Here is a 139,267-nt window from a genome sequence, read left to right on the forward strand (position 1 = left end):
CCTTGGGGCCTCTGTGGGTCGTGGCCGCGGGGCCAAGTTGGCCTGGCCCCTTGGGGCCTCTGACCCTCTATGGATCGGGGCCAAGTTGGCCTGACCCCTCGGGGCCTCTGGCCCTCTATGGATCATGGCCGCGGGGCCAAGTTGGCCTGACCCCTTAGGACCTCAGGCCCTCTGTGGGTCGCGGCCGCGGGGCCAAGTTGACCTGGCCCCTTGGGGCCTCTTACCCTCTATGGATCGTGGCCGCGGGGCCAAGTTGACCTGGCCCCTTGGGGCCTCTGGCCTTCTGTGGCTCGCGGCCGCGGGGCCAAGTTGGCCTGGCCCTTTGGGGCCTCTGGCCTTCTGTGGGTCGTGGCCGCGGGGCCAAGTTGGCCTGGCCCCTTGGGGCCTCTGACCGTCTATGGATCGTGGCCGCGGGGCCAAGTTGACCTGGCCCCCTGGGGCCTCTGACCCTCTATGGATCGTGGCCGCGGGGCCAAGTTGGCCTGGCCCCTTGGGGCCTCTGACCGTCTATGGATCATGGCCGCGGGGCCATGTTGGCCTGGCCCCTTGGGGCCTCTGGCCCTCTGTGGGTCGCGGCCGCGGGGCCAAGTTGACCTGGCCCCTTGGGGCCTCTTACCCTCTATGGATCATGGCCGCGGGGCCAAGTTGGCCTGGCCCCTTGGGGCTTAAGATTATTATTTTTGCAAAAGTAGTTTTGCTTGGGTCGCGGCCGCGGGGCCAAGTTGGCCTGGCCCCTTGGGGCCTCTGGCCCCCTGGGCCTGGGCCCGGTAGGCCCGGTCATTAATCCACCTATGCTTGCAGCTTGGTCACGTGATAGACGGTGGACAGTACATATATGGGCATGTCCGCCCTTCAGCGGCCTGAAAGACAATTATTATATGAGTGAATGAAACATGGAGCTGAAGGGAAGTTTCCCTGGTGTGGGAATGTTGTCTGTGCTGGCCCTGCGATGAGGTGGCGACTTGTCCAGGGTGTACCCCGCGGCGGGGTTAAGGAGTATATTTATAGCTAGAATTCACTGACATTCAAGTATTTCATTATATATATATATATATATATATATATATATATATATATATATGAAATACTTGAATGTCAGTGAATTCTAGCTATATAAATATTTATATTATATATATATATATATAAATAAAATAAATACTTGAATTTCAGTGTTCATTTATTTACACGTATACACACACACACACACAACACTCTACTCATTGTTGTATTTGAAAGTCCTTTTCAGCCAGTAGCACAGCCTTTGAAGGAGCATAGGTATGGGCAGCATCTGTGAAATGTAATTTGCAGGAAAGGAGTGAGTTTAGGGTTGAATTGTCCATCCTCGTTCTATTCTTTGTCACTATCTTTCTAACCATGCCGAGCACCCTCTCTGTAGATGCATTGCTGGTTGAGGTGGGTGGGGGCTGGGGGGGTGTATATTGTAGCGTCTCGGAAGAGTTAGTGCTGCAATGGATTCTGGGTATTTGTTCTGTTGTGTTTGCTGCGTTACGGTGCGGATGTTCTCCCGAAATGTGTTTGTCATTCTTGTTTGGTGTGGGTTCACAGTGTAGTGTTAAAGTTGTTTATACGGCCACCCTCAGTGTGACCTGTATGGCTGTTGACCAAGTATGCCTTGCATTTACTTGTGAGTGTGTAAAAGCCGCATATATTATGTGACTAGGCCGGCACGCTGTTTGTATGGAGGAAAAGGGGCCATGACGACAGGTTGTAGAGAACGCTAAAGGCAGTGCCCTTAAGTCACGCCCCCGATATTGTTGTCTGGGTGGAAATCGGGAGAAATTCGGGAGAATGGCTGCCCCGGGAGATTTTCGGGAGGGGCACTGAAATTCGGGAATCTCTCTGGAAAATCGGGAGGGTTGGTAAGTATGGACCCCGCCTTCCGCCCGAATGCAGCTGGGATAGGCTTCAACACCCGTCACCACCCCGAGAGGGACAAGCGGTAGAAAATGGATGGATGGATGTTCGCCAAATTGCAAAACTTTAAATCAACTGGATGTTTTTTTTTTTTTTTTACATGGTGCGGTGGATTTTATGCTTTAGGCCAGTTTTTGTGTGCAATTTGACACGACTGAACAATTTAATCAGGTGATCAAGACAATTCCTAAAGTAGGAAGAAAATAAACTGCAAAGCAGCCAAAATAGTCACTAAACAAAACAATGTAGAAAATGTCTGAGGTTGGCATAAGGATTTAAATCAGTGGTTGTTAACCTGGGTTCGATCAAACCCTAGGGGTTCAGCGGAGACACACCCAACTCATCGTGTAAATAAAAACTTCTCCCTGTCGATGTATTATGGATACCCCCAAACAATGTTCCCTCTAATTTTCCATCTGATTTGCAGGTGTGTAATTTGTTGTGGTTCATGCACGGTTCATTTTGTGCACCAGTAAAAAAAAACGTAACTTTGTCATGAATTTGAAAAAAAAAAAACATTTTACTTCTCACTATAGAAGGGTTCGGTGAATGCGCATATGAAACTGGTGGGGTTCGGTACCTCCAACAAGGTTAAGGACCACTGATTTAAATAATCCCTTCTGGATTGTCTGCTTGTAATAAGTCATGTCCACCAAGTGTGTTACCATCAAATGTACTTCTGTGTAAAAGCCAAACAAGCTGCAAACTCTTCAATTGAAAAAAAAAAAACCTCTCAATGTTTTGCACTTTTATTGTTTGTAGTTTTTGAAACGCCATCACATCCCTGCCGCACGGTCAGGGTCACAGCATACAGTCGCGCGTATAATCGCACGCTCACAAACTCTACGAGTCTTTATCCTCCGACCACGATATTTTTTTTACCCATCGCTACCTACAAGTGAGGCTTACTGGTTCAGACAAAAATCCTCTGATCGAATTGGAAGGCTATGGAAAAAAGCTGCTTAAAAGTCACCATTGAATCCCCCCCCCCCAGGAAGTATATTCACTAGTTAGCCACTTAAACATGCCATTACTCCGCAAACATCTCCTCTGGCGGAGGCCATCTTCCCTCAGGTTAATGGGAGCAAAAAAAAAAGAAAGAAAAATGATAAAATTCACAGGAGACAGGCAGTGCTTGCCCAGTGTGCATCGTCACCTCATTCATGAATCATGTGTGCAGTCCAAAACCACGTCCTGTACCCTTCCTCCCAAAAATATCACCCCCTCCCATCCCAATTGGTGAGTTTGTGTCTCTTGACGGGACAAGTCACATTGAGGGGAATGGTTGGAAACAAACATCTAGCTAAGGGGGATGAGACTATGATGTCATCGGGGTCTCCTCCGTGTTTGCACCCTCCAGTCTGTTGAGTGTGGGATGTACATTGGGCCAGGCGGGTGGGGGAGGGGAGGGGAGGCCAGTGTCCATACGCACTCTCCAGGTCGAGAGGAGGAGGAAGAGTGTATGAAGTCAACTTTACTTCAGGGGCTTTGTGAAGGTCGGGGGTGTGACCAGAAGGTTCATGCAGCATTCAGTAGATCCTGTATGGCTTTCTGCTGACTCTCATCCAGTGTTGATATGCACTGGGACCACAGCCCCCCCGACACCTGTTGCACAACGACGACCACGTCACACATCGAGCAGCGAGTTAAGACGTGTAAGGTCACCTGACGCTCACCTGCACTTGACGGATGACGTTGGCCAGACGTTTGCTGCAGGCGTCTTCGCTCTTCACCGACTCGTTCGCTACGCCGTCGGCGATGATGAGGAAGAGCCGGGGCAGGTTGGAGTTGTCTGGTCCGAGGACGATGGGATTGTTGCTGCGGACGACAAACGCTTGCAGTTCAGCACAAAGAAAGGGGTCAGACATAGGGCTGGGCGAGAAAACTTAATATATGTCGTGATAAACACGTAATCGATAATAAAAAAATATCCTCAGATAAAAACGGCAGGGTTTGATTTATCTGATAGTGGTGCCTCAAAAATGAGGCTTTAATTTGTTTACGTAAAAAAAATATATATATTGTAGCTTCTAGAAGACAAAGTCAAACACTCTTTTTAACTTTTATTGCCAATCTTATGTTAACAATGAGCCAAATTCCAACACGTATTCCCTCCCGTGCACACACGTCTGTCCGTGTTTCACTCCTAGACACACTACACTTCATTCTCTGCCAACACGGTGTGTTCACAGACCATGGGAAAAATTATCATCGTAACTCACTAATATACACATTAGCACCAGCAAGTAGCTGCAGTATGAATGAATATACATGCCGTATTTTTACGACTATAAGTCGCAGTTTTTTTCATAGTTTGGCCGGGGGTGCGACTTATACTCAGGAGCGACTTGTGTGAAATTATTAACACATTACCGTAAAATATCAAATAATATTATTTAGCTCATTCACGTAAGAGACTAGACCAGGGGTCGGGAACCTTTTTGGCTGAGAGAGCCATGAAAGCCAAATATTTTAAAATGTATTTCCGTGAGAGCCATATAATATTCTTTAACTCTGAATACAACTAAGTGCATGCATTTTCAAGTAAGACCAACATTTTTAGAGTATAAGTCTCATTTTCTTTTTAATAACATAGCTATTCTGAAGGTAACCAATAATAAATCAAATAATTCTTACCATTAATGCTGCATGGCCCGATTGTAGCTGAGATAGGCTCCAGCGCCCCCCGCGACCCCGAAGGGAATAAGCGGTAGAAAATGGATGGATGGATGGGTTTTGCTGATGGCTTTGTAGTCTGGTTGATACGTGGTTACTTTTAACACTGTGATGACCAGCGGAATTATTCATTACTTATCGTGTTAAGCAATGTCAGCTAGGACTTATCTGAGAGCCAGATGCAGTCATCAAAAGAGCCACAGGTTCCCTACCCCTGGACTAGACGTATAAGATTTCATGGGATTTAGCGATTAGGAGTGACAGATTGTTTGGTAAACGTATAGCATGTTCTATACGTTATAGTTATTTGAATGACACTTACCATAAAATGTTACGTTAACATACCAGGCACATTCTCAGTTGGTTATTTATGCCTCATAACGTACACTTATTCAGCCTGTTCACTATTCTTTATTTATTTTAAATTGCCTTTCAAATGTCTATTCTTGGTGTTGGGTTTTATTAAAATGAATTTCCCCCAAAAATGCGACTTATACTTCAGTGCGACTTATGTTTTTTTTCCTTCTTTATTATGCATTTTCGACCGGTGCGACTTATACTCCGGAGCGACTTATACTCCGAAAAATACGGTACATGTTATATCAGAGTTTAATCTTTGCAGACACACAAACAAAAAGTCTGATTAAAAAATATTTAAATGCCTTTTTCTGATTAAATTAGCGGGTGCGTTTATTCTCCCAGTCACAAATACATTCTGTGCCTGCCTGCAAGTCCGCATATGGGCCAGGATTATTGGTGAGCTGCAGCAGATAGTGAAACTAAAGTCACTGCTCATTCTCAGTGTTATGTTTTTTCTTTTATGCTAGTGCTAGTCCTATTTCTTTATTTTATTCTTCTGGGCTGCACTTCCAGCTGTGTAAAGGGCGAAAAGGCACAACGCTGATTGAACATTTATTACGTCACGACGAGCCAGACTTTCGCGACGGTGGAACGAGATGGCCGCGCTTTCACACAAACAGGATCACGGTCAATAAAGGCAGATTGTTGCGTGCAGGATAATACCGAGCATTGTTGCTTCCCTACTGTTTACTACTGAGGTAAATTCTAAAAGACATTTCCGCCATGTTTGATCGAGGTAAAAACGCTACCAGCTGATCGCACTCAAATTAATCGCGATCATCGATCACAATCATAAAATCACCCAGCCCTCGTTTCATGTGATTTTAGAATTTTGTTGACATTGATGGTTTTCCATGGTTGTGTTGACATTTCATTTCTGCCTTGATAGCTGAAGGGATTATAATCAGAGGAAGTTAAATAAAAATGTTTCCATTTGTTATAATTTTCTCCTGGTGCTTATATTCGATAATTAAGATAGTGAACACTTATATCGTGATAGTTTTCAGCCCCGGTCAGGAACGAGTCAGCAGGTGAAATGGCGTCCTACCTTTCAATGAGGTCACACAGGAAGTCAAAGGTGTGCACGGCCTCCTCTTTGTCCTCGTTGAGAGGTAACCATGTGATCCAGTGAGGAAGGATTTCATTGACGTTCGCACACTCGGGCCGGAACCTCATCACCTTTCCGACGGCAGAGATGCAGTTTTCTGTGGCGTTGACGTTCTCCTTCAGGCGCGAGTCGGCCGCCTGGATGACTCGGACCAGCAAGGGGATGGCCTCTAAAGCGGGACGACACAAATCGGTGCGTAAGCATTGACGCAAACTTCATCACAAGTAGTTTTCATCACCTGTGCAGAACGGGCGGTAGCTCTCTCCGCCGTATTGCGCCATAACGCCGACGCCGTAGGCGGCCGCTTGCCGAACCTCGGGGCTGTTGTCGCACAGAGATTGCAACATGGGCTGCAGGAAATACTCGGCGTATTTGAAGGAAGACGGGCTGCAGTGCTCCACCACGTCATCAAATATACACAACCCCCACTGCCGGTCAGCCCACGGCCTGTTTGGACACTGCAGGACACAAAGCAGGAAGTGACGTTAAAACACAGGAAGTGGAATTGGCCTCAAACTACTTTCACTACTGTGCTTCACAACCGCCTTCACATTTAACTGGGGGGCGGCGTGAAATATTTTCTTCTTCCAAGAGGGCGTAACAGAAAATAATTAAGCACTGCCTAACTTATTTATTGTTAACAGTATAGAATTGACTTATGTTGTTTTATAAGTTGGAGTGGTATTTGGCGACACCTAGTGGTCACAACAATTCATTATAAAGGGGTTGTTTGCAAGTTGCTCAAAAATTACATGTTTCAAATAAAAAAATAAGACTACTGGCTAGCTTATGTTCAGGGAAGTGAGCACGCTTTGGGGGAAAAAAGGCGAATGTTTCTATTGTAGACAAAATTTTGAATCAAGACTGCATTTACTGCAATTAGGTGCATTTCTAGATTATAGTGTATTTTTTACCTTTAGATTTATTCTCATCAACCTCTTTCGGCTGTCTTTTTGACACTTACATGTCCCATGTAATGTACAACATAATGTAATGTACCACAATGTTTTTGATTAATAGTAGATAATTTACTAACATTATTATCATTGAAAATGTTAATGTAAAATTCTATAACATATATATATTCGGTGTTGTGACCCGTTTACATCAGTCATGTCAAAAATATACCTTCTCGCTGGTTACTGACAAATACTCTAGAACTACAACGGGCTCAAAACAGTGTTTGGATTGTACTCATGAAAATATGATAAGCAGCAAAGTCGGCAGCCGTCAACGTTGTGGCTCAAAGACAGACCGCAGGCAACAACAAGTAAGCGAGCTAGATGGTTAGATAACTAGCGAACTTGTCTCCCCGTCCTGCAACTCAGCAGCGTTTAGGCAACAGGAACAGCGAATACCTGCGGCTGAGGCTAGGGTTGAACAAGTTTTGTTTAAAACTATTTTTTTTAATTGAAAGTTCATTAAAAAAAACAAAAAACGCTGAAGTGATATTTTGACGCGAACATAACTTTTTTTGAAACAGATTTTAGCTGAAAAAACATGCCTGTATGTTACAATTAATGGTTTGACATAACATACACTACATATAAATATACAAAAATTATTATTAATAAAATATATTGCTCATAGGATAACGAGGACTTTGTGTGGAGCTCAGTCTGGCCACACGTATACACAGGGAGTGTGGGCACATACACAAAAGTAGCCCGAGAAGCAACTACCAATTTTGAGTCTTGTTACAATGGAATATACTTTTGGTCAAACAATAGCTATTCAAATTGCCATCAACACACAAACTTAATGTGTGTGTTGCCTACGTATGTCTTTACATGCTGAAAGTAAGGGTTGTATATCAAGTTTGCAGAATTTCTAAGAGTTAGTGCCCTCTATGCATCTGCATAAACAGACCTTTTAAGTTATATTCATGATGCAAACACGATTGTTACTGGATACGTTTTAATACACTTCTACCTTGGAGACTTTGTATCTGTAAATATGCAACTTTTTACTTGTTTACTTTGACAAATGTGTTCATAAACAAGTGAAATAAGTCAAACAATTGGTAGTAATAAATAGGTGAGTGTTTTTCATAGCTAACTGTCTGGAAATAACGTATGCTGTCTTTAAGCCAAACTATTAATCGATATAAACTATTATACAAACATGGGGACTGGTTCAAATATAGAGATGAGGGTCTTTAATTTGACCTGCTGCTATACTCTGTCTCGAAGTGTTAACATGTGCTCAATGTTTCCTAACCATTATTGCTATGTTGTCTATTACCATTGTTGGTATATTCATTATTCCTACATTGTTGATACAAATTATTGTTACAGTGTAATAATTATTGATACCTGTGGTAATGCCACTATGATACAACATCTGTATTATAATCCTTGAACAAAGTAACAGTGAAACTCATGTGAATAATCACTGAATGGAGAACTGGGGGAGGGATTAAATACATTTTCTTCCCACTCCCTTTCAGGCAAAACTGGACAATCATGCACTATATTAATTTATATTATGTTTTGTCAACTTGTACTTTTTTATGTCATTGCCTGAAATAAATAAATAAATGACAAAAAATGAAAAGTTGAAGTGGAGTGATAATTGGTTTATGGCGCCAACTAGTGGCCCCAATAAATTAATTTAGTTAATCTCATGACAGTAAGTGGAATGATGCGGACACATTTGTTACTGCATAGTTTTGAATACACTTTTGCCTTGGAGACCTGGCATGTGTAAGTAATATGCAACTAATATTGATGCCTGTTTATATTAACAAATCTATTGTCTTATACTGCAATATTGTTTAATTAATGACTTATGTATGTCCAGCTTGCATGCTATTGTGTGTTTAGCTGCTGTGTAGCTGCTAGCTCCTTGCAGCCTATAGCCTACCATGTTTACTTTTTGTAAAGGACTACAATAAAAAAACAAAAAAACATTGTGTGCTAATTGGAGGACATTTAGATGTTAACTGGGACTGGACCCCAGGAAGAATATCCTCCACTGCGGTGTAGACTAATGGGGATCCTTAATAAACTAAACTAAACTGCAGGTCTGCTTTTATCAGAGATTTTTAGATGGGAATCGATATACTTGTTTTTGCCGATATTGGACCAATATCAATATCGGATCAGGACACTCCTTGCAAAATGAACTGTAAGATTGAACAGTGGGTACAAGTTATAATGCATTTCACGTTTGTTCTGAAAGCCGAATACACCTACCCCAAGCAATTGTATGTAATAGAAGAATGGTTTAAATATAACCAAACTTTAAAAAAAAAAAAAGTACACATAATACATGTGATTGATAAACCAATCTCAGTGATGCTTGGTATCAGCAGCTGATGGGAACATCTCTAGCGGAAAGCCATTTCATTCTTTCATTAAAAACTTAGCATTAAAAAAAGAACACTTACTATCAACTGGACAATGAGCTGCAGCAGCTGCTCAAACCAAGGCAGCACCTTCTCTTTGTAACTACTGAACACAGAGTGCAGGATGTCCGACACTTTGGTGAGGATGTACACGTCGTTCTCATCCTGAGACCAGGAAGGAGACATTATGATCAGATGTGAACTTTCCAGGTTTTAAGTGTTTCATGTAGCTGTGAAATATTTACCTCATCTTGTAAGGATTCCTCCACCTGCTCGTCATAGTCCTCATCCTGTCTCTTGGCTGCGAACAAAGTGAAAGTAAGACCAATAATGCAGGAGCACAGTGGTATCGGGGCCATCTGCTGGTGAAGCCTCACCTTGCCTCAGCTCCTGGTTCTTAAAATGCTCCTCAAGCTTCCCTTTCAAAATGCCACCCAGCTCCTCAAAATGCTCGTTGTTCAGACATCCATCTCCCATCAGCTCAATGCACTGAGACACAAGCGGACCACAAACCGCTACAAATCTTCTCCACGCACAAAAACTCAGGCGTCATTTCATTTACCAGGAAGTAGTTAATTACCTTGGCAAAAGAATGCATGATCTCAGAGCGGACGTCCAAGTCTGGCTCGGTACCGATGGCCTTGATGAGGGCGTCGCACATGAAGAGCCACATTTGGGTGAGGTACTCAGGGCCTCGAACCCGCGCACACTCCAACAGCAGCGGCATAGACTCTGCTGCCGCCACCCGCACACGTGAGGCAGTTCAGGAAAAAGCTTTGATCGTTACATCGAGTTACTGAGAGGAAATATGAGTACGGATGGGCAATATGGCCTAAAATCTGTATCACGATATACATCATGTATTATTTTGCATGTAACTGGTAATAGAACATTTGAAAATGGGTTACAAAGGCTCCATGTCTAGCTGCTAAAATATTGTGTCATTTCTGGTTTGAATATTTTCTAAAAAAACATTTTTTAAATCTTTGGAATATCTGGTAACGTTCTGTTGTAACATGGTTCTATCCAAACTTCTGTTCAAATTTAATCAACACTTCTTATTGGATATTTTACATTAGTTTTGGGCGATCCGATACCAAGTAGCTCCGAGGGCAGTATCTGTCATACCAATGCTGATACTGCAAATTTTCAAGATCATCAAATGATTATGTTTTTGATCACAATTCTAAATCAGACAAAAACACAGGATGGCGGTGTAACATTATGAAATATTTGGGTCTGGTTTAAAACATTTGTTTTTGCCCTCAACGCCTTCCTGTGCTCAGTGACTTATAGTCTTGAGTTTGTAAACAATAACAAAAATGACATGTTTTTGACATGCTGTAGTATTAACCATATAATCATACTATACTTGGCATTACTGTCGATATTTGCATCGGTCTGCCCACCTTTGTTTACATTAACAAGCTCTAGCTAGTGGTTAGCATACCCTTCTACGGTGTGTAGTGTAGCATGTCTAGTTATTCCTGGTCTTCCAGGGATAATACTTGTAAGAAACTTAGTTTATTTGCTGCCATTAAAGAGAGGATCGTTGACCTCAGTGGCGCTAGTCACTGTCAAATTTGCGGCACACAGAATGTGTCATCAACATGCGTTGTAACAATATAATGATAGTATTGAAAGCTGTATCGTCGGCCAAGTATATACAATTTATATTGTGCAACATTATGTGATAGGACAAGGATATCATCATGGAAGTAGAACTTCAGCAGAGGAACCATCAGCTTCACCACCTGCTCCGTGTACTCCACAAAACCCTCCTTAAGCTCTTTGGCATAACACACCTGCAACACAAAAGTGACTGTGCTCAGTGTCCAGAAAGGCCAATGTCTTAGTTTGTTGAGAGTGAGATGTTCACCAGCATTTGGCAGGCAGTGGACTTCTCTTCCAAGCCGGCAGTCTTGATGCCAAAACTCTGCTGATCTCCAAGGTTGACAAACTCCCAGCCATCATCCTCTGAAATGTTCTCCATATCCTGGGCTGCAAGACATCTTTTTTGCAGTCAACTTTTACAAGCAGAAATCCACCTGGTGGGCACAAAAACTTACTGTCAAGGAGCGCCACCTCAGGTTTGATGGAGGCGGTCTTCATCAATGGGCCCATTACCACCGGTAGATACTGCTGGAACTCCTTCCCCAAGATCTTACACATCCTGGCCCAGGCTGAGATCATGTAGGAGATCTTTGGAAAGGGAAAAACAGTTAACTAGTTCAAACCCCACCGACGGCCTAAGATGTTCCACCAAGCCTACTCACTTGCGGATCGTCGTCATCCAAATCATTAAAGTCGGTCTGAGTTTTGAGGAGCAGCTGCATGACTGCAGAGGCGTCTGGCATGAACTGGCAAGAGCAAGAAAACAAAAGGAAAAAAACCAAACACCTTTTAATCAGCCATTAGATTTGGGCATCGTGCATCAATAGGAAACAGGACAAACTTGTATTAAATTGTTAATTTTGTCATTTCGCATACTACTGTCAATACTGACGGAGGCATATATTTACATATTCATATTTATGTTACTTCTTTACTTTCATAGTCATAATACAAATAGCTAATGTTCCATATTGTACTCTTTTCCTTTTTTGATCATCTCATGACAAAGTGCTTGCACTGTGGACAGCTTTGAGGTAGGAGGCAGAGAAGAGGAATCCTCCCTGCTTCCCTTCTCAGGCCGACTCTAGATAAGAGACACAATGGGTATTTGTGCTGGCGGGAGGAGACATTGAAGAAGAGAGTGTTTCCGTGATGTTTTTCAGATCAACTTTGGCTACGCATTTTGTATGGGTTATTCAAGGCTGGTCTCTTAAAATATTTGAAAATAAATGACAAAGTACCTATTCTGCTCTGGTGATCAATTTGAACTCAGCTTATGTGTCATCGAAAGAACTTGGGAGTGACTAGCGTTTTAAATTCCCCTTGGAGGAACATCTGGTCAGACGCAACTATACCCAACTGGAAGAAGTTGCTGCAGCCAAACAAAAATATGAAATAGCCACCGCCAACAAGTGTTGCGCAAAATAGATATAATAATATGAATGATATCAATTTGGCCGACAATAGAGCCTTTAATACTATCGTGAGAAGGCATATTGATGACACATTATAGAAGTGTCCCGCAAATTTGATAGCGACAAGCAAACGAGCGCATCCTCAACACAATATAGCATCCTTGCTAGCAGCTAAAGTCCCTCACAGTGATCAAAAATTGAATCATTCAATTCTAAATATGAACATTGACCAATACTGCCCCTGTAGCTATCTGGTATTGGATCTAAACCCAAATTTGTAGTATCGTCCAAAACTAATGTTAAGTATCCAAAGAACTGAGTGCTTAAGTACAAGCGATTAACAGTAAATTAGCAGGTAGATTAAAAATTGTTTAGAAAAAAAAAAAGTGACGCAATGTTAAGACATATGTCAGTTAAATTAGTAGCTTTCGTAAACCATTTTGAAATGCATTTATCATTTATATATCAAATGATATATGTCGTTAAAGCAAGAGGCTGTAATATATATCGTGATATAGATTTTAGGCCATCCCTACCACTACTGAGGCAGCAGCAGGTCTCATAACCATAAGTATTACAAGTGTTCAGAAGTGCTCAGAACTTAACTTTTACCTTTGTTGAAAAAGGGCTGTTATTATTAGGTGCAAAGAACAATGGACGACAAATATGACACACTTTTGAATTCATCCATTCATGATGTGAAAAGTAAAGAGTGCTCCTTCTTTGACATGTCTATTTCACGCCAGCATCGAGGCAGCAAACACATGATACCAGTGCTACACAACTCAAATATCAACAGTCTATCACAAATAGAATATTTGTAAATGCCTTTTCATGAGGTGGCAATAACATGAACATCAAAACACCCCAGAGAAAATAAACTAAGTATATAATTAAGAATATTGCGCAATGATCTTTCTAATTTTAGTTTGAGATATTATCAATCAATCAATCAATGTTTATTTATAGAGCCATTTGTGGATATTTTCGTGGTCAGGTTATAACGCAGGTCAGTAATTCATATTTTTAGTTTCCCATTTTTAAAAAGGGGACATGTTTGTCTATTTAATAAAGGGGACATTTTATCAAAAAAAAAAAAACAAGTTAGCACCCTCATTTAAACCACGCAAACCTTTGAAGACCCTGCCTATTTAAGAACGGAGAATTGTTCAAATTCAAACGACGTCCAGCACCATGAGTCATGAGATCCACCGCATTCTGGCGCTGTTGACATACCTTCTCCTTGCCGACAGCGAGGCCGATGAGGCTGATGCACTCGATGGTCTTGCCTCGGAGCAGTCGCAGCTCCTTCTGCACGGCGTTTTCCACAATGTGCTTGAGTGAGGGCATGAACAGGTCGTAGTACGGGACAAACTTCTCTTCTGCCGTGTCCGCCACGGACGCAATGGAGGTCACCACCTGTTCCAGGACCAGTTTGGTGCCCTTCTGGATCAACTGAGGAGGGACAACAACAGACATTGAAGACAACTAACCCCCCCAAAAAAGAGGCTTTTTGTTTGTTTATACCTCTTGCAGCTTGGCCACCATGATGACGTGAAGGTGCTGCACCAAGTTGTCCAGATAAGGGATAAGCAAAGATTTGGGGCAGTCTTCTGTGAAATTAATGAGGGCTGCAGCAGCGTGCGCCTGAACTCGGGGGTTACTTTGGTCCTCCATGGTCTGAAGCAGTGCTGAAATCACCTAGAAAAAAAATTTGATTTTAGTCAACAGAATCTTTGAATTTGTGCAGCCAATTGTAAACTGGACTGACCTTATCATGGAACTTCTTTTGGAAGGTTGGTGCGAAGTCTGTGGCCATTTGTCCAATAGCATTGCAGGCAGCGTACCGCACCCTTGGATGCTGCGCAAATGTGTGTTTTGTTTTTTTGTTTGTTTTTTTAAATAAGTACACCACAAGAAATAAATATTCAACTATAAAAAGGCTCTTACTGGGTCAGCACAGAATAGAAGTACAACACCAACAATCTCATTAAGGGTAGCCTCCATCTGCTGGTGGCAGCCTTCACCAATGGCCGACAACGCCATCAGTCCAGCATGGCGGTACTTCCAGTCAGCTAGAAATCACCATTGAGACGATTTCAGGAGAAGATCTAAACGTGATACATTTGTTGCTCGTCAGGGCTTGTGCGTTTACTTACTGTTCTGGAGCATCTGCATGATGTGCTGCTTAATAAGGGGCAAAATAATCTTGTCTCCCAGACCACAGGCAATTCTGTCCAGGGCACTTTCTCCTGCTACAGCATTACTGTTGGGTGACAAATAGGGATGGACGATATGGGCCTAAATATATACAATGTGATACTATTTGGGATATAGATGACAAAAGAACCACCTCAAAACGGGTAACAAAGGCTTCTAAATTTAGCTGCTGATGTATGCAATAACATATTGCTTAATTTTTAGTTGTATCATTTTCTCAAAACTATTATTTTACTTGTTAATTTACTGTTCATTGATGGTTACTTTCGGTTGTGACATTTCTATCTGCACAAACACTACAATACTTTAAAACCTTGCTAAAAGCACCCCAAATTTAGGTATCAATCCAATACCAAGTAGTTAGTTACATATTTATGCGCATAATACACATTTTCAGGATAATTAAAATTATCACATTTTTGATCACAACGGTAAACCAACAATATCAATTTATAATCAAAATGTTTCCTTATTTCTTTTCATTACATACAACATTAATATTAAAGTCAGCAGTGCAAAATAACAAAAGCACAAAATTACTTACTGGCCCTTGTTTCCCGAGTTTATCAACAGTAACAAAAACCAAACAAATATTTGTGGTAATCAAAAATCTCAATCTAATCACTGTAGCATCGACCATATGCTGATACTATACTTGGTGTCATTACAGTCGGTATTTGTATCGAGTCGCTCACAGCTGTTTACATTCAAGAGCTCTAGCTTAGCGGCTAGCTATACTTTTTGGTATCCTACAGTGCGGTATAGCATGTTTAGCTAGTCTTTGTCCTCTAGTCCGACATGGAGGGGAGGATTAGTGATTTATAAGCTGCACTGTAGAGGGACATTAGCTGCTAGCTCGGGAGAAGGGATTCTACTTCGCATTGATGCCTTTGTTCACTTGACGCTGTCAAACTTGCGGGACACAGCTAGAATGTCACCATACAGTAGCACAGTATAACCAAAAGTCATAAAAGCTAATAAAAGTAGAAGTACTTTGCAGTATTTAAAGCTTTATTGTCTGCTAAATGCATATGATTTAAATTGTTGTTTATCGCGCAACCGTAGTGACATGCGGTTTTGTTGAAATATTAAACATTACCTGTCAAAGTCATCATCTTCCAGCTCATCAGCCATGGCCCAGTCATCATCCTCCTCCAAGTCCACCATCATAGCCAGCATCTGGGGCACTAAACACACAGACCCATCAAAGCGGCGTCCTCAATCATTTCTATCACAATGAGCAGCATCATAAAACACTCACTCACCGCTCTGAGCTACGAGTGTGGTGTGTTTCCTCAGCATGGCCGCTGCAGTCTCTGATAAAGTGACGATGACTTCCAAAGCCAATTGTCTCTGCATATTCGTCAAGTTGGTATCTGCACAAAGCTGAAGAGGTGCATCGAAGTATAGCAGAGTTGAATAAGTATAGTATGGAGTGTGGTGCAATATTAATGTTGCATGGTTTTCCAACCCACCTTCAGGCTGAGCTGCAGAGTGGCCTCCAAGTGAGGTCTCAGATATTTCGGTGCTGTGTCTGCAATCTCCACCAACGATTTGAGGACAGAGTCGTCTCCTTGGTAGCTGGACTCATTCACTGCCTGATCAGAACCAGGAATGACAGGTGTTAACAATGACAATTCACCATGTATACAAGTAACCATGTTCCCTCACAGGACGTTACGACATTCTGTGGTGGATAAATGAATAACACTGTACAAAAAGAAAAGGAGAACAAGATACGCAAGTGTGTCGGAAGAAAGGGATGCCACGGTATGAACATTTCTTATCACGGTTATTGTGACCAAATGTATCATGGCATCTTTTAAATGTGCTATTTTTTTTTTTTTTTTTTTAAAGTACTTATACTGAAATCTTTCAACCAAGTTGCAATGGAAAAAAAACAACCAACAATCAAAATGATTTCCTTTGAAGAAACCCTATTGTAGATAACACTGTACTTGTACCTCAAGTAAAAATGGAATGTGCATATGAAAACACAAGCATTATAATAGTAATATGGCAAAAACTAAATAACATAAGTAAAAAATAAATGTGAAAATTGTGCAAGAAAGCACCTTAAGGACATAAGAGATAAACAAATAAAAACAAATGTAAGAATTTTGCAAGATGGCACCTGATGGCCATAAGACGTTACTGCACTATTTGACCATATAAATACAAATAGTGTTCATATAAGAGATCTGGGGCCGTATTTATCAAGCGTCTTAGAGTGCCATTTTACACTTAAGTCCTGAGAATTTGCGAAATTTAGTCCTACTCTCAAACTTAAGAATAAAAGCTATTTATCAACTTTCTTAAGTCTAAGAATCACTCCTACTCTCCACGATATTTAAGAGACCTTCAGAGGTGTCTTAAGTGGTTAGGAGTTGCCAACAGGGGATGACACTGAGGCGAGAGAGACGTGCGCGTTCAGGGAGCGGAAGGATGTCCTGGCTTTGTTTGATGACGAGCAGCTGATCAAACGGTATCGTTTAGACAGAGCGGGTATTATTTTTGTCACAGATTTAATAATGTTCGATTCCTTGTTGATTTCTGCATGTGGCTGCAGTGGGCTAGTATATATAGAGCCACCCACACTAGTTTCAAATTAGTTGCCTAATTAATGAATTGGAAAGAAAATTTTATGAGAGTAGCATATGTATGTGTGTGGCCCTTTAATAGGTGACAGCATGTGAGGTGAGTGACGTCAGTGAGTGTGTGGGCGAGAGAAGAGAGGGAGCGGTAGCGTGAGTGCGGGCGGGGACTAGTTTGTTTTGTGTTGGATTGGCTGTGTACAAGCAATCAATAAAGCAAGATTTGCAACTAATCACCGGACTCATCATTCACTCTAAAGTCGTCCGCTGTGGAGACCCACTGCCGGGTAAAGTGAAGGGTGTTGCCCCGAGCATACATCCTGGAGAAGTGTCTCCCCTGCCTCTTTGACTACGGTCTGGGACCAGGAAGCAGGAAAGGAAACATTTATTTTTGATTCATTGCCAATACTGTTTGTTTGTTTTGTATTATTTTGTAGTTTATTGTCAAAATATACACTCCCATTGTCCACTTAAATATTTCAAAGATATTTCTTTATTCTTAGACAAGGGATTCCCTTCCGTGATTGGTCATTTCTATGGACACAGAAATGACGTCACCTAAAATTCCATTTACGGCACATAGTAATGTCGTAATTCAGCTCTGAGTGTGACACTTAAGATTCAGTCCTACACTTCGCTGAAAGTGTGAGTAAAACGCTTGATAACTAACTTTTAAGTGCAGCTTTCAGCGAATAATTTATTTGCTCTTAAGTCAACTCTTAGCAGACTTCTTAGGAGTAATTCTAAGAAGCTTGATAAATACGGCCCCTCATCTTATACAAAGGGCTGCACAATTATGGACAAAATAATAATTAAGATTATTTTTAATTATAGTGAAATCATGATTATTAAATTCATTATGTTAGGTAAAACAGTGAGCGTGAGGCCGTCCTGTAATTTGTAATGTCTAATAAAAAGGCTATAGATAAACATTTATAGGAATTAACTATAAACCATAAAACAAAGTGCTATGTCACATGATTGGTTTTTAAGGTAATACATTTGTAAAATGGACAAACCCACAAAATGTAAAACATTGCGTTTACTTTTTGATATCAATATTAAACACAAAGCATTTTGATTAATAAAGATAAAGTCTAATAAACAAGTTTTGTTCTTTAACAACACCATGTGTTTCAGGGCAACAGTTTGGCCAACAAAAATAAACACGAGTGATACCTCTCACATCTAATACACAATCTTCACAGCCTGCGTTTAATTCAAAGAGATGACAAACATTTTAGCTGTTGTCAATGCTATCGGAACACCGACAAAATGAGCAATTAGAGGACGAGTGAGCATCCCAGTAAACAAACAGCAAGACTTTATAAACAAGTTGTAGCAATGTTTACGTTCCCTCCACATCGCCTGCTTTATCCTCACGTCATTAAACGCTCAGTCACAGCAGCAGGACGGTGTGTTAAGAAAATAAAAGCAACGTCAAATATTTTACTCCTCCACGGTATACTTCTAGCGTGGGACAAATGCATCGGTCTCCAATATTGTCTACACCGGTCACCTAATAGCAGCAGTGCGCTCTTAAACGCACACCGAGACTACAAGGAAATGGAGGGAGGGAAAATTAAGTTAAATGAAGCGCTTGGCTCTGTTTACTCTACGGAGCAAAGTCTGTGTAGTTGCTCTCCGTCATGTGTCAAGTCAACCCACGCTAGTGCACATGTGCCGGCGCTGCTGTGACTCCGTTTCCAGGAAGTAAGCAGTGTTGCCTAAAGTGCATTAATAAATGACGTTTTTTGTAATTAAAAATTGGAACTGTATTCTGTCTGAAATGTTGCCGCGGTTTGTCATCATTATACCGTTTACCGGTACATCCCTAGTTTTATGTAGTGCATCATAGGGATGATGCTCGAAACCGGGTTTCCCGGTTGTTCGATAAGAAAAGAACCGAGTCCTCGGAGTCTAATCCCTTTTTGAGAAGCGGTACCCGTTATCGAGACCACTATAGTAAAGAAAAAGAGTTGGTTCTTTATTCGAATCACTTGGAACGACTCCCGTCCCGACAAGAAACGCCCCATGTGACATCACAAGAAATGACGTCACGTAGCTCAGTCATTTGTCACGGTGGGGTGCAGCGTGCTGCGGTTAGTTCCCGGGACGCAAAACTGACGGCTGGAGGAAAGCGTGCAGGTAGGAGATGACTTATTTCTCATAAATCATACACATTACAACCGACAGGAATGAAACAAAAGGAAAGCGTGCCGTTCGCACGAGAAGCTAAAGCAAAAACTTACTTGGCACAGGAATACTAGAAGCTAAGGTAACTTTAGCACAGGAATCATGCGCTCGAAAACCAGAATGCCAACGTAACTGTTGCAAATGCAAACAATGAAGCCACGACGAGTGACCGGAAAAGGCAGGCTTAAATAGAGTCTCTGATGAGCAACAGGTGAGCGTACAAGGCAGGTGAAAATCGTAAGTAACCATGGTGACTAAAACCAAACACCCGAAGTGCACAAAACAACTAAGGAGGTCCAAAACTAACAGAACATAACTAAACAAAACATGATCCGACCACATCATAATACATCACAGTTTCATATCATTTCACTTTACAGGAGTAGGAAGAATTAAAGCTTATTTAATCCTACCCCTTTCCCACTTCATAGCGTTTACAAATATATACATCATTTACTGGCCTTTTTATAATAAAATATCTTACATATTACAGTTTTGTAATATGTAATTAATTAACTCAGTCATTATTAATATACTGAGATGAAGAATATCTTATTTTCAATAAGGTTGAAAGTATTTCTCATAATTCTTCTTCTTTGTACTTTGTAAGCACTATTAATTTGAACAACCCCTTAAACTGGATCATATCAGTACAATGTTTAACTTCCTTACTTAATCCATTCCATCATTTAATTCCACATCATTTTAGCTGTTTGCAATTTTACCAAATCATCAAACTATAATATTTTTGACTCAATAAATAAAGCGTTTGTATGTTCTCTATATCCAACATTATGTATCAGTCTAATTTTTTTTTTTTGTAACACGGTTAACGAATGTAGCGCACATTTGTAGTTATTCCCCCACATTTCTGCACAATAACTCAGATATGGTAATACTATAGTAGCGAGCAGTAGAGAATGTGAAGTGATTTGTTAAACCAAATATTGTGTTTTTTTCCATATACAACAACCTATCTGGACTCGATAAGAGAATCGATAAGGAATCGGTTCGATAAGAGGATTCGATAATAGGCTCGAACTCGATCATTTCTTATCAAACATCATCCCTAGTGCATCATTACACTAATGGGACAATACTGTTCTTTACAGTTCCCGGTTTTACCGCCGAGGCTCCAAACAATCACGTGCGTCCTGCTTACGGTTGTGAAAACATTTTTAGTGGCCAGTTTTTCTGTGCATCACCAGTCAACAGTGCATAAATAGGTTATATATCAATTCATACAATGTATTACCGTTATTTTCACATAAAAGACCTTCATTTTTAAAGTTGTAGCAGCTTTTATTACACTGTGGCGACGGGCCACGATCAAAGAACATATGGGGAAACTCTGCTTATTTGTTTGGATAGTTAACTTTAGTTCTGAGTAAGTGAAGTGAAGTGAAGTGAATTACATTTATATAGCGCTTTTTCTCAAGTGACTCAAAGCGCTTTACATTGTGAAACCCAATATCTAAGTTACATTTAAACCAGTGTGGGTGGCACTGGGAGCAGGTGGGTAAAGTGTCTTGCCCAAGGACACAACGGCAGTGACTAGGATGGCGGAAGCGGGAATCGAACCTGCAACCCTCAAGTTGCTGGCACGGCCGCTCTACCAACCGAGCTATACCGTCCGAGTAATACTACACATTTGGGTATCGATCCAATACCAAGTAGTTACAGGGGCAGTACTGGTCATACCAATGTTTAAAATTTTCAAGAGCATTGAATTATTATCATTTTTATTATAATAAGACAAAAACACAAAGAAAATCATGCAAAAATACTCCTGTTAAATTCAGCATACAAAGTTTGCGGAAAAAAATGGAAAAGCTCCAAACCTGCAGTATGCCTGGCAGTAGGTCAGCAAAATGCTTCAGCAGGGCTGTGTTGCTTTCATTAGACAGAACAAAGGAGGCAGCAGCTCGGGCTGCCAGTGTGCGGATCTGAAGGATGACGCACAAAAAACAATCATAAATCAGGAACGATTCAAGCATCAAAATGACTGACCTGGCCTATATTTTAATAATTTTTTTTACCTGTGGGTTTGCTTGGTCCTGCATGCACTGAACAAGCATGCGCTTGATGACGTCCATGTAATGCTGTTGCTGGTTGCCGAAGATCCCCGGGAAGTTCCTAGAAAAAATGAAGACATAATTAGGTATTCCAAAAGCCACAGTTCAAGTCAAACTAACTGTGCCAAGTTTGTCAGCTCGATGAGCATCAAAGTGTTAACCATTTCACTGGAACTTATTCCAGTAGAATCAGAGGCTTCCACAAGATGTTAAGAATAAAGTGGGTAGAATGAGAACATAAGATGTAAGATAGTCATGTGGACTCACAATCAAAGCAGCATGTGCTGATTTGAAAAGTTAGGGGTTTCATTCTAAAAATGCCTGTACAGTTAAAAAGGAAAACTTCCCTTTTTTGGAATTTTGCATCATCATTTACAATCCTAAAACAAGAACACACATCTTTCTCTTCTGTAAATTCTAGATTGCAAAAAACTGCTAGCATGAGGTGGCTAACTTTGCAAGTAAAGAGCAGTGACCTGCATATTAACCAGGCTATTTTCAGCATGGTTATTGCAAAAGCTAACCCAAAGGAACAACTTTTCTGGAATAAAGAGACAGCGCCATGCTCAAACTGCTCCTCCGGCTACTAACGACAGGTAAGCTCGCCACAGTACATAAGCTGCTTCTGCTATATCACCTTTGAGTTCAGAAAAGCTAATGCTGTATTATATGTCATGCTTCTCACCTCTATAGTAGAAGGCTGTGGCACCAAGCCGAGAGGTTAGTCAACTTTGAAATTCCACCTTCATGTTAAAAATGTGCAACGACTGAAGCAGTGGATACTATGGCTCTCAACAAATGGAACACAGCAGAAAACCCGACAACCTCGCTAGGAAGACTTTAGCAAGATGCGCTTGTGCTCCCAGTATTTTCTAAGTAAGGAGCTACCAAAAAAATGTGCTGAAAGATACAGCCACCCTATCAATCAGCAACCCAGTGAGAGCGGCCACTATAAGTGACTGTTTTGTTCTTATTTGAGTCATAGTGCTACATGATAGTGCCATCATAAAGTCAGCCATGATTAGTGGTCGCAAACACACTATGTTGATGGAAGTAATGTTCAAACAAACGGTCACATGACCCTACCAGAAAATGTGTAAGGCAGCTTCTCGCAGGCCAACGTTGTCAGAGTTAACCGAGTCAAACAGAAATTTGAGTGCCTCAGGCCACTGGTTGTTCCCGTCGTCATCTGGATTAAACGACAAACATGTTATATACATGCGATCTGTAAATTTGTATGATAAATTATAGATTATTACCAATAAGGTTGCGGGACAACTCTGCTGCAATGTCGCAGACTTTCTTGCGGATGTTGGGCGAATTCTCCTGTTGGATGCTGGCCAGAAGCTCTGTTTTGATGGCAGTCTGCATCTCCAGTGTCAGGCCTGGGTAGATATCTTCAAAGGAGGATGACAGGAGCCGTCGCAAGAGCACTGCTGCCATCTGTCGGACCTGAAAAACAAAACATTACGTCAAGCTTTTTGCACGTGAAGTCATGACGTAATGAACCGGACCATCCATAGATTTGTTGCTTTTTCACAATCTACATAGCCAAACCAGCAGCAACATCACCACCCCTGGAGTGTGTTCATCTCTGCCTGCTCCCATTTCAAGACTAAAAATATCAGCCTCGAGGTAAAGAGAAGGCCTGAGGGACCAAGCAGCTGGTGGATTCAGGATAAACACAAGGGCCCTAATACCAAAGCAGTGACTCATGGCAAACAGTTGTTAGGGCCAACATGTTTGCCACAGAAGTATTTCACACTTGCAGGTAAGATTGTTAAGTGATGTGGACGCACCTCCTCTGCAGCAGATGGCTCTCTGATAGCCTGGAGCAGGAACGTGATCTTTGTCTGACCAGGGATGGTGTCATAGGTCTCCTGCAAACACATAATGCACAGTGGTTAGAAGAACATTTTTAGTGAATGACACCAGACTCATGGGAGGTAAATCTCAACTGGTAGAGGAACACAAAAATAGAAATATGTGCATCTAAATAATAGTTTCACACATTCACACCCAACATGTGCAACCTTGAGGAAACGGCAAAAATGGATAGTTTAGTCTGAATGAAGGAGTTATCACTAAACACTGTGGATCCACGGCCATGTCCACAACAAAGTTTTTGTGTGTTTTGGCCTTTAAATTGTGAACTGCACTTTTTTTGCCCATCATGTAATCATTCTGAATGACATGACGGAGCATTTAAAAAAAAAAAAAAAAAAGCTTTCTAAATAGTAAATAAATGAACAAAAGTCTGCTTACAATGGAGCCTATGGGAGCCGCTCTATTATGCCTATAAAACTCTTTAAAAACAGCCAAACATATCCATTAAGGTTTAATATACATGATGTCAGTGTATATGTAATGTAGGACTCACTGGTGACGGTGGCAGAGAAGAGGACTGTGGAAAAACTAGTGAGCATCCTGGATGATGCCAGTCACCCTCTGCATACCGTTGTCAGTAGCCAGAGGAGCCTGTTCAGTGCTAGACTGCTTCATCCCAAGTGCAGGACTAATAGACTAAAAAACTCCTTTGTCCCACACGCCATTAGACTGTACAACTCCTCTCTGGGAGAGGGGGGGGGGGGTATTAGAATGACGGGAGATGCAAAACAATAACAGTGTAATACGTTTTCATAACATGGTCACTAATGCCTAGTTTCTCTTGTTATATTCTTATTTTACTGTTATATTTGTATTCTCATTGATGCTTTTTGTTTTTATTCTATTGTAATATTTTTCTATTTTGTTTCCATTTATACCCCCATTATTTACTTTTTTAAATTTGATCTCAATTCTGTACACTGCTGCTGGAATTTTAATTTTCCTGAGGGAACTCTCCTGAAGGAATCAATAAAGTACTATCTATCTATCTATCTATCTAGTAATGAGCACATTTATAATAAGATTTAATATTTATGTATTTTGATCATTTTAAGCACACGCAGCATATTAATTTAAAAAACATGTGCTTCCCCCCACACATCATCACGGATTACTACTCACTGCAGACTTCATGTAAGCCAACAAACATAATAAAAATATCACTTAGTTTAAGATCTGCTGTCATTAAGATACCAACTAATAAAATGTTGTTATAGTCCCGTTTAAATGAATAATGACTCATAATCCTCGCGATGAAAAGGGGCGTGGGACAAAGCGTCTTTTCGCGTCGTTCTTGCCATTCCCAAGTCTAAATTAGCTGTCAAAGTGTACCAACAAGTCAGATTACACCCTCGTCCCTCCCCTATCCAGGTGAGAGGCACGATTTATGATCTAGAATTAACTTCCACGAGCAGGGAAGCGAGGAAGAGGCTTACCAGTCGATGATGTCGAAAAAAGGCACACGCTAGTGATCACGGCGCCGCTATAAATAGTTTGTCTGTATTAGCGCTTATAACAATATAATTATTACTTGGTTAATATTAAAGTCACGAAATGTAAATGAACCATTGTTGGCGGTTGTTGAATGTTTTTATGGGCAGTATAAAGGACCAACCACGGGCTCTGTTGTAAGCGGACTTTCATAAAGCATTAAAAAAAATACATCCGCTGTCATGTCTTTCATAATGATTGTGAACGATAAGCAAAATTCCAAAAAAGGGCCATTCTAAAAAAAACACTGCTTTTAGATACTCTGGCTTCAGCGTTTGTGTGTGGACAGGTAAAACATGACTTTTGGGCTTGTCATAAAAACATTTTAAAAAGTGTGACATCATCTTATTAAAGAGGCCACGAGTCTTGACGTTATTGTTGGTTTTATTTCATGCAGCAGCGTGCAATTTAAAAACAGATCGTTTTTTGGGGTACATGCGAGGGTGCTAATTTAAGAAGATAATGTATTTGTGTTTCCAATGCTGTTATTTGTGGCAGCCCACTACAAATAGATTTGGTGCTACCGGTCAGCCCTCGCTCGTAAACACATAATGGGACTGTCTGTGAATAGGGCATGTCGTGTCAACTTTATACAGTAGATGGAATTGTAACGCTATTCCTTACACCTGGTCGGCCAGAGAATAAGATGACACAGCAGGAAAAATCAGTGTGGCCAGCATAGCAACCTATTACTATGTTTTAGGAATGCATGATCTTTTTTATTAAAAGGCGACAGTTGTTTGGTTTTATGCTCACTTATTGTCTCTCCCACAGGGCCCATAAAGATTATATGCGTCATGGCCAAGAATGCAAATTAGATTATGACATCATCTCGCGCCCCACCCTCCCCTCACTGCCACAAATAGATTAGATGAGCATAATAGGTGTTGTAACACACAACCAGGTCTCCCATTCATATATATATTTCATGTAGACTTTTTTTTAATTTTTTTTTTATAACTCCACTAATGTTAATTGACATATTTAGTGGGGAAAATGTGAATTTTGGAAAATAGCCATGTTCGCTGGCAACACCGACAATAAATGCCCCCCTCTCTAAAGAGACTGTCAAACCTTAGAGCAGTGTTTTTCAATCTTATTCGAGCCAATGCACATTTGTTTCATTGAAAAATCCAAAAGGCACACCACCAGCAGAAATCATTAAAAATGTTAATCTATATTGACAATAAAAAGTCGTCGTCGCAATTGTTGAATATGAATTTAAACCATAACCAACCATGCATCACTATACTTGTCTCAAAGTACTGTCACACCATGCCGTGACTTATTTTAAGTTTTTTGGTGTTTTCCTGTGTGTAGTGTCTTGCGCTCCTATTTTAGTGGCTTTTCCTGTTTTGTTGGTATTTTCCTGTTACAGTTTGATGTCTTCCTTTTAGCGCTATTCCCCGCACCTGCTTTGTTTTAGCAATCAAGATTTTTTCAGTTGTTGGTATCCTTTGTGTGGACATTGTTGTCATGTCATGAACGGATATACCTTATGGCCGCCATCTCTGCTCCACACGCTGCAAGTCTTTGCTGTCGTCCAGCATTCTGTTTTTCTTTACCTTGTAGCAAGTTCAGTTGTAGTTTCGTTCTGCATAGCCATCCCTAAGCTTCAATGCCTTTTTTTTTGTTTTGTTTTAGGGGCACTCACCTTTTGTTTATTTTTGGTTTACGCATTAGATACCTTTTTACCTGCACACTGCCTCCCGCTGTCTTCATGACAAACAATGTTCCCAACGCCTACAAAGCAATTAGCTACCTGCTGCCACCTACTAATATGGAGGAGATTAACACGGTTACTCCGCCGAGCTCTAGACAGCACTGACACTCAACAACGGCACATTATTTGCGGATTATAATTACTAGTTTGCAAAAAAATATTTTTAACCCAAATACCGGTAGCTGAAAGGACAATCTCCAAATAGCTGAAATGACAATCTCCCACGGCACACCAGACTCATGGCGCAGCACAGTGGTTAAAAAACACTGCGCTTAGAGAATACATTCTATGATCAATGTCTTTGAGTGATTCATGCAACAAAGAAACCTGAATTGCTGCTTGATAAAAGGGACCAGGTGACCATTCAAGTTTAAAATCTGCATTTTCCATCCATTTGCATGAAAACAAAAGCATGTGCAGCAGGGAACGAAACCAAACACAGCACATGTCAACAAAAGACACTTCCTGTTTTGACATGCCTTATTATTGTTAGTCATATATATGTTTGGTTTTTTGGACACTAGGGGAACATATTCTAAGCAACAAAGACTTAATTTAGAGTTATTTGGTTAGGGTTATAATAATGCCATGCCGAATAAGGTATTATTAAGTACTTAATAATGACTAGTTAAGAGCCAATATGTTACTAATTTGCATGTTAATAAGCAACTAATTAATGGTGAATATGTTCCCATACTAAAGTGTTACTAAGGCTGCAGCTAACGATTATTTTTCTATCGATTAATCTATAGATTATTTTTTCGATTAATCGGTTAATCTATAGATTATTTTTTCGATTCATCTATAGATTATTTTTCCTTTTACCGATTATTTTTTTATTTTATTTTATTTAAAATGAAGATGAAAAAATAAAAGTAGGCCAGTTTTTTCAAAAGGCATGGCTTTTATTTACAAAAAAAAAAGTATGGCCACTCAGTCAACATTGACAACAACATGACAAAATATTCTGTAACAATGTAAACATTTAAAACTTTTAACATTTAACAAAATTAAAAGTAGCTTATTTGCTTTTTAATGTGCAAATATAAAAGTAAACATCCAGTGCAAATCTTAATATTTTGCAATAGTATAAGCATTTCAAAAGTAAAAGTATTGCTTATTTTGCTTTAAAATGTGCAAAAATAAAGATAAACATCCAATACAAAAAAGTGCAAAACGAAATATTCTGTAACAAAAGTGTAAACATTTCAACAAAAGTGAAAGTATTGCTTATTTGCTAAAATGTGCAAAAATAAAGATAAACATCAATACAAAAAAGTGCCAATCTAAATATTCTGGAGCACTGTAAACATTAAGTATTGCTTTTAAAATGTGCAAAATAAACATCCAGTCCAACACAGTACACAATAACCAATTCTACTCATTCCTGTGAGTGACTAACAGTTGTAATGAAGAAAGGTTAGCATGTCTACTTGCTTTGCTTCTTTTCTTGTTTACAATATTCCCAGCAGCTGAAAATAGGCGCTCAGAAGGGGTCGATGTGGCTGGAACTGAGAGCTAATTAGCCTTCACCTCAAGCCAGGACTGCGAGTGAGCTGAGCTGCAGTTAAGTTTCTAGTAGGTCAACGGGCTCATAGTGATGTTACTAGTAGTTGACTGGGAGGTATTTATTATCATTTGGGGAGAGTCCGCTGCCTGATGCTCACCTGCTAAACACCTATCTGCCCCACGCTGAAGCGCTGACTACATGCGCTCTGAATACGCACTGCTGATTGGCTGATAATGCTTCGTGTGTACCAATCAGATGGTTGTGTGGGTGGGACAATGCTGCGTGTGTACCAATCAGATGGTTGTATGGGTGGGACAATGCTGCGTGTGTACCAATCAGATGGTTGTATGGGTGGGACAATGCTGCGTGCTGAGACAGAGGCAGCCGCAGAAGGAGCAAAGCAACTTGTTAAGACTTTAGCAGCTAAAGTTAGCTTTAGCTTAGAAACTCGTTCGGTACAACCCCGTACCGAACCGAAAGCCCCGTACCGAAACGGTTCAATACAAAACACATAACGTTACACCCCTAGCAGATACAAATGACACATTCATGTTTTTGTGTAATGATGACAACGTATGCTAACGCGGACGATTGACTAGTTGATGGTTGATGGTTTTCTTTTCAAATGTTCGTTCAAAGCCGTTGTGCTGCTATGATAGGCCATTTACGCTCGACACTGTGCATACAACAACATTATTAGGCTGTGTATTGAAATACTCCCACACTTTTGACGACTTTTGGCGTGCGTTTTTCCCCTCGCTCGCACAGTCTGCTTTGCGCTCCGCCATGACGGTAGTGTGACGTAATTATGCGACGCGTCGACGCACAAAAACGGCGTCGACGTATTTACATAACCGATGACGTCGACTACGTCGACGCGTCGTTTCAGCCTTAAGTGTTACCATGTCTTTTTACTGGTGCACAAAATGAACCGTGCATGAACATCACCTTGTTCAAACAACAAAACCAACACAGTGCATAAACTCACAACAACTTACACACCTGCAAATCAGTCTGACTTCTGCTGTTGCCGTATCCGTAATACGCCGATAGGGAGAAGTTTTTATTTACACGATGAGTCGGGTGTGTTTTGACCTCTGCCGAACCCGAGTCCGACTCGCCAAACCCTTAGGGTTCGATCGAAACCAGGTTAAGAGCCACTGACATATACTATTTGATATGCAGCTCATTTTTATGTGACACTTATTGAAATATCTTGTGTCATCATGCACAAAAGTGCACTTACAGCTTGTTTTAAAATGTCTCTGACAATCTTGCACTTTGTTTTGGAAATGACATGAATGTTTGTGCCACTGCTTAATAAATACAGTTTTGCTAAATTGACTTAGTTGTGATTTCCCTCTCTGCATGAAAGTTTAAAATGAGCATATATTAATGCAGTATGAAGAAGAATGTTTTAATGTAGACACGAAGAATCATCATACTGCTGCAATTATATGCATCAAGTGTTCATTTAAGGCTAAGGCAAAATATCGAGAGATATGTCGTGTATCGCGATATGGCCTAAAAATACAGATATTTAAAAAAGGCCATATTGCCCAGCCCTAGTTCAATGATGCCATTTCTGTTTGTCATGTATAATTTTGTCTATTTTGTGTTTATCCTTGAACAGGTCAGTTTCTTGTTACCAACCATTGTGTATTATTCAAACTCGCCTAATTCAGCTGGCTAGTTATTATCAAGAGTACTAAACTCTTGAACGCATCATAATTCAATTATCCCCTCAACTCCCCCCAAAATGGATTAACTCGCTGGAATAAAAAAGACAATATAACATGCATCCATAAACGTGGACGCATGTGAAAAAGTGCAATATATTTATCTGTACAGTAATCTATTTATTTATACATATATTATATATACATATATATATATATTATTTATATATATTTATTTATATATGCACCTTATTGCTTTTTTTTATCCTGCACTACCATGAGCTTATGTAACGAAATTTTGTTCTTATCTGTGCTGTAAAGTTCAAATTTGAATGACAATAAAAAGGAAGTCTAAGTCTAAAACCCTTTTCAACATGAATCTGACAACTAAGTAGGCTAAATAACTTTAAACGCCAACTGAAATGAAATGTTCTTATTCAAACAGGGATAGCAGGTCCATTCTATGTGTCATACTTGATCATTTCGCGATATTGCCATATTTTTGCTGGAAGGATTTAGTAGAGAACATCGACGATAAAGTTCGCAACTTTTGGTCGCTGATAAAAAAGCCTTGCCTGTACCGGAAGTAGCGTGGCGTCACAGGTTGTGGAGCGCCTCACATCTGCACATTGTTTACAATCATTCCCACCAGCAGCGAGAGCGATTCGGACCGAGAAAGCGACGATTACCTCATTAATTTGAGCGAGGATGAAAGATTTGTGGATGAGGAAAGTGAGAGTGAAGGATTAGAGTGCAGTGCAGGACGCCAGGATGTATCTTTTTTCGCTCTGGCCGTAACTTAGGTACAAGGGCTCATTGGATTCCACACTTTCTCCTTTTTCCTATTGTGGATCACGGATATGTATTTTAAACCACCTCGGATACCATATCCTCTTGAAAATGAGGGTCGAGAACGCGAAATGGACATTCACAGTGACTTTTATCTCCACGACAATACATCGGCGAAACACTTTAGCTACGGAGCTAACGTGATAGCATCGTGCTTAACTGCAGATAGAAACAGAAGAAACATGCCCCTGACTGGAAAGATAGACAGAAGATCAACAATACTACTATTACTTCTACTATCAGGAGAAACCGAACCAAACCCTGGACCTGTAACCACACGGTTAATGTTGTCCCGCATGGCGAAGCCTAGCAATGCTGTTGCTAACGACGCCATTGAAGCTAACTTAGTTGCGGGACCTCGACAGAGCTATGCTAAAAACATAAGCTCTCCACCTACACCAGCCCTCACCTGCTCATCACCACCCGTGCTCACCTGCGTTCCAGCGATCGACGGCGCGACGGAGGACTTCACCACGATCATCGGTGCGGTCGGCGGCTAGCGTCGGATAGCGCGTCTGCTATCCAACTCAAAGTCCTCCTGGTTGTGTTGCTGTAGCCAGCCGCTAATACACCGATCCCACCCACAGCTTTCTTCTTTGCTGTCTCCATTGTTCATTAAACAAATTGCAAAAGATTCACCAACACAGATCTCCAGAATACTGTGGAATTTTGCGATGAAAACAGACGACTTAAGCTGGCCACCGTGCTGTTCCAAAATGTCTGCTACAATCCGTGACGTCACGCACAAACGTCATCATACCGAGACGTTTTCAGCCGGATATTTTCCGGGAAATTTAAAATTGCACTTTATAAGTTAACCCGGCCGTATTGGCATGTGTTGCAATGTTAAGATTTCATCATTGATGTATAAACTATCAGACTGCGTGGTCGGTAGTAGTGGGTTTCAGTAGGCCTTTAAACTTTAATACATGCTCGGATAGGCCAGTATCGGTATCGGATCGGAAATGCAAAAACCCGGATCGGGATATCCCTAATCAAGTGTTCATTCAAAGCTAAGGCAAAAATATCGAGATATTTATCGTGTATCGCGATATGGCCAAAAATATTGAGATATTTAAAAAAGGCCATATCGCCCAGCCTGGGACTTATTAAAAAAAAAAAAAAGGAAGTAGTCACATCCTACCAAAACTCAGGTGTTGGAGAGACCAGGATTTGCAACAAAGCTTTGGCGAGACAAGCGGGTCGTCATGGTTCTGAGATGAGTGAATAGGCCTTATCATTCAACCTCGACAAACCGGTCGAGATACGTGGATCCGGTTATAGTAGATCGTCGGAAGTGGGTTTGTTTTGATGAATGAGACTATGACTCAACGTCTTTATTATTTTATCACACAACTGTTCCCTGCAAACACAGTACACTCCTAATAGACCATCTCCGTGTAGATGATAAGTAAGTTACGCCATGCTACTTCCGGTACACCCTAAGCTAGACGCCTAGCTTCACAATCAGCTGGAGAATTTAGCCATAATTTACTAGGGTCGAGACACTGTAATTTCACGCGAATCGCCCGGCTGTGGCAACGATAGATGCGTACGTACACGCATTTACGAGTGACAGGGGGACAATTGTTGTTTTGAAGCCGGGCCGTACCCACATAAGTACGCAACACGGTCCAGTTGGCTAGCCTGCTAGCCCGAGCTAACTCCTAACCTGTGTTGGCGCCCATTGCACGTGGGCTGTGCGCCTTAGCAGGGCGGTTAGCTTCGGCCAAGCAAACCCGCGCCGCTTAGGTTACGCTCCAAACACTCAACGGCCTTACCTCGGATTGCTTTCTGACATTATTGTCAGGGTTGATCAGGTTGCCCAGCAAGATGTAGAACTGCTGCTCTTCCGCCATTGCAGACGTCCAAAAAAGACCAGCCGGGTGGAGAAGCGGCGGATTGAGCCCGGTAGTCCGCTGCTTTAGTCACACAATGCTCCGAGACTCCCATTGGTTTACTTTACCAACTGGGCTCAACGCCCATTGGCTGTGAGATCCTGCGTAGACACACGCTATTGGCTATAATCAAGGCGTATTTATCATTGGCTGAAGTAAAGGCAAAAAAACGAATGACTCCTTCTTATTGGCTAATACCGTATTGCCAAATCGCGGTAAAATGTTAGCTATTACAGCACCAGCAATAATAACGCAGAACAACAAGACATTAACTGCACACAAAAACAAAACAGACCAACAGTTTTATTAATGAACACAACTGTATGTATATACATGGTGTAATAACACGTTTTACTTGATACCATTAGCTTTGATTTTTTTTTATGGCGTGTTGACAATACAGTAAACATGGGATGAAACAGCTGTGACGAAAAGTCAAAACAAAATTACACAATCGAGTTTCAATGGTTTGATCATTTCTCGTTGATTAACTAGGTTGCTTATTCCCTGTATTAGTATCACCTTAAACACATTTTGACTGTAATATTTGATAAATTACACTATTCGAGAATGGACAACAAAGTCGCGTTTGTACGCGCACGTTTTATAGAAGCTTCTTTATGACAACAAACATGTTAGCAGTGGGACGTTGACCCCATGTGTCCACTAGATGGCACTCTAACTCGAATACAGCTCAACTGAACTTGATCCCTCAACGTCACTCGGACAGGAATTACACAATAGCACCCTTAAAAATACCAGCACCAATAGAAGCCCTGGTACTGAATGCTGTTGTTGTTGTTGATGTTGATGAGTTAACCACTAGAACACAACAAAGTATACACGTATTATAATTTCTAACAGGCAGCATAAACACTATGCACTAGTATTATTGTGGTAATTACCACAAGTCCCTGAATGCATCACTGACGTGTTTTCACGTTGTAGTCCATCTTCCCTCTGTTGGCATTGATATTATTAATTAGTTTGATTTAGGTCAACTTGTGAATAATTTGTATATATATATATATATATATATATATATATATATATATATATATATATATATATATATATATATATATATATATATACACAGGTATATATATATATATATATATATATATATATATATATATATATATATATATATATATATATATATATATATATATATATATATATATATATATATATATATATATATATATATATATCATATACATCAAATCATATTGTTGATGTAGATGCCCATGTCGGCTGTACAAATTTACTTTACAAAAGAGAAGTGTGGGATACTTCTCTTGTTGCCTTATTTGTATTTGACTTTCTCCCGAATTCGGAGGTCTCAAGGTTGGCAAGTATGCTCTAGTATACTCTGGACTGAAGCTGTGTGCCTTCATTGTTTTTGTAGCTGTTGTTTTGAGGCATGTTTAAAAATAAAATAAAATAATGCACTTTGTGAAAGTCAAAGTATAGTATTTCCCATAGTTGTAGTGGGTATTAGGATTATCTCAGGGAGAGCATGTCCCAAATTCCAAGCTGCTGTTTTGAGGCATGTTAAAAAAAATAATGCACTTTGTGACTTCAATAATAAATATGGCAGTGCCATGTTGGCATTTTTTTCCATAACTGGAGTTGAAGTTGTTCTTTTATTTTGTTTTTAATTGATTGATTGAAACTGTATTAGTAGATTGCACAGTACAGTACATATTCCGTACAATTGACCACTAAATGGTCACACCCGAATACATTTTTCAACTTGTCCACGTTAATCAATTCATGGTAAAGTTACATTGTTTAATGCATCCAGTGGAGCATCACAACAAAATTAGGCATACTAATGTGTTAATTCCACGACTGTATATATCGGTATCGGTTGATATTGGAATTGGTAATTAAGAGTTGGACAATATCGGAATATCGGATATCGGCGAAAAAGCCATTATCGGACATCTCTAGTAAGGACCTAAAGAGAAAGTAAAAATATCCTGTAATCTTTTCAAAAACTGCTCAACAATGACGCTGCAAACTGAAAATATTTATTTTTACCACAGTCAGGTAAAGTAACATATCACAGTAGTCAACAATGATATGCAGTACAAATAAAAATCTGAGACAAATACAAAGGTTTGAAAAAAAATCTGGAGATAAAAATTAGAAATGGAAAAAAATGTATAGCTAGCACGCACTTGAAAGCTGTATTTTCAATGTATCACCTGTGTGTCTTTACACCTGGTGGATGTGATTACCCAACGTGTTAAATTGTGTGGTCGTTGGCAAGCCAGCCCTTTGGATTGACCAGGAAGTAACTTCACAATCCTTATCTTTGTGTAAGGTGTAAAGATGTGTGTATCACAATCGTTATCTGTGTGCGCGATGGGAAGGTGTGTGTTAAGCATTGTGTGTAATATTTCGCAAAAAATGTGAAGCAGAGTCTATGCTTAATATTAGGCAAATCTGCATAGTGGTTTTGTTTACTGTGTGTAGACTTTTGTTAACTGTGTGAAAATGGAAAATTTAGTGTGTAGGCCAGGGGTGTCCAAACTTTTTCCACTGAGGGCCGCACACGGGAAAATTAAAGCATGCGGGGGCCATTTTGATATTTTTCATTTTCAAACCATAACAAAATATATAGATTTCTTTTTTTTAACATTTAGGGCTCCTGGGGCCCGTAAAGGGTTTCAGTCATTAAAATGTTAAAAACAAGTCAAATTATTATTGCCTATTATTATAAATGCCTTTTCTGTCAAAGACAACTTTGTTTTTTATAGTAAAACTGAATTATGCAGTATTTGCCCCACCGCCCAAAACATTCAGAAAACAATGTTTGATGTGAAGTAATTGGAGCCCTGAAAAGATGAATAATGCATGACACCATCGATTTTATTTTCATTATTATTTTTGATTAATCACAGTGAAAAGATAAATAAATCTCACTAAATATCTTTGGGATCCAAAAGGTGCCCCACTCATAAAGTGATACATTTTTATTATTATTTGTTTTACTTTCAATACTTAAGTTACGAGATCAACTCCAGATAAATCTGTCCATTTTACATTTTAACTATTATTTTGTTTGTTTTATGCTCTTTTGTCAAAGAAAACTTGGATGTTTTTATATGGCAACCACACAATATATGCAATATTTTTTCACATAAAACATTTTAATGTGAAATATTTGAAATAATTGGAGCCTTGAAGATGTCAATAATTCATTATTATTGATTTTTTGTCTTTTTTTTTTTGAGCAATGGCAAAAAAAGGAAAATAAAGATAGACAAAAGAAAAAAAACAGCCTGCATGGCAGCTTTGTGTCAACATTGCAACATTTTCTAGTTAGATTTCACCTCATTTCACTTTTTTAATGTTTTTTTGATTTTTGCAATGGCATTTCCAGAATGTGTGGCGGGCCGCTAAACAATTAGCTGCGGGCCGCAAATGGCCCCCGGGCCGCACTTTGGACACCCCTGGTGTAGGCAATTGGAAAAAAAACTGTAAACAGCCAAAAACAACACGACCACGAATACATCACAAAATCAGCAATTTCAGTACATTCATACTTTGTTGTCCAGTTGCTGTTAAAAGTCAGATTTTCTGGATTAAATTAAAAAGATTTGGCGGGGCCGGATGTGGCCTGCGGGCCGCCAGTTAAGTAGATAGATAGATAGATAGATAGATAGATAGATAGATAGATAGATAGATAGATAGATAGATAGATAGATAGATAGATATGTCTTTATTGTCATTGCACAAGTACAACAAAACTTTGTTTTCAGCACAAAACCGTTCAAGATTAGACAAACAAACAGTGTACAGGGTTACAGAACAGGAACGCTGATGGGTCGCCCCGTAAAAGATGGGAAAAAGGTAAAACGCTGGGGAAGGATGAGTAAAAAAATACAATCTAGACTGGGCTCCTAAGAGGGCCCAGTCTGGAGTGGGAAAAAACCTCCATAGCAAAGCACATATACATATTACAACGTACATCTCGAGATATCTAGCAACAGAGGGAAGGGAGTGCGGGGTCATGATGGTAGGCCGCAGCTCTCAGGCACTGACCATCCATTCGTCACCCCTATGGGATTTGCGTCGAGGGCGTTGGGTTGGGGGGGTGGGGTGTGTGGCGTATATTTTTATGGTTGCATGTGTGTGTGTAAGCCCGTAGTGTGTCTCTGTTCCGCTACCTTGATCTTGTGCAGTCGCTAGTCCAAAGTCAACAACAACAGGTGTGTGTCCATGAGAGACAAGAAGGGAGTTTGTTGTGTCTTCGCCGCACTGTCCTTCGGGAGAGTCTCGACGCCAGGGAAACAATCCAAGTTAGAATGTTTAGTATGCGAGTGAAAATAAAATTTGCTTTTCACTCTAAATTGTCTATGAGTGGTCCTCAAAAACTGCGGGGCAGACAGTCCGATGTGATCCAAAATCACAAGAGTGTCCACAGTTCTTCCCGAATCCTCCAATCATTTGTGGCAGCTTTGGGCTACTTAGAACTTCCAATTTGTCGACAAACCAGAGCAACGCTTACTCCAATCAGCAGATGTCCAGTTGTCATAATTCCGAATAGGTGGATATCTGCACATCCTCGACAGAAAAGGCCTGACCAACATGCACACCAGGGGCCGTACTTATCAAGCTTCTTAGAATTACTCCTAAGAAGTCTGCTAAGAGTTGACTTAAGAGTAAATAAATTCTTCGCTGAAAGCTGCACTTAAAAGTTAGTTATCAAGCGTCTTACTCACACTTTCAGCGAAGTGTAGGACTGAATCTTAAGTGTCACACTCAGAGCTGAATTACGACATTACTATGTGCCGTAAACGGAATTTTAGGTGACGTCATTTCTGTGTCCATAGAAATGACCAATCACGGAAGGGAATCCGTTGTCTAAGAATAAAGAAATATCTTGGAAATATTTAAGTGGACAATGGGAGTGTATATTTTGACAATAAACTACAAAATAATACAAAACAAACTAGTCCCCGCCGGCACTCACGCTACCGCTCCCTCTCTTCTCTCGCCCACACACTCACTGACGTCACTCACCTCACGGCCACACACATACGCTACTGTCATAACATTTTCTTTCCAATTCATTAATTAGGCAACTAATTTGAAACTGGTGTGGGTGGCTCTATATATACTAGCCCACTGCAGACACATGCAGAAATCAACAAGGAATCGAAAAGTATTAAATCTGTGACAAAAATAATATCCGCTCTGTCTAAACGATACCGTTTGATCAGCTGCTCGTCATCAAAAAAAACCAAAAACATTGTTCCGTTCCCTGAACGTTCGCGCACGTCTCTCTCGCCTCAGTGCCACCCCCTGCTGGCAACTCCTAACCACTTAAGACACCTCTGAAGGTCTCTTAAATATCGTGGAGAGTAGGAGTGATTCTTAGACTTAAGAACGTTGATCAAAAGCTTTTATTCTTAAGTTTGAGAGTAGGACTAAATTTCGCAAATTCTCAGGACTTAAGTGTAAAATGGCACTCTAAGAAGCTTGATAAGTACGGCCCCAGACCTTTGGATCGGGCGTCATTTATTGGTATTCCTCTAAACATCTCATTAAGTCATTTAGGAGGATGTTTGAAAGTGTTCCCCACAAACCTCCTCAGTTGCAGTCGAGGTCAGCAGGCTGAAGTGGAAAAGTAAAAAAAAAAAAAAGTTTATAAAAGCACGTTTAGTGCTTCGGATCTGATGGACAGGCGGCAAAATGTAAATATATATTCACCCCTTGCTTCATTTATTTATTTACAAATGTCAGAATTTTTCATATTTTTCTTGGAAAACAAGCCATGTTAACTGAAGTGGCTGCGGGGGGGAGGAAGCAATCACATGCGGGCTTGTGTAAATTTACCAATTACGTGTATTCTTTCGGGTCAAAGGCATCAGACGGCGACAGCATGGAAGTATAAATACACACGGATGAGTCACATTATGACATATGCGCATTTGATAGCCACCATTTAGTTGATCTGCTGCCAAATGTGCCTGTTTAATTGAACTGTCACATTGCTCACATCCACACATATTATGGACAATTTGGCGACTTTAAAGTGTGATGCAACTTGGCTATACCCCTGCCCAGGTAAACAAACACGCTATGGCTTCCTAGCGTTGGATACTTTTCATATCGGCCTATTTCCCAGAATGTCCCTGTCCCAGTCAACCTTGATGCATAATCCGTCTAAACGTCTATTTTGTGCGCGTGACCTCAGCATGTGCAGGTTTCACACCTCCACACTGCCGGGCTTGTTAAGGCGTGTGTGTTTTGAAGCTTTACAAGTCAATATTTCCTGGTGAGACGCAGGGCCGTGTCACAGTGGAGCACTGTGTGCCGCACAAGGCAGCCATTGAGGGCCGTGGGGCATCGGGAGCAGGCCCAGGGGGTTAAGTTGTCAGCCTCCTTTGCTGCTGGCTGTGGATTCTTTGGAGCTCCTCTGGGATTAATCAACCAAAATAGTGCTTATTTATGTGAGTCGTGTAAAGGTGACTGCAACTAGGTACAGTATGAGGATGATTTGATTACATTCTTCCGATCCCATGACCTGATTAGGGCCGAGTTATATACACCAACCAGCCACAACATTAGGTACATCTACAGTACAGTACACCGTCAACGACATACTGTAATAGAACAGGGGTGTCCGAACTTGGACCACAATGGGACACATATACTAAAAGAACTACAACATTTTTTGATAGTTCTTTATTTATGTGGAGTGTTTTTTCTATATTTTCTAATCAAACTTGAATGTAATCTGCTGCATCTTTGGTACTGAAACAAATTAAGGGGAAATAAATTGTTCGATAAATATTTTTTTCTAAATCAATATATATAATTTTCTTGTCATGATCCCACATTACAGTTTGGGCTTTGTTCTTTCTTTTCCTGTGTTTAGTACCATTTCCTGTCCTGGTTTTGATTGATTGATTGAAACTTTTATTAGTAGGTTGCACAGTATACAGTATTGAAAATGTGTGGCGCATTATGAAGCCTAAAATACAACAACGGAGACCCCCGGACTGTTGAACAACTTAAGCTGTACATCAAGCAAGAATAGGAAATAATTCTACCTGAGAAGCTTAAAAAATGTGTCTCCTCAGTTCCCAAACGTTTACTGAGTGTTGTTAAAAGGAAAGGCCATGTAATACAGTGAACATGCCCTTTCCCAACTACTTTGGCACGTGTTGCAGCCATGAAATTCTAAGCTAATTATTATTTGCAGAAAAAAAATGAAGTTTATGAGTTTGAACATCAAATATGTTGTCTTTGTAATGCATTCAATTGAATATGGGTTGAAAAGGATTTGCAAATCATTGTATTCTGTTTATATTTACATCTAACACAATTTCCCAACTCACATGGAAACGGGGTTTGTATATTTGCATGTCTCATTACACATTATCTGTATGTAATATTGGCTGTTTGTTTGTGTGCCATGTTGTTCCAGACCACAGCAAACATTACCCAGCTTGCAAAGATTGTAATAGATCCATTAGAAGAAGACATCCTGCCGTTTCCTTTAACTTGGACACACACATCTATACCTTTGGCCATTCTGAGCCAGTCATTTCCAGAAGTTATCTCATCCTGTGAGAAGCCTCCATTTGACTAATGATTTCCAATGTTGCAAAAATGTGTAGGATAAAAATTAAAATACAACATTTCTGTCAACGAAGATTTGGGTCAGCCTGTGACAAAAAAGTCCTTTTGATAGTAGGCTACTATAGCTAATATAATACTCAGTGGCCTAGTGGTTAGAGTGTCCGCCCTGAGATCGGTAGGTTGTGAGTTCAAACCCCGGCCGAGTCATACCAAAGACTATAAAAATAAACCCATTACCTTCCTGCTTGGCACTCAGCATCAAGGGTTGGAATTGGGGGTTAAATCACCAAAAATGATTCCCGGGCATGGCACCGCTGCTGCCCACTGCTCCCCTCACCTCCCAGGGGGTGAACAAGGGGATGGGTCAAATGCAGAGGACAAATTTCACCACACCTAGTGTGTGTGTGACAATCATTGGTACTTTAACTTTAACTATATACACTTACTGTACATCATGTGTTGTCTTCATTATAGCACTTATATAAGACTTTTAAAGACATTTTGATAGTAGGCTAACATAACTAATATAGACACTTACATCATGTGTTGCCTTCATTATAACACATTCATTTTTTGCGGCTCCAGACAGATTTTTTTTTTGCATTTTTGGTCCAATATTTCAACATTTTGGGTTGCCGACCCCTGTTTTATTGTGTGGCACCTTGAGCCAAAAAACTGTTGATTGACAGTCTAAAACTAACACGTCTTCCTTCACTCGTTATTTTCGCAGTTCTATGCATTTGCGTGTATAAAGTATAAAAAAACGCAAATCATGTCTTGGTGATGTCTTCGCTAGTTTCAGTGAACTGTGTATAAAATTTGACCTACCAAAATCTCACCTATTTCGATACTTTCAGGTTCGTAATTTCGTTAAATTAAATAGTCTCTTTTTCCCTAATACTCCACCTAATTCGCTAATTGACTCAATTTTAGATATTCCCACAAATCAGAAAGGTCTAATCTCCAAAATCTACATCTTAATATCCCAGTTTAGTAAAACGTCTCTTGATAAAATCAGAGGGAATTGGGAAAAAGAGCTTGGCAGATCTTTAGATGATGGAGATTGGGATTCTGCCTTAACCCGAATTAACAACAGTACATCCTGTTCAAGGCTTAATTTAATACAATTTAAGGATGTCCACCGTATTTATTTTACTAATTCCAAACTCTCCAAAATATACCCCAATATTTCGGATACTTGTAACAGATGTCACATGTCACCTGCAAACATGACGCACATGTTTTGGTCTTGTCCCCATTTGCTGGACTATTGGACAACTATTTTCAAACACCTTGCTAAGGCATTGGATTTAAACCTGACACCATGTGCAGAAATGGCTATTTTTGGGACGGTATCAGATCCCCAAATAAGGAGAAAATTTAAGGATAGTATCGCCTTTGCATCCTTATTAGCACGTAGGAGAATTTTGCTGGAGTGGAAGTCACCATTTTGCCCCAAAGCCTCCTTATGGCTTAAAGACCTTATGATTTATTTAGATCTGGAGAAAATAAAGTTTAATCTTAGGGGGGCACCTGGGAAGTTTTATTCTGTTTGGGGTGGTGTGGTTGACTACATAGCTAAATTAAAGACGCTATAGGACACATGAAAAGTTCACCTTTCACAAACCAGCTTCCTTTTTTTAAATTTTTTATTTACATTTATTCTGGGTGTATATTTATTATCTGCCTATGTTGAGAAGAAAGTGATGTACTAATTATTTTCCATTTGTGACTGTACCTTTAACTTATGTAGGACCTGGGGGGTGGGGGGGGGGGGGGGGTGTTGTGTGTGTATGGGGTGTGTGTTGGGTTGCTGTTCGTGGGTGGGGGGAAAAAAGGAAAATGTGATTACTGTTCTATTGTATAGTGTAATACCTGTCAAATTCAATAAAAACATTTATTAAAAAAAAAAAAAAACGCAAATCAATTGTGTTTTTTCTCAAAATCTTGCAGCCCTACTATCTAATAAAGGGGCCTCCTGCTTCCACTTTGCCTATACTTCTCTGCATCCTGGGATCACGGCAACGACTGAAATGCGGCATCGTCACATTTCTAAATCAACTGCGGCCAGGTTTTGATCCTAGCACCAAGGTCTTTAAGGACCAGCACTAACACTGGGCCACAGAAGCCAATGGGTCTGTGGGGGGTCATTTGATATTACATTCTTATCAGGTACTGAGGCAATCTATAGAATATTTTTTCCGCAGGTTCTGACTCAGTCTTTCTCCCGTCCAGGGTATTTCTTTCAATTTTGCACGGGTATATCATGATTCAGGATGAAGATGCTACCAAAACTACGCGATATGAAACCGCCTCCAGTCTTCTGTAGGTGATGTCAGCAGGCTGATGCCCACATTTTGGAGCTAAAAGTCTACTGAAACCCGCCTAAAAATCACGACTGTGTTTATTTGGAGGGGTAATTGTACCTGTAGACATCATTTTTAGTTCTACACCACAAGAAACAAGTGCTAATCTTGTCAGCATTATATGTGACTCTCCGCATTCCCCGGCATCTTGCCCTGCGTGCAATGTTTCAGCCCTGCCAGCGACAGGGAGGCTGTAAAACACGACCCGCTGGAGGTCATCCTGAAGTTCGTCATTCATCCTCTCAGGCAGGTTGCTGCTGCGGTGAGGCGGAGGCTGAGTGATAAACATCCTGCCCTGCTTGAGTTAAGGATGGCGCTTGGCAACGTCGTTTGTCTCTTAGCGGATTTGAACCATTGGTTCGAGTGCAGGTGGTCACATGATTGCACGGCAGCATTGACTTCGACTGATTCCACAATGGGGAAATTATGTGGTTGTAGTGCAGATTTTAACATACAATAATACACTTCTTATGTATTATAATGAGAAAGTGTGTCCAAATATTACTCTGTAATGCAATGGAAAGGACTGTCCCCAAACTTGTCACAGTATTGAAATTGTGCAAAGTGTTTAATTAACTGAAACCCACTACTACCGACCACTCAGTCTGATAGTTTATATATCAATGATGAAATCTTAACATTGCAACACATGCCAATACGGCCGGGTTAACTTATAAAGTGCAATTTTAAATTTCCCGCTAAACTTCCGGTTGAAAACGTCTTTGTATGATGACGTATGCGATTGACGTCACTAGTTAAACGGAAGTATTGGTACACCATCGAATCCAATACAAAAAAGCTCTGTTTTCATTTCAAAATTCCACAGTATTCTGGACATCTGTGTTGGTGAATCTTTTGCAATTTGTTTAATGAACAATGAAGACTGCAAAGAAGAAAGTTGTAGGTGGGATCGGTGTATTAGCGGCTGGCTGTAGCAACACAACCAGGAGGACTTTGACTTGGATAGCAGACGCGCTATCCGACGCTAGCCGCTGACTGCACGGATGATCGGGTGAAGTCCTTCAGCCTTCCGTCGATCGCTGGAACGCAGGTGAGCACGGGTGTTGATGAGCAGATGAGGGCTGGCTGGCGTAGGTGGAGCGCTAATGTTTTAATCATAGCTCTGTGAGGTCCCGTAGCTAAGTTAGCTTCAATGGCGTCGTTAGCAACAGCATTGTTAATCTTCGCCAAGCTGGAAAGCATTAACCGTGTATTTACATGTCCAGGGTTTAATAGTATTGTTGATTTTCTGTCTATCCTTCCAGTCAGGGGTTTATTTCTTTTGTTTGTATCTGCATTTGAGCCCGATGCTATCACGTTAGCTCCGTAGCTAAAGTGTTTGGCCAATGTATTGTCGTGGAGATAAAAGTCACTGTGAATGTCCATTTCGCGTTCTCGACTCTCATTTTCAAGAGGATATAGTATGCGAGGTGGTTTAAAACAGTGGTCCCCAACCACCGGGACCGGTACCGGTCCGTGGACCGATTGGTACCGGGCCGCGGCCGCACAAGAAGTAAAAAATAAATAAATAAATTTTTTTTAAAAAATTAAATCAACATAAAAAACACAATATATACATTATATATCAATATAAAGCAATACAGTCTGCAGGGATACAGTCCGTAAGCACACATGATTGTATTTCTTTATGACAAAAAAAAAAAAAAAAAAAAATAGATTTTTTTTTTTTTACTACCCCCCCCGGTCCGTGGGACAAATTTTCAAGCATTGACCGGTCCGCAAGTACAAAAAGGTTGGGGACCACTGGTTTAAAATACAAATCCGTGATCCACAATAGAAAAAGGAGAAAGTGTGGAATCCAATGAACCCTTGTACCTAAGTTACGGTCAGAGCGAAAAAAGATACGTCCTGCACTGCACTCTAGTCCTTCACTCTCACTTTCCTCATCCACAAATCTTTCATCCTCGCTCAAATTAATGGGGTAATCGTGGCTTTCTCGGTCCGAATCTCTCTCGCTGCTGGTGTAAACAATGTGGAAATGTGAGCAGCACTCCAGCTTGTTACGTCACGCTACTTCCGGTACAGGCAAGGCTTTTTTTTTTATCAGCGACCAAAAGTTGCGAACTTTATCGTCGTTGTTCTCTACTAAATCCTTTCAGCAAAAATATGGCAATATCGCGAAATGATCAAGTATGACACATAGAATGGATCTGCTATCCCCGTTTAAATTAAAAAAATGTCATTTCAGTAGGCCTTTAAGATAAAGCAGCTAATGAGCAATCGCTACAAAAGTGTTTTTCTTAATAATTTTGTGCATAAGGATTTGTGAAAAGGATTTGCAAATCATTGTATTCTGGTTTTTTTTTTTTTACGATTTACACAACGTGACAACTTCACTGGTTTTGGGTTTTGTACCTATCTTTATATATATCTCTTTATGGTAACAGTTTGCCCCTACAGTTTTTAGTTAGGGACCGTCCTCGTTTGTGTGAAAAAAAGTACACAAAGTGTGAATCAGTAAGTAAGGAAACAGGACAAACAGGCCAAGCCTCCCCCCCACCCCCTTCCATCACACCCCCCCTTTACTCCTCCTACTTCCCCGCTCACAGGCCGGTCAGCGTGCCAGTGTGTGATGGCGTGTAAGGACCCGCTCGCTCGTCCCTCACATCTCTTTCCTCACCATGTGAAGCAGGACCCGTGCCAGACGTTCGCCTCCAGAGTCACTTTGGTGATGGTGAGCGAGTCCAAATATTTTCATAGGCATCTTTCTCCTAACAGATGTTGCATGTTTGTGCCGGTCGGGCTGATTTATCATTGTTAACGTTTGCGTATATGTTGTTAAAAGTTTGACTTCTCTTGTCTGCGCTTTTCTACGGCGAGCTTTCAAGACGCCTTCAGACTTCCTCGCTACAAGATCGAGATTGGCGTCACTATGAGTGATGAATGCTGCCGACGGGGTTGTGAATCGATACACGCAGAGGCAAGCTCATGGTGTTGGGGGGGGGGGGGGGGCGAGAGATGGTCCAGTGCAGCTGTGTCCCCTCTTTGAGATTCCAGCGCTCTACCTCCTCTCGCCGCTGCCAAAGCGCTATCATTAAGGCTGGCGATTTACCGAGCGGCCATTGTGGCTCGGCCATGGAGCGTTAGTGTGTCCTTTTAAGTGTGGCTAAACTAAGTCTATTCACTTGTAAAAGAGCGCGTCCATTGGCAGATAGTTGGCAGGTCACACAGAGAGGCTATTCACCGGCGTAGGAAGGAGCTGAGAACTGCCACGGAAATGCTCACGAACCCCCTGGAATATTTTAATGGGGAGACTTTGGATGCCCTTTTAGGGTCCACAATTTCAAAGTCTTATAGGCATTTTTTTGAGGGGGGTCACTCGTGGATATGTAAAGGTGAAACCCAGATGGGAGATGTATGCGGGCCAAGCACTCTGGTTTCAACAAGGCTCACGCACAAAAAGTCAGACCCCGGGCGCCCCTTTTATTTCAGATGCCATGCGTAACAAATTAAACCCCCGTTGAATGAGGACATAACGACTTGTGACTATAAATAATGCCATTAAGGAGGACTCGACTGGATTTTAATGAAGCTTTCTTCCAGCAAGGCGTCGGATAATTCACACTGGGTTTTTTTTAAGGTGTTACAAATCCTGGCAAAACAAATAAATAGTCCCGTCACAGTGTCAGGATGGAGTCCATGTCGGACCATTCAAGCTGGGCGACCTGCAGGCTTTCGTCTATATCAGGGGTGTCGAACTCGTATCCGCTCAGGGGCCGTGTGGAGGACAATCTATTCCCGCGTGGGCCGGACTGGTAAAATCATGGCATAATAACTTAAAAATACAATTTCAGATTGTTGTCTTTGTTTTACTTCAGCCCAAAATAGAACAAGCACATTTGGAGAATGTACATATCACAAATAATCCTCTTGAGAAAACACTTCCAAAGTAAAATTCTGAGGAAAAAAAAAAGAAATTCTCAGTGTATCTACCAGGGGTGTGGGAAAAAATCGATTCGAATTCGAATCGCGATTCTCACGTTGTGCGATTCAGAATCGATTCTCATTTTTAAAAAAACGATTTTTTTATTTTATTTATTTAATTTTATTTTTTTATTAATCAATACAACAAAACAATACACAGCAATACCATAACAATGCAATCCAATTCCAAAACCAAACCCGACCCAGCAACACTCAGAACTGCAATAAACAGAGCAATTGAGAGGAGACACAAACACGACAGAACAAACCAAAAGTAGTGAAACAAAAATGAATATTATCAACAACAGTATCAATATTAGTTACAATTTCAACATAGCAGTGATTAAAAATCCCTCATTGACATTATCATTAGACATTTATAAAAACAAAAAATAAAGTACAATAGTGTCACAGTGGCTTACACTTGCATCGCATCTCATAAGCTTGACAACACACTGTGTCCAATATTTTCACAAAGATAAAATAAGTCATATTTTTGGTTCATTTAATAGTTAAAACAAATTTACATTATTGCAATCAGTTGATAAAACATTGTCCTTTACAATTATAAAATCTTTTTACAAAAATCTACTACTCGGCTTGCATGTCAGCAGACTGGGGTAGATCCTGCTGAAATCCTATGTATTGAATGAATAGAGAATCGTTTTGAATCGGGAATATATCGTTTTTGAATCGAGAATCGCGTTGAATCGAAAAAAAAAAAATCGATTTTGAATCAAATCGTGACCCTAAGAATCGATATTGAATCGAATCGTGGGACACCTAAAGATTCGCAGTCCTAGTATCTACAAAGCAATTCAACTTTAAGTCACTGGGATTAAACAAAAAACAAAATAATGCCTGTGCCAACACAACAAACCATACAAACTGAGGTAATATTCGAGAGGGTTGAGTTACTCCCTGCCTTCTAGGCATCACTGTACAGGTATATCGATAGAAAAATAAAAGCTATGCAATGTTTGAACAATTTCAACAAACCAAAACTAGAAACTTAAAAGACTGACAGTATTGCAGTAATTCACACACTGTTCACTTAATTTAAATTGGCACAGAAGACAATAATTTCCACAGAACCATATCAATGTGCATTGTCTCATGCAGCATTTTAAGTGGGGTTACCAATTGTTTTTTTTACTCCTGTTTGTTTTACGTTGGGTGTACCTCTTGCTTGGTATACATGCTCGCCCCTGTATAAACTATTTGCTTGCCTAACAGAATTGCTATTGTGACATCCAGTGGACACATTTAGAACAGCAGTTTCTGTAATTAAAAAATGCAGCTAAATTTTACACTAAGCAAACTAACTCGCGGACTGGATTGAACCTGTTCGCGGTTTGACACTTCTGGTCTACATCCTTCTTGAATCAGGTTAAACAAAAGCTGGGCAAATATTTTGACTTGGGGGCCACATTGAGAGAGAAAAAAATGTCTGGGGGGGCCAATGTGTATGTGTATAAATTATATGTACACATTAAGCTGCTGTACAGTATGTGTGTTTGGGTCCCTTTTTTTAAGGAACACTAATACCAAAAGTCACAATGTCCGATAGAATTCTAAAAGGTTATGACAGACCACCTCAAAAAAAGGAATGGAATTTTACAGTTTTTTACCGAATGGGACACCCAAAATGTACATTAAAATAAAGAAAGTGGCATTTACAATATTTACTACGAACAATAAAACACTGAATATGAACAGCATATGAACGTCGCTCCTCTTTTACTTCTCAGACCAGCTCCTCGATAGACATGTTTTACAATCGAGCAAAACACAACAAAAATGTAACAAACAGAAAAATATGAATGCAAAGGGTAATAAACACCTACAATATGACATATTATCACTTTTATGCAGAACTTTGTTGTAAAAATCTGCTTCAGCATCTGATTCTGATACATGCGTTTCGGGCTGGCTGCTCTGACAACAAACCCCGCCCACTCTGCTTTGTTCCTCGTTTGAGCTGCTGTGACGTAGATTACTGTAATAACTCGTACAACACCCAAAATTGCAGATTCCAACCATTGGAATACTTTCTGTCGTTCAAGACTTACGGTCATTTATAAACAGCACTGCACATCATAATGGCGGCTACAGTTTTGATGTTAAAGGTCTACAAAAATTATGTAGAACGTCCGGCGGGCCGGATTGAAAATCTTAATGTGCCGCATGTAGCCCGCGGGCCGTATTTTGCCCAGGTCTGTGTTAAACATAAGGGGTGAGCGGAGAGATTGAAAATGCACATCAATGTTGCCTGCTTACTGGCTCCTCTTCTTGTTAGAAGATAGGGGTCCATCGTCCCTAAGAATGATGTGCTCTGTAGTGACTGTACAAGCCAATACGAGCTTTGAAGTTTCTGCCGCATATGGGACAGATCAGACCAGGTGGTAAGAATCAGAATCAGAATCGTTTTATTGCCATTGTTTGAGAACGGGTTCACAAACTAATATACTAGTGATGGGTTGATGAGGGGTCATGAAGCGTTTCGACACATTGCAAAACTGTATTGATACAGTGTCGATACTGTGTCACTAAATACTGACATCTGCTGGACATTAAAATTCCCTACAGGCAACCTATGGACCGACTCAACTGACACTGATTTTATGACCTAGTATATAATGTTAATGTACCAATGATTGTCACACACACACGAGGTGTGGTGAAATGTGTCGTCTGCATTCGACCCATCCCCTTGTTTACCCCCTGGGAGGTGAGGGGAGCAGTGGGCAGCAGTGGGCAGCAGTGGGCAGCAGCGGTGCCGCGCCCGGGAATCATTTTTGGTGATTTAACCCCCAATTCCAACCCTTGATCCTGAGTGCCAAGCAGGGAGGTAATGGGTCCCATTTTTATAGTCTTTGGTATGACTCGGCCGGGGTTTGAACTCACAACCTACCGATCTCAGGGCGGACACTCTAACCACAGTCATTGTATTTCATTTAGGATTATTTCATATCTTCATTTAAATAAAAAAATATTTTTTATCTTTTTTAGATACAGTCAATAAATAATGTGAACATGTATCATAACATGTAAATCTAAGAGAACGTGTTGTGAATGAGGATGCTTGTGGACTGGGAATTTTTTTAATTTTATTTTTTTACACATTTTAATAAAAAAAAAACGTTTTTCCAACGTATTAAATTTTAGACGATTTCTCTTCTTAGTTATTATTTCTCTGGCTGTAGAAATGACTCGCTCACAGGGCACAGAGGAGGCGTCAGTGCGACACAGTTCGCGTATCGGTCACGTGACCGAAACAGCTCATGATCGGTCACGTGACTTTCTAAAAGCGGTACGCGCACCGACACAGGGTTTTGCTCTATGAGCTCGACGCATGCGCCGATGCATCGGTGTTGCCGGACCCATCACTATAATATACATTTTGGCATGACTCTTCTGTCCAGTCTCCTCCTCCTTTTTTCAAGTATCATAGATGTTCTTTTCTCCTCATACTTTGTCACTCCTTCACTGACTGCAGCTCTCCATGTTATTCTGTCTTTTGCTAGGTCTTCCCAGTATGTAGTATGATATCTATTTCACATTGTTTCAATGTCTTCTTTAAGCAGTCCTTGTAGCGTTTTCTCTGCCCACCAAAATGTATTTTCCCTTCATTTAGCTGACAGTACAACATCTGTTTTGGCAGTTCTTTCGTCATTCATCCGTACGACATGCCCTGTCCATCGTAGTTGGTATTTAACAATTGTACTCTCTACACTGGGAAGCATGGCCTGTTCAAGTACACTGATGTTTGTTCTCATATCTTGCCACTTAATATTCATCATCTGGCATAGACATCGCTGTTGAAACCTTTCAAGTGCTGTGATATGTCTTTGATATGCTGTCCATGCCTGAACCATATAGCAAAGTTGTTATAACAATTGCTCTGAACACTTTGAATTTAGTATCTAGTCTGATGTCATGATTTTGGAACACTTGAGTCTTAAGCTTTTCAAAAACTGCAGCAGCTTGCCTGATTTTGTGATTGACATCTGCATCAATGTTAGCATTTGAAGACATTATACTACCAAGGTATGTGAAGCTTTCTACATTTTCAAGAGCCACTTCTTCTATCTGTATTGCTGGTGGTTGCAGGATGATGTCCTTAGGCGATAGTTGGTAGAGTACTTGTGTTTTCTTTGCACTTATTTTAAGTCCAAGTTGTGTCGATGGATAGTTAAATGAATCCAGTATTACTTGCAGAAAACAATGTGAAATACATATAAATGATGAATAAAATTGATACATTTACATTTTTACAACAGTTTTACCTTTATTGAATTATCTTGCTTCAAGTTCTTTCTTGAATTCTTTAGTGTTTTTCATTTTCTTTATGTGAGTGCTGGCAGTCACAACTTTGTTTGGCCCCATTATAGCTTATTGCAGAGTTTAAAAAGTAAAAAAATACACTGAGTCACCAACACGTGGGATTATTTATTTGGGCACACGATCACACAGAATGATATACGGAAAAACGGACAATTTTCTTTTCATGCACAACGATTGGTCGGCCATATGATAACCACGATGATGTACGAAAACTGTGGCATCACTTGTGTATACCAAGAAGATCTTGGGCTAAAAATCTTTTTTGTCTGTCTGCTGGTCACATGTTTTCCTCCCACAGTCCACACACACACACACAGGTCACATGAATTGGCCTCTAATCTCTTCACAGGTTGTTAGGGCTTTAAACTGTTTTCCGACAGACTCTCTTACAAAGCAGTAAAATAACAGACGCAGTTGAACCTTATCTGTTTGGCAGGACAATGTTCAACCTATTTGGAAGATCTCATTGGTAATTACAGCAAAATAATAATAACGTTCATGTTGAAACTGGCGCCTTCTTTAAACATTTATTTTATAAGTACTGTTTGATCACTTATAACTGTCATACACCTCAACTGGTTGTAACAGAATTAACATGGGAGAATGATAAAAAAGGTAATTTAAGAGATTTCCAAAATTGTTTAATGCATAGCAGCAATCTTTCATTTTAAGCAGGCAAATTCCCAAACAAAATGAAAATAGCAAAAGTTGTACCGTTTTATTAGACTTGAGACAAACACCATTTTACAAACTATAGACCTGTTTCTTAATTCCACAATTTTCGAAAATGTTTGAAAAATTATTCGACCACGGATTGGACAAATTTATAAATAAAAGTGGAGAACCAATACAGAGTCAAAATCTCAACATCAATGGCATTAATCGAACTAACGAAAGAGCTCACTAATGCAATAGATAGTAAACCGCAGTGTTTATGGTTTTAACAACAAGCATTTGACACAATTAATCATAATCTTAATCAACTAATTAAAATGGTATGGAATCAGACGGCTGGTCTTGAACTGGATAAAAATCTACTTAAACAGGAAGCAATATGCATAATGCTAAATGCATTCTGTGGCGTACCCCAGGGATCAATACTGGGACCAAAATTGTTCAATCGTTACAGAAACATTTGTAAAGTTACAAAGGATTTAAAGTTAGTATTATTTGCTGTCAATACAACCGTGTTTTGTTCAGCAGAGAACACACAGAAGCTAATACAAAAAAATAATAGCAGAAATTAACAAATTAAAAAGATGGTTTGACAAAAACAGATATTTTTTTAATCTCAGTATAACTAAAATACCCGTAATGTTATTCAGTAACAGTAAAAGAGAGAATTAAACACAAATTCAAATAGAGTGGACAAGATGTGTTTTAAACATGGCTAGTTAGCTAGCGGTTCATGTGCATCTGCAGTCGGAAGTGTTTTAGCTACTTCTACTTCTAAATCACTAATCCTCCATGGCGACAAATAAAGTAGGTTTCTTACAACTATCATCCCTGCAGGACAAGGCATAGCTAAACATGCCTCACTACACTCCGGAGGAGAATACAATAGCTAACCGCTAACAACAAGCTAGCGCTCCTCAATGTAAACATATGGGTGGATCTATACATACATCGACTGTAACAAACAAGTACAAGAGCTGTATCTAGTCAATACTACAATGATTACATCGATATTTTTTTAAAATCACAAAGTCTTTTGTCATCTTTTTTTATTGTTTATAAAGTCAGGAAATACATCAATGGTCACAGGACGACTTTAATTATGACCAACGTATGACCCTGTAACTACATGGTATTGGATTGATACCAAAATATGTAGTACCACCTAAAACTAATGTCAAGTATCCAAACAACAAAGTGCTGATTACATTTTAACAGAAGTGTAGACAGAACATAATAAAACAGAAAGTAAACATTTTCTACTGCTTGTCCCTCATAATTTTGACAATAGAATGGTAAATGACACAATATGTTACTGTATACGTCAGCAGCCATACTAGGAGCCTTTGTTTGCTTGCTTACTACTAAAAGAGAAGTTGTCTAGAATGTTCACTATCTTATGACAAAATTATTTTTTGATTGCAATAAGAAACATATTAATGTGTCATAAGATTTTCTGTTAAAATAAAGGCAATAATGATTTGTGGTCCTCTTTATTTTGAAAAGTATAGAAATGCAGTACCAAAATATTGGTATGAGGACAAAAAAAAACAATTAAAAAAAAAACATTTTTCCCCCCAAAAAATAAAACATTACCAAATAATTTGGGAGGGTTGAAGGATATTTTAGGGAGCCTTTTGCCCACCCCAAAGAGCTAAATGATAGCAGTGGTTGGAACGTTTGATGAAAAACAAGTGCACCAGCTACTGGGCTTCCAGGTTATCATAATAATAATGATAATAATGGATTTTATTTGTAAAAAGCACTTTACATTGAGAAAACTACCTCAAAGTGCTACAGCGTATTGAAAAATAAAAAATAAATGATAAAAAGATAATACAAAAATAAAAATAAAATAAAACCTAGAACAGCCTAATAACTAGAACTAGTATGCATACATCTATAAAAAGGCTTTTTTAAAAAGAAGGGTTTTTAAGCCTTTTTTAAAAGCATTCACAGTCTGTGGTGCCCTCAGGTGGTCAGGGAGAGCATTCCACAGACTGGGAGCGGCGGAGCAGAAAGCCCGGTCTCATGTTGTAGAACGCCAGACATAATGATGGAGGGATGGGAGTGTTTACATGCAGGACACAACTAGTTTACAATCACATCATCTAGATATGGTAATCACATTTAAAACTTTTAAAAAAAAACCTAATTAAATATTTTCCATACAAATTCTTGAAGACAATACAAGCTCCATGCTGCATGCATAAAGGTTTTTACACGTGTTTAAAAAGCTAGTTTCAACCAAAATAATATTTTTTTTTTTTTAGTGCATGTAAACATACTGAGTGCGTGCGTGTATGCGGGGCAGTGACGTGCAAACAAACGCTAAGCACAAATAAAAATTGTTCCCGGTATGGCTAGACTCTCATTAGGCCTCTAAGTGACATATAGCAAACATTCTGGAGTGGGTGTCACATGACAGTCATGTGACTAACCCAGGACATGGCTTCACGTAAACACCAAGTAGCTTATCTACAAAAACAAATTTTTTGGCCAATAAATGTCATTTTTAAATCCAATGAAAAATTCCAATGCTTTAATAAAATGTCAAATATTACAATTACACTGTTCTTAATATATTTCTTGAGTGAATTAATAACAAACAGTGCACGTCAGGTGGGGGCTTTTCATCCTTAGAATTGTTTTGTAAATTGCTAGAGAAAAAGGCTACAACAATAAATTGACCAATAATTTTGAATGAATATATGGTCTTTCGTTCAATTTAGACTTAGACTTTCTTTTTATTGTCTTTCAAATTTGAACTTTACAGTACAGATAAGAACGGCATTTCGTTGCATTAGCTCATGGTAGTGCAGGATAAAAAAGCAATAAAGTGCATATATAAATAAATAAATAGGTTACTGTACAGATAAATATATTGCACTTTTTATATATGCATCCACGTTTATGGATGTATGTTATATTGTCTTTTTTATTCCAGCGAGTTTACAGAGTGTTTACAGAGTGTATAGGGTGTACATTTGCAGTCCACACCGTTCTTTGCACTTTTATATTTTTTATATTTTTATATGTTTACACATTGTTTTCTTGCATGCACACATCGCACTGTATGGAATGGCCTCAATCTCGTTACCCGGCGTAACGACCATAAAGCTGATTCTGATTAATCCATTTTGGGGGGGGATTCATTTCATAGTACATTTGTGGTATTAAGCTAAAAAAAATGTTGAAACGAGTTATTTTCAAAAGTGGAATACATTAACATAAATGCAACATCAGACAACGGAAACATCTGAAATGTGTTCATCTTCATCTGTTGTATATAACTCATCATTTTCCTTTAAGCATAAAATGGGTCTGGGTTCTAATCAGGGGCGGTAGTAGTCGAGGTGTTGGAAATAATAAATCTTTAAATGCATCGCAATTCGGACATGAACGATCATAAAATCGATTAGTAAACGTCAATAATCGATAATCGATTTATTCATTGTAAATAAAGTTGTGCAGACAGTTCTAAAATTTGGCTGACTGCAGCAAGGCACCTCAACGAGAATTAAATTAACTGTTTATTTTATTATTTTATGTTGCAAATGATAAACGCTTATTTAGTGAAACAAAAAGACATTTAAAATTGCATAAATATACATGAATTAAAGACGCATCAACAATCGATTTTTAATCAAATTGTAGCTCCTGAAATCGAAATTGGAATCGAATCGTACCTCTCGGTATTAGGTTTGAAGACGATCCGGAGCTCAGCCGAGATAAGTGATGGATTTTTTAGCATGTGCAAAAAATTCTGTGCCATTTTAAACCTGAAAGCTGACAAAAAACACTGAATTACACATGAAATTAATATTCTTTAATTGTGGGTGGGGAGCGTTTCCACAGAGTGTTTCCAGAGCGGCCAGCCTGAAATGCGCGTGTCAGGGAGGGAAGGAGATTTTTACATCAAAGTTCTAAAGCTTAGTGATATATCAGATTGTAGGTGTTTTTTGTTTACCCTTTCACGTTCATATTTCGCGGTGTTAGTTGCATTTCTGTTGCGTTTCGCTTAATTGTGAAATATGACGATCGAGAGGGGATGTGACGTTCATATGTTGTCAATATTCAGTGTTTTATCGTCCATAGTTAATATTGTAAACCCCACATTCTTTATTTTCATGTACATTCTGGGTGTCTCATTCAGTATAAAAAAAGTAAAATTCCATTCCGTTTTTTTAAGGCGGTCTGTCATAACGTTTTTAGCATTCAATCAGATATTATTGTGAGGTTTTGTATTAATGTTCCTAAAAATAGATGTACCGGCCCCCAGACACATTATTTTCTCTAAATTTGGCCCCCGAGTCAAAATAATTACCCAGGCCTGCTGTATAGTATTTCTCCAGCAATGATCACATGGTGACATCAATTATGATATTTTGAGAGGTAATCATTGAAGTCGGACATCACGGAAGGCCTAGGTAGGAAACGCACGGCCCAGGGAATCCTTAAAAAAATACTTGAGCCCAAGTAGCCACCCACTAACGCCACCCTTGCTCCTTGTAAGTTAATAAACGCCTCTAAAGGCCTTAAAAATGAATCATCGTTTGATGCTTGATGAAATGTGTCTGTGGGTTCTGCGACTTTAGAGGAATATTTTCCAGTTCCAAATAGTACTGTCCCAGAGATATGCATGATATGTATTACACAATATACACTTCCTGATCATATGACTTGACTCACTGCAAGAGAAATAATCTTTACTCCTGTGTAACACCATCAACAGAAAGATAATTTCAAGAGCGCAAAAATATTTTGGTAATAAACAGCCACATGCCAAGAAGGGAAACATAGAATACTGAAGGTCCTCTATCATTGTTTACTGTATCTGTTCCTCTTTGTTGAATTCATTGCTGAGCTCGACTGTGCCGCCCTGCTATGACGTAAATCTAATTATCTGGCTGACAACAATCACTGTTGTGGCGAGTTCAATGGCTCCACTTCTCAGAGGCTGGGCTAAACTGAGTATGAGGAACAACAATCAAAGGGGTGAAGGTTCTGCTATGAAAACATGCTGATTCTTGAAAGAATTCAGTTCTATGACTGTGGTTCAAAATGGACCCACACGCCCCACACCAGGTCTGGCATTGACCCCAAACTGGTCTCTGAATGGGACTGCTCAGTCTATGGAAGGCACCCTACTTTTACAGCCCGGGCCAGAAAAGTCGGTGCTTGGGTTTATTGAGGTGAATTAGCCATGCTGAGTCCTGCTGACAGCACAGCAGTCTACTATGAAACTAACATTTTTCTTTTTGCCCTGTGCAGGTCTTTCAGGAGGACCTGATAAAGGAGCGGATGTAGTAGTAACAATGGTGATGTCGTGGGCCCTGTCTTCCTGGGGTCTTGTTCTGTTCATCTGTGTACTTGCGTGTGAGTCCCAGCAACCACCGATCATACCAGCGGACTGTAACCGAAAGGAGCATCCGGTTGTGTCCAGTCAAGGTGAGGAAATTGTGAAAGTTGGCTTTTGAAAGCAGTTATGACATCAGTTAATAATGATGTTGCAACTGTAGAAGAACACCTAGACTATTCAGGACCACATAACTTACAACTACAAATTAAACAAAGACCACTGACTTCCAGAAAACTGCGTCTGAACTATGTATAACATTTTAAGAATAAACTACTAAGGATGGAACAATTGAACCGCGGTAAAATTCCCAAAAGTTATAGTATTACCATTTTAATTATTGTAAAACTGCTCTTGGACAAGCAGCTAATGGCTAGCTAGTTAAAATGCTAACATTCAAACAAGACACGTTAACGTTTTACCCCATTCTAAATGTCATACCCCAATCTAAACTTCTATAAAGACATTGCTGTCTGAATAATTAACCTATTCAATTGTGTACGTTGAACATACAGGCAGTGGTCTCTAAGAACAGAGTGGTAAATATGAAATATGAAGAAGGAAAAAACCCCACAAGGTCACATAAACTAAAATTGAAGCGCACTGTTTTGTCTTTATCATTAGGAAACCCTCTAAAACCTTTACGAATTTAAACAAAAGTAGATACACACATTTAAACACTCAAATGACAACAATAGAAGCCGTCACAATATTTAATTCTATTTCTACCAAGAAAAGTATATTGTATGTTTGTTGTTTATTTATACAATGTTTTCATTTAGTTTTTTGTAAACACATTTTGATAAAAGGTTTCAGTATCGGGATAAGTACTTTCGAAATAATGGAAGAGATCACCAATGCAATAGATAGCAAAAAAATGTGCTGCTGCAGTGTTTGTGGACTTAACAAAATAATTTGACACAATCGGTTGGGACATAATGTTTTCTGAGGCACGAATGTTGTGAATAATTTAGCACCAAGCAACATCAGGGGATTTCACAAGCACCTTTATTACGTGTGTCTAATGCTGTGGGTCAGGGGTACAACATTTGCATTTCAAAATATGGGAAATCTCCTGGGAAAATTGGTGAAAATATGTGATTATTTATAAATCACAATAACACGCCATCAACTCAATTTTGACAAACAAGTCAATGGTGTTTTAAAATCGTGTTTTTATCATCTTCGTCTTTTAGCAAAGGTAAAACCGTTTTTATCTTTTAACCTTTTTGAACAAGTCGTGCATGCTTTTATTTCAAGTCGCCTGGACTACTGCAATGCACTTTATGCTGGCATTAGCCAAAAAGCTCTCTCCCGGTTGCAGTTCGTCCAGAACGCGGCAGCACGACTTTTAACAGGGGCCAGGAAACGCGAGCATATAACCTCAATTCTTCAGAGTTTGCCCTGGCTCCCTGTTCCTTTTAGAATTCATTTTAAAACCTTGCTGTTTGTTTTTAAAGCTTTACATGGACTGGCACCTCAGTATATCTCGGACCTCATCCAAATTTACACTCCTGCGCGCGCTCTGAGGTCCGAGAGCCAGCTCCAGCTCGTGGTGCCCAAGACCAGACTTAAAACCAGGGGAGACAGGGCCTTTTCTGTGGTCGGCCCTAAGCTCTGGAACACTCTGCCCCTCCATGTTCAAACTGCTCCCACAGTGGAGTGTGTTAAGTCTCGTCTTAAGACCCACCTTTATTCTTTGGCTTTTAACACTACGTGAGTTGTGTGGTCCTCTGTCCTCTGTTGTCCTCTGTGTTTTTTTTATTTAAATTTTGATTTCTAATTACTGTTTTAATTGGTTTTACCCTTTAAAATCGTTTTTAATCATATTTATTTTTATATTGGTTTTATATTTATTTATTTTTTGTTTTTATTCAGTCATTGGTGGAGCTAAGGATAATATTTGAATATTGTTTTTTAATATTGTTGTGCAGCACTTTGGAAACATTTTTGTTGTTTAAATGTGCTATATAAATAAAGTGGATTGGATTGATTGGATATGCGTTCATGTATCACAGCCCTGAGGACATGGATGAAGGAGTTCTCCCACCCAGGAGTGAAGGATTTCTCTCAGCTGGCTCTGGACCTGAGCAGAAAGCAGCTTATTGTGGGAGCAAGGTGCAAGTTATTACTCACCAAACAAAAAGCAAACTAAAAATACTAATGTGCATTTTAAAATGTTCCAGAAACTTCATATTCCGCCTAAGTTTGAGCAATGCCTCCTTAATTCAGGTAACCTTCACATTGTGTCGACATGTTGTCGATGTTCCAAAACACTCCTAAACCTGTGTTGCAGGCATTAGAATGGACACCAGATGAAGACACAATGCATTCTTGTCAGAGCAAGGGCAAGTCAAAGGTTGGTTCTTGAACGGTTTCGTAAATTTGTAAATAGAAATGTTCATACAGTATACTGAAGACAATTTCTCCATAAAAACAATGTAAATATGGACAACGGGTTTCAGAAATATTTTAGTAAAAGTTTGAACACAACATAACGCATTATACAGTACTGCAGGGGTTCTTAACCTTTTGGACCCAACTTTTTCAATACAGGAGGGCCAAGTGCCCACTCAAATATTGACACTGAATTAGTAATCTTACTCTTGATTTTAATCGTATTCATTAATTATATCTAACCTACTTACAATTTACAACCTTGTCAGATATATGAAATCATGTGTTAGTCACAAAGATTATTATTTATTTAACACATCAAGCCTTGGCTCAGGTCAGGCTCTTTAGAAAAATAAGTACTAACCAAATATACTGCATAAAAAGGGACTCATAAATAACTTGACAAAAATAAATCTACATCCAATTGCTAAAATAAACTATGAATATGTTTCTTAACTAAAGTGTAAATAAAATCTTAAGTGCAAATGAAAACACAGTGTCTTTTGCTGGCATGTTGTGAAGTATTTGCGATTTCAAAGATGCAGAGGACCTTTACTTCAATACACAAGGCAATGTAACATAAACTGGTGCTAGCTTAGCGTACAATGAAACAAACAACAAAACCAACAAACAAATCGTCGTGTTGTAGCGAACAATGAACAATGGACCAGCAACTAAGACAGGGTAAACACCAGAATATAAAGGGGAGTGATTAGGGGCAGAAACAGGTGAGGACGCTAATCAATAACAGAAAGCAGGTGCGGCTAATCAGCCACCTAGCAACAAGAAAACAAAACCAACTGACTGTTTCAAGCCAAACGTCGCTTGTCCATTGCTTTCTTTGGGCCCATATTGAGCTAGCAAAACTACTAAAATGCTGTAAACGGGCTAAAAACTCTCTAAAGCACACACACACTGCCCTGCTGACTGAATGAGGACCGTAGAGTGATAAACCCGCCCCACAATGGCTGGGCTGGAAGGCACACAATGGGTGGATGATACGTTTGTGCAAGAAAGCATATTTTAATTTGGCCTATGGTTTGTGAATCAAATTTAAAAGTTTGTACAATGAGGGGTTTGTAAATTGAGGTTCCACTGTGAATATGCTCCAAGAAAACCCTGCAGAGTGCTCTGCTGCAGTGAGTGGTCTATTTCGAATTCAGAATTATACATTTTGGGAAGAAAATAGCCCTTTTATGCAAAACACAATGTATGCTACTGCTCTTGATGACACCACTGGTTCTGTGTTTTCTCGACAGGAGGAGTGTCAGAATTACATCAGGGTTTTATTGATCAGTGGGAGCACGCTCATCACATGCGGAACCAACGCTTTTACACCCGTCTGTGTGACCAGGCAGGTCGGTCATCAAACCAACAGAAGCACACAAAGTTTAAATAAATGACTTACTTTGCATGGCTGCTTTCTTCCTGCCAGATTGGTAACATAAGTCAGGTGTTGGACACAGTGAACGGTGTGGCGCGATGTCCCTACGACCCCCGCCACAACTCGACAGCTATGGTCACGGAGAAGGGCGAGTTGTATGCCGCCACGGTTATTGACTTCTCCGGACGCGACCCTGTCATCTACAGGAGCCTGGGGACCATGCCGCCATTGCGCTCGGCCCAATACAACTCCAAATGGCTCAATGGTAAAGAAAGAGCAACATTTTGTCTGCTAGCTTTCACTTTATCACTTCCCGTCTCTTTCTGTAGAGCCTCAGTTTGTGTCTGTTTATGAGACTGGTCGATTCGCCTACTTCTTCTTGAGGGAAACAGCTGTTGAAAACGACTGCGGAAAGATGGTGTTCTCTCGGGTAGCCCGGGTGTGTAAAAACGACCTGGGTGGTCGTTTCCTTTTGGAAGACACCTGGACTACCTTTATGAAGGCACGACTCAACTGCTCCCGCTCGGGAGAAATCCCATTTTATTATAACGAACTGCAGAGCACCTTCTTCTTGCCTGAGCAAGACCTGATCTATGGCATCTTCACTTCTAATGTGTAAGTAATCCTTATCAGTGGAGTTGAACCCGTTTAAGTTCTCATTTCTCCCACACATAAGCAAATAAGTGATTACCGCGAAAAGCAGTTGTAAACATACAGAATATGTACAAATTCTAACAATCTAAAACAAAGAAGACAGTTAAAATGGGTGCACTTTGTTAGTTGCAGAAAGGGGATGATGTAACATCTTAGAAGGCAAAATAAAAAATACTAATGGTTTGAGGGGCAACAGGTCCTTTTCTGTTCCCCTTCCACCCTTTCTGCGCATAATTTAATGGCAATGGTCACCAATATTTTCGAGCCCAAGATCCCTGGTCTCAGCCAAAAAACAAAGCAAGAGCTAACCCTTTTTTTTTGTTTGTTTTTGTTTTTTAATGACAAATCTTTGTGTCATTGTTATTGGCAGATGTCAACATTTTGGCTTTTTCTTTCTTGTTGTTTTCCCATTTTGTTGGTGTTTTTGTTGTTTTTTGTAATATGCCTAGGGCCATTGACAATAGAGCAGTGGTTCTTAACCTGGGTTCGATCGAACCCTAGGGGTTCGGTGAGTCGGCCTCAGGGGTTCGGCGGAGCCTCCGCCACGGAGGTAAAGACACATCCGACTTATCGTGTAAATAAAAACTTCTCCCTATCGGCGTATTATGGATACCCCCAAACAATGTTCCCTCTAATTTTCCATCTGATTTGCAGGTTGTTTGATTGATCGATTGAAACTTTTACTAGCAGATTGCAAAGGAAGAGAATACATTATATGAAACAGTACAGTTTAAACAGTACAGTACATATTCCGTACAATTGACCACTAAATGGTAACACCCGAATAAGTTTTTCAACTTGTTTAAGTCAGGGTCCACGTTAATCAATTCATGGTAATGTGTGTAAGGTGTGTAATTTGTTGTGAGTTCATGCACTGTGTTGGTTTTGTTCTTTGAACAAAACCAACATGCACAGTTAATTTTGTGCACCAGTAAAAAAACATATGACTTTTTCTTGAATTTGAATTTTTTATTTTTTTTTATTTTTCACTAAAGAAGGGTTCGGTGAATGCGCATGTGAAACTGGTGGGGTTCGGTACCTCCAACAAGGTTAAGAACCACTGCAATAGAGTCAGTCGCCACAGATGGCCCCTGTGCCTCACTTTGGGCACCCCTGCTGTAGAAGCTAACAGTTTATAGCCACTATACTCTTAGTACTGTAGTATATTTGTTCTGGTTACATATGGGACGCGAGTCACATGGTTTTCTTATGTCAGCACCGGAAGTAGTAGAATCAGCTGTTCACCTGGCGGGGTTTTCCGCTGTGATAAATGGCAAAGTTCTTCTTTAGTTGCCGCCTTGTTTTATTATATATTACTGCCTTTGCACAAGTCAATGTTTAGTATTGTATTCACAATGAATCAACACAATATCCATACTTAGGAGCAATGTTCACAGACTATCAATCCCGTCACAGGAGAGCGATGATGGTCATGGACTTGCGGTTGAGGGAAGAGTCATTTGATGTTGGATGCTAGAAAATGTCCGATGTATTGCAACAGTCAGCCTTAATGCATTGTTGCAGCTCGATGATTTATGAGCACGTCATGTAGCCGCAGTGTCAATAGTGGCGGATGTTAGGCTGAAGAGAAAGAGGGGAGGCGTGCGGGTGTGTTCAGGGGTTAAAATGCTTGACTGTTTGCGGGTCTACTGATCACTCTCCGGATGGGGGTGTCACTGATGTCATATGAATTTATTTTTTTCTCTCAAATATTTTCGCGATCGACCGGTAGGGTAAATGGTAAATGGTAAATGGGTTGTACTTGTATAGCGCTTTTTTACCTTTTTTTTAAGGAACTCAAAGCGCTTTGACACTATTTCCACATTCACCCATTCACACACACACACATTCACACACTGATGGTCCCAAAGATCGACTTCTCGATCACTATCGACGGGTCGGCGACCCACTTTGTTTCACGCATACCCTCACTATACGCAGTATACGTGCTTTGCCAGGGTTCCTGGAGCTATCAGTGAATCTAATTTAATGATTTTTTAATGCAAAAAGTAAAAAAAGGAAATACCCATATCCTACTTCAGACAGTTATTATATGTTATTGTATATAGTCAAAAGCTTACAATTGTCTGTATAGACACATTTGTAAGCAATAAACAATGATAATTAGACCTGTGAATCTATGGGCACCACACGATTTGATTTAACGCCTTTCTTTATATTATTTGGAAAGGACCACCATTATTGGACACTAAAAGGTGGAATTAGGCGTGTATAACTCATATTTAGTCTACAAGTTGTTGATTCCCCATTGTTATTTAGCGCCCTCTATGCATATGACTTTCTTTTGATTAGCTAAAATCCTCAAGCATTATCTGCTGATGTGACAGTCACACTGCCTACAAATCTAGCCCTATGAATGTAATTGTTGTCATTGTGAATACGCTCTGGCAGGAACAGCATGTCAGCCTCTGCGGTTTGCGCCTTCAACCTGACAGCTATCACTCAGGCCTTCAATGGACCTTTCCGTTACCAGGAGAACCCCCGCACAGCCTGGCTCTCCACTCCAAATCCCATACTCAATTTTCAGGTAGCCAATGTTTAAGCAGAAACACTTATTTGCAAAGAAAAATGACTCACTTTTGTTGTCAGTGCGGCACGCTGGACGAAGCAGGCGCTGGTGGGAATCTGACCGAGCGCAACCTCCAGGACGCTCAGCGACTCTTCCTGATGCACGATGTGGTGCAGCCGTTGACGGTCAATCCACTTCTCACCCAGGACAACATGCGCTTCTCTAAGCTGGTGGTGGACACCGTGCAGGGTCGCGATGCTATTTACCACATCATGTACATCGGTACTGGTAAGAGAGGAAAGGCAATAACTAAAAGCAGAATCAAGACCAAACCATTTCTGTTTCCTCTTCACCAATCAGAATATGGAACCATCTTGAAGATTCTCTCCACAACTAATACAAATCTTCATGGCTGCTATTTGGAGGAGCTCAGGATCCTTCCTGATGGACAAACTGGTTCAATCAAGAGCCTTCAGATCCTTCACAGTGACAGATCTTTATTTGTGGGGCTTGATGATAAACTGCTGAAGATCCCTTTAGGGCGATGCTCTAGTCATCCAACGGAACGGTACGGGGATATTCATAAACTCACCTGGACATATTGAATACAATTTAAATCTTGAACTGACCTATTGGTCTAATATTAGACGCTGTTTGGAAGCACGGGACCCTTATTGTGGCTGGGATCACAAACTGGAGCGTTGCACAACCATCGAAGAGAGCTCCAACATGAACCAGTGGACCCAGAACATCACCCAGTGCCCAGTTAGTCAAATGCTCACACACACACACACACACACACACACACACACGCGCAGTTTTCATAGATGGTGCATGTTCTTTGTGTAGATAAGGAACCTGACGCAGGATGGCGCATTTGGCCCGTGGGCACCGTGGCAACCCTGCAACCACAATGAGGGTGAGGGTTCTATCAGCAGCTGCATTTGCCGGTCCCGTTCATGTGACGGACCTGTGGCTCGATGCGGTGGGCTTGACTGTAAGGGCCCAACCATTCAGGTGGCTAACTGCTCCAGGTAGGCTTAATCTGCTGTAGCAAGGACTTGCTTTAACCAAATATTCTGATTATATTTGGATATAAAAAATACATTTGGTATGAATATTATCACAGGATTACAGGATCCACCAAGCAGTACAGTTCAGATTGTATGGATTGGATTGATAAATGCTCATCAGGTGTGTAGGGCTGTGTAGGCAGCAGAGATGTCCTGATCCTGATCATGGGATCGGATCGGGGGCCGATATTTGCTCTTTTTACCGATGAGCTGCCGAGCAGACAATTTTTACCACAGCTGTGTCCCAGTGTTTACATGGCTAAAGATTGTATTGTCGGGGGTGAAGTCTCTGGATACAGGAAGGCTTTGAGGGCAAAACCCAAATGTTTTAAATAGAAGCCAATAGTAGTTTTTGCTTTTGTCTAGTTAGTGTGCACAAGCCACAGTTTTGTTGTTGTAAAAATGGTATGTAGCGTTAAATACCACAAATCGAATACATCATCTTACTTACAACAATACTAGCAAATTCTAAATTTATTAAGATAACCGAATTAAAAGTTGTTGTTTCTTTGGTTCTACTATCTTTTGTCAAAGCATCGGATCAGCACTTGAAATTAGATCGGATGTGATGCCAAAAAATCCGATCGGAACCAATGGCAAAAAAATCTTGATCGAGTCATCCCTAGAAGATAGGGTGGCAATAGTGTCAGCCATGCAGTTATTGTGAAAGGTATGACCATCAATCATTACTTGCCAACCCTCCCGACTTTTCCGGGGGACTCCCAAATTTCAGTGTCCCTCCCGAAAATCTCCCTGGGCAACCATTCTCTCAAATTTCTCCCGATTTTCACCCGGACAACAATATTAAGGGCGTGCCGTGATGGCACTGCCTTTAGCGTCCGCTTTTTCACCATGCAAACAGCGTGCCGGCCAGTCACATCTTGTATGCGGCTTCTGCATACACACGAAAGTGACTGCAAGACGTACTTGATCAACAGCCATACAGGTCACACTGAGGGTGGCCGTATAAACACCTTCAACAGTGTTACAAATATGCGCCACACTGTGAACCCACACCAAACAAGAATGACACACACATTTCGGGAGAACATCCGCACCGTAACACAACATAAACACAACAGAACAAATACCCAGAATCCCTTGCATCCCTAACTCTTCCGGGCTACAATATACACCCCCGCTACCACCAAACCCCGCCTCCATCACCCCCCAACCCCGCCCACCTCAACCCCCGCACCCCCCAACCTCCCGAATTCGAAGGTCTCAAGGTTGGCAAGTATGCCATCAATGCAGTACAGAGTGTAACTCGCCAATTAATGAACAAAGACGACTAGTGACTGTCCAATCAACAAACAGTACGTGTTTAGTTCCACCATACATAAGCGAAATGTAGGCTGTTGAAAGCTTGCTTGAAAGTGAGACTTTCCAGGCAGGAAATTAAAGGACTATTAAGATATGTAAGACACCTGATGTCGTAGGTTCATTTTCTATTCTGTTCCTCAGGAATGGCGGCTGGACTCCCTGGTCGTCGTGGGGCCATTGTAGCAGTACTTGCGGCGTCGGTTTTGAAGTGAGGCAACGGTCCTGCAACAATCCCTCGCCGCGTCACGGCGGTCGAATCTGTGTCGGCCAAGGTCGAGAGGAACGGTGAGAGGGAATAAGAAGGTCGTCACATGTTGTAAAGTTAATCAGGAGGAACATTCATTCAAAGGTTGTAAATATTGAGCATGAAACATTTAGGGAACATTTCTGTTTCTAGATTGTGCAATGAGAAGAAAACATGCCCGTTGCCAGTGCTTTGGACTGCATGGGCACCCTGGGCTCACTGCAGCGCTGAATGTGGAGGAGGGGTCCATGCCAGGACCAGAACCTGTGAGAATGGAAACACCTGCCAAGGATGTTCCATGGTACTTGGCTGCTTGTGCGTTCACACAGATTCTTTACATAGGGCCTGATCTACTAAAGGTTTGCGTGTATTAAAACATTTGCCAACATTTTAGCGCACGCAAAGCTGATCAACTAAGCTTGGACGCAGATCATTGCGTCTCTTAAAGGAGCACAATTAGAGAGCACAATCTCGTTATTGTGTCTGTCTACAGTCTACACGTACATACAGAATATATGCTGTTTATCAAAATGTCCCAAATACTGGGAGGAGGAGATGCAATGTGATTTATCAAGACAGAAACTGTTCTGCGGCCCCTGTTTTGCATTTGTATTTAACACGTTAGGTTAAATATAGAGTTGGACACTACAAAATGTCCTCATTGTAGCCATTAATCCTGACTTCCTCATTTTGATGAACAAATTTAATGAAAAATCATCACAAATTGTTATATTCATTTTTGTTTTGTAAGTTAAAGTGTTTTATATACTATATTGTGCTCGTAAGTTAATGTTGCTGATAAATCATAGTGTATTGTTATTAATTTTATTTAATTGTATTTTTCTGTACAAATGGTTTAAGTAAATCAGAATTTTTTTTTAATAGTTTGAATACGTATTAAGTTTTTTCCCCCCAATTCAGTCAAATTGATGCACTTTAAATACTTTCTGTTACAGACCAAAAACATGTTCATCCATCTTTTGTAGTTATTTTTTGTTGTAAATTGATCTATATTTCATATTTTTTAGTTTTCTTTAATGTTAATAATGATACAATTTAATGTAATATATGCAGAGGTGCACTTATAACAATTTTGTAGAAAAATTATAATATTTATAGCCATGGTGGAGGGGTTTAGCAGAAAATAATTGATAAGCACTGGGTTAGGGCTATGTAAGTTCCGTGTAAACTGGCCCAGTTACGCACAAATGTCTGTAAGAAAAGAGGCGATTGCACTGCAAAGACAGACAATGAAGAGCGAATACTCCATCCATATGCATGTCAACATGCGTATATTTATCAGAAACAAATATATTTAATGCATTGTCAATTGAGCAATGGCATTTTTTAATTGTATAGCTGCTGCATGGCTTAGTGGGTTGATTAAAACAAATTAAATTGGTTCGTTTTAGTGTCTGCTTACGGTTTTTTCAATGGCGTTCGCTTATTTTCATATAGGAAATGTATTATTCTAATCTCCTATATGAAAAAACTTGTTGCAATGTGCATATTCTTGAATCTGGATCATTCCAGACAACACCTTGAGTATGCTAAAAGTTTGTTTTTTTGTCTAGATCGAGCTGCAATGCAGCCCAGAAAAGTTGGTACATATTATATTTATGAGCTGCATGTCAACAACATGACAAAATGCCACATGTTAAGGGAAATGTGTCTCCATGGTGACAGCCGGTATAGACGAAAAAAGCTAATTTAAATAGGGCGGTCTGCACCACTTTTGCACTTGGTATTATTTGTACACAAAGTCTTAATAGATCACCGGCAACATGTCCAGTAATAGTACTCACAATTCTATAGTTTGCACGCACTTTTTAGTGCTTGTTATTTGGAACTTATTAGGTCAGTGGATCAATGGATAGTAATAATGAATCTATTTGACCAACTATCTAGGAATACAAGACCTGTAATCTGGAGACCTGCCCAGAGGTGCGCCGGAACACCCCCTGGACCCCCTGGATTCCAGTCAATGTCAGCCGAGATGGATCCCGCCATGAGCAGAGATACAGATACACGTGCAGGGCATTGCTAACAGACCTCCAGCTCCTTCAGATGGGCAAAAAGAAGATAGAGACCAGATTTTGTCCAAATGATGGTTCTGGAGCATGCCAGACTGACTGTGAGGACATGACACCATGAACCCTTCATTTGTATGTGACATGTAAGGCGATAATAAAAAGAGTTCCTGTGTTCAGCTCTAGTTGATGACTTGGTCAAGTCCAGTGGTCGAACTGTGTCACAGCCCCAAGATGCACACTGGGAGTCTTGGGAGACGTGGTCCAGCTGCTCCCAGCGATGTTCCAGAGGCTTTCGAACCCGAAGACGTGGTTGCTCAACAGTAAAAGGCAGGATCAATCCAGGTGCCTGTGTGGGAACCCCAGTGGAATATCAAGATTGCAACTTGCAACCATGCTTAGGTAGACTGCCTGGCGTCTTGTATTGCGATGTTCTCTTGCTGCAGCATCATTTGTGAAGTGGACTGCTTCTGTTTCAGTGGGAGGCGTCTGGTCTTGTTGGTCTTCCTGGTCCCAATGCTCTGTGAGCTGCGGCGGAGGCCACTTTCAGCGGACAAGGTCATGTGACAACCCGCCCCCTGCCAATGGAGGGGACATCTGTATTGGTCTACACACTGAAGAGGCACTCTGTAACACACACACCTGTGAAGGTACGACTGATTGAAGATGATTTAGCTCTTGATCAATCAGACTGTGCAAAAGTGTTATTTATTATTACGTTTTAAGGGTCAAGCATAAATATATTCCTTTCATTCAGCCAATCTCTCTGCGCAAATACCAATGTTTTTATATACACTGCTGGGAAATCTCTTCCATGCAGAAAGTGGTCGACCAATATTTGCATTGAGAAGGCAAACAAGATGGTTTGTGGAGCTAATCAGAACGTTCAAAAACGTAATCAAATTGATGCAAAGCCAACAAAATTGTCCATTGCAATGAATTGTTTTTTTTACCCCCACCGGTCTTCAGGCTGGGGTGTGTGGTCAGAATGGGGGAGCTGCAATGAGGAGGGTCTGCAGCTTCGCTCTCGTCACTGCGGGGAGAACCAGGAGGCTAATGTGTGCTGGGGTAACGCCACCCAGGCCAGACCGTGCCAGGTGCACGAGGTGGAAGGTAAACACACACTCTTGAGTGATAAAGATGATGACAAGGAAACTTTACGGAGGACAGCCGTCTATCTGCTGTATACGTTAAGGGGAGGGCTGCCACGAATAATCGATTAGAAAAAAGCTTAAATTAATTGTTACTGATTGTACCAAATAAACATATAAAAATCCGTAGAGTGCCAGGAACCATAAATACGCGTACGTGAAATTTCAATGTTAAAGGAGTGTATTTTTCAAGGAAAAAAAAAAGATTATTGCAGGTACAAAAATTATTGGTTATTTCAACTATTTCCCCTAAAATATGCAAAAAGGCAATAAAGTGTTTTTTTTCCCGAAATAATCGATAGTGTAAATCTTCCCAAATGTTTTGCTGATTTTGGTGAATTACGAATTTGATGACCAAGGATTTTTGAGATTCCACTAAAGATATTTTCTTTGTCGTTTCAGTCATTTTACCTGGACAGGAGGACGGCAGCTGTGAAAGTAAGCAAAATGATAAATCGTCTCTTCAGTTCCTACAATTTTGTATTAGCTCAACCCCTCGTTTTGTCTTTGACAGCGTTCACCTTATTCCAGTTGGTCGCCGTGGGCATAGCCAGTTTTTTCGCCGCTGCTCTCTTGTCGGCACTGGCCTTCGCTTACTGTCACCATCTAAATCGGCCCTCGGCGGACTCATCAGTCCTCCACCCCACCAGCACGCACAACCACCTTAACTACAACAAACGGGGCAATGCCATGCCAAAGAATGAGAAGTACATTCCCATGGAGGTTGTGGTGGGTTATTGTCGAATCTTTTTGCATTTTCAATTGGGCTGTCGAATGTAACGCAATAGTCATGAAAATGTCCTTCATTTTTTTTTTTGGACGCGCAATTATAGGGAAGGCACACATTTTCTGGCAGGCTGAAATAATGTGTATATTCTCCTGTAACATGTTCTGGTTGATAGTCCTCAATTACGGAGTTATACTTACAGAAGGTTAAGGCATTGTGTTGTTAATGTGCTATGCTGGTTGCCGCCGCACTGCAGGAATGATTTTTTTTATTGTCAGCAAAGGAGTGTTTATTTCCATTTTGTTGTTTACAAAAAAACATTTGCATAAAGTTAGCAAATTGTCCAGTCCCATGTTGATAGAACAAACCCCGTTTCCATATGAGTTGGGAAATTGTGTTAGATGTAAATATAAACGGAATACAATGATTTGCAAATCCTTTTCAACCCATATTCAATTGAATGCACTACAAAGACAAGATATTTGATGTTCAAACTCATAAACTTTATTTTTTTTTGCAAATAATAATTAACTTAGAATTTCATGGCTGTAACACGTGCCAAAGTAATTGGGAAAGGGCATGTTCACCACTGTGTTACATGGCCTTCCCTTTTAACAACACTCAGTAAACGTTTGGGAGCTGAGGAGACACATTTTTTAAGCTTCTCAGGTGGAATTCTTTCCCATTCTTGCTTGATGTACAGCTTAAGTTGTTCAACAGTCCGGGGGTCTCCGTTGTTGTATTTTAGGCTTCATAATGCGCCACACATTTTCAATGGGAGACAGGTCTGGACTACAGGCAGGCCAGTCTAGTACCCGCACTCTTTTACTATGAAGCCACGTTGATGTAACACGTGGCTTGGCATTTTCTTGCTGAAATAAGCAGGGGCGTCCATGGTAACGTTGCTTGGATGGCAACATATGTTGCTTCAAAACCTGTATGTACCTTTCAGCATTAATGGCGCCTTCACAGATGTGTAAGTTACCCATGTCTTGGGCACTAATACACCCCCATACCATCACAGATGCTGGCTTTTCAACTTTGCGCCTATAACAATCCGGATGGTTCTTTTCCTCTTTGGTCCGGAGGACACGGCGTCCACAGTTTCCAAAAACAATTTGAAATGTGGACTCGTCAGACCACAGAACACTTTTCCACTTTGTATCAGTCCATCTTAGATGAGCTCAGGCCCAGCGAAGCCGACGGCGTTTCTGGGTGTTGTTGATCAACGGTTTTCGCCTTGCATAGGAGAGTTTTAACTTGCACTTATAGATGTAGCGACCAACTGTAGTTACTGACAGTGGGTTTCTGAAGTGTTCCTGAGCGCATGTGGTGATATCCTTTACACACTGATGTCGCTTGTTGATGCAGTACAGCCTGAAGGATCGAAGGTCACGGGCTTAGCTGCTTACGTGCAGTGATTTATCCAGATTCTCTGAACCCTTTGATGATATTATGGACCAAAGATGGTGAAATCCCTAAATTCCTTGCAATAGCTGGTTGAGAAAGGTTTTTCTTAAACTGTTCAACAATTTGCTCACGCATTTGTTGACAAAGTGGTGACCCTCGCCTCATCCTTGTTTGTGAATGACTGAGCATTTCATGGAATCTACTTTTATACCCAATCATGGCACCCACCTGTTCCCAATTTGCCTGTTCACCTGTGGGATGTTCCAAATAAGTGTTTGATGAGCATTCCTCAACTTTATCAGTATTTATTGCCACCTTTCCCAACTTCTTTGTCACGTGTTGCTGGTATAAAATTCTAAAGTTAATGATTATTTGCACAAAAAAAATGTTTATCAGTTTGAACATCAAATATGTTGTCTTTGTAGCATATTCAACTGAATATGGGTTGAAAATGATTTGCAAATCATTGTATTCCGTTAATATTTACATCTAACACAATTTCCCAACTCATATGGAAACGGGGTTTGTATTAAAACTTAAAAATGATACGGTACTTAATGTGACGATATGAACATTTCTCATTATCAGTAGAATCTTGGTATTGTTGAATGCGTTCAAAAAGCATTTTATCACACTCTTTTAACCAGGTTTCATTTTTAAAAAGTTAAAGTGTCTTGTAATCATGTTGGTATTAAGCTAGGTAGCAATTAGCGCACTAGCTGCTTCTGTTGGAAATGAAAAGAATCACTAAGTTTTTAAATGTGTGGTAAGCAATCACGGTTTTACGATAATTACAATGTGAAACGACAATACTGTCAAGAATTTTACCGCGATAAAAGGGACAAGCGGTAGAAAATGGATGGATGGATGGATGGACATCGTACATTTTTTAAGGATCAAAAATCTATGATCAATCACAAGTGATTACATGTTAACTATGGATACAGTATGATTAATCACGATTCAATATTTTATGCGTTTGACAGCCCTAATTTTTTGCAATCTTCCGGGTTGATCTTTTGGTGACTCTACCTTTACCCTGCAGAGGCTACATAAGAACAATCTTCGCATGAATGACGACGCAAGCAACCACTTCCCGTCCTCCGTCGCTTCCAGCAACATGTTCGCTACCACCTACTTCCCTCCCAACCTGAGCAAGTATGACTTCCCCTCGGAAGCACCGTGCAGGGCCTACATGCACAGCTAACATCACATCTGCTGCGTTAAAAAAAAAAAAAAAAAAAGTGAAACGGGAGTGCGAGTCAAATTGTATCACCAAAACCCCCCCTGGTGCTCATGGACACCAAATCACCTTAAATTGTTTTACACTACAGCATTTACCTACATCTTAACAAACAGGCCTTGCATATGTTTCATATTTTATTTCCCCAAAAAAAGAGAGAAATGTATGCTACACTTTATCAGATGGGACGATGTTCTTTTGACTGTGTTTGACACTTGCAGTAAAGATGACTAAGGACACAAATCAATGAATGAATGCAGAATTTTGTATCATCAAAGACATTAACCAGACTCTCCAGGATCTTGTGACGTTGCAATCGGGGCCAATTTATGCAAATTATTCGCAGCCATTTTACTTTTATCGAAGCTTCCAAGCACATTTTAGCCAGTCATTTTCATTTTTGCCACTTCACTGTCTGACCTCCAAAATAAAATGCCACCAGATTGAACATGTAACAGGCCCCGGACGTGACATTTACTGTCTGATCCTGTAAATCACAGGCGTCAAACTAAAGGCCCGGGGGCCACATCTGGCAGGCCACTTCATTCTATGTGGCCCACAAAACTACCATGAATTGATTTACGTGGACCCCGACTTAAACAAGTTGAAAAACGTATTCGGGTGTTACCATTTAGTGGTCAATTGTACGGAATATGTACTGAACTGCGCAATCTACTAATAAAAGTGTCAATCATTCAATCAAAGAATTGGTATAAAGTGACGTGTCAGACATAAGTCATTTTGGCAATTTTGTAAAAAGTGTTTCAATTTTTAAAGTCAAAATGTTACCGCATGCAACTGCAGTTCTTCATAACTTAAAATGAGTTTGACATAAAAATAAGGCAAACAACAGTTACTTTTTTCTTCTAGTTTCTGTCTGATTGAAGCCTAAAACAGAATGCCTGCTTCGCCAACTGACTCACTGGCATGTGAATGCCCCCTAGTGGTAAAATGGAGATACAACTTCAAACATACATTTTCATAAACATTTTTATCAAAACGATGGGTAAAAAAAATTGTTTTTAATCACGAGCCGATGCAATATTATTGAAAAAAAAATCCTCAGATTTCATAACCTTTTAAAAAAGGTGCTGTAAAAGCAAGCACTTTTAACTGCAACAATCACAAAAAAGGCCTGCAAATTCCTGGAGGGACTGATTAGCTGTCTAATTGTTGGCAAAACAATACTGAACACCACTGAATGGCCTGATGATGATGTATTGTACTTTGTATAAAATCATGCAGAAATGGCATACCTGTGGTTGATGAAGTTTCTCAAGATCAATTTTCAAGTCGAGCGGACGCTTGATCCCACTTTCAGCCATCATAACTACTGATATGTTTCCAGGAGATTGTAACGTGATGTGGAAGTCTGTCTGTGGAGAGAGAGAACTTGTTCAACAACCTGCCTTTTGAACACTGTGAACAATTGATATATTTTTCTATCATGTACTATTAAAGAATGAATACATAAACTGTGTAAGTGGTTAGCGTTGACGCCTCACGTCATGAAGATTCAAGGTTTTAATCAAACATACTGTATCATTTGAATGTTCTCTCGTCCATAAACATTAATGTATTGTCTCTGTGTGTCAGTAGCCAGCTGGAAAATATTTAGTGTAGAAAACGTATGTATGAACAAAATAACACATTTTACTCATACTTTGCAGTTAAAACTGAAGATGTGAGGTCTGACTTAAAGTGTGCATCCTATGGCCCATGATCTTGATATCGTTTTAATGCAACAAGCAGCTGTCGGTTGCCTTGAAAATCATCTTGAACCTTGTACATATATTTTTAGTGAACAAATTAAGATGTAAAAGACATATTTCCGGGAGGTTCATTTTCTACGTAAATGTACTGGTAAACAAAGCTCAAGTTCTAATGCTTTTTGTTATGAATTAAAGGGTCTCTTCCCTTTTGGGAAGTGGACTGTGGGTGTTGGCTATTGGCTTTTCCAGTGGCGTGTGGTTAGGCCTTCTTCTCTTGGCGCTACCCCAACCCATGTGGTGTCCTGCTGGGGCACTCTGAAGTGGTGGGTTCCCTGGGTGGGTGTTGCTTGATAAGGGATGGCCATTGGGTCAGGTGGGTTAACAGTGGGAGAATCTGGTCATTGTGAAGTGTGTGCCCATTTGACATTGAAGCTCTGACGGTGCTGGTTCGTGCCACGGTCCCTGTGAATCAGCAGTGGTTTCTGAAGGCATGGGGGATAGCATGTTTGGACTTGGAAAGCCTCGCCCAAAATTGGTCCAGGGTAAAATATTGACATTCCCTGAGGCACCTCTATGGATGAAAATGTTTATACAAAAATACTGTGTCTCTTGATGTATGTATCACTTTAAGAAAAAAACAAAAACACCTAGTGCTGAACTGTGTTTAGGAAATGCTTCTTTCGGCTCACTAATGACAGCTCGTACTGAAAGAAATGCCGACAAAAAATTTTGTAAAATGCACATGATACTCATCTGACTATTCACATTCAGCCAGTACATGCAACTTGATGCTCTTGTTTGTGTTACAGTTCGTTTATCTCTCTCTCTCTCTCTAAATATACTGTATATATATATATATATATATATATATATATATATATATATATATATATATATATATATATATATATATATATATATACACACACACTACCGTTCAAAAGTTTGGGGTCACCCAAACAATTTTGTGGAATAGCCTTCATTTCTAAGAACAAGAATAGACTGTCGAGTTTCAGATGAAAGTTCTCTTTTTCTAGCCTTTTTGAGCGTTTAATTGACCCCACAAATGTGATGCTCCAGAAACTTAATCTGCTCAAAGGAAGGTCAGTTTTGTAGCTTCTGTAACGAACTAAACTGTTTTCAGATGTGTGAACATGATTGCACAAGGGTTTTCTAATCATCAATTAGCCTTCTGAGCCAATGAGCAAACACATTGTACCATTAGAACACTGGAGTGATAGTTGCTGGAAATGGGCCTCTATACACCTATGTAGATATTGCACCAAAAACCAGACATTTGCAGTTAGAATAGTCATTTACCACATTAGCAATGTATAGAGTGTATTTCTTTAAAGTTAAGACTAGTTTAAAGTTATCTTCATTGAAAAGTACAGTGCTTTTCCTTCAAAAATAAGGACATTTCAATGTGACCCCAAACTTTTGAACGGTAGTGTATATATATATATATATTTGTAGGGCTGTCAAGTGATTATTTTTTAAATCAGATTAATCACACTCTTGAATTGTGATTACTCATGATTAATCCGTTTATTATTTTCTTGCATTAATAACATGCGCTTAAGAAAATAGCCCAATATTTGGATACAAATGCAATTTTATAGTCACAATGTCATCCAGGAAATTTCTTTAAAAGTTTTACGGAACTGCAAGTCATGTATTTGCTTAAAACGTATAGAAAGAATAAAGTGCACATTTTGAAAGTGTTGCCCGAATGTGCGTTTAGATCAGGGGATGTTGTAGTGATTTTGTTAAGCTCTTTGAGACTATATATAAATAACATTTGATTGATATGTATTCACAACAGTAGGACACTGTCAGATCGATTCAGAGGGTGCATAAAAAAGCTGCTTTTAGCAGCATTTATGTCACAGCAAGTCACACGTTGCGTTATTATCCACATTAATAACAGGAAAATAATAATTCATCCTACCTTTTTTGTTTCCGTATAGCCTGAAGGAGGAGCTCTACCCTCTCTGACTGAGTGCTAGACTTAAAGGGGACCTATTATGCAAAACAGACTTTTCTTACCTATTGGTACCTGCTTTTGTGTTTTTGGGATCCCAATAAGTGGAAAAATTGCTGAGTTATTTATACAACAATCTTGCCTTCCTTCATACTTCGTCCAAACGAGAATTTTGGAATTTGTTCTGTCCTGTGACGTTGTATGACCTGTGACGTCTGCGGATATAACGATATACAGTAGAAATGTACCTGAAGCGCTTTGCTTAGAAGTCAATAAGCCTCTTGGTTTTCTTTATCCTGTTGTTGTGGGGCAGACATGCTCGTACATGCACATGCATCTTCCGATATTGCCATTTGTAATACAAAGTAGCGTATAGTTCTAATTTATATCTGTCAGTTGACTCCATATGGAAACGCTAAAAACTACAACATGGCTGGCGGGGGAAAGACGCAGTCGGAATGGAGGCAGGGAAAACAACGCATCCTTAAGAGACGGTTACAAAGCGGCTTGAAGATGGTCTGGAAAACAATCTATGCAAAACCTTGACCAAAGAACCACCACTACATGTTATGTGGACCACAAGGAAGTGAAAAAAAAACATAATATGACCCTTTTGAATAAGTGCGTCCACCTCGCTGTCATGTCACAACGTAGCCAGACGGCAAGACCCCGTGAACAGAGGCCATAACCACAACACCAGGGGGAGCTCCACAAACCACGTTCAACCCAGATTCCGATCTAACAAAGGTCTTAACTCATTCTCCTTCTATGCCACATCCATATGGAATGCACTCCCAACAGGTGTAAAGGAAAGTGCATCTCTATCCTCCTTCAAAACCGCACTAAAAGAACACCTCCAGGCAACTTCAACCCTTGACTAACACCCCCCGACCCCTCCACATCCCACCTCCCCGGATTGTAAATAATCAAATGTATATACTTGTTCTTATGCTTTCCGAACTCACTATGTTCACTGCTCGCTGTACATATCCTACCAAGTCAGACCTACACTGTTTCAATGTCCATTTCTCTGATGATGCAATTGTTGATGACTGAAGTGCTGATATCAACCAAACCTAGACATGTTCTAAGGGTACGCAGCATCGAGCGCTACTGCCTACTGGCGCAGACGAGACGCGGGGCCGCCATCTTGGAGTGGTGATCCGCTCCACTCAGTGCAATTGATTTGTCAGGAGCAATGAACTGTCAGCGCATTTAATTCATTTTACCTCACTGAATACCACTGATTTTCACGCGTTTTTTTGTCATACGTGTAGCTATGATAACGGACACATGTTTTGGCGAGTTTTATTATTCATAGTTTGCTTAACAGTAATATAATATTCTTATACGCTATAAGTGACCAGACGTCCGAGATCAAAACTGGGAATATAATCCCAGAGAAGGGGGAAAAAACGGTAAGCTATTTTTAAATTGAAGAAACAATATGATTAGGTTATATATACATGCGTATATCCTATATAAACAATGTATGAATACATTAGATATCTTTATATCTTAGGGACCTATAGACTGTATCTCTGTTGCTGCAGCAGCAGAGAGTTTATTCTGTCTTGACACTTTGTATTGACATTTTGTATTACATTCTTCCCTTAAATGATCAAGTTTACAGTGATTGTTATGTATGTATTTTTTTATGTATGTCGCTTTGGATAAAAGCGTCTGCCAAATACTTAAACATATATAAACACCTGAAAGTTATTATACCAGCTAAAACCACCAATTTGTTTCACTACATTCAGAATAAAACCAAATGCTGTCTTACCCAACAATGTTAGTATTTGAATATTGTTACTTGAAGACTTATTCCTGGTTACAATTATACTGTTAAGAAAGTATTGTCTTATATTTTGCCTAAAATGAGAATGCATCATAATCAGTGGCGGCTGGTGAATTTTGTTTTAGGTGGGGCTGAAAGTTTGTAAACCAAACCCCTGTAGGGGCGTCATCCTCCCCCAGAAGATTTATTTGTGATTTTCATATACAAATATTGAAGATCTTTGCTCCTTCTCAACTCTGTGGTAATATTATTTTCATAAAATACAACCAATAGTATGTTAATGTTTGTTTTTGAAAATGTGTTTATTCTGTAAAGGAATTAGTTAAATGTTTAAAATTGTTTAAACTATTAAAATGACTGGTTAATAGTGCTATTATGAATTGCAATGTCAGCACTATTTTTTTTCCTGCAATTTCAAATGCACTTGTTTTAATAAATAAATACAGCGTTTTAAAAGCATACACAATCTGTGTAAAAATATTAGTCTGTGGTTAAAAGGACTTGAAAGGACTCGAAACTCAAAATGCAGGACTTGGGACTCGACTTGAGACTTTCCAGTCTTGACTTTGGACTTGACTCGGGACTTGCCTGTCTTGACTCGGGACTTGACTCGAGACTTGAGGGCAAAGACTTGAGACTTACTTGTGACTTGCAAAGCAATGACTTGGTCCCACCTCTGCAATCTACTAATAAAAGTTTCAATCAATCAATCAAAAAGGCATCCAAAGTTGTGTGCAAGCTCATACCAAAATGCCTAAACGTTATGTTTTGAGGCCTTGGTATTGTTTAACACGAGTATACAACAATGTAACGTTTGCAATTCAGAAAAGACTAAATTAATCATGAATTCATTCTTTAATTGTTATTTTTTTCCTAATCAGAAATAATACAGAACACTAAAATTGCAGCCCTTTGAGACACTTGTGATTTAGGGCTATATAAATAAACATTGATTGATTGATTGATTGATAAAATTATTATGTCAACTGTGCATGCAGAAATGTCAATGTTAATACTGAATGTACTCTTTGTTTTCCACTTTGAGTGAATTATGAATACAGTTGTTATGGTTCTTCTTGCAACCTTCACAAGTTTCATTGAACATTCAGGGTGAGCCCAGTGCAGTGAGAAAACTATGAATGGTGCTGTTGGAGGCAACTACCGGTAATAAAGAAATTAATTTCCTTTTAAAAATATTACAAGTGCATTCAAAATGAACCCGTCTTGGCAGCGCGAGTCTGAATAATCCTTATAATGTCTAAAGTGGTCTACAATTAGCCCTCTCTGCAGGCTAAATAAAGACCCCCCTCCCTCATGCATCACTCAAGTCCATCTGCTTATGAGTGAGCAAGCATCATCATCATCACCCTCATCCTCCTCACAAGTCTTCCAGCTTGCATCAGCAGCAGGAGCACCTGTGTCCTCGCAGTGGAGGAGATCAGACAGTAAGAGCTCATGTCCCGCTGTGCGGCGTGAAGCTGGAGCACGGAGCCCGGAACCCACCACCCGTCCGCTGGGCCGCACCGGAGCAGCCTGCGCTCTGGACCGATGTCCTGGCCGAAATGTCCCGACACATTTACATACGCAACAAAATTGGTGAGGGCATCCAAGCGCCTATCTTCCAGGTAACAGCTCTCATCTTTAAACTAAATATGTGCCATTTGCTTGCATTAATGTATGGATGCTGTGTTTTAAAGTGCTGGATTGACAGTCTCCCTTCAATCTGATGAATTATTGAGCTGTCAGTGGTGAATATTGTCCTTCTAATTATAATAGGGAGCTATTTAAAGCCCTCTCTGTTTTTGTCTCTTCTTTGGTGACTGTGAGAGAGATGATGACCCAGATGAATGGCCCTGTTTTAGACAGGGAGAGAAGTTGGGCTGTGACTTATTATGACATTGTCTTTCACTCTGGGGGTTTGGACAGAAATGGAGCAAATCAGAGAGCAGATAATTAATTTAGCTCTCCAGAGACAAAGCCTGCCTTTATATTTGGACTTTATGTGGGCGAGACAAAGACAGAAAGCATCAAAAGTAAGGAGACAAAAGGACATAATTCCAAAATGTCAAATTAAATTCAACTTATTGTCATGGTAAATAATACTGTAGATTGAAGACGGTTCCATTAAAGCAGTGGTTCTTAACCTGGGTTCGATCGAACCCTAGGGGTTCGGTGAGTCGGCCTCAGGGGTTCGGCGGAGCCTCCACCGCGAAGGTCAAGACACACCCGACTCATCGTGTAAATAAAAACTTCTCACTATCAGCGTATTATGGATACCACCAAACGATGTCCCCTCTAATTTTCCATCTGATTTGCAAGTGTGTAATTTGTTGTGAGTTTATGCACTGTGTTGGTTTTGTTCTTTGAACAAGGTGATGTTCATGCACGGTTAATTTTGTGCACCAATAAAAAAAAACATATAACTTTGTCTTGAATTTGAAAAAATTGTTTTTTTTTATTTTTCACTAAAGAAGGATTCGGTGAATGCGCATATGAAACTGGTGGGGTTCGGTACATCCAACAAGGTTAAGAACCACTGCATTAAAGTAATGCAGCCAACCTGCACCTTCACACAATTGAATAGGCTATAGAGCAGGGCTGTCAAACTCATCTTAGCTGGGCCTGACGGGTAAAATCATAGCATAATAACTTAAAAATACAACAATGTTGTATTGTTTTCTTTGTTTTACTTTGTCCCAAAATAGAACAAGCACATTCTGAAAATGTACATATCACAAATAACTCCCCTGACAAAACACTTCAAGTTAGTTGAACATTCTGAGAAAAAAATTGGTGCAGTGTCAAAAACACCATGAAGAACACAATGAATTTAGACTTAATCTCAGTGTATCTACAAAGCAATTCAACTTTAAGTCACAGCCAATGTTATTTGGAAAACTGTTTGGATACCTTAAGAGCAGGCTCGACCACATCAGAAACTTTCAAGCCTCCATGCCCAAAACTGATCTGAAAGTTGATCTCTGTACAATTTGGACTCCTCCAGTGAAGGCTTACTGGTAAGAAGCTTAAAGGGGACCTATTATGACGTTCCTCTTTTTTTAACTTATAAATGTCGTTACATTGTTAGATACTTGTTTTAAACCATGCTGAGATGTCATATCAAAAGGTTCATGCATTTTTGGATGCTTACGAATGCTGTGTTTTGCAGTCTTTTTTAAACAGTGAATACAGTGTGATGTCACACTGTGGTGGAAGTACTTGTCTGGGCATTTCTAGTATACATTGTCAGCCAGCCTCCTCCGCCTCTGCTTCAGACCGGTAAGACTGTTATGGCTGTTGTCTGCAGCCTCGGGTGTCATTAATTCTCATTTAATGCCACAACATTTTTTGGGGGAAAAAAGATATGCGGGTGAATACGGGCAATGACAATTAATGAATACATGGGGATCCACTGTACTGTATATGTTATATTGAATACAGAGTTTGTCTGACTTCTTGTTGACCTCAAACCCCTAGTGTTCCTTTCAAACAGCATAGTGGCCATAAGGACTAGCATGTTTTGAGTTTCACGTAGCTAATATTCTGCCTTGCATCAAGTGGACATGCAAAAATGTGACATAATAAACTGGAAAAAATATGTGATGTATATGATTGTTTGTATGTGCCTTGCGATTGGTCCAGGTTGTACCCCGCCTCGGACAAGCGTTATAGAAAATGCCTTGACTGATTAAAATATGGCTATGATTATTAGTTTTTGAATTGCAAAATGTTTTCAGCTCAGATCTTTCACAATTGATGAGTAAAGTATATGGTTGTCTGGCGCCTCCAACTGGCAGGAAGTATAACCGTTTTGCTCTCTGATGTGAGATATTTATAATATAATTATTATTATAATCATGTAGACATAACCTGAAGGGGTAAAGAAAAATGCAGAACAAAGCATTAGGCATAGAGAATATAGTTTAAATGTAACATCTTAATCCGATTGCTCTGTTAAATACTGTACCTTTTCTTTATGTTACATGGACATACAGTTACTGTATATCCAAATGTGTTTTAGGATGATGCCTTCTTTATACAGTGAGGGATATAATTAGTTGCTAACGAGGACTAATGTGGGTGGCTCATTAGCACAGAACTGGTGTGTGGGTTATAGAGTTCTTGCAGTTTGGTAGAGGATCAAATACTTATTTGTAGCAGTCTGCCAGGTGCTACAAAACTGACAAAAAAGACAGTGCTTCAGAGTGAAGATAAATAATGACCTGCTGCAAAAACAATAGCTGCTTTCCCGCCAACATTTTACTCCGAGCTATTTCAGTAAAATACTTATATTATATAATATAATTATATATTATTGTGTGTTTCCATTGCAACTCTAAGTTCCCGAAAATTTTTTGATTGATTGATTGATTCTTTTATTAGTAGATTGCACAGTACAGTACATATTCCGTACTCAATGGTAACACCTGAATAAGTTTTTCAACTTGTTTAAGTCGGGGTCCACGTTAATCAATTCATGTATCCGATTCAAGGTGATGAGGTATGTGGGAAATGAACAAATGATTTAAGTCAGACTTTTTTAGTAACTAAAATATACAAAAGCCTCAACAAAGGGTTAGGAATTTTTTGACCGGCTAGCTTTAGCGTGAGGTTAGCTTGGCTTTAGGCTTACTAAACAAATGGTGGCAAGCTCGTCAAACCATTAGTTGGTACCGTGGTCGGACAATCTGTGATTGCCCTTCAGCGTATAATCTAATCTTTACTAAATTTCTTCAACTTTTCACAAATTAGTTTCTGCTTGCATCCTCCATTTAGATCTTCCAACTCGAAAGAGTTGTCGGCCTGCTTCTCGTAGCTGCTTTTCTTTAAACTTGCTAAAGTCAAAGTTCAAGGCAACAACAAAAGCAGCAACAGGCATCAAGTAAAGACTGTTTCAGTCAAGGTCTCCAGAGTTCAGGTAGTCATTGACTGCAAAACGTTTTCATCCAATAATTAAAACGTATATATTTACCTTGCCAGCCTTCTATATGCTACTGAGCCCCTAAATATTTGGTTTCAAGTCCTGGCCAAGGTTGCATCAGAAAGAGCATCTGGGCTAAAAAAAAAAAAAAAAAAAAGCCAAAACCATTCATACTTTTGACTTGTTGTGGTGACCCCTGAACTTTGAACTCTGAAAATTATTAAATCATAATTGGGTTTTTTGGCGCATGAGCAGAAAGGGTCTGATGTCATTCAAATCATGTTAGATGCACACTGCCTATATCTTCAATAACTATCATGTCATTTGGAGCCTTGGAGGGTTCAGTTTGATTAGCATGCATATCAATCAATCAATGTTTACTTATATAGCCCTAAATCACGAGTGTCTCAAAGGGCTGCACAAGCCACAACGACATCCTCGGCCATCAAACCTTATAAATATTAAAGACAAAGATATGGGGCCACAAACAAAATCGTGTTTAGGGCCACAAAAACCCTGGAACCAGCACTGCATACCATTTATATACTGCACATTAAATAATATGTCTTGTTCTTTTATTAAGGAATTCTGGTTTCCTCTCACAGTTTAAACACATGAAAGACTCTCAATTGTATTTTTTGATTGTACTGCTTGTGCTTTGTCCAGGTGAACCGGGGGACTTATTCCAGGAGGAGCCGCCTGAAGAGGTCTGATGGCAGCACAACCTCGACCAGCTTTATTCTCAGACAGGTGCGATCCGTACACACACAGAAAAAAAAACTCAGTGTGTAACTAAACACCACTGTGATGACATCTTTCCCATGTGTCGGTTTAGTTTTCCCACACTGCTCTTGCTTGCATGGAGAAGTAATGTGTAGAGGTGCACCTAAGATCATTGCAACAAAGTTTCTAATATGTAGTATGGTAGGAAATTGCACATTTCAATGTTGAAAGGTAATACAGGTATGATGGTATGAATGCCTCTTTCTTAGCCTACCAGATACGTGTTTGTGTGTTCCTGTATTTTAGTTTATTATTGTTTATAGTTTATTATTCTTAGGTCAATCGTCAACAAAATAAACAAACAGTTGTACATTCATAAATTGAAAATGAAAATTTTAGTTATTCTTCCTTCCCTGTGCTCTTATTTTCACTTCCTATTTGGCATTTCTTGCTGTTACATGACCTCTGCTCAGAGCACTGGTTCCCTTACCTGTTCTTGATTGACAATCAGTTTACACACCTATCCCTGGTTGTCAAATTAGGAGTCTTCTTAGACACGGCGCTGGTTTGTTGTACTGTGTAGAGGTTGATATCCTGTGTGTGACTTTTTGCCTTACCTTGCTTTGTCTACTGCCAAGTTTTAAAATGACCTTCAACCTTCACGCCACCTGCCGTCCCCGCATCTTATAGTCATGCCACCAGCCAACACGTCAAACTGTAAAAAAATAAATAAAAAAATACAAATTATAGACAGTTCAGTTTCAGTTTATTTCGAACATGCATACGATACAATGTAATGCATCACACAATTCCAGTTGTTTCATTACAGCACGTCCGAAAAGGAGTAGGAAGAAGCATAGCTTATTTAATCCTACCCCTTTTCATACCATAGCAATTTTATTCAATTTCCTTGTTCTCTGTAACAGAACAGTGAATAAATAAATAATATACCATAGTAAGCAAACAAATATTGAATACATAAATAATCTTTGCCTCAATAAAAAAAAAAAGGTTCAAGATGTAATAATTCTTGTTCTGTGTACTTTGTGAACACTTGTAGTTTGAACAGTCTCTTAAACTGAATCATATTGGTGCTTTGTTTGATTTCTTTAATTAATCCATTCCATAATTTAATTCCACATACTGATATACTAAAGGTTTTAAGTGTTGTACGAGCATACAAATGTTTTAAATTAGATTTTCCTCTAAGGTTCTATTTCTTCTCTTTTGTTGAGAAGAACTGTTGTACATTCTTGAGTAGCAGGTTATAGTTTGCTTTATACATAATTTTAGCTGTTTGCAAATGCACCAAATCATTGAATTTCAATAATTGTGATTTAATAAATAAAGGGTTTGTATGTTCTCTATATCCAACAATATGTATTATTCTAATTTATCTTTTTTGTAACACAGTTAGTGAATGAACCACACATTTGTAGTCGTTTCCCCATATTTCTACACAATAACTCAGATATGCTAACACTAGCGTGCAGTAGAGAATATGAAGTGATTTTTGGTCTACAACATGTTTTGCTTTATCCATTATTGATGTGTTTCATGCTACTTTATGTTGTATATTTTTAACATGAGATTTCCAATTCATTTTTATCATCTATTATTACACTCAAAAATGTGTTTTCTTTTACCCTTTCAATGTCTACTCCGTCTATCTGTATTTGTGTTTGACTTTCTCTTATACTGTTACCAAATAGCATTATTTTAGTCTTACTGATATTCAAATATAGTCTGTTTTTGTCAAACCATCTTTTTAATTTGTTCATTTCTTCTGTTATTATTTGTATTATCTTCTGTGTGTTCTCTCCTGAACAAAATGCCGTTGTATCATCTGCGAATAATACTAACTTTAAATTAGTATTTAAGTTAGTTAATCGTTTCAGGTACTAATAAATCTAATTGAAGTCATTTAAGAAAATGCAAAAAAGTAGCAACAATACTTCCAAAAATAACTTCAATTGGATTAGTGGCAAGTTAAGGAGTGGGGTGTTTGTATTAGAGACTTCCTTTGACTTTGGAATATTTCAGCTCTCCCCTTAAAAGGAATAGATGAGGATAGAAGAGGATGAAGGCTAAAAAGGGAAATGGAGGATGCTGCTCTTCACCGCCCCCCACTCCTCCACTGATCCCTGCTGCCTCCCAGCTGACTGGCCAGCCTGTCAGCCAATCAGATTGGTGCACAATTGCCTGGTCATCAGGCTTGGATATTGAGGCAGGATCTGCTGCTGCTGCTGCTTTTGCGTGTGTGATGAAATGAAATGCCAGTATTGGGCTACCTCCAGGGAGCGCCTCGCTATCCTATAATGTGAGCCAGCCAGCAGCTCTGTGGGATTAGGGAGACGCTGCATCCATCAGGCCTCCAAAAGGACAAGACGCCATCCAACAGGAAGGAGAGATCTCTATTTTTTTTTTTTGTCTTCTATGCTGTGAAGAGAGGGGATTGTCGTCATCCCCCCATCCATCCTTTTCCCTCTCTCTGGTGCCCCCTCCTTCCTCTTCCGCCTCCACACTTGCTTTTTCGCCCTCATTCTGTGTCAGAGGAGCGCGTTGGAATAACAAACCTCCATGTATGACAATTTGTATCTGCATGGATTTGAAGACTCGGAGGCGGTGAGTGTTTTAAATGTGTGCTGCTGTCTTTGTGCCCGCACGTAGCTTGCTCGACAGGCCTTTGAGGGACTCAACAACCACCAGCATAGTGCAACGGTGGGCTATGCTTATAGGCTCGAAGGGGGTTGGGTGGGTGTTGGTGTATTGTGTGTTAAAGGGTGGGGGTGCATGGTAGGCAGATGGCTTCTAATGTGTCAATTCCCTCAGTTTGATCTATTTCCTGTGTGAATGTGATGTGCGGCTGTTGCTGCAGTCTGACATGACGAGCCAAGAAGAGCCATTTAGTGCTCATCATCATGGAGCGCACACCAGGACAATGCGTTAATTGCTAGAAAAAGACGCTACCTAGCATTTTACAGTCCACCTGAGGCTGCCCGCGCTTAAGGCTCCGTGGAGAGGCTCAGAGAATCACGCATCGTGATGTCATTAATTGTGATGTTGATGAGTCACAAGCAGAAGCTACTCCATTGGACAATGGCTGGGATGCTGCAAAGCTGTTCCACACAGACCCAAAGATGAGTGATTTGACACAGAGGGTGAAGCGCTGTATTGGCACGTTTGTGTTATAGACACACGACCGACGAAAGCACATATGTTACCCACAATGCAACACAATCTGCCTTAAACTCCATACTCCAGCCTTGCTTTTGTAAATTTCTACTCGAGCTGAAGTAACCGTTTTGTCTCCTGGAGCCGGATAAGAAAAAGCCATTACACAGATGACTTCCCCTGAACTGAACTTGATGTGGAGAATCAGCAGAGTAGGCCTTTTATTTAATAATAGCTTAAGAAAGCGCAGCAAGTCAAGCAGGGGGCTTTTTTTCAACGTGCAGACTGACACCAACACAACGCTAACAATCCAGATTAGCATTCAGTCAAAATTAAAAATAACTAAAATGTCCTCTTTAAATTGTCGGCGGTATAGTGCTGGTAAAATTTGAATTTTATATCTCCAGCTTCATCTAGGGGGGTTTCTCTGTTTGCAGGGCTCAGCTGATTCATATACTAGCAGACCATCAGACTCAGATGTCTCTCTGGAGGAGGAGCGCGACGTGCAGGCCCAGGTCCAGAGCCAGAGCCCAAGCCAGAGCCAAGGACCGGGACAGAGCCGGCAGGAGCGGGAGCAGCAGGCCACCATCCAACTGGAGAGAGCCAAGGTAGGCAAATGCACTTAAGGGATTTCCAGATTCTTTTTTTTTTTTGCTTCTAAAACGGAGTGTGACTGTGCTCCCAGACCAAACCTGTTGCATTCGCTGTGAGGACCAATGTCAGCTACTGCGGCGCTCTGGATGAGGATGTTCCAGTTCCCGCCACAGCTATCTCTTTCGACGCCAAGGACTTCCTCCACATAAAAGAGGTTCATGTTGATGATTTTGATGCACTAAGTCATACATTCATCCATCACCTATTACTGAAGAACAATTGTGGCTATTTCCCTTTGTTGTTACCGTGTTCCGTGGCCTCCCCCCCACTTTTTTTAATTTTTTTTTTAGAAATTCAACAATGACTGGTGGATCGGCCGCTTGGTGAAGGAGGGCTGCGACATTGGCTTCATCCCCAGCCCACTGAAGCTCGAGAACATCCGACTCCAGCAGGAGCAAAAAAGAGGACGAGTTCAAGGGTAAGTAACAGAAAACCATGATGCACATTGCAAGGAGTGGAAAATCGGCTTTCTATGGGCTATTAATACTAAGTACAATGTGTAAATGCGGGCTGGGCGATACTGCAAATTTAGCATCTTTAATTTACAACATGCATCCAAATGGCCCCCTGCATCCTTTAATTGTTCTGCATGCAGAAGTTTGGACACTACCGCTTTACATGAATTGAAAACTTCCAGTCTGAGGCACATTTTTTAACACTTGTTTTTGTTAGTAATCCCTTCCAAAACATCTAACAAAGGTCGAATCATAAAAAAAATAAAACATTACTTTTTTAGAATGCATATTTGGCAAAGTTGTAGGTTACTCTCTAATAGCAGAAATGCTATACAGTAGGGATGTAACGGTATTGTAGATAACACTTTTTCAAACTCTTCACAATAATATTGTGACGTATTACGGTATCAAATTAAAACTTGCTGAGTGGAGTATATTTCTGGCATTTTTGCATTGTCTGGTCTGAAAATAAACTACATTTCCCATAATCGTAAACCTAGCGCGTCGAGTATTTTGGACGATTCTCCAGCCCAGCTGATCACCGCACACCCGCATATGTTGCCACGACTTGCTGTATTAGCTACACTATAGTTTGTAGAAACATTTTTTAAATAAACTGTTCAAGAAGTACAATTAAGTCTTTTATGTTGCGCGTCCCTTTTAGACTAGACCACGACACGGGGACCGTAACACAAACAAACACACAAACCCTGGCAAAAAAATAATCTGTTTGGCAGAGGTAATAAAATGTGCCACGTTTGTCTCCAATGTTCCAAGACAAAACAGACTCAGTCAAGGCGCACCGCGCTGAGGGAAAATATATTTGAAGCCAGTGAGTCTAAACATAAATTTGTGAGGTTTTTACATTATTAAAAGTAAAATTGTGAGTTAACTTTTATGAGAAACTGCATTTTCAAAACTGATATAAAAACATGTCCACTGCAGAAGACAGTGCGATTCAGGAAGTAACTGTTTTAAGACACTAAAGTGAACATTGTTTTACACTTGTGACACTGGATGTTTACTTGGTCACTTTTAAGACACTCAAGCGTCTTAAAACTTTGTTAAGCCTTTTTTAATAGTTGCTCGAAGCATTGATTGTTCCTGCACTATTTTTTGCACTTAAAAATAAATTTTTGTAGTAATAAATATGATTAGAACATTTTAGCATTATGTGTTCAATTACAGTAAGTGTGTTTATTCGAAACATTTTTAGGTCCTTTTTTTTTTCGTTTGGACATACACTACCGTTCAAAAGTTTGGGGTCACCCAAACAATTTTGTGGAATAGCCTTCATTTCTAAGAACAAGAATAGACTGTCGAGTTTCAGATGAAAGTTCTCTTTTTCTGGCCATTTTGAGCGTTTAATTGACCCCACAAATGTGATGCTCCAGAAACTCAATCTGCTCAAAGGAAGGTCAGTTTTGTAGCTTCTGTAACGAGCTAAACTGTTTTCAGATGTGTGAACATGATTGCACAAGGGTTTTCTAATCATCAATTAGCCTTCTGAGCCAATGAGCAAACACATTGTACCATTAGAACACTGGAGTGATAGTTGCTGGAAATGGGCCTCTATACACCTATGTAGATATTGCACCAAAAACCAGACATTTGCAGCTAGAATAGTCATTTACCACATTAGCAATGTATAGAGTGTATTTCTTTAAAGTTAAGACTAGTTTAAAGTTATCTTCATTGAAAAGTACAGTGCTTTTCCTTCAAAAATAAGGACATTTCAATGTGACCCCAAACTTTTGAACGGTAGTGTATATATATATATATTTGTAGGGCTGTCAAGTGATTATTTTTTAAATCAGATTAATCACACTCTTGAATTGTGATTACTCATGATTAATCAGTTTATTATTTTCTTGCATTAATAACATGCGCTTAAGAAAATAGCCCAATATTTGGATACAAATGCAATTTTATAGTCACAATGTCATCCAGGAAATTTTTAAAAAAGTTTTACGGAACTGCAAGTCATGTATTTGCTTAAAACGTATAGAAAGAATAAAGTGCACATTTTGAAAGTGTTGCCCGAATGTGCGTAAAGTTAAGACTAGTTTAAAGTTATCTTCATTGAAAAGTACAGTGCTTTTCCTTCAAAAATAAGGACATTTCAATGTGACCCCAAACTTTTGAACGGTAGTGTATACCACAATAATATCGTGATATCGTACCGTGAGATGTTTATACCGTTACATCCCTATTATACAGTATATAAAGGTCGCTGTTTGCATAAGTGTGTTATGAATGTATTGCCAGCTGGTAGGACTTAAATGAAATCTTCTACAAGATACTTCAATACTTAACATATTGTACTGCCAAATAGACATTTTGTGCCAAAACACTATTGTCATATATGGTTAACAAATTACTACACTCCACACGTTTTTGTTAGGTGCAAATTTATCAAGGCGGTTTCAGTGTCTCTAATAAGGGGTCTGATCAGCTTTGCATGCGCTTTCCTTGCCACATGTCTTGAAAGTTGTGTCATCCAGCGTTTGCACAGTAACCTGCATGCACTTCTCCAAGACTGAGATGAATTAATGCGAATAGTTCTGGACCCGGCTGATCCAGCACTCCTCGTGCAAAGCTCGGTGACAATCTCAAATTTACTGTAGTCGGGATTCCTGGATTGATCCCTATTCCTCACATTTTCTGCATTAATGCCACGCTGTGTTTCTGTCTCTCTTTATCCCCCTCTTGTGTTTTCCAGTAAGTCTGGAGGGAACTCCTCTTCAAGTGTAGAGGATGAGGTGTCTGCCTCTATCCGACCCCTCATATCCTCGGCAGGTGAGCGCTTCAGACAGGGGGAGAGGGCCCTAAGTAGCCAGCCACCTGCTTAGAGTCAAGCCTCCTGAACCACAAGAGACTAGAATAAGTCTATAAAGCCTTCCCATGTCTCTTCTTAGAGCATAAGTTCACTGCCTACACTTGTTGGTACATTTTCCCATGATCCTCCTCTTCCTCCAGTTGAGGACTGCAGGCGCTCTGAGACTGGGGCTTACCACAGTGTGAACCCAACGACAAGACTATGAACCCCCCCTGAACAGCACTCATGTGATTTTGTGAATATAATAGGAGCATAGAGACACTTTTTTTCCTTTCTCTTTATGATAGTTGATAGTTGGTAGGTTTCCTTTGCTCATGGCACGCATGTTTAGAAGGTTTTCTGACTGTGACTCCTCCCCCAAGCAGCCACTGATGACCCTGTCGCTGTCTTCTCTCCCCTCCCACAGGAAAGCAGAAACAGAAAGTGGTAAGTTGGTGAAACCCACTCATGAAGCATCCACCAAGCTCTCGTGGCGTCCATTGCAGAATGACAGGAGCTTGTGGCGCTCTCGCCACGCATAACACGGAGCGCAATACTTCAGACTCACTGAAGTATCAAATTTGCCTATACACATTTTTTTCCCCTACATCTGTCATGAAAAATGAACAGCGTGATCAACGAGTTAAACCATGTCTGTCGGTAGACAATATCGAAGCAAACATCTGTGTCCTGTTCGCTTGCCACATTGGCATGTCGCTCCTCATCCTTTCAACTAAGCCTTGTTTTCCTCACAGTTTAGTTCAGTTCAGCACATTTATGTGCATTTCCATTGTTCATAAACTGTGAAAGTTACCAAAACTGCAAGGATGACGCTAGAGACAATGCAGTCCATTGATTGTCACTTCCTATAATAAAATGTGTCTTCTTCTTGTCAAAATGCCAAGAACGAAGAACCCAATCCGCTGTTGTCTTGATTACGATGTCGCATTTGTTGAATTCATTAGCTATGATGTGCGACTCTGCCACACTATTTATATAATGGACACCACTATCCCCATCCCACCTAAATTTAATCTTACATTTAGGATTTGCATGGCAACAAACTGAACTGAACTGTACTGCTTGGCGGAAACGTGACTTCAGCAAGTTTGCTTCATGCACCAGCAGCCTGTCATTTAACATCTGTTGTAATCCACGTTCATCCGCTGCCCATCTGAGCTGTCTGATTATTGTTTTAGCACACATTTAGCTGGCTGCTGCTGATTAAATGTTTGCGTTGACAGACGGAGCACATCCCCCCGTATGACGTGGTTCCCTCCATGAGGCCGGTGGTGCTGGTGGGACCCTCACTCAAAGGTTATGAGGTGAGCTTGGGTTTTATTCTGTGCGAGACTTTACAGAAGACTATTTCTCAACGCCCATGCAAGCACTATATCGTATTGTATAATCCTTAAGTATGAGTGCTGAACTGAGCAATAGCGTTTTTCAAATGGAATACTTCAGTCAGTACACTTCGTTACGCATACTGTACTGTGAGCTTTAGGGGTGTTCATGCTTTTCCCAGGGATGCATATAAAACATTTAAAACGCCATATTCTACACATTTTAATCAATCAAACACACTAATATCAATACAATATGGGTCAAAATATGCTAATCCACCAAATAAATGTAAAGAAAAACACAGCTTTGTGGTATAGGTGACAGAAAGAAATGTTCTAATAATAATTATATTTGTTATTATCTATTATTATTATTTGATATTGGCAATTACATCTCTTTTTAACGACTTCAACAACAGTACTTGAGTACCAACAAATGTCCTTGCAATAGTTTAGACATTTTAACCAATCCCTGCTCAATGGTGCCCGGCACCATTGTCTGATTACAAGGAAACCTGGGAAACGTAAGATGACAAGATGCACAAAAAGCACCAAAGAAATTATACTTAAAGATAATTCTTCATGCATTTTGGTTTGCCGGTGCCCTTGTTGGTTTATTTGGGCATTTGGGTTTTTTGAGTGATGTTCTAATGTGGGCTGTGTTTACCGGCAGAATATGTCTAGTTTGTGAACCCGTTCTCAAACAATGGCAATAAAACTATTCTGATTCTGATGTCGAGGGCTCACAAAAAGCTCAATAACGCAAGTCTCAATAATGATATCACTACACTGCTCCAACAAAATGATTTTCATTGTCAAATCTAATTTAAAAAAGGCTAAAGCACTTGAGGTTGGATAGTTCATCAGGTCCGCCGGGGTTGATTGAAGACAATCAAACTTGACTATCTAGAAGAAGTAAATGTCGTAACAAGGTTTCTGTAGGTAAACCAGCAGATTGATCCTTACAGTTGCCAGAGGGTAGTAGTGAGGAAGGCTTCATGCCCGAGCGAACTGATCAAAGTTACAGCCTGGCGACATGTGCCTTGTTAAATTTCTGGTGAGTCCCACCAGCACCGGTGGCGGGTTTTGGCTCGCCTAAAGCACACACTGGCACGGCCAGCTACGTGTCCAATGGGGGGGCTCCAATTTAGCAGGGGCCCATTCCAACAGGCCCCACGTCCCTATGTCTTAACATCCTCCCAACACAATCGCTGTACGTGTGAGGCTTACGGTACTCAACTCGCTTCCCTCTGATGGAGGGAGGGGGTTCAATGTCCGAAAATTTGACTGCATAGTTAAGACTCAAAATCAGACTACTCCAAATTTAATTGTCGTATAGTCAACTATTTTAAGACCCGTAGTTGTCACTGTTTATTTCATAGTAGAAGATCCTTTCAGATGTTCAAAGATAAAATATTTATCCTAGATGATAGTTGCAGTGTTTCATCAGTGGTTCGTCCACTTCTATATTGAGCAATTTACAATTTTACTTCACTTTTCATCTTTTGATGCAATGCCATCAGAAGAGTCCGCTGTACTTTGATAAAAGGTTAACTAGAAAGAAAGAAAGTGACTTCCCTTTTCCTCAGGAAAGTTACACATGACTATGTATTACTCAGCCGACGTATTCTCCTGTGGTGCACACTTGACTAGTTGCATGTGTCTATTTGGACAGTATTAAAAATCGATGCGAGTGCGTTCGCAACCACAAAACGTCGTAACTCGTAACTTTGTAAAAGAGAACAACCTGTAATCCCTTCCCTTCCACTATGGAGCCAAGATGGCGATTATTCATTTATTTTGGGCGTTTGGAGGGCAACATCCGCTACTTCTCAGTATGCAGTCAAAATGCCTAGTGTACTGTAAGTACGGAAGTGTGTGGATTGAGACACTGTCAAAGTATTTTTAAGTGTGCTTTAAAAAAAATTCTATAGGATATTATGAAATGTTCATCTTAATTGGGTAGTCCACACTACATCAAATACTAATATGAAGAAACTCAGAGTATGAAAATGACGTCACAAATGTGAAACTGGTCTGTACAGGTGACTGATATGATGCAGAAAGCGCTCTTTGACTTCCTCAAGCACAGATTTGATGGCAGGTAGGACATGTGTGACCGTCTTACACCATGTTCACCTTTTAATCAAGTGGCTCTACGAAAACATTTGTTTCCATCTTGCAGGATATCAATCACACGGGTCACCGCCGATATATCTTTAGCCAAGAGATCTGTCCTTAACAACCCCAGTAAGAGGGCCATCATTGAGCGATCCAACACCCGCTCCAGCTTAGGTGAGGAAGAACGCCTTAGTTTATTTTCAACAGTTGACAAACCCTCACTCGTGATTTGTGTCATCAGCTGAAGTGCAAAGCGAGATCGAGCGGATCTTTGAGCTGGCCCGCTCCTTGCAGCTGGTAGTGCTGGATGCCGACACTATCAACCATCCAGCCCAGCTCCTCAAGACCTCCTTGGCTCCCATCATTGTCCACGTCAAAGTGTCCTCACCTAAGGTACGCTACAGGAGAGGGATTTCCACAAGTCCCGTTAATAGAGGTATTAGCATTTATCTTCACAGTGACGGCCTCACAGAGAATTCATTCAATGGGGACAAACAACAAGAACATCTTGACATTTTAGGAAACAATTCCCCAATATTAAAAGGTACCATTTTTTATGATGGGTAGTGCATTTCCTTCCACCAACTGATCTGCATCGTGGCACCTTTGCATGGAGATGTGGCACACGCTACACTTTTTTTGAGCGACTACAGCTGTGACCACCAAGATTATGACCAAAAATTCATAAAGATTTTAGTCTCTGCAGAATTAATGCACATTTTTAAGAGTTAAATCTCACACACAGCGAGCATAAGCAGTGCATGACCCCTAAAAAGCTGCACTTACACATCTGTAGGGATGGGTACTGTATTCTGAACTTTTACTACAGGGTACCAAATCAAGCAAAATCAAACCATACCATGTTTCAATACCTTTGTTGCTTGTGACGTCCCGTCCTACAGGCATATTCATAGCGGATTGCATCTAGGTAATTGTGTAACTGTCCAAGCCACAAAGCAAGCATGTCTGATAGAAAGGGTTTGAAAGTAAAGCTGCGCTAGCTCAATGCTAATTTTTCATTGGATATGCCATATCTATGACCCCAAATTTGAATGCGGAACAGCCACGGACTGGCTTCACTGCGCGAGGGCGCCGCTATCTGCCGTCTGGCAATCCCCACTGCCGTCCTGTTGCGTTTCCGTTGTGCAGCTAAATTGCGCAGACTTTTGCGAGATTATCGCGAATCCGCGCATAATCACGTGATAAGGGAGGAAGTAATAAAGCCAACCACATAACGTTTATTCTGTTCTTCCAGAGAAGCAGAAGAAAATAAACTCTTATTTTATTATTTATCTTATTTTCAAATTAACTTGGACTTTTCATTTTGTCTTTGTGCATGACTTCCTGTCCAAGACTAGCAGATTTTTGCGAAACTGAACAGATTTGTTGCAGCGTCCGGCAAAAATAGCTCTGCGTATATTTAGCGCTGGAATGCGGAACGGATAGATAGATAGATAGTACTTTATTGATTCCTTCAGGAGAGTTCCCTCAGGAAAACGGCAGTCCGTGGGCGGTGGAAATTGACACCTTGACTTGAATAAAAACGGAAAAAGTCCGCCGGCGCGTGTGTATGGTCCGCGGCCGTTCCGCATTCAGTGGAAATTCGGGGTAATATTGATTAGCATTAGTGATTTTACATGGCTATTTCAACATCTCCAAATTTGGTAATCAAAACTACAACTAAGATCCAATTACAATCAAACATCTAGCGTGTAATAAGTACAACACTTACAGGTGAAAACACTTTGAAGGGCTCAACAAAAGACAAGACTGGCACATTCAACTAAAGTGCAAATACACCTTCCTGACTACGGCAACAGAGCTAGGACCAACTGAAATGAATGCATACCTTTAAATGAGACTCAGAAGTGTAAGAAAACAAAATGGACAAAAAATAACTGGACAGCAGTTATCAATAGCTCAGTGTTAAATGTTTAATTAAAAATAATTAGATTTTGATATTAAGAAAATCTATTACCACATGAACACACTCAAAAGTATCAAAAATTGGTACCGTCAACTACTGGTATCGATTCCCAGGTACAAGAAATTGTTGCCGTATCGGTTTGATTGTAAAAAGTACCTCTCACTCAACATCTGTGTCTGCAGTGAAGGTTCTAGCCTCAGTGGCGCCTTGTAAGACATATTTTGCCCGCCTCGCCTCACCTTCCCAGGCACCACATCTCATTTAGGTCGCAGGCGCCCACACAATGTGGGGAAATACTAATTCCCCACATAGATCAACAATTTTCCACTTCAATTTCACTATGTTCTGACCGCACTCATTTTCGCAAATTCTGCGCCACATCACAACTTTGTCCAATCCTCACAACTTGTCCTCATATTTTGGCCAATCGTAATTTTTGCCAATCAAATTCATCCCTCCGTAGGTCAAAAGCAGACATCAACCGTCAAATGTGTCTCTATGTTGCTCACCCACTTGCTCACTTCCTTGTTGACATTGACATCGATGTCAACTTGTGATGATAATGTCGTATTGTCTCTCATTGGTTTGCTTTTTTATCCACTTCATGTGAGCAGTATTGGGGCACCAATATCCACACATATCCTGACCTGTTGAGCAAATAAATGTTGATCATATACAAATATGAATCTTTTGTTCAGCCTTGTCCCTGCAGCGCCCCTTAGAAAATGCCACCCTTGGCAATTGCCCGTGCGGCCTATATCTAAAATGCCACTGTGTGTCTGTCCTTGTCATCCAGGTTTTACAGAGGCTAGTCAAGTCCAGAGGGAAGTCTCAGAGCAAACACCTGAATGTCCAGCTTGTAGCTGCAGACAAACTGGCTCAATGTCCTCCAGTAAGTAACCATCTTCACAGCATGTTGGCCTTATGTTATGCAAATAATAACTGCCGAGCGATTGCTCTCAGGAAATGTTTGACATCATCTTGGACGAGAACCAGCTGGAAGATGCCTGTGAGCATCTTGCCGAATACCTCGAGGCCTACTGGAAAGCAACACATACCTCGATGGCCACACCCCTGAACCCTTTGCTGGGACGTAACCTAGGCACCGGCACCCTCACAGCGTACCCCACCAGCATCTCTGGACTGCAGGTACAACTGCGGCCAGTCGTTGTTTTAGTTAGATATATGTCACCATTTGTATCACACCCGACTTGTGTGCCATATCAGCAGAGCCAAAGAATGCAACAGAGCAACCACACGGGGGATCACTCCACTGCGAACGAGCGTCGCAACCTGATGACGTCCGATGAAAACTACCACAACGAACGAGCACACAAGGGACGCAACCGCATGTCGTCGGGGTCGCAGCATAGCCGAGAGGCGCAGGACCCCTACCAGGACTACCAGGACCCCTATCAGGATGCGTATAAGCCACACCGCAACCGTAGCTCCCCGGGAAGCTACAGCCATGACTCCAGGCACCGGCTCTGAACCCACTTGAGTCATCACGGGTGTCCGAATGGTCCAGATTCCACCTACCAATGAACGCTACCACATAGCCAAGATGGTCCCAAGTAGCCCCTATTTTCAGGGTGATTCTTTATGTATTAGACCCCCGAAACATTCACTAAATTGATTCGAGTTTTAGGATGCCCATGCCAACTTCTGGACCTTCTAGATCACGGCGAGAAGATGCTTAGCATCGATTGTGCTCGCTTCCATCGGCGGTGGTCACGCGGTGCTGATGTGACATCACACCACAGCACACAGACTGCTAAAATCCACGCACCTCACCATGTAAAAATCCTCTCGCCTTCTAGCTTCTTGCATGTTAATAGATGATGAACGTCTGCTTCCACTGCATAGATCTTTTCTAACTACCCTGTACATACGGAGGTCCCACGTCGTCAATCACCAGATTGCGGTTTGAAATGAGGGGTGAACTGGCTGCTAGTTGAAAACTTGGTGCTTCACATTCCTGAACCATTTTGGTTGGTTAACATCACTTTTTGCAAGCCTGCTTTTCTGTATGAAGCGTTAAGGTTTCATTTAGGGGCAAACACCCTACCCCTACAAACGGTTTAAGAGCTTGATGAATATGATTTTTTTAAAGAGCATCTACTTGGTAAGTTTCAATTTGGTCGTAATTAAATGGCAGTGCTTTTGTTTCGTTTTTGTGTTGTTTTAGTGGCTTATTTCCTGTAATTGGTTTCACCCGCGTCTCCTCAGGTGCATTAGGTGCTTGCCAGCCCTGCCCACATCCGGATGTGTCCCAGCCAATCAGCTTCATGCTTGCTCTTGTATCAAGTTGCATCGCCAGTCCTTGAATTGTTACCCCCTTTGTTTATTTGTTGACAAGGATTTAGGTTTATCTTTTATCCAACTGAAAGTTCTTCCTTCAGAATTTTAGGAGTAATAATTAGCATTTTTGAGCTTAATTATCACCTTAGACTTGCAATACAACAACCTTTGAGCTGTTGTACATGCACATTTATTTTCCCTGAGGAATGAGCAAAGAAAATATAACAGTTGCATTGAAGTGGAAGGCAATACACAGTAACACCTAACATGTCTTTTAGAAAATGTTTGCATGACTTGGGGCACCATGGTGAAGGACAATGTGTTGCAACGGAAATGTCCATGTAGCTCACCCACACATGTGCTGCTGTGGTTGCTGGTTTAAAGCTTAAACCTTATGTTTGTGTTTTTATTGTAGACATGGTTTTCTCCAGAACACAAACTCCACCAGCCAATGTTAAAACAATTGTAAGAATTTGAGCGAAATGTTGCGAGGTACCACTGTACTACCTAATAAAGACCTACAAGTTTATTTGAAGTAAAATAGAAATTTGTAAAAAAAAAAAAACTGATATGTTTGACAGGCAACAAAGTGTGCTGTTTGTCAAAGTTTGTCGAGCCAAAAATTGCACCAGTGCTGCACCAGTTTTTATGAATGCATCACCAGCTCGTAAGACTTGATTGAAATATTCTGCAAGATACTTGAATGCCTATCAGATTTTATTACCATATATACATTTTGTGTCAATGATGGACATTGTTTCAGTTATAAAACGTCGCAAAGTTGAACATCCTGACCTAACGCTTAAATGACTTTAAAAACATCTCTTTTGGTATTTTCAAATAGGTTAAATAAGTAATCCCTAAAGCGCATCAGATATTACAAATAAAGAGCAAGAGGAACGAGTATTCCCCACAGTACAGTATTATATTATGACAGGAGAGAGCTGTAATTAGATTAAACAAAACAGAGGGGAAATTATTCTTGTCAAAAAGAACCTATTTGTGATTATTTTTATAATATACATAAAGTCAGATGCTCCACAGTCCACACGCGTGCTGGAATTATGACAGCAAGGTTTCAGTCATGTGCAATACAAAGCAGCATGCTGTTTTCAAATTAGGATCTCTATGTACTGTACTATGCAACCGCAAACTGTGTGCGACGCTTCTTGCTGTGGCCTCTCCGAGCATCTCTTTTTCCACACAGCTTCATCCGGATCGTTAAGGGAATCTTGTGTTTATCGTGGATTTGTCTGTGGAAGGTGAAAAAAAACCTCAGCGGCTAATGCGGTATTTGCATGCATAATATACCCCTTCTTGTTTATAAAGAGGAATTATAGAATAATGATGTGACTTTGGAGGTGGCTGTGTTTAAGGCAAAGCTCCAAGTGACCTAAAACCTTTCTTTTGCAAAATAAAAAAGCCGTTCTAAGATTGTCTGCTGTATTTTTAAAAAAAACAATACATTATATTTTTTGTGGCAAGCTGGGATTGCACACAATATACTGTTTTCATGTAATGTCACCAACCCAAAAGTCGGTCATGGTGGAGGACAGCAACAGGGGCGGAATTAGGATTGAAGAAGATATGGCGTACGTGTGTGAAAAGGATTTTTTTTCTCCCAACATTCAAAAATGTTGGCTGTTAAGATTGAGCAGACAGAGAACAATTTATTACAATGTTTTTATTTTTTAAGGGCGAGGACAAAGTAATGTTCTAAAGAAAGGAGTATGTAGGGTTGTCCCTTGAAAAACCGAATTGTCTCATATTGAGCTGTCCAGGTACTTGCGCTTCATCCCTCATTTTATTACCGTAAGTAAAACTTCTCTGTAAAACATAAATAGGTTCCATCAAATTACAACAGCTTTACAACAGTTCGCCAGAGGCCCGCTAAGCCAATCGATGACAATTTACCTACCAAACTTCGAACACCTTTTTTGTACGTCCTGTCACTCTGCCTCATCTTCGTGGCAGCTCGCTAGAGTTACCTCCTGAGCTTCTGGAATGCGGACTCCAAATGTGACTTTTTACCACAATTAAATATTATCTTTAAAGAAAGAAATAAGGAGCAAGGTGGTAGTTCGGAGATAGTTTTTATCTAACAGGGAAGCTACATTTGGCAATCATGTCCACAAGGTACGTGATAACTTAGTAATAATTCTAACTCACTTTTTTAGAAGAGTACCGTTGCTCTTTTGTTGTCATAATAATATTGATGTATTGTACTCAAAACACTTGTCTATATGGGTTGTTATTTACATTGTAAATACCACAGTATTGCGGTTTTAAAATTCTTACAATAATGTGACATGTGACGGTAAATTAGAACTTGGACTACACTCACTAGTGTAGTTTTTTTTCTGGCACTATTGAGTGAGCTGGTCTGAGATGCAAACTACATTTCCCATAGTCCTCTGCACAGTACAGCTCAGTAAATGATGGCAGGAAACACGGAGGAGCAGAGCGAAAAGCTCAAGCTAATGGATTCGATAAGAGAATCGATAAGGAATCGGTTCGATAATAGACTCAAACTCGATAATTTCTTATCAAACATCATCCCTAGTGGGATCTGAGTCGAGGATGTCATTGTGGCTTGTGCAGCCCTTTGAGACACTTGTGATTTAGGGCTGTATAAATAAACTTTAATTGATTGATTGATTGATCGACAGTAGGCCTCCCTAGGTTGCCACATGTTGAACGTGACATTAACGCCTCCTGTAATTGGATACTCACTCGGGACTCGCATGTAATAATTGCCCTTTAATGCGCAAGTGTGTTTCCGTATAGTATTTCTCCAGCCATGGTCTTACGGTGACATAATTATGGTATTGTGAGAGGACGTACAGTGTTCATTTAAGTTGGACTAAATAGGACATCACTGAAGGCATAAGTGTGAAGTGCAAAATAAAGAACAATTTAAATGTTGTCACTCATTAATATAAATCAACACAACACAAATAGCTCACCTCTTTTCCATTTTTTGCCAAAGTAGCAATGACAAAAACCAGGTCCTGGTAAGTGGTAGCGACCACTTGTTTCTAGCGCCCCCAGTGGCAGGAATTACCAGTCCACGGTACCTAATTGTGAGTAGTTTACCTACAATTATTAAAAAATAAATAATAGTTATGAAATAGTATAAGTGAATGCCTGTATATTATTGGTTAGCGTAATTTGTCATCACATGACAGTGTGTCCTTACCGAGTGTGACAGTCCCATGAAGCTAGCTAGCACAAAGTGAAAAGCATTTTAAACGAATATTCTCCTCCAAATAGCCACATAGTGCTCCTTCTCTTTGGGATTAAATAGAAACCTGTACAGCTGTACACATTTTTGTGGCGTTTTAGCATCATTTGACACCGATTTATCCCGGAATTTTAACGTTTTAATAATTGCTCGCTCTCCTTTTATTGAGGAGTGAACTCCGAGATGACTTGACATCCGGGTCCTGACACGAACTCAACGAATTGTGACGTCACTATCAGTCTATTGCCAGGTGAACTTCAGCTTTCTCAAAACTTTAACCTTTAACTAACGTCTAACATTTTCTTTGATTATTATTTCTCAACTATTTGTAAAAAATAAAATAAAAATAATATAAATTTTAAAAAAAAGTATTGCCGGGAAAAGGCCTTGCGACTTGTCCACGGTGTAGCCCGCCTTCCGCCCGATTGTAGCTGATAGAAAATGGATGGATGGATGGATGCCGGGAAAAGAGTGGAGACACACATTGGAGTTGTGTGTTTGAATTGCATCTTCTACAATAAAGACAAGACAAACAAAGAAAAAAAAAAAAGAAAAAAAATTCAGCTTTCTCAAAACTTTACTTTAAACGTTTTGTACCTCTAACAACTAAAACGCTGTGAAAACTATGATGCTGTGCTCCAAATTTGGATTATTTACGGAACTTTACATTTTGTTACATATATATTTTTTGTATTCTATTTTAGTTACTTTATTGAGTTTACAACCCCCCTGGCGCTGTTTTGTACTGTTTCTGTTCTTGTTTTGATTATTATTATTTCTTGATTGTATGTAAATGTTGCATATTATAAATAAAGGTTTATACAATTTTTTTTTTAAAATACATAAGTAAATAAAAAAAACTTCAGCTTTCTCAAATACGTGCTTCTTTTGGAAAATAATTTCAAATTTTATAATTATTAATCGATTGAAATAAAACTCTATAACTCACAATATCCCTTTAAACACAATATTTGAAACTGCCTTCTAATTTAGTGTGCATATATTACACATATATACTGTATATGGGGCGATGTGAATCGGTTGGTAGAGTGGCCGTGCCAACAACTTAAGGGTTCCAGGTTCGATCCCTGCTTCCGCCATCAAGTCACTGCTGTTGTGTCCTTGGGCAAGACACTTTTACCCTCCTGCTCACAGTGCCATCCACACTGGTTTAAATGTAGCTTAAAGATGTAGAAAATGGGTTTCATTATATATATATATATATATATATATATATATATATATATATATATATATATATATATATATATATATATATATACACACACACAGTATATATATATATATATATATATATATATATATATATATATATATATATATATATACACACATACACACAGTATATATATCAATCAATCAATCAATCAATGTTTATTTATATAGCCCTAAATCACAAGTGTCTCAAAGGGATATATATATATATATATATATATATATATATATATATATATATATATATATATATATATATATATATATATATACACACTATATTGCCAAAAGTATTTGGCCACCTGCCTTTGCTCACACATGAACTTGAAGTGCCATCCCATGGAATAGTCCAAAATGTTTTGGTGTCCTGGAGCATTCAAAGTTCCTTTCACTGGAACTAAGGGGCCAAGCCCAATTCCAAAAAAACAACCCCACACCATAATTACTCCTCCACCAAATTTCCCACTCGGCACAATGCAGTCCGAAATGTACCGTTTTCTTGGCAACCTCCAAACCCAGACTGGTCCATCAGATTGCCAGATGGAAAAGTGTGACTCATCACTCCAGAGAAGGCGTCTCCACTGCCCTAGAGTCCAGTGGCGACGTGCTTTACACCACTGCATCCCACGCTTTGCATTGGACTTGATGATGTATGGCTTAGATGCAGCTGCTCGGCCATGGAAATCCATCCCATGAAGCTCTCTGCGTACTGTACGTGGGCTAATTGGAAGGTCACATGAAGTTTGGAGCTCTGTAGCAACTGACTGTGCAGAAAGTCTTTGCACTATGCACTTCAGCATCCACTGACCCCTCTCTGTCAGTTTACGTGGCCTACCACTTGGTGGCTGAGTTGCTGTTGTTCCCAAACTCTTCACTTTTCTTATAACAAAGCAGACAGTTGACTTTGGAATATTTAGGAGCGAGGAAATTTCACGACTGTATTTGTTGCACAGGTAGCAGCATCCTATGACAGTTCCACGCTGGAAATCACTGAAATCAACATTCTTTCACAAATGTTTGTAGAAACAGTCTCCATGCCTAAGTGCTTGATTAAGACACCCGATTCTCATTATTTGGATGGGTGGCCAAATATTTTTGGCAATATAGTGTGTGTGTATATATATATATATATATATATATATATATATATATATATATATATATATATACACACACACACACACATTTAGTATATTTGAACACTAGAGGCCAGTATTTCATTTGCAGTGCAGCAAGTTCTGATTAATATACAAGAGTGGCATTTGGAAAAGTATTTTCTCGAAATTAAAGCAAAAAAAATGTGGTATTAAGGTGAAATTAATATAAATCCAAAGTGAACACAATCCATAAATCATAAGAGTAAAATAGTTTTATTGTATCAGTGAAGATTAACGGAAGGCACACGTACAGCATGTGAAGGTCAATACTTCCCTCCATTGATCACAGAACAAAACATCCATGTTTAATCTGCAAAGCATGAGGTCGCTCTGTCACCGACACGTTTGCAAGCTCCACTGTGCAACTCACTGCCGTTTGCAAAAATATATTCATATACAGTATAATTATACAGCGTTTCTACACACTGAAGCGACTCCACTATACAAAATGCGGAAAAACTACCTTGACACAGCCGATTGTAAGAAACCATCATGCTAGGAGCAGTGAATAAAAAATAGTAGCGGTACTTTTTGTCATAAAACTGTTCTAGGGAAAAAAAGCAAGTCCATACGATGCCAAAAATATTAGCTTTAAAAACACAAGAAAACATTTGAATACACAAGTTTATAAGAGAACGTGGCATCTGGAAAATACAAGCATCCCTTTCAGGCTAGTTAAGGAGTTGCATGGCTTGGATTGTTTTTGGTTGAATCACAGGACTTCCCCTTGCTTACTTTTCATAATAAGATGCTTTGAGATCAGTTTTTTGATTGTTGGCTGCAGGAATATTATTAAACTACTGTGAGGAGTGGCAGGGGGGGGGTCTAAAACAGACAAAGCCATACCAGAGTGAAGGTAGTTTGTAGATTTAAAAGTATAAAAGATCTCAAACCCTGCATATAATCTATACCAGGGGTCGGCAACCTTTACCACTCAAAGAGCCATTTTGGCAAGTTTCACACATTAAAGAAAGTAATGGGAGCCACAAAAATGTTTTTAAAATTTAAAATGAAAAACACCGCATACAAAGCTTACATGCTTTGTGCTATGTTAACCAGGGGTCTCAGACACACGCACCGGCACGCACTTTAATGTGGGAATTGGATGTTAGTGCAGCCCGCGAGTTTTGGATGAATGTCGCTTGCGTCACACTTGCCAACCCTCTCACTTTTCCCGGGAGACTCCCGAATATCAGAGCGTGATGACACTGCATTTGGCGCCCTCTACAGTCTGCCCAACCAGCGTACCTGCTCGGCCACAAGTGGAATGCAGCTTTAGCTTGCTCACGTAAGAGACAGCAAGGCTACTAACTCAGCAGCCACACATCTTACACTGACGGTACCAATACCCAGAATCCCATGCAGCCCTAACTCTTCCGCTCAACCAACCACGAAGAGGGGGGGGGGGTGTTGATGTGTGGGGAGATTTGGTGGTAGCGGGGTGTATAATGTAGACCGGAAGAGTTAGGACTGCATGGGATTCTGGGTAATGGTTGTGTTGTGTTTATGTTGTGTTACAGTGGGATGTTCTCCAGAAATGTGTTTTTCATTCTTTTTTGGTGTGGGTTCACAGTGTGGCGCATATTTGTAACGTAACAATGTTGAAGTTGTTTGATACGGCTACCGTCAGTGTAAGCTGTGTGGCTGATGAATAAGTATGCTTTGCTGTCTCCTGTGTGAGCAAGTAATAACAACATATAACATGTGGCTGGCCTGGCATGCTGTAAGTAAGAGGACAATTACTGCAGTGCAATTAGGGCACGCCCTTTATATAGTAATTAGAGTGTTAATAGGATTATTTTTCCCTGGGAGTAGTCTATGAGAGACACTGACATCCATAAGTCTCCTGGGAAAATCGAGGGGGTCGGCATGTATGTAGCTGAGCCGCATCAGAGTGGTCAAGGAGCCGCATGCGGCTCCGGAGCCGCGGGTTGCCGACCCCTGATCTATACCATGGTCTAGTACAGGCAGCTGTCGGGGAAGGCCAGTCTCTGAATGCACTGTTCGCTGCCGTCCGCCAAATACGGACCCTCCTCCTCGTAGGCGGGCAGAGCCAGCCCATCTTCCTCGACAGCAGGTAGGGGGGCATCTGGGTCCGGTTTCAGGCTGGGCCTCTGGTTGTCTGGGAACGCCAAGGAGAAGAGCGCCTGGGGGTTGCACACGAACTTGTAGACGTACCTTTCCCCGGCAACCTAAAGGAGGAACCAATCGGAAGGAGAGCATGTGAGCGCTCGTCACTCCTTTTTGCATCAGCGTAGATTCACCCTAGACCCTCACCTTCTGCATGATGCCCTTCTCGTAGTAGTACCTCAGGGAGCGGCTCAGCTTGTCATAGTTCATGGCGGGTCGATTCTTCTGGATCCCCCACAGCCGAGCCACCTGGATTAAAAGAGAAAAAACATCAAAGCAGACCTTTTAGGACGCCCGGCTTCAGGGTTCAGTGCATTCCGTGACGAACCTCTTCAGGGTCAATGAGTTTGAACTCCATGTTGCGCCCTGTCCAGACAATCAGATGTGTGTTGACCGGGTCATCCAGCAGTGTGAGCAGGAACTGCCAGAGCTGTAGGGAGCCGCGGCGCTGGTACGGCAAACCTTCCTGCTTCACTTTACCTACATGTAAAAAAAATAAAAATAAATGCTTTATTCAGGATCTCTGATCCGGTGACACTGCCTGGGGTCTGTCACCTTACCCTCAATTCTGTCCGGAACAACGCAGGCGTCATCGTAGTAAAAGCGTGCTTCTGAGTCGCGAGCGAAACCTGCCAGTGGGAAAATTATACAACAATGTCACACTGCAGTTTTGGAAAACAATCACACTCCCTCTCACCTGTGCGGCTGTTCTGGTACAAGATTGAAGTTTTGCCAAAGGATGATGACTGGCAGTTTTGGACCTCTGCAAGACAAAAAAGAAACACATTACTTATCAAATCTGTCACTACAGTCTTTGAAAACTCTGAAAGTTTGATTATGATTGGTAAATACTTATCAGGCTTGCATGTCTACTGTGGGATGGTGATAGCTAAGTCAGCCATGTTGACCAACCAATGCCTTTTTTGTTCTTTACGCACTTAATTGCTAACCATACCATTTTTTTTCTTTCATAAAGTAATAAACATATTTTTTTTCCAAACCTAACACTTTCTTTAAAATTTCCTCATCTTTATGCACATTTTTAAACTTTTAACTTTTTTGTGGGATGGTGATAGTTAAGTAGTGGTAGCTAAGTCAGCCATGTTGACTCACCAATGCCTTTAAAAAGATAAATCATTCATTCCACTCTTATTAGCACTCGCTTATCTCCACAAACTGGCTGACTGAGGTCAGTCGACAAAGCACCTATCGAAAACCAAAGCTGCCATTGCTTGCACGTTTACGGGAGACTTTGGCCAGAGACATAAGAAAGGTGAGCAACACTACAAATATTTTTCAACCAACTACTGGCTCTAAGGTGCTAGTTGGAGCCAGCTCAAGAGAGAAAAGTTGCTAGGGTGCTTTAAAGTGTGGAATGTGTCTTTTGACATTATACTATTTTACACTTACCAAACAGAGCTTTTGTGGTATTGTATGTCTTGACCACAATAAAAATAAAGCTTTGTTACATGTGGTAATCTGTTTTTTAAAAGGTGTAAAAAACAGGTTAATACTACAATGCTTTTATTTAGAAAATAACCATGACCTCCCCGGGTATTCCGGCTTCCTCCCACCTCCAAAGACATGCACCTGGGGATAGGTTGTTTGGCAACTAAATTGGCCCTAGTGTGTGAATGTGAGTGTCAATGTTGTCTGTCTATCTGTGTTGGCCCTGCGATGAAGTGGCGACTTGTCCAGGGTGTACCCCGCCTTCCGCCCGATTGTAGCTTAGATAGGCTCCAGCGCCCCCCGCGACCCCGAAGGGAATAAGCGGGGTAGAAAATGGATGGATGGATTTTGCGCTGAACAGGAAGTCAGTGTTCATGTTATTGAAGATACCAATGTATAAACAATTTTTATGCAAATACTCCCTTTGGGTCTCCAATTTTAGGTCAACAATGTATGTCGATAATGTCTGAAGCGCGCACATTTTCATAATGAAAATAATAATAATAATAATTAGGGATGTGCCGATCGATCGGCCACCAATCAGGTTTGGACATTATTCGAAAAAAATATTTGATTGCCATTGCTGATTATTGCCAAATGAAAACGCTGATCCCCCTGTATTTATTTTTACTCCCCCGGCTGATAAGCAGCTGTAGCAGCTCATGATGTGTCTCCATACACCAGCCATTATACCAAAGCTTATAATAATCCCAAACATGAACAGCCTTTTTAGTACCATTATCAAATATCATTATCACTGGAGGACGAGGCTAAACATGTTACATACTGACAGCATACCAGAAGCAGACATGCAAACAGCTAAGATAGCCGCTAAGCTATCTCTAAACACTAAGAAATAAGTGCATAGTAAAGTTTAAGAAGTGTAGATGGAAGCACGTTACAGCATAAAGTAAGCGGTTATTAACATGAAATTAAAAAGTAGATTAATAAGAGTCTAGAGAGAGGGTATTATAACAACAACAACCGTTGGTGTGTCAGCACAATCGCAAAACAATCAAATTAAAGATTATATACAGAGGTGGGTAGTAGCGCGCTACATTTACTCCGTTACATCTACTTGAGTAACTTTTGGGATAAATTAAGATAACATTAAGTTATCATAACTCAACTTTTTTGGTTAAATAATTCAACGCAAAAGTTGGGTTGAAAAAATTAACCCAAAATGTTGAGTTAAAATAACTCAAACAAGGGGTTCGTCCTTTCCTGAACCAGCAGTTGGGTTAAAATCTGGGTTATTTTTCAACCCAACATTTTTTAGTGTGTACCGATCGGGGAACAAGCCGTTTTAATCAGAGGTGGGTAGTACTCCGTTACATCTACTTGAGTAACTTTTGGGATAAATTGTACTTCTAAGAGTAGTTTTAATGCGACATACTTTTACTTGAGTATATTTATAGAGAAGAAACGCTACTTTTACTCCGCTCCATTTATCTACATTCAGCTTGCTACTGATTTTTATCGATCTGTTAATGCACGCTTTGTTTGTTTTGGTTTGTCAGGCAGACCATCAAAGTAGGATGTATCGCATGCCTGCGTTTCACCAATCAAATACAGTCACTGGTGACGTTTGACTCCGTTTCACCAATCAAATGCAGTCACTGGTGACGTTTGACTCCGTTTCACCAATCAAACAGAGCCAGGCGGTCACATGATTAACAAGCTTAAGCTTACATGAACTCAACGTCAAATTTGAGGAAGCACATTGCGGTAAGTAACGTTAGTAGATATTTTGGCTGTCACCGTAGGCCAGGGGTGCTCACACTTTTTCTGCAGGCGAGCTACTTTTCAATTGATCAAGTCACGGGGATCTACCTCATTCATATATATAATTTATATTTACTTATTTATGAAATATATGTTTTTGTTAACAAGTTAAAGGTGTTTAATGATAATGCAAGCATGTTTAACACATATAGTTAATATTGCTAATAAATTAAAGGTGTTTAATGATAATACAAGAATGTTTAATACATATAGTTAATATTGTTAACAAGTTAAAGGTGTTTAAAGATAATACAAGCATGTTTAACACATATAGTTAATATTGTTAACAAGTTAAAGGTGTTTAAAGATAATGCAAGCATGTTTAACACATATAGATTCCTTTCTTTCATGAAGACAAGAATATAAGTTGGTGTATTACTTGATTCTGAATTTGCTCATTGATAGGAATCAGACAGTGGTGCTGATAACGTCCGCATTTTCAAATGGAGGAGTAAAAAAGTCCTCCCTTCTGTCCAATACCACGTGAAGGTGGTTGGTTTTTGGCATCTTATTTGTCCAGCTTCCGTACTCCTTTGTATACAGCGCACACTTTACAAGAAATACATTGGCGGCAAACTTGCTAGCTTGTGCACGCCAGCTTTCTGAGACTCTTATTTTGTTAGTGCAGGCATGATGAAGCAGCGCTTTTATTGTGCAAACTGTGCAGTCGGTCTTTAGAGTTTTGACGACAGGTACGGCGCCAGAGTCTGTTGAAATAAAAAGTGTTTCTCGCCTTCCTGTCGGTAATTTTTTCTTAATAATGAGCTGGCAGCAGCCAGCGTCATCTCAGAACACCCTCGGGTGCCGTGAATGTCAATCAAGTGACGAAAGTGACGTCATAGTATAGATTTATGATCGCTCATTTTTAGGACTATTTTTTTAATGCCTGGCTGACAATCGACTGATCGACCGGTAGCTCGTGATCGACGTAATGAGCACCCCTGCCGTGGGCTGATGTTAGCTTCCCTGCTATGAATCAGTGGCAAATGTACATCGTGTAGGGACATTTATTAACACACTGCAGCCTCATAGAGAGACAAAGACACACACACACACACACACACATGCATACAAACACCAGTCAGAAGTGCACAGTGTGTTCCCACTGGTGCAGCCCACACCTTACAGTTTATGGTTTGCGTAAAGGCGAACTTGTTATTTTCCTTTGTAATCTCTGCCTACTGAGCCTATGGTGCTGTTAAGTTATTGTGGCTCAATTTGCCTTAATTTTTTTTATGTTAATGTATTATTATTTAATATATATTATTGTTTTAGTTGCTTAAGAGATATTCCTGGCTCTGAATTTGCTCATTGCTATTTTTATGTTTTTGTGCATTATTTGTTGCCGTCATCATTAAACGAACAGGTTTACTCATCAGTTACTCAGTACTTGAGTAGTTTTTTCACAACATACTTTTTACTTTTACTCAAGTAAATATTTGGGTGACTACTCCTTACTTTTACTTGAGTAATAAATCTCTAAAGTAACAGTACTTTTACTTGAGTACAATTTCTGACTACTCTACCCACCTCTGATTATATATGATATTTTTATGTTGTTTTTGGTAATGTTTACAAATAAATACAAGGAGTAAGTCCCTCCACACAGGTGCACTTTGAGGGCAAAAAACAGAGAGTTCAATTATTGTGTATTATTGACATTGTTTTGCCCAACAAATTGTACGTAATAAAAGAGAATAAGCAATTACTTTAAATATTGTGTTGATTTTGTTACACTGTCAATAGCACTCAACATTCAACAATTTAAAGTTAATACATGTGATCGTATTGGTTGACATCACTTTTGGATGATTGGAATCGGCAGCATAAATCGGAACCTTCTTAATTATTGATAATCCCATACACACCTGTGTCGAAGCTGAAGTCCCGCGGCTCCTGTTTGATGGTGACGCCGTTAAAGGAGGCTGCACTCTGACCACATGGTAACGCCTCCGGGTAGCGCGGATCCACCAGCTCCTGCTTGCAGGTGCCTCGGCCACCGGGCGGAACCAGAGGCTCTGACAGGTGCCGCTGGTAGAGCGGGCGGCTCACGTGACTCGAGGCAGGATAGGGCGTGTTGTCGATTTTCTTTGGTGGTAAAAAGGATAAACACGGTTCTGACATCTGCCGCTGAAACCTAAAAGGACATTTTAAGATGTACATAATGTCAACAAGTGGACCCATTTTTCTGTACGACACACAAAAGCTCAAGCCGCATTTCGTGATGACAGCAAGAGTGTACCACACCAGACCTCACATTCAGAGCAGTAAGACTGGATTTGACCTCCTGGTTTTGGACTCACCTCTGCTCAGAACCAAACGCTCCAGCGGGGCAGCGGATAGGATGGTGCGGCAATGCAAATGGCTGGTTCTGATTGGTCGATGGCAGGTTGTGGTGGTGGGAGGGGCTTAAGGTAGAGACCTGGTTGGTGCGACAGCTTGTAACCTGCCTTTGCACGGGTCCAGCCGGGTGGGCGGCATCTGTGAACCCGGCCGGTTTCCTGTCACAGGCACTGTCGGAAAAAAAAAAAAAAAGATTATTTCACGCACTCTGCAACGTAATTAATCGGAGGTTCTCCTGCTGCCTCTCGGGCAGGGAAATGTCCGACCTGTAGCTGTAAAGGCACACGTCAGCGTGAGGCGTCCTGCAGGGAGACATGTCTTTTGACGGGCTTGACTCTCGCTTCACTTTGCTAAATGGCGGCCCTTGAAACATCACTGCAAACATCAACAGTAATAAATGCACTATTAGATCAGATTCAAACGTATACAAGGTAACAAAATGGAGCTTGACATCTGCAATTAACATCATGCGCAGAATTACAATAAATATATAAATATTTGACACAATACACACAATCGGTGCTATTTACGTCCTCAGAACATAACATTTATAAATGTATGATAAAATTAACTGGAATATGTTATTTTTATTAGATAAGGTCTTTTGCATTTTGATCTTGCATGATGTTTTAATGCAATATTAAATATCAATTTAAATTACAGATACCTTGAACACTAGAAACATTGCTTTTGTTGCCTCATTTACTTACACTTTAGTAAAAGAAATATGACCTCGTAATGTCTGTTTATTTACATGGAATCAATGTAGAAATGTACTAAACCACTACTCCATACATCATCAGCCTGATTTGTATAAACTACCCTGAACTGGGGAATTGCAGTGGAAACAAAAGCCAAGTCTAAAGGAACTTTCCGTTTCAGGAACTAAAGCAGTGGTTCTTAACCTTGTTGGAGGTACCGAACCCCACCAGTTTCATATGCGCATTCACCGAACCCTTCTTTAGTGAAAAATAAAATGTTTTTTTTCAAATTCAAGACAAAGTTATATGTTGTTGGTAACACTTTACTATGGGGAACATATTCTAAGTAACAACGACTTAATTTAGAGTTATTTGGTTAGAGTTAGGGTTAGGGCCAGGGTTAAGGATATAATAAGGCCATGCCGAATAAGGCATGAATAAGTACTTAATAATGACTAGTTAAGAGCCAATATGTTACTAATTTGCATGTTAATAAGCAAATAGTTAATGTTGAATATGTTCCCCATACTAAAGTTTTACCATGTTTTTTTTACTGGTGCACAAAATGAACCGTGCATGAACATCTCCTTGTTCAAAGAACAAAACCAACACAGTGCATGAACTCACAACAAATTACACACCTGCAAATCAGTGTGACTTCTGCTGTTGCCGTATCCGTAATAAGCCAATAGGGAGAAGTTTTTATTTACACGATGAGTCGGGTGTGTTTTGACCTCCGCCGAACACCTGAGGCCGACTCACAGAACCCCTACGGTTCGATCGAACCCAGGTTAAGAACCACTGAACTAAAATGTTCCATGAATTTTAAATTCCTGAACTTTTAGTGGAAAAAGACCTATTGAAATTGCACTTTTAGCAAAAAAAAAAAAAAAAGACCTTTCTATGCTGTTCGAGGCCACACAGATCACAACAAGCACGCACCACCACTCTCATGTGCGCTTGAGCAAAAACTATGTCCACATATTACTATAAAAATGGGACCCATAACCTCCCTGCTTGGCACTCAGCATCAAAGGGTTGGAGTTGGGGGTTAAATCACCAAAATGATTCCCGGGCGCGGCGCCGCTGCTGCCCACTGCTCCCCAAGGGGATGGGTCAAATGCAGAGGACAAATTTCACCACATCTAGTGTGTGTGTGACAATCATTGGTACTTTAATCTTTAAAGTTCCGGGCACTACATAAGGCCCGGATTTTTATAAATTTTTATTAGTGACAACTATTAAACAATTAGGATATGAATCAAAGCTTTTTTCTAATCAATTTAATCGTTGCAGCCTTGTCTAAAAAAAAATCAATTTACCTGTGACAGGCCAATAAACATTGTGATTAGTTCAACATGTATTTGATAAAAATTACAGTTGGAAAAACACATAATGGTTATTTTGAGAGTTACAACAAATATAGCACAATTTGGTAGAATGGCACTTCGATAAATATACTGTACAGATTGTGATAAACAAACAAAAGGTGCAATAAACAACATGAAATGTGAGTAGATATAAATACACTATACGGATGATTGTGATGCTGTAAACACTGTATTTGAGCCATTATGCATAATGGATAGCATATCGAGGCGGCGTGGCGAAGTTGGTAGAGTGGCCGTGCCAGCAATCGGAGGGTTGCTGGTTACTGGGGTTCAATCCCCACCTTCTACCATCCTAGTCACGTCCGTTGTGTCCTTGGGCAAGACACTTCACCCTTGCTCCTGATGGCTGCTGGTTAGCGCCTTGCATGGCAGCTCCCGCCATCAGTGTGTGAATGTGTGTGTGAATGGGTGAATGTGGAAATACTGTCAAAGCGCTTTGAGTACCTTGAAGGTAGAAAAGCGCTATACAAGTATAACCCATTTATCATTTATTTATCATTTATCGAGGCAGTATACGTCACATGACCACTATCAATCAATGACAAGATTATATCAAATAATTGTGCATTGACAGATGTGTGCGCACACAATCTCGTTAGAAGAAAAGGGCTTAAATAATTGATGCATGCGCTGCATGAAGTTTGCCCCTCCCCCCCAGGCTCTACTCACAGTTGCTGGACTGGAAATCTGGGACAAACTGCTCATCGTCAGGAACCTGAGCTGTCAAGGGAGAGGAAAAAAGGTCAGTTGTTACATACAGTATAACCCAGGAAGTATATATATCCTGGAATTAATTGTGTTGTACCTTCTGCTATCCATATTTCCTGAAGTTGGCTCAGATCTTGGAAAAGATCTGTCGATACACAGAGCAAAGCATTCTATTTTTAAATCTAAACACTTCCTGCAGATTTATATCGCCATTTTGGGAGGTCAAAACACTGCAGGCGTACCTTCTGTGTCTTGATCCAAGCCGACATCCATGAACTTCCTTTTCCGGTCGCTGGGGCATCGCTCTGTTTGCTCTGTGCGACAAGTCTACACACGAAAAAAAAAGCAGTTTAAGCATCAACTGGCAGCCATGAATACATGTGATACAGACCCTCGCCACATCGCACTTGAAATATAAATATTTAAATACCATTAAAAAAAAAAAACGAGAGCTCCCGCGTTTTCTTGTCACACATCATCATAATAACAATAATTTTCTTTTCTTGTTTTTTTTTTATTTTTATTGTATTTAGATTTACCACAACGCAGATTTTTTATCGATATTGTTGTTGGCTGCTGTTTATTTACCTGAATCAGTGCATATTTGGGCAAATTTTAAAAGGTTTAAAGGCAAATATAAAAGTGATCATGAGATAAATATTTAAAAGGGGATGGAGTGGATTTTTACACTCTTAAGAAAAATATGTTTTTAAAAGATAGAGGGCATGCTTGCTAATACCTCGCTTCATTTCACACTGACGGTATTTAGACAAGAAAAGATTGGAGGCACATCATGTCTTTACATCTGGAGGGGTCCACAAATTAAACATTAATCCATAAGAGACACATTGGAATTATTTGTGTATCGCTAAGTAACGTATTTGATTGACATTACCGAGTGCCGTGCTTCTGTGATCGTGACGCTAACGAGAAAAAGGATAAGTTTGTTTGCAGCAGATTTCCTGCTACAAATATTAGTCTCAGCAACAATTCATGTCTGCAGTTGTTTTTATGGTGTGAAGTTCATACTTTGTCTCATTATTTAGCTGTATATGTCCCTGTTGTTCAGCAATGTTTGCTAGTGATATCAAGATTCAGTATATGCTGTTGAGCTTATGAGAGATTTATTCATCTAGTTTATTAATACTATTAAGGATATTTTCCTGATGCTAAGGAATATCACCAAAGTGGCTCTAATGTGGTCATCCGTGTAGAATAAAGCACTTTACTTTCCTGCACAACAACTAAGCTTTGAGTTTCTGTTATGAAAATCAAGAAAGAAAATACGGTGGATTGGATACAATATGATACTGCGATGAGGTGGCGACTTGTCCAGGGTGTACGCCGCCTTCCGCCCGATTGTAGCTGAGATAGGCTCCAGCGCCCCCCGCGACCCCAAAAGGGATAAGCGGTAGAAAATGGATGGATGGATACAATATTTATTACTAGGACTTAACGTGACGTTAGTTTATTTGCACAAGCAGGTCTTCATAGTTATATTTAGGCATAGCAACCACAAAAGAACACAAACTAATGTGATCTCTTGTTCTTTCTTTACGTTTAGTTCTGCTCTCAAATACTACTAATATGGTAGAGAATAAACTCGATTGCACCACAGAAAGTTTCTCAAACAAATCAAATGATGAAACAAACATTTTACAAAGTGATCACTGCAGACACAAATCTGATTGTATTGCATAAGATGACGAAAGTGATATTTTTAAGAGCCATTTCCTTCGACACACTTTCGTTTTTTTCCTGACTTTATTACATTCATGAACCACTTCTTTTGGGACTCTATTAAAGTTATTTCCTACCTCTCTATTTTAACGACTGCAACACCCAAGAACAAAACAGCAATACAGCATTTTCTGCTCAAAATCTACACTCACTCTCACTTGTTTTAATGCTACACCTGTTTTATTGTGTTAACAGCGATAAATGAGGGACGACAGCACAGCAACAACATGGACTTACACTCTCTGGCACCACAAAGGGGACTTGTTGGTCGTAAAAGCAGTCCATATTGAAGAAGTCTTCACCCTGGAATAAATACCACAAACAAATACAGTTACAGGATAATGCAACTTTTGGTGCAGATTCAGGTTTTATATATCAATTATAAAAATATCACCCTACTAATGGTTATAGTGGGTGTCTGAGTACCTATAACAGTGGTTCTTAACCTGGGTTCGATCGAACCCTAGGGGTTCGGTGAGTCGGGCTCAGGGGTTCGGCAAAGGTCAAAACACACCCGACTCATCATGTAAATACAAACTTCTCCCTATCGGCGTATTACGAATACGGCAACAGCTGACTGCTTTGCAGGTGTGTAATTAGGGACCGAGTCCCTTTGGGACAGAGGACCCTATTGTATTTCTAGCGTTTTATTATTATTATACCGCCGCCTCTTTGAGCTGTAATTTGACCCCCTTAACATGCTTCAAAACTCATCAAATTGGACACACACATCAGGACTGGCGAAAATTGCGATCTAATCAAAAAACCAAACCCCAAAACTCAAAATTGCGCTCTAGCGTCCCCTAGGAAGAAAACACAGACAAAACTGCCTGTAACTTCCAGTAGGAATGTCGTAGAGACATGAAACAAAAACCTCTATGTAGGTCTCACTTATACCTATATTTCATACACTGACAACCCCCAGAAAAAAATCAACAGGAAGTTTGCAATTCCCCCTTCAAAACAAAAGTTGGGTAAAAACAGTCACCTTTTTTCAAACATTATCTCCCCTGAGCGCGTTTGTCGTGTCGGCTTCAAATTAGCACAGGAGAGAGATTGAACCCTTCTGATTAAAAGTTGATGAAAGAGTTTTAATTACTACTCCGGTTTGGATTTTATGAGCCCTCAAAGTCGGTCCCGTCCATCGCTGCTTGCAGCTTTAATTTGTTGTCAGTTTATGCATATGTTGGTTTTGTTGTTTGAACAAGGTGATGTTCATGCACGGTTCATTTTATGCACAAGTAAAAAAACATGTTAACACTTTAGTATGGGGAACATATTCACCATTAAAGGCCTACTGAAACCCACTACTACCGACCACGCAGTCTGATAGTTTATATATCAATGATGAAATCTTAACATTGCAACACATGCCAATACGGCCGGGTTAACTTATAAAGTGTAATTTTAAATTTCCCGCGAAACTTCCGGTTGAAAACGTCTATGTATGATGACGTATGCGTGTGACGTCAATCGTTGAAGCGGAAGTATTCGGACACCATTGTATCCAATACAAAAAGCTCTGTTTTCATCGCAAAATTCCACAGTATTCTGGACAACTGTGTTGGTGAATCTTTTGCAATTTGTTTAATGAACAATGAAGACTGCAAAGAAGAAAGCTGTAGGTGGGATCGGTGTATTAGCGGCTGGCTGCAGCAACACAACCAGGAGGACTTTGACTTGGATAACAGACGCGCTATCCAACGCTAGCCGCCGACCGCATCGATGATCGGGTGAAGTCCTTCGTCACTCTGTCGATCGTTGGAACGCAGGTGAGCACGGGTGTTGATGAGCAGATGAGGGCTGGCTGGCGTAGGTGGAGAGATAATGTTTTTAGCATAGCTCTGTGAGGTCCCGTAGCTAAGTTAGCTTCAATGGCGTCGTTAGCAACAGCATTGTTAAGCTTCGCCAGGCTGGACAGCAATAACTGTGTGGTTACAGGTCCAGGGTTTGGTTCGGTGTCTCCTGATAGTAGAAGTAATAATAGTATTGTTGATCTTCGGTCTATCCTTCCAGTCAGGGGCTTATTTCTTCTGTTTCTATCCGCAGTTAAGCACGATGCTATCACGTTAGCTCCGAAGCTAAAGTGCTTCACCGATGTATTGTCGTGGAGATAAAAGTCACTGTGAATGTCCATTTCACGTTCTCGACTCTCATTTTCAAGAGGATATAGTATCCGAGGTGGTTTGAAATACAAATCCGTGATCCACAATAGAAAAATGAGAAAGTGTGGAATCCAGTGAGCCCTTGTACCTAAGTTACGGTCAGAGCGAAAAAAGATACGTCCTGCACTGCTCTCTAGTCCTTCACTCTCACGTTCCTCATCCACAAATCTTTCATCCTCGCTCAAATTAATGGGGTAATCGTCGCTTTCTCTGTCCGAATTGCTCTCGCTGCTGGTGTAAACAATGTGCAGATGTGAGGAGCTCTTCAACCTGTGACGTCACGCTACTTCCGGTACAGGCAAGGCTTTTTTTTATCAGCGACCAAAACTTGCGAAATTTATCGTCAATGTGCTCTACTAAATCCTTTCAGCAAAAATATGGCAATATCGCAAAATGATCAAGTATGACACATAGAATGGACCTGCTATCCCCGTTTAAATAAGAAAATGTCATTTCAGTAGGCCTTTAAGTCTTTGTTACTTTCCCCATACTAAAGTGTTATCAAAAACATATAACTTTGTCTTGAATTTGAAAAAAAAACATTTTATTTTTCACTAAAGAGGGGTTCGGTGAATGCGCATATGAAACTGGTGGGGTTCGGTACCTCCAACAAGGTTAAGAACCACTGACCTATAACTTTTGAATAATAGTCATCATGAGTTGTTGTGACTGGAACTGTGACATTCCTATGGTACACGGAACTGTGAATGGAGTTGACGCAAGGAGGGGGGCCGGCGGGTCCTTGTTTTTCACAATGAAGTGAAACTTGATCCTAGCAGAGGCCGGTGGGGGCGGAGGGGCAGCTCGCCATTGACAAGTATTTTATCACGGCTCGAAAGAGGCAGGCTCGACGACACAAACACGTCGAAAAGAGGCGCACACCAAACACCATTGCGCTGCGGATGCGATACAAAAATGGACGCACTGTTACCGCTCCGTCATAAAATGGCGATTGACTCTTTTTTAGACCACGACGCGATAGCAAGAAACAACAACACTCGTAAGCCCCTGAATGCTAACACAAAATATAATAACATTCGTCGTCTCACCTGGCAAGCGAAGTTTCTCAACAGTGTGGAAGTTGAACTCGACCACGGTTTCCTCCCCTACATTCCCCGCAAAGCCACGAATAAAAAAACTCGGCTGCGGATTTTTTTTTTTTTTTTTCCCCCAATGGAGACCTCTCGGCGCTGGAAGTGCTCTACTCTCATTGGTCCACGGGCGTGTCACTCAAGTGTTGACCAATCAACTCAGAGAGCGCTCTTACCTACGTCGCCTGTCCTTTTTATGAATGGCCTCGCTTCATTCATGTTTTCTTAAAGGGCCAGACGGGGTTATTATGCAATCGCATACATACTGAGGAAGTACAGTACAGAAATAAAACCGCATTAAAACAGTTATACAACCGCGCATGCACGATGCGTATATATTATATTTTAAATGGTTTTGTAACCTTATTTTTAGTTGGGCTTGTTGTTTGCTAATATTGTTTGATTGATTGATTGAGACTTTTATTAGTAGATTGCACACTACAGTACATATTCCGTACAATTGACCACTGAATGGTAACACCCGAATACGTTTTTCAACTTGTTTAAGTCGGGGTCCACGTTAATCAATTCATGGTATTGATTGATTGATTGATTGATTGAAACTTTTATCAGTAGATTGCACAGTGCAGTACATATTCCGTACAATTGACCACTAAATGGTAACACCCGAATACGTTTTTCAACTTGTTTAAGTCGGGGTCCACTTAAATTGATTCATGATACAGATATATACTATCATCATAATACAGTCATCACACAAGATAATCATCAGAGTATATACATAGAATTATTTACATTATTTACAATCCGGGGTGTGGGATATGGAGGGGGGTTAAGGTTTGGTTGGTATCAACACTTCAGTCATCAACAATTGCATCATCAGAGAAATGGACATTGGAACAGTGTAGGACTGACTTGGTAGGATATGTACAGCAAGTAGTGGACATAGAGAGAGAGATCAGAAAGCATAAGAATAAGTATCTACATTTGATTATTTACATTTGATTATTTACAAACCGGGGAGGTGGGATGTGGAAGGGAGGGTGTTAGTTTAGGGTTGAAGTTGCCTGGAGGTGTTCTTTTAGTGCGGTTTTAAAGGAGGATAGAGATGCCCTTTCTTTTGCTCCTGTTTTTTTTTTTTGATTGATTGAGACTTTTATTAGTAGGTTGCACAGTGAAGTACATATTCCGTACAATTGACCACTAAATGGTAACACCCGAATAAGTTTTTCAACTTGTTTAAGTCGGGGTCCACTTAAATTGATTCATGATACAGATATATACTGTCATATATACTATCATCATAATACAGTCATCACACAAGATAATCACATTGAATTATTTACATTATTTACAATCAGGGGTGTGGAGGGGGGGGGTAGGATATGGACATCAAGTAGTGGACATAGAGAGAGAGAGAGAGAGAAAGAGAGAGAGAGAGAGAGGAGAGAGAGAGAGAGAGAGAGAGAGAGAGAGAGAGAGAGAGAGAGAGAGAGAGAGATCAGAAGGCATAAGAAAAAGTATCTGCATTTGATTGTTTACATTTGATTATTAGCAATCCGGGGAGGGTGTTAGTTTAGGGTTGTAGCTGCCTGGAGGTGAACTTTTATTGCGGTTTTGAAGGAGGATAGAGATGCCCTTTCTTTTATACCTGTTGGGAGCACATTCCACATTGATGTGGCATAGAAAGAGAATGAGTTAAGACCTTTGTTAGTTCGGAATCTGGGTTTAACGTGGTTAGTGGAGCACCCCCTGGTGTTGTGGTTATGGCGGTTATTTACGTTAAGGAAGTAGTTTGACATGTACTTCGGTACCAGGGAGGTGTAGCGGATTTTATAGACTAGGCTCAGTGCAAGTTGTTTAACAACTGTCCTCCACCTTGAGCCAGCCCACTTTAGAGAAGTGGGAGTGCATTGCTGGTTGCTAATATTGTTGTATATGTCTCTGTCAGGCAGTGGTGGTGACAAACCCCAAGATGCAGGCTTGATGCAGGAAAACATGACTTATATTGTCAAAAATAAAGTTCAGGACAACAGGAATCAGGAACCAGGAAACAGGCAAACTGGAAACAGCTAATTAGTCATTGGTCCGGCAACACCGATGCATCTGCGCATGCGTCGAGCTCATAGAGCAAAACCCTGTGTCGGTGCGCGTACCGCTTTTAGAAAGTCACGTGACCGATCATGAGCTGTTTCGGTCACGTGACCGATACGCGAACTGTGTCGCACTGACGCCTCCTCTGTGCCCTGTGAGCGGGTCTTTTCTACAGCCGGAGAAATAATAACTAAGAAGAGAAATCGTCTAAAATTTAATACGTTGGAAAAACAGTTTTTTTTAAAATAAAAATGTGTAAAAAAAAAATAAAAAAATTCCCAGTCTACAAGCATCCTCATTCACAACACGTTCTCTTAGATTTCCATGTTATGATACATGTTCACATTATTTATTGACTGTATCTAAAAAAGATAAAAATATATTTTTATTTAAATGAAGATATGAAATAATCCTAAATGAAATACAATGACTTGGTTTATATTATTGTATATACTAGGTCATAAAATCAGTGTCTGTTGAGCCTGTAGGGATTTTTAATGTAATGCAAATGTCAGTATTTAGTGACACAGTATCGACACAGTATCAATACAGTTTTGCAATGTGTCAAAACGCTTCATGACGCCTCGTCAACCCATCACTACAGCTAAGAGCTAACAGCTAACCAGCTAACGTGGACTCCGACTTAAACAAGTTGAAAATGTATTCAAGTGTTACCATTTAGTGGTCAATTGTACGGAATATGTACTGTACTGTGTAAACTGTACTGTTTCATATAGTGTAATCTCTTCCTTTGCAATCTACTAATACAAGTTTCAATCAATCAATCAAGCAGGATACAGTTAACAGGAAACCAAGAAACAAATAGCTATCAGGAACCAGCAAACATGAACAGCTCACAGCAAACAATACTCCAGCCCTGACTGGAGGGCGAGGCAGGTATAAATAGTAGCCTGATTGGCAATTGCCACCAGGTGGGCCAGACTGCCAATCAGGTACAGGTGAGGGAAACAAGCGCTCAGGGAGACGTGCAGGGAAAGGAATCAAAATAAGAGCGCTGACAGGAAATAAAACACAAACAAAGGAAAAACCAAAACATAACCAAACTGTCAGTGACAAGCCTGACAGTCTCTCCACATAAATAAATTATATAACTAATATGATTTTACATCTATAGGCCATTTGCGTCCCTTGGAAATAAAATGTATAGATACACGATAAAATTAACTGTAAATAACGAGCATCCTTTTTTTTTTATAATTCAAAGAGTTCTGCACATTCATCTGATTCACTACAGTATACAGTAAATACAATTTAAAAGATTAATTTAAAATACAATTTGTTTCCTGTCACTGCTTTCCAAAAGTATTATAATTACCATGCACTATAGTGATTAAAATTATTCAGATATGTTTTTTGTTTTTTTTTACATATCTGTGTTACTCCTCATTCCAACTTTTCTTTAACAAAAACAATTTAGTTCAAATTCACACTTTTGTTCTGCACTTTAATGTTATGAGCCATTCCACCGAATCAGTGCTATTTTGCACCCCTGGGAAATAATAAGTATAAATGTACGATAAAATAAATGTAAAATTTAGTTTTTACTAAGCATCCTTTATGCAATTTAAAAGTTTAGTTTGAAATACCTTGAACACTGGAAACATTGTATTTGCGGCACTTGCTAAAATGTACAGTAACTTTACCTTAAAAAAAAAAAGCATATTTAAATGCTTCAGAAATGTTATAATTGTTCACATATTTATGTTACTCATCCTTTTTCTTTAAAAAAACAACAAAAAAAAAAACACTTTAGTTGTGTCCCGGGGTTTTCACTCAGTCCTGTTATCTTAACACATAACCCGTTCTGAACAATTTGCAATATTATAAAACAGTATTCAATATTATAAACAATTATTCAATATTATACAAAATGGATACGTAAATATACTTTTTTTTTTATATAACATCATATGGTCTAAGTTGCATCCTTGAAATCCACTACAGGCCACAAGAAGGCCTAAAGTAAATTAAAATCTTATTAAATATTATTATTATTGAGTACAGATCAAAACAAACACATTTCGACTTTCACATCATGTCTTGATATTTATCAATGGTTTCTGTGCCTGCATGTGTGTGTATGATTGATTGGTTTTCATTTGTTCGTATGTCATGACCAGCTGCACACAGTGATCGCTTTTGTGTCACATGATTGTCTTACAGATATCCAGTATTTCATTAACACTGACTGAGATAGTCATTTGTAAAGCTGGTGTGCAAATATGCTTAATCATAGTAACTTGTGACAAAGTCCCCTGACCTCTTTTTTTTCCTGCAGGCTCAGCGATTGTTTGCGTTCTACTTAAAAAGTGACGGATCGCAGGGATTCTTGTTCAAACATCAGCCGTGTGCTGCAGACAGTCGTCAACGCCGATGTTGACACGGAAGTCACATGTATGCTTTCATAACACCATTGTTAATGCTTTACTTTTCATAATTCCTATCATATTATGGATGTAATACACTTAGGGGAGAATGGAGAAACGTTTGTCATACTTTTTTACTGTAGTGCAAATTGGTGATAATTAAACCATTTTTAAATCATTTTTACTTCACTAAATTGATGATAAAGACGTTGATTTGATATCTCTCTCATTTTCCTACTCATTAATTTACTATCGAGATATTATTATTAATACAAACCCCAAAACCAGTGAAGTTGGCACGTTGTGTAAATCGTAAATAAAAACAGAATACAACGATTTGCAAATCCTTTTCAACTTATAATAAAATGAATAGACTGCAAAAACAATATATTTAATGTTCTAACTGAAAAACTTTGTTATTTTTTGCAAATATTAGCTCATTTGGAATTTGATGCCTCCAACATGTTTCAAAAAAGCTGGCACAAGTGGCAAAAAAGACTGAGAAAGTTGAGGAATGCTCATCAGACACTTATTTTGAACATCCCACAGGTGAACAGGCTAATTGGGAACAGGTGATTCGGTAAAAAAAAACAGCGTCCATGAAACGCTCAGTCGTTCACAAACAAAGATGGGGTGAGGGTCACCACTTAGTGAGCAAAAATGCGTGAGCAAAATGTCCAACAGTTTAAGAACAACATTTCTCAATGAGCTATTGCAGGGAATTTAGGGATTTCACCATCTACGGTCCGTAATATCATCAAAAGGTTCAGAGAATCTGGAGAAATCACTGCACGTAAGCGATGATATTACGGACCTTCGATCCGTCAGGTGATACTGCATCAAAAAGCGACATCAGTGTGTAAAGGATATCACCACATGGGCTCAGGAACACTTCAGAAAACCACTGTCAGTAACTAAAGTTTGTTGCTACATCTGTAAGTGCAAGTTAAAACTCTACTATGCAAAGCGAAAGCCATTCATCAACAACACCCAGAAACGCCGCCGGCTTCGCTGGGCCCGAGCTCATGCAAAGTGGAAAAGTGTTCTGTGGTCTGATGAGTCCACATTTCATATTATTTTTGGAAACTGTGGACGTCGTGTCCTCCGGAACAAAGAGGAATAGAACCATCTAGATTGTTATAGGTGCAAAGTTCAAAAGCCTGCATCTGGGATGTTATGGGGGTGTATTAGTGCCCAAGGCATGGGTAACTTACACATCTGCGAAGGCACCATTAATGCTGAAAGGTATATACAGGTTTTGGAGCAACATATGTTGCCATCAAAGCAATGTTATCATGGACGCCCCTGCTTATTTCAGCAAGACAATGCCAAGCCACGTGTTACAACAGCGTGGCTTCATAGTAAAAGACTGCGGGTACTAGACTGGCCTGCCTGTAGTCCAGACCTGTCTCCCATTGAAAATGTGTGGCGCATTATGAAGCCTAAAATACCACAACGGAGACCCCGGACTGTTGAACAACTTAAGCTTTACATCAAGCAAGAATGGGAAATAATTCCACCTGAAAAGCTTCAAAAATTGGTCTCCTCAGTTCCCAAACGTCTACTGAGCGTTGTTAAAAGGAAAGGCCATGTAACACAGTGGTAAAAATGCCCCTAAGTTAATGATTATTTGCAAAAAAAAAAGTAGTTTTTCAGTTTGAAGATTAAATATCTTGTCTTTGCAGTCTATTCAATTGAATATATTTTGAAAAGGATTTGCAAATCATTGTCTTGTGTTTTTATATACGAATTACACTACGTGCCAATTTCACTGGTTTTGGGTTTGGTATTAAATACTTGATATTATTGCACTTTTGAAGACTCTACCCGCGTTCAATTGTTAAACAGTCAGAGGTCGGATCTTCTGGAAGATTCCCCAAGCATTTATTAAAACAGGTCACAGGTAAATATTACAGCGTTGGTCTTACCACCGCAAAAGCATTGTCAATTGCATACGTAAGCACCACAAGCGGGGCCTCCACACGCAAGTTTCTGCAAAAGTGAGCCCCGGTGAGGAATTCTTCCCTCTCTTTATATGGTCAACAAGTCCTCACGAGGGTGGGGGGCCGGCCCAAGGATAAAGAGGGAGACGCTTGAGTGCTTTTTACCATTCGTTGGCTATTGAAGACAGCTTGAACTTGAGGTTACATTCGGAGACATTATTCTTTTTAAGGGATCAGGCCTGAAGGTCGTTGACGCAGCTGCATATTTGTGACGATAGTGACAGTAGTTAGACAGTAGGCAGATACTGTATGTTGTGTGTGCGCTTTAAATGAAGTCAATACAAAGACAAGATACTTCATGTTCGAACTGAGAAATGTAATATTTTTTTGCAAATAATCATTGCAAAAAAGTTGGCACAGGGGCATTTTTACCACTGTGTTACATGGCCTTTCCTTTTAACAACACTCACTAAACGTTTGGGAACTGAGGAGACACATTTTTTAAGCTTTTCAGATGGAATTATTTTCCATTCTTGCTTGATGTACAGCTTAAGTTGTTCAACAGTCCGGGGGTCTCCGTTGTGGTATTTTAGGCTTCATAATGCGCCACACATTTTCAATGGGAGACAGGTCTGGACTACAGGCAGGCCAGTCTAGTACCCGCACTCTTTTACTATGAAGCCACACTGTTGTAACACGTGGCTTGGCATTGTATTGCTGAAATAAGCAGGGGCGTCCATGATAACGTTGCTTGAATGGCAACATATGTTGCTCTAAAACCTGTATGTACCTTTCGGCGTCACAGATGCTGGCTTTTGAACTTTACACTTAGAACAATCCGGATGGTTCTTTTCCTCTTTGGTCCGGAGGACACGACGTCCACAGTTTCCAAAAACAATTTGAAATGTGGACTCGTCAGACCACAGAACACTTTTAAACTTTGCATTAGTCCATCTTAGATGAGCTCGGGCCCAGCGAATCCGGCGGTGTTTCTGGGTGTTGTTGATAAATGGCTTTGGCTTTGCATAGTATAGTTTTAACTTGCCCTTACAGATGTAATGACGAACTGTAGTTACTGACCGTGGTTTTGTGAAGTGTTCCTGAGCCCATGTGGTGATATCCTTTACACACTGATGTCGGTTTTTGATGCAGTACCCGCCTTAGTGATCGAAGGTCAAGGGCATTTAATGTTGGTTTTCAGCCTAGCTGCTTACGTGCAGTGATTTCTCCAGATTCTCTGAACCCTTTGATGATATTACGTACCGTAAATGGTGAAATCCCTAAATTTCTTGCTGTACCTCGTTGAGAAATGTTGTTCTTAAACTGTTCGACAATTTGCTCACGCATTTGTTCACAAAGTGGTGACCCTCGCACCATTCTTGTTTGTGAATAATTGAGCATTTCATGGAAGCTGCTTTTATACCCAATCATGGCACCCGCCTGTTCCCAATTAGCCTGTTCACCCGTGGGATGTTCCAAATAAGTGTTTGATGAGCATTCCTCAACTTTGTCAGTCTTTTTTGCCACTTGTGCTAGCTTTTTTGAAACATGTTGCAGGCATCAAATTCCAAATGAGCTAATATTTGCAAAAATAGCAAAGTTTCTTTGCAGTCTATTCAATTGAATATAGTTTGAAAAGGATTGACATTTATTTATTTATTTATTTACATTGTATTCTGTTTTTATTTACCATTTACACAACGTGCCAACTTCACTGGTTTTGGGTTTTGTATATATTTACTGTTAAAAGCAGCCCTCTTACGGCAGCTATAACTGCAATGTGGCCCTCAATGAATAGGAAATTGACACCCCGGCTTTAGCCAATCATTATTACTTATGTGACGGTCACACCCCCTCTCCTTACGAAAGAAGGACAGTCAGAATTGATTTGTATTTTTTTTCCTTTTTATCTGCAGCTCTTCCACCTGTGGCTGGCTGAGCGAGCCAGGTCGGAAGTGCATAAGGATGTGGTTTGAAATAGTAATTGATTGGATCACCAGTAGCAGTTATCTTACCAGTGATGTTATTGATTGAGGGCCTGGTCTACTAAAGGTTTGCGAGTTTTAAAACACTGATTTACTAAACTTGTGCGCAGAGGATTGCGTCTCTTAAAGGCCTACTGAAACCCACTACTACCGACCACGCAGTCTGATAGTTTATATATCAATGATGAAATCTTAACATTGCAACACATGCCAATACGGCCGGGTTAACTTATAAAGTGCAATTTTAAATTTCCCGGGAAACTTCCGCTTGAAAACGTCTAGGTATGATGACATTTGCGCGTGACGTCAATGGTTGAAGCGTAAGTATTGGTACACATTGTATCCCAATACAAACAGTTCTGTTTTCATCGCAAATTTCCACAGTATTCTGGACATCTGTGTTGGTGAATCTTTTGCAATTTGTTCAATTAACAATGGAGACTGCAAAGAAGAAAGCTGTAGGTGGGATCGGTGTATTAGCGGCCGGCTGCAGCAACACAACCAGGAGGACTTTGAGCTGGATAGCAGACGCGCTACCCGACGCTAGCCGCCGACCGCATCGATGATCGGGTGAAGTCCTTCGTCGCGCCGTCGATCGCTGGAACGCAGGTTTAGCACGGGTGTTGATGAGCAGATGAAGGCTGGCGTAGGTGGAGCGCTAATGTTTTTATCATAGCTCTGACGAGGTCCCGTAGCTAAGTTAGCTTCAATGGCGTCGTTAGCAACAGCATTGCTAGGCTTCGACAGGCGGCACAGCATTAATCGTGTGGTTACAGGTCCAGGGTTTGGTTCGGTGTCTCCTGATAGTAGTATTGTTGATCTTCTGTCTATCCTTCCAGTCAGGGGCTTATTTCTTTTGTTTTTATCTGCATTTAAGCACGATGCTATCACGTTAGCTCCGTAGCTAAAGTGCTTCACCGATGTATTGTCGTGGAGATAAAAGTCACTGTGAATGTCCATTTCGCGTTCTCGACTCTCATTTTCAAGAGGATATAGTATCCGAGGTGGTTTAAAATACAAATCCGTGATCCACAATAGAAAAAGGAGAAAGTGTGGAATCTAATGAGCCAGCTTGTACCTAAGTTACGGTCAGAGCGAAAAAAGATACGTCCTGCACTGCACTCTGGTCCTTCACTCTCACGTTCCTCATCCACGAATCTTTCATCCTGGCTCAAATTAATGGGGTAATCGTCGCTTTCTCGGTCCGAATCGCTCTCGCTGCTGGTGTAAACAATGGGGAAATGTGAGGAGCCTTTCAACCTGTAACGTCACGCTACTTCCGGTACAGGCAAGGCTTTTTTTTATCAGCGACCAAAAGTTGCGAACTTTATCGTCGATGTTCTCTACTAAATCCTTTCAGCAAAAATATGGCAATATCGCGAAATGATCAAGTATGACACATAGAATGGATCTGCTATCCCCGTTTAAATAACAAAAAAATCATTTCAGTAGGCCTTTAAGTAAGCAAGATAACGAGCGAGATACATTTAGTGTTTATAAATGGTTGATTTATATAGGCTAGAAAGGTAAAGTTTTGTACCTGACAAGTTTCGGCTATCTTGCTTCTGCAGCCTTCCTCAGAGGTGTCACGTGATGTTAGCGTGACGTCATCTGTGACGTGTTATATGGATTGTTCCATCCCACCTGAAGTGGTGGGATGGCGGTGTACATTTAGTGTGTCGGTCCTCATCAGAACACCCACCATACTGGCAGTAGAAAATGCAAATATATATTTATTTAGCACACATAGTGTGATTTATCAAGTTCTGTGGCCACATTTTTGCATCTTTATTTAGTAGAACAGAATAGAATAGAACGCTTTATTATCATCAAACATGACATTTGTGCTAAAATGCCTCTCAGTTTTATAGTAGAAGGTCATGGCCGTAAACCGAGAAGTTAGTCAACTTTGAAATTCAATTTAGACCTGAAGACACTAGACCTTTCTCCACCAAAAGTTTGGGAACTTTTGGTTACTGGAACCTCTGGGTCCTGGATCTATAGGTACAGATCTATAAATAAAAGATTTCCGCAAAGCATTCTTCGTCCCAGGAAGAATGCTTTGCGGAAATCTTTTATTTATAGATCTGTATCGCTCTGGAATAACCTGCCTCAAATTCTCACCGGCATTGAAAGTAAACAGGTTTTTAAAAGGTAAGTAATGTTTTATCTGAGTCTGTAAATTAGTTTGCTTATTGATGATTTTTGTTTGGTTTTGTATTGTGTAGTTATATTTATATGGCAATTATTATTCTGTGACTGTAAATTGTTTGCTTGTTTTCTTATTGATGCTTTTATTTGTTTCTGTATTTGTGTAGTTATAATTATATGTTTTTACTTCTAATTGTATTGTGTTTGTTGACCCTAGGAAGACTAGTGGGTTGTTGTGGCAACCAGCTAATGGGAATCCTTAATAAAAATCAAATCAAATCAAAATAAGTTCCTGTAGGAGTGCGTGGTTTGTGTTTCCACCACATTTCACAGTTCAGGGTAGTTTATAAAAATCAGGCGGTTGATGTATGGAGGAGTGGTTTAGTATATTTCTGCACTGATACCTTGTAAATAAATAGACAATATTAGGTCACAGTTATTTGACTAAAAAGTAAGTAATTGAAATGCAAAGCAATAATATACAAAACAATATGATTTTAAAAAAAAAGTCGTCCTCTCAGTAAATGATGAATTCATGAGAGTCAGGCGATTCCTTTTGGTCATTTTAAGCTGTAAATAACAAATTTAAGTAATAAATGTCAGTCTTTATCTCACGCCGACAACACAAACACATCTGCTTTAGCGTTAGCTTGTTAGCATTAGCATTCTGTTCACTCGGGTTGAGGCTAATAACTACAGAAATGGAGTGTCACTGACTATTTTTACAACATGTAATAAAGTAAATATTTAATATTTGATGTCATTTACCTTCATTCCACTCGTGTACCTCCTTATATTTGACAAAGTCAGAGTAGCAAGCAGCATGAGGTCGTTGCTTCGAGTCCGGCTCCATACTCCTCCGTAAATACGCTTAAAAGAGACCGTCCACTTCTCGTAGCTTCGTAAGTTTGTATAAACTAATAAACAAAAATAAACTGCATAGAGTTTAAAGACTACGGTTGAGTAAAAACACTCCACCGATCAGCGTTCTTCAGTACAAAGATGCCCCACAAAAGTTCCTGCATATCGGAAGCTCCTTTCGTTCGTCCTTCTCTCCGTTGTCAAGTTTGTTGTAATAGAAATACACAAGAAATATAATACATATCCATAATATATAATAATATAATATTTACGGCAAATACCTGTAGCATGCCGTCACAAGTAGATGTGTTACTACGATAGAAAAAGAGTTCCTCAGTGTTTGCTCTTACAATAACAATGTAGCTACAGCTTGGTTATTATACAGCTTACAGAACGTAAATGAAGTATTGTTGGCGGTTTTTGGAGGCCTTTTTGTAGTGATTTAGAGGCAGAATGGATTGCTCTCATTAGTTGCATTGCTGGCCACTTAGAACGAGCCAATTATTGCAAATTAGAATGCAAAAAACCCCAAAACCTTTTGTCTTCTAGTCTTTCATAGGGATTGTGACTAAAAAAAAAGTACAGATCACCTTCGAGGACCTACTGCAGAAAACCTTGTCAAAGACCATCAATATGACAGCGCTGTTGAGTTTTTAGGTATCTGATGCAAAAAATGTTAGAGCCAGCCTACATTTGGTCCCTGGGCCACTATTTGAATAGCTCGCAGTTCATTGCACATTACTCCTACATATTAGGATATATACATATTATTACCGTATTTTTCGGACTATAAGTCGCAGTTTTTTTCATAGTTTGGCCGGGGGTGCGATTTATACTCAGGAGCGACTTATGTGTGAAATTATTAACACATTACCGTAAAATATCAAATAATATTATTTAGCTCATTCACGTAAGAGACTAGACGTTTAAGATTTCATGGGATTTAGCTATTAGGAGTGACAGATTGTTTGGTAAACGTATAGCATGTTCTATATGTTATAGTTATTTGAATGACTCTTACCATAATATGTTACGTTAACATACCAGGCACGTTCTCAGTTGGTTATTTATGCGTCATATAACGTACACTTGTGCGCTTTGAGTCACTTGAGAAAAAGCGCTATAAAAATGTAATTCACTTCACTTATTCAGCCTGTTGTTCACTATTCTTTATTTATTTTAAATTGCCTTTCAAATGTCTATTCTGGGTGTTGGGTTTTATCCAATAAACTTCCACCAAAAATGCGACTTATACTCCAGTGCGACTTATATATGTTTTTTCCCTTCTTTATTATGCATTTTCGGCCGGAGCGACTTATACTCCGAAAAATACGGTATATTGCATTTTTGACACTGACATTTCTCATTATTGCGCTTTTTTGTTACCGTTCTCTTTAAGCATAGCTTGTGTTTGTTTTTTAGCATGAAAAAGGTAGAGAAAAGCACTAACAATGTACGTTGTGCGCACACATGCATGAATCCACAGCATTTATGAGATTAAAACTTATTGAAAGTGGATGCTTTAATTCAGACTCCAAATGGGATCATCAGCACATCGGTTAAGCCGCGCATTACTCGTCTGTGTTTGTGCGTTTGGGCTGAGTTCCAGTCATGCGGTGCTGCGCTTTGTTGGGTCACCTCAGAACAATGGCTGCTGGCACGCTACCATCTACATCTGTCATCAGAGAGCGTTCTCAGCTCTTTCTGGGCTTTGCTACCAGCCACCGACTGGACAACAACCTTCTGGCGGTGGCATCTTCACCTCCTTGAGTTCATTCAGTGAAATGAAAACACACAAACACTCAAGCTTGTGCATTTATTGCGAGGCGGGGGGAGGAAAGAGGAGCGAATGCGGGAAGGAGACCGGCTAATAGTCCGCAACGCGCCTCATGGAGCCCACGGTAGGATGAAGGGCCCCCCACTCGGCATGCCGCCTGTATTCGCCCTTCTCCAGCAGGTACTGGCGCCCCCTGTAGTTGGGCTGCTCGTAGAAGACCCAGATGCCGTCTTGGACGTGGGCCGAGTGAACGTCCCGGTATCGCCAGCGGTCCTGCAGGTTTGGCTGGTCGTCGTTGAACTCCATCATCTGGCCGTCAAAGTCCGGACGCTCGTAGATGCGAATCCTGTGCCTGCTTGGGGGCTGGACCACAGACAGGAAGTAGTGACCATGAACATGACTTCTCGTTTCAGTAGTAAGCAAGTAAGCATCCACCCATCCATCCATTTTCTACCGCTTGTCCCTTTTGGGGTCGCGGGGGGTCCGGGATTGAACTCAGGACTACTCAGGACCTTTGTAATGTGAGGCACCCCTGTGCCACCGTGCTGCCCGCAAGTAAGCGTATTTTATTCATATAGCATGATTAAAATATACGGTGTAGTAAAATTAAATATCAGCATATTGAAACAACAAAAACCTTTACTGTAAAAGTGCACCATGATTTCATAGCATTTAACTGTATTTTTCCTCAGTAAAATGTACTGTAATTTTTTATTTATTTATTTTTATTTATTTACAGACAGACATAGTTTTGTTTTTCATTATTGTTTCTTTTGTTAATATCAGAGTCCGTTCTGCAAAAAAGGTCATCCCTAGAAGCACACCGCTTATAAATAGGGACCCACAGTTAAAATATACATAATTTTATATAATACACAAAATACAGTACAATACAATACATTTCAAAATCTACCCACCAAATACCCAGTTTCAGTTCTAAATACAAAAGTAAACTTTTAGGGATGTCCGATAATGGCTTTTTTGCCGATATCCGATATTCCGATATTGTCCAACTCTTAATTACCGATACCGATATCAACCGATACCGATATATACAGTCGTGGAATTAACACATTATTATGCCTAATTTGGACAACCAGGTATGGTGAAAATAAGGTCCTTTTTTAAAAAAATTATAAAATAAAATAAGATAAATAAATTAAAAACATTTTCTTGAATAAAAAAAAGTTAAACAATATAAAAACAGTTACATAGAAACTAGTAAAATGGAGTAAAATTAACTGTTAAAGGTTAGTACTATTAGTGGACCAGCAGCACGCACAATCATGTGTGCTTACGGACTGTATCCCTTGCAGACTGTATTGATATATATTGATATATAATGTAGGAACCAGAATATTAATAACAGAAAGAAACAACCCTTTTGTGTGAATGAGTGTAAATGGGGGAGGGAGGTTTTTTGGGTTGGTGCACTAATTGTAAGTGTATCATGTGTTTTTTATGTAGATTTAATAAAAAAATTTAACCCCCCCCCCAACCCCCCCCAAAAAAATTATACCAATAATAAAAAAACCTGATACCGATAATTTCCGATATTACATTTTAAAGCATGTATCTCTAGAAACTTTATATCCACCAAATCAGTCTCAATGTCCTAATATCGAAATTTGATTTAAAAGGTGGCATCTTGAAGATCTGCGATAATCTCATCATACATACAGAGGTCAAGACCAAAATGATGCGACTAATGTGAATTCCTCAACCATAAGGGGTGTGCTAAATGTACTAAGCATAACGTCGCAATAAATATAGCTTAAAACGCTTTTTAAAAATGTTTAAAGAATGTGAACTTTACAACAAATGTCTGTAAAAATCACAATACCCTCATATATCACAGTATTTAACTGTTATAACACAGTATAATACTATATATATTTTAAAAGTAATGCAATTATTAGCCAACAATTTACTGTGAAATTATAAGGTACTTTTGTTCATAGATAAAAAATAAAATAAAAATAATATTGGAACATTACAGGAATACTCCTAAAATGCACACTTTCTGAGGTGGAAAAAGCAAGTGTACTTTTAAAGGGGTTATCAAAAATCATGGCGTGATCAAATATGACCCCAAGGTTTCTAAAACTGGGGCGCACATTTGTGCCAAAGAGCCCTAAACAGCTGGCTCGTTTTTAAAATGCAGTGGCAGAGGCAAAATTTGATACATTAGATTTGAAGAGCATCACTAGCCATCAAGTCATCAACCTCTATTAGACAACCCTTTAGTGCAGGGATATTAAACTAAATTGTTTTGGGGGCCACGCGAATCCCTTAGCGGTGATGGACGAATAGGCAGCGCCTGAAGAGCTGCACCCTCCCACCGTAGCCCCCACTCCCCTCCCCTCTGTTGGCAAGTCTCGAGATGGATGTTGTAATATGTCTATGTGCTTTGCGCTGGAGGTTTTTTCCGACTCTAGATTGTATTTTTTTACTCATCCTCCCCCAGCGTTGACCTTTTTCCCATCTTTTACGGGGCGCCTTGTGGCCACCCATCAGCGTTCCTGTTCTGTAACCCTGTACACTGTTTGTTTGTCTAATCTTGAACGGGTTTGTGCTGAAAACAAAGTTTCGTTGTACTTGTGCAACGACAATAAAGACCTACCGTATTTTTCGGACTATAAGTCGCAGTTTTTTTCATAGTTTGGCCGGGGGTGCGACTTATACTCAGGAGCGACTTATGTGTGAAATTATTAACACATTACCGTAAAATATCAAATAATATTATTTAGCTCATTCACGTAAGAGACTAGACGTATAAGATTTCATGGGATTTAGCGATTAGGAGTGACAGATTGTTTGGTAAACGTATAGCATGTTCTATATGTTATAGTTATTTGAATGACTCTTACCATAATATGTTACGTTAACATACCAGGCACGTTCTCAGTTGGTTATTTATGCCTCATATAACGTACACTTATTCAGCCTGTTGTTCACTATTCTTTATTTATTTTAAATTGCCTTTCAAATGTCTATTCTTGGTGTTGGCTTTTATCAAATACATTTCTCCCAAAAATGCGACTTATACTCCAGTGCGACTTACATATGTTTTTTTCCTTCTTTATTATGCATTTTCGGCCCGTGCGATTTATACTCCGAAACGACTTATAGTCCGAAAAATACGGTACCTACTTACCTACCTCCAGAAAACTATAGACCCGGGGTCCGGATTTCTCCCTCAGCTGTCGTTCTTATTTTGTACATGCCGGAGAACCAGCGTCGTCTACAGCAGACATTTATTTTTGTTCTGTCTATTTTGTCAGAGTTTCAGGAGCGGTCTGCTGTTTTTAGGGACCTTCAGCAAAAAAAAAAATCTACTCAAAGATCATCTCTATGACAGCCCTGAAGTGTTTTTAAGAATCTGCTGCGAATGATGAAAAAGAGAGGACCTAAAATAGAACCCTGAGGAACACCACTCGTAGCTAAAGAAGTTGACTGTATCTGAAGTAAACAAGCTACAACAACATTTTAGTTACCGTATTTTCCGCACTATAAGGCGCACCAGATTATAAGGCGCACCTTCAATGAATGGCCTATTTTAAAACTTTGTTCATATATAAGGCGCACCGCATTATAAGGTGCACCGCATTATAAGACGCGTAGAATAGACGCTACAGTAGAGGCTCGGGTTGCGAGACCTGTTGTGGCTCAATATTGGTCCATATATAAGGTGCACCGGATTATAAGGCGCACTGTCAGCTTTTGAGAAAATTGGAGGTTTTTAGGTGCGCCTTATAGTGCGGAAAATACGATACATGAATCACATTACGACTGCCAACAAGGAGAGGTGCCTTGAGGGATGCCTCAGTTAAGTGTGGACCCCAGCTGGGTCCATACTAGGAGCGAAAAAGTTTTGGACTATCCTCGGAGGTATGGTGTCATTCCCCGGCCGGATTTGGCCCTCGGGCCGCCAGTTGAAAACATTTCAAATGAGAAATTTACCTTTAAAATGTCTCTCTGAGATCAAAGCAATAGGCCCCCAAAACTGAACCGTGGGGCCCAAGAGGGGGAAGAACTCACTGCACCTTTTTTTTTTTGTGTGTGTTGTTTTACAGGACTTACATGTCTGATCAGGCGACAGGAGCGGATGGTGTCGTTGAAGCCGTTCCAGCTCTGGTAGTTGGGATACTCGCCCTGCACCAGCACATACTGGTAGCCCATGTACTGGGGTCTTTCGTAGAGGACCCAGGTGCCACCCTCCACCCGGATGGAGTTGCAGCGGCTCAAGTGGGAGCTGAGCTCGGGACTGTCACTGCTGCATTCAAAGCAGCGGCCCTGGTAGTTCTTGTCCTCATAGAAGGAAATCTGCAGGAGTGAAACAACCCCGAGAGCTTTGAGTCAAAGTAAAGCAAAACTATGGAATAGACTTACCTTCCCTGCGCGCTCCATCGTCACCTAGTGCTCCCTGTCGGTCCCATCAAATCCAGATCCTCCGTTTATATAAAGGCGGATGAAATGCAATGCCAGTGGAACGCTTGTCATTCAAATGAGCCGCCCATTAACGTTGGCACATTAGCTGATGCTGCAGTTGGCCTTTATACGCGTTGATACGGAAATTTCGAATGAAGGCTGTCTGACCGGGATTGGATTTGTTGCGTAAAAACAATGTTGTTGTTTGTTATTGTGTGAATGGACTCATACAACCCCTGGAAAAGATGATGGCATCACCGGACTGGGAGGTTTGGTCTTTCAGGTGTTTCATTTTGTTGGGAGAAAACAAGCAGTTCACAGACATGTCAACTGGAGTCATTTAATATGGCACTGAAAGAAATCAAGAAAATAAATAGTGGTCATTTTTTTTTAGATCAACCAGTGTAAAAAATGATAGAATCTCTCAATTCTGAGGAATAAAATATGGAATCATGAAAAAACCGAAACACAAAAACCACTACAACTAGTGTTGACCCGATACTACAATTTTGGTACCGGCACCAAAATAATTTCTATACTTTTCGGTACTTTTCTAAATAAAGGGGACCACAAAAAATTGCATTATTGGCTTTATTTTAACAAAAATTCTTACGGTACATTAAACATTGCATTGGGACAAGTGTTGTAAATTAGCTTTGGCTACAAACACTATGATGCATACATCGGATAACTGTTTCAGATGTCTATGTTTTTGTATCTGTCCCTATTTCAAATAAACCTCTATAATAATAATAATAATAATAATAATAATAACATATGCTTCTTATTGCAAGTTTGTCCTTAACCTCTTAAGGCCTTAGTGGCCACATGCGTGGACAGCACCTTTTAGCTCTTATTTCCAAAATTGTGTACACTACTGAATTGGGGTCCTATGCCGACATATGGACACTTATACTGCAATCTGGTGGTGTCAGAAGAGTATAACATACAATGGAATTTGGAAAATAAAAAAGTGTAAAAATAAAAATTTGCATGTCACTGCACATGAAGTACACGTTTGTGCACTTATGGACTAAGTGATTTTTAGTTTTTATTCTAATTAGGGTCCAATAAGCCCAAATAGCAAAGAGAAATAAAAAAAAGCATGTAAACAAACAGCTTGGGCCTTAAGAGGTTAAATAAAATAGTGAACATACAAGACAACTTGCTGACATATGCAGTAACATATTGTGTCATTTTCCATTCTATTTTTTTGTCAAAATTATTAAGGACAAGTGGTAGAAAATGAATTATTAATCTACTTGTTCATTTACTGTTAATATCTGCTTACTTTCTCTCTTAACATGTTCTATTTACACTTCTGTTAAAATGTAATAATCACTTATTCTTCTGTTGCTTGGATGCTTTACATTAGTTTTGGATGATACCACAAATTTGGGTATCAATCCGATACCAAGTAGTTACAGGATCATACATTGGTCATATTCAAAGTCCTCATGTGTCCAGGGACATATATTTCCTGAGTTTATAAACATGATATATATTTTTAAAAAACGATAGAAGATGTTGTGATGCCAAAAAATATCAACGTAAT

General features: G+C 40.0%; 5 protein-coding genes and 1 long non-coding RNA gene across 14 annotated transcripts; 2 read left to right on the forward strand and 4 right to left on the reverse strand.

Moving 5' to 3' along the window:
• Positions 1-2,668: 2,668 nt before the first annotated feature.
• Positions 2,669-32,625, reverse strand: kpnb3 (karyopherin (importin) beta 3). Its single transcript, XM_062061253.1, has 26 exons — positions 32,463-32,625; positions 23,342-23,422; positions 22,802-22,994; positions 22,629-22,731; positions 21,507-21,603; positions 21,309-21,413; positions 16,153-16,275; positions 15,943-16,063; positions 15,777-15,864; positions 14,617-14,723; positions 14,408-14,532; positions 14,229-14,318; positions 13,985-14,158; positions 13,694-13,912; positions 11,705-11,788; positions 11,498-11,630; positions 11,308-11,429; positions 11,137-11,233; positions 10,009-10,181; positions 9,806-9,917; positions 9,674-9,729; positions 9,471-9,593; positions 6,318-6,537; positions 6,020-6,248; positions 3,612-3,753; positions 2,669-3,540 (listed from the first exon to the last, which is right to left on the reverse strand). Exons 1-26 carry the CDS (start codon positions 32,538-32,540, stop codon positions 3,454-3,456), a joined length of 3,282 nt encoding a protein of 1,093 aa, XP_061917237.1. The 5' UTR covers positions 32,541-32,625; the 3' UTR covers positions 2,669-3,453.
• Positions 32,626-45,136: 12,511 nt separating this feature from the next.
• Positions 45,137-74,511, forward strand: LOC133658829 (semaphorin-5B-like). 3 transcript variants are annotated; one of them, XM_062061267.1, is made up of 22 exons: positions 45,137-45,251; positions 56,798-56,974; positions 58,901-59,000; positions 59,069-59,114; positions 59,179-59,241; positions 60,539-60,637; positions 60,715-60,928; positions 60,993-61,278; positions 63,730-63,865; positions 63,928-64,135; positions 64,208-64,415; positions 64,495-64,612; positions 64,697-64,881; positions 66,385-66,528; positions 66,641-66,788; positions 68,396-68,621; positions 68,698-68,919; positions 68,997-69,167; positions 69,487-69,630; positions 70,071-70,106; positions 70,183-70,397; positions 72,851-74,511. In XM_062061267.1, exons 2-22 carry the CDS (start codon positions 56,842-56,844, stop codon positions 73,010-73,012), a joined length of 3,264 nt encoding a protein of 1,087 aa, XP_061917251.1. In that variant the 5' UTR covers positions 45,137-45,251; positions 56,798-56,841; the 3' UTR covers positions 73,013-74,511. The 3 variants fall into 3 exon arrangements, with proteins under 3 accessions (XP_061917251.1, XP_061917260.1, XP_061917268.1); XM_062061276.1 differs by lacking the exon at positions 45,137-45,251 and adding an exon at positions 50,442-50,551; XM_062061284.1 differs by lacking the exon at positions 45,137-45,251 and adding an exon at positions 56,600-56,718.
• LOC133658858 (uncharacterized) lies at positions 57,808-102,433 on the reverse strand. Of its 4 annotated transcripts, XR_009827551.1 has the most exons (8): positions 102,182-102,433; positions 101,949-102,078; positions 84,807-84,904; positions 74,305-74,424; positions 68,407-69,144; positions 66,348-66,751; positions 63,916-64,132; positions 57,808-58,968 (listed from the first exon to the last, which is right to left on the reverse strand). It is a non-coding gene; the product is annotated as an uncharacterized LOC133658858 (long non-coding RNA). The 4 variants fall into 4 exon arrangements; XR_009827550.1 differs by having other exon boundaries at positions 66,348-69,095; XR_009827548.1 differs by having other exon boundaries at positions 66,348-69,144.
• On the forward strand, positions 79,907-98,854 carry LOC133658840 (voltage-dependent L-type calcium channel subunit beta-4-like). Of its 4 annotated transcripts, XM_062061301.1 has the most exons (14): positions 79,911-80,170; positions 84,133-84,216; positions 87,801-87,971; positions 88,049-88,171; positions 88,308-88,435; positions 91,195-91,271; positions 91,718-91,737; positions 92,535-92,615; positions 94,679-94,737; positions 94,819-94,928; positions 94,996-95,147; positions 97,478-97,573; positions 97,645-97,830; positions 97,909-98,854. In XM_062061301.1, exons 1-14 carry the CDS (start codon positions 80,108-80,110, stop codon positions 98,170-98,172), a joined length of 1,614 nt encoding a protein of 537 aa, XP_061917285.1. In that variant the 5' UTR covers positions 79,911-80,107; the 3' UTR covers positions 98,173-98,854. The 4 variants fall into 4 exon arrangements, with proteins under 4 accessions (XP_061917280.1, XP_061917285.1, XP_061917293.1 ...); XM_062061296.1 differs by having other exon boundaries at positions 79,907-80,170; positions 97,645-98,854; XM_062061319.1 differs by lacking the exons at positions 79,911-80,170; positions 84,133-84,216 and adding an exon at positions 86,404-86,814.
• A 2,378-nt stretch (positions 102,434-104,811) lies between the features above and the next one.
• LOC133658869 (ETS translocation variant 5-like) lies at positions 104,812-120,219 on the reverse strand. The gene is made up of 14 exons (XM_062061351.1): positions 120,081-120,219; positions 117,104-117,169; positions 115,369-115,453; positions 115,224-115,271; positions 115,088-115,138; positions 112,593-112,701; positions 112,287-112,496; positions 111,852-112,120; positions 107,447-107,512; positions 107,310-107,378; positions 107,078-107,229; positions 106,897-106,998; positions 106,564-106,811; positions 104,812-105,522 (listed from the first exon to the last, which is right to left on the reverse strand). Exons 2-13 carry the CDS (start codon positions 117,149-117,151, stop codon positions 106,578-106,580), a joined length of 1,443 nt encoding a protein of 480 aa, XP_061917335.1. The 5' UTR covers positions 117,152-117,169; positions 120,081-120,219; the 3' UTR covers positions 104,812-105,522; positions 106,564-106,577.
• A 13,087-nt stretch (positions 120,220-133,306) lies between these two features.
• LOC133658875 (gamma-crystallin M2-like) lies at positions 133,307-137,790 on the reverse strand. The gene is made up of 3 exons (XM_062061364.1): positions 137,674-137,790; positions 137,365-137,607; positions 133,307-133,644 (listed from the first exon to the last, which is right to left on the reverse strand). The coding sequence occupies exons 1-3, from the start codon at positions 137,689-137,691 to the stop codon at positions 133,372-133,374; spliced, it is 534 nt and encodes a 177-aa protein (XP_061917348.1). The 5' UTR covers positions 137,692-137,790; the 3' UTR covers positions 133,307-133,371.
• Between the last annotated feature and the right edge of the window lie 1,477 nt (positions 137,791-139,267).

This window comes from Entelurus aequoreus, linkage group LG01, assembly GCF_033978785.1.
Source record: "Entelurus aequoreus isolate RoL-2023_Sb linkage group LG01, RoL_Eaeq_v1.1, whole genome shotgun sequence".
Lineage (NCBI taxonomy): Eukaryota > Metazoa > Chordata > Actinopteri > Syngnathiformes > Syngnathidae > Entelurus > Entelurus aequoreus.

Coding starts and splice junctions, on each gene's coding strand:
- LOC133658869 (XM_062061351.1), bottom strand. CDS start 117,151: ATGGACTGCTTTTACGACCAACAAGTCCCCTTTGTGGTGCCAGAGAGT. Junction 115,454..117,103: donor CCTTTGTGGTGCCAGAGAGT/GTAAGTCCATGT, acceptor TTTCGTGTGTAG/ACTTGTCGCACAGAGCAAAC. Junction 106,812..106,896: donor AGAAGGGCATCATGCAGAAG/GTGAGGGTCTAG, acceptor TTCCTCCTTTAG/GTTGCCGGGGAAAGGTACGT.
- kpnb3 (XM_062061253.1), bottom strand. CDS start 32,540: ATGGCGGAAGAGCAGCAGTTCTACATCTTGCTGGGCAACCTGATCAAC. Junction 22,732..22,801: donor GTTGTCCCGCAACCTTATTG/GTAATAATCTAT, acceptor CGTTTAATCCAG/ATGACGACGGGAACAACCAG. Junction 15,865..15,942: donor CACACTCGTAGCTCAGAGCG/GTGAGTGAGTGT, acceptor CTGTGTGTTTAG/TGCCCCAGATGCTGGCTATG.
- LOC133658829 (XM_062061267.1), top strand. CDS start 56,842: ATGGTGATGTCGTGGGCCCTGTCTTCCTGGGGTCTTGTTCTGTTCATC. Junction 59,001..59,068: donor CAGCTTATTGTGGGAGCAAG/GTGCAAGTTATT, acceptor AAAATGTTCCAG/AAACTTCATATTCCGCCTAA. Junction 66,789..68,395: donor CCTGCCAAGGATGTTCCATG/GTACTTGGCTGC, acceptor CCAACTATCTAG/GAATACAAGACCTGTAATCT.
- LOC133658840 (XM_062061296.1), top strand. CDS start 80,108: ATGTCCCGACACATTTACATACGCAACAAAATTGGTGAGGGCATCCAA. Junction 88,436..91,194: donor AAAAGAGGACGAGTTCAAGG/GTAAGTAACAGA, acceptor TGTGTTTTCCAG/TAAGTCTGGAGGGAACTCCT. Junction 91,738..92,534: donor GAAAGCAGAAACAGAAAGTG/GTAAGTTGGTGA, acceptor TTGCGTTGACAG/ACGGAGCACATCCCCCCGTA.
- LOC133658875 (XM_062061364.1), bottom strand. Junction 133,645..137,364: donor CCTGTCGCCTGATCAGACAT/GTAAGTCCTGTA, acceptor TCTGTGGTCCAG/CCCCCAAGCAGGCACAGGAT.